The following is a 121896-nucleotide window of genomic DNA, read 5'->3' as shown; positions in this document are numbered from 1 at the left end:
TGGTCTCAAATTCCTGGGGTCAGGCAAACCTCCCACTTCAGCCTCCCAGACTGCTGGAATTATAGGCATGAGCTACTGTGCCCAACCTCCTGGTTGGTTGATTGCTTGCTTTTTTCCTCAGCTCCTAAGTGCTTGGAAACTCTTGGTTGGTTTTTGTTGTTTTTGTTTTTTGAGATGGATTTTTGCTCTGTTGCCCAGGCTGGAGTGCAGTGGCGTGATCTTGGCTCACTGCAACCTCCACCTCCCAGGTTCAAGCAGTTCTGCTGCCTCCACCTTCCGAGTAGCTGGGATTACAGGCATGTGCCACCATGCCCAGCTAATTTTTGTATGTGGTGGTGTTTTTTGACACAGTCTTGCTCTGTTGCCCAGCTCTTGGTTGCTTTAAATGGTGGATTTGCTACCCTGAAAAGTAAAGGCCAGGCGCAGTGGCTCACACCTGTAATCCCAGCACTTTGGGAGGCCAAGGCAGGCAGATCACCTGAGGTCAGGAGCTCGAGACCAGCCTGGCCAACATGGTGAAACCCTGTCTCTACTAAAAATACAAAATTAGCTGGGCGTGGTGATGGGCGCCTGTAATCCCACTACTCAGGAGGCTGAGGCAGGAGAATCGCTTGAACCGGGAGGCAGAGGTTGCAGTGAGCCAAGATCATGCCACTACACTCCAGCCTGGGTGACAGAGCAAAACTCCATCTCAAAAAAAAAAAAAAGAAAGAAAGAAAAGTACAAACCACTTAAATAACATCTCTGAAAATTAAGGCATCTGGCCTGTATAATCTCATGCTCTTCTAGTAACCATCAAGACATGATGTCCTGGCCCTAGCTAGCTGTAGCATCCCATGAGCCTACTTTAAAGCACAGTTTACAAAGAAACCTCACCTGTGGTTGCCTCATACACAGACCATTTCCTTTGACTTTAAAGGAGTTTGAAAACTCTCAAAATATCAAAATATTTTAATTGATCTTAGACCGACTTAGAAAGTTATTTACATAAATTTAGAATTATAAATTGCAAAGAGAAATTTCCCAAAACCAAAATACTCATAAAATATGATTAAACATTCAAGCAAAAATATGTTTTAACCAAATTAAATTTCTCAGCTCAGTGGCCTGCTGATACAATATTGATTACTGGCTAAAAACTACATTTGCAGAAGCCTTTAGAAATGTCTTTCATGGCCACATAGTATGTACTGAGCAATTGTGGAGTGAAGCACTGTACTAGGAGTTATCTAAAAGAATTCATTTAAATAGAAATTACATTGAAACATTTGTGAAAGACATTTAATAATCCACAAAAGTTGCACAGGAAGTACAATAACAAGTGCTAAGGGTAATGGAGTGATCGAAGTAACAGGTGCAAAATCAGGATTACTTAAGAGAAAATTTCAGACTTCAGAAGGCAGGCGGGGAGTCCTCGAGTGTTTTGAAAGCGAAAGGTATGAATTTGGTTCAAAACTGAAAGGAGTGACTTTAAGACCAAAGCATATATTGTGGATAGCTGACCTTCAGATTTGCATAGCTATCCTGCAGGCTAAGGATGACATCAGTTATCTGGGAGGGTAACTGAAAGCTTTTTATAATTTGGTAGCAACTGGAGGCTACCACAGAACCATAGAGTAATTTTTTTTTTTTTTTTTGAGAGTCTCCCTCTGTCTCCCAGGCTGAAGTGCAGTGGTGTGATCTTAGATCACTGTAACCTCCACCTCCTAGGCTCAAGTGATTCTCGTGAGTAGCTGGGACTACAGGCTCCCGCCACCGTGCCCAGCTAAGTTTTATATTTTTAACAGAAATGGGGTTTCACCATATTGGCCAGGCTGGTCTTGAACTCCTGACTTCAGGTGATCCACCCACTCGGCCTCCCAAAGTGCTGAGATTACAGGAGTGAGCCACTGCACCTGGCCCACAGAGGGTAATTTTTGTTAAGTATTGAGAAGCTAGAGGCAAGGGGCCTGTCGAAATAATCTGCATGCAGAGTCATTGGAGCTATGATTGAACGTGAAGATGACAGGCCCAATTTTAAAAAGTAATAAACCTAGGATGAGGGTTGAAGAGACGGGGTAGAGTGAGTTTAAGATTATAAGCCTTGGAGGGACCAGGAGAAAATGGCAGCTGTCAAGCACAAGGGGAAACCGAGTCAAGCTGAGGCATTCTTGTGAAGAAAATAATGAGTTCTGAACAACCAGTCCAAAAACTAAAAACAGGCCTGGCAAGAAGGCATAGGGATGCAGACCAGTGGAATGTGCAGGCTTGGAGAGAACACAGGTAAAAACGAATGCCGGAACTCTGGGGTGGGAGTGTGGGCTTAAAACATCATTGACAAAGTGGTGGCCTATCTTCAAATGTGAGAGGTGCTGTCAAAACCATCATCAAGGTTAACAAGGACATGTCCTTAGCATGGAAGTCAGAAAGGACAGTATGCTGATGTGTCTCTCCCAGGCTGTCAGTCATGGCTCCTCAGAGCTTATCCCGAATTCTCCCAGAATCCTCAAAAGTTACCAAAGGCAGAAAAGATGTGTTCCTCCCATGAGTCCAGCTTTGAACCAATGTCTTCAGAGAGAGGGGAACAGGTTTCAAAATTCTGACCTTGGGAGCTAGAGTCAGAGATGCCCCCTCCAACCCCGTTTGGATCGGGCAGGCAGTTCACATCTACCTCAACAGGCAGCTGGGGCTTCAGACATTTCATTTCAGTTCCAGGAGCACAGTGGTTGAGGATAATCTCCTGCCTAGCCAAAGGTTGGAAGGATTTCCCACTCTGACGCCGAGACTTGGCACGCCTGTTCTGGAACCATACCTGGAAGAGGGGAGAAAATAAAAGCTGCTTTTGGTTGGAGTTTTTTATGCTAACATTATGTTCACAGTTCATACTAGTAAGTTCCAGTTTAACATCTGGCTTCCCCTCCAGAGCCTTGTCTTCAGAAAGCACTTGGGTTGACGGTTAGAAGTTCAGAGCACCTGGCTTTCCTTGCCTCCCCATTCCCAGATGGAAACATTGGAATAATGCCTAGTTCTATCTATTCTTTAGTTAGAGAAATTTTCATGAAAAATGGGGTCACAAAAATGGAAGCACTTAGAATTCTTAGAAAAAAACTGCATTAAATTATGAAGAAAACCTGTTTTTGAAGGTCTGCACTCCCTTGTCAAACTAATCAAGGAGGTATTTTGCTCATGCCAGCTGTTGAGACTGACAGCTGTATGACCGCCAGGGGTGCAGAGAAAACAAGTCCACTCTCCCAGTGTTTAAATGAGGGTTGCTACTTAAAACTGCGCTTGGACACCGACCAAGGGGCTACAGACAGACAAAAAGGCAGGCTTCTCCCTACCAACTCTAAGATTCTGATCTAAATTACTTTAGATAATAAACACGGCCGGGCGCGGTGGCTCACACCTGTAATCCCAGCACTTTGGGAGACTGAGGCGGGTGGATCACCTGAGGTCAGGAGTTCGAAACCAGCCTGACCAACATGGTGAAACCCCATCTCTACTAAAAATACAAAAATTAGCTGGGCGTGGTGGCTGGCGCCTGTAATCTCAGCTACTCGGGAGGCTGAGGCAGCAGAATCGCTTGAACCTGGGAGGCGGAGGTTGCAGTGAGCCCAGATCGCGCCACTGCACTCCAGCCTGGGCAACAAGAGTAAAACTCCGTCTCAAATAAATAATAAATAAATAAACACACCTTGCACTAGATCTTTCAAACTGACAACAAGCTCCAGGTGCTTTTCGCTTTACCTCAATTCGCTACATCCTTTCAAATCTAATCCCAAAACGTAACACTTGCCAAGAAAGTAGCATGGGGGTAACTTGGCGAGCCAGCCTTCCCCGCTCTCAGCTACCATTCTCACACTTAAAGCCAGAGGAAAACCCCAACTGCTCCCTCATCTGTGTCTTCTTCCTGGATAAAGAAAAAGTGTAAAACTTCTTATCTTCCTGCTGGGAATTACTTTCTGGCCATTTCAGGGGACCGGCTAGCCTCTTAGGAGCCCTTATTATATTTAATAATGAGAGTTAGAAATCGTTCAGTGCAGGCCTAAATTATTTCACACAAGCCTCATAACCACCCTGTGCAGCAGGTGCTGATATCACCCCCTATTTCAGTCTAGTACACAGAGCCTCAGGGGAAGCACCGTGCCTGCAACGTCCCGGGTGTGGCCTCAGGTTGACTCCGCAGCGCCTCCGCTCCAGCGCGCACCTGCGAACGCAGCGAGCCCTCACCTGGATCCTGGACTCGGGGAGCAGGGTGAGCGCGGCCAGGCGCTCGCGCAAGTGGATGTCGGGGTACCGGGTCCGGCGGAAGACGAGCTCCAGCAGCTGCAGCTGTTCGGCGCTGAAAGACGTGCGCTTGCGGCGCTGCGACGCCGACGGGGCGGCCGCGCCTTTGGGGGGCGCAGGAGAGCCCAGGCTGGCGGGGGGCGGCCGGGCCGGCCCCGGGTCCCCGCCGAGGCAGCCCGCAAAGGTCGCTGGGCCGGGGCCCGCGGGCGGCGCGCGGAGCAGGGCTGCCGCAGGGCTGGGGGGCGGCAGGAGCGCCCCGCCGGCGTGGGGTGCCCGGTACACTGGGAACGCAGCGCCCTCGGCGAACTGGAGCGCACGGGACTCGGCTGCGGCCATCGCTCCGGAGCCCAGCGCGCCGCCCGGAGGGGCGCGGGCCGCACTTATACCCTCCCGGGCCGGGGGCGGGGAAGGCGGGGCGGCGCGATCAAAGGTGGGCGCGGGGAGACCCGTGTCTCCTCCGGGTGCGAGCCCGCCCTGGCCCCGCCAGACGCCGGGGAATAATCGCTTCCGCCGGCCGCGGGATGCAGGAGGGAGGCGTGAACTTGGGTCCCGGCCCCCTGCGTGTCCTTCTCCGCCCACACGACCCTCCGGCGCAATCCACATCCCCGAAGGACGATTTGCCCAGGAGGGGCAGCCCGGAGGGGCCCGGGTGCGCAGGCCGCAGGCGACAGAACTCTCTTCTCCGGGTCAAATCCCCGCTAAGAGCGGCGGAAGGACCTTTGCCTGGCCTGTGCCTTACATGGCCCGGGCCTTGCGCCTTGTCCTAGTCCCGTCTGTCCTCATCAAAGCTATTTATTTACCACCCCTGCTATGTGCTAGACCCTGTACCAGGTTGGTCAAACAGCCCGGCCCCTGTCTTCTGCAAGACTCCCTAACATCCTGAATCCAAGGGGGGAGGAGGGTGAAGATAAAGGGATCCAGGGGGCAGCACATTCCTCCTGATTAAATGGGTAGGGGGAGTGGGGGGCTCTGGCTGGAATGTCCGTGGGCCCACTAATAAAGATACCCTAGATAGGGCAGGGTTGGCAACGTGCCCCATTAGCAGTGGAGACGGCGCAGTTTGGCCTTTGTGGAGATACTCAACAATGCCCAAGACTGTCTATTGGATGGGAGGAGATGAAAGCCACCTCATGAAGTTTCCACGCGCCCTGAATCATCATTCTTTCCTCTGCCACTTGGGGCTCTGAAAGCTCCCATTTTCTCTACTTTGTGCTATGGTTATGGTTTCTCTATCTGCTTCCCCTGCTAGATTATAAAGTCTTAGCAAGCCGGAACCCACCTCTCCCTTTCTGAGTTTATTGAGTGTCTACTTTGTACACCTATTCTGCGTGAGGTGCGGTGCTAGGCCCTTACTGAATGTCTGTCAAATTGGATGGCACTGAGCTCTCCTTATTGAAAGAGAAACCCATGATCCATTATGGCAACTGCCCCACCACAATGCAAGAACTCAAGAGAGGAACACAGAGGCCCAGGTCTTTTTGCTCACAGCACCTGAGCGCTGATTTCATCAGGATCACTCACTGTGGCCGACCCAAAGGGAGATCTTTATTGGGAGGATCTTTCAGGCACAGTCCATTCCAGGTGGCAAAGCGGAAAGTATTCTTGGAGCTGCTGCAGAGAATTCTGGGCTTGATTCTCTCCTGGCTGTGGTAAGGGGTGGGGTTGGCAGGGACTGTGTCCTGTGCAGCCCCTGAGGCCCTCTGGGCAGCTGATATACTTACCGCCTGCTCTTCCATCTTCCTTCCACCCGTTCCTTTCTTTCCCCTTCTTCTCTTCCTCTTTTATTCCTTTGCGAGGTCATTGAGGTTTTCATGCTGGGAGCAGGAGTTCAGGAATATTTCTCTATGCTCATTCATTCATTATCTCAAAAAAACATGTGTGAAGTGTCACTGTGCCAGGCTGGGTTTTGTGTGTGTTATTCCTATTCCAACTTCACAGATCAGGAGATACGCCACAATCTACACAGAGGCCCAAATAACTCTAAAGCCAGTGTGCCAAGCTGACCTCCAGGCATGACTCCCATGGTTACATGGAGCTCCTCCGTCTCCCTCAGGAGGACGGTGAAGCCCAGCCCCACCCCAGTCTCGGGTTGTCATCTTTCAGGCACATTAGGTTCCTCAGGTTCCTGTTTGCAGGCTGCAGTGATGGATGCATTACTGTATGTAGCTACAGGGACCAGGAGGCCAGCCCCAGGAGGACACTGGAGGTTTGCTGGCTGCTGGCCGCCAGCTGAAGCTTAAGAGCCAGAGATGGCTTGAGCAGCCCAGAAACTCTGCCCAGGAGCTGGGCATCATAGGAATTCTCCAGCCCACCATGTGGAAATCCACTGCCTTCCCCTGGGTCCTCTGTCCAGGCCTCAGTCCTCTGCCGCCATCTGCTCACTTGTGAGGGGACCCAGAGCCTGCCCGTTTTGTCATAGCCAGGAACATGGACCTGTGGAGACAAATGGAGCACCTGCTCATCACAGAAGCAGGCAGTAGTTTAGTGAAGCATAAACATATAGGTAAAGCAATCTAAACTCATGAGAAGAAATCCCAGCATTCAGGCCAGGCTCAGTGGCTTGCACCTCTAATCCTAGCACTCTGGGAAGCCGAGGTGGCCAAATCACCTGAGGTCAGGAGTTTGAGACCAGGCTAGCCAACATGGCGAAAACCCGTCTCTACAAAAAAATACAAAAATTAGCCAGGCATTGTGGCACACACGTGTAATCCCAACTACTTGGGAGGCTGAGGCAGGAGGATCACTTGAACCTTGGAGGCAAAGGTTGCAGTGAGCCGAGATTGTGCCACTGCACTCCATCCTGGGCAATGGAACAAGACTCCGTCTCAAAAGAAAAAAAAAAGAAAGAAAAAAAAGAAATTCCAGCATTCACTTTGTGGTTTGATAATCCTCCAAACTGACTAAACAGGCATTATTCTCTTATAAATGTTTTCCTGGGAGTTTGTGTTAGATCATAATCTCCAATAAGTGAAATAAGATTTCAGCCTTTCCCATTCTCTCCTCCTTTTGCTTTAAATGAAGTTCTTATGGAGTGTGCTTATATATGTCTAAAAAACAATCTCCACAAGGATACAGTGGAAAGTCAGGGTTGGAATCAGTTAAAGGATTATGATACTACAAGTTTCTTTTTTTTTTTTTTTTTTGAGATGGAGTCTCACTGTCTCCCAGGCTGGAGTGCAGTGGCACGCTCTTGGCTCACTGCCAAGCTCTGCCTCCGGGGTTCATGCCATTCTCCTGCCTCAGCCTCCTGAGTAGCTGGGATTGCAGGTGCCCACCACCATGCCCAGCTAATTTTTTGTATTTTTTACTAGAGACGGGGTTTCACCGTGTTAGCCAGGATGGTCTCGATCTCCTGACCTGATACTACAAGTGTCTTTAACATTGTCATTTGACTTAAACCTCATGTACTAATAGTTATTTTCTAACTAAACGAACACATAACTCACTTGGTTTTCTAACCATACAACTTCTTCTTCTGTAGAAGTTTTCTGACACTCTGTGGGATGTGGTATTGACTTAGCGTGTGTCACATATCTTGCATAAAGTCATACTGGACAAGGGTTGGAAAGGGAGACTTTTATACCCTTCAGGACTGCTTTATTATTTTTTAATCATATGCATGTATTATTGCTATAAGTACATTTTCAAACCCTAGTTTCTGGTGACTAAATGTAAGTGGTATTCTGGTCTGGATCCTGGAAAAGAAAAAAGACACTAACGGGAAAATTAGTAAAATCTGAATTTAAAAAAAAAAGTAATTCTACAAAACTAAAGCAGAGGATGCAGTTTAATACATCTGGAAAGAGAAATTACTTTTCAGCCGGTGCACCATGGCTCATGCCTATAATCCCAGCACTTTGGGAGGCCGAGGTGGGCGGATCACCTGAGGTCAGGAGTTCCAGACCAGCCTGGCCAACATGGTGAAACCCCGTCTCTACTAAAAATACAAAATTAGCCGGGCGTGGTGGCGCGTGCCTGTAATTTCAGCTACTCGGGAGGCTGAGGCAGAAGAATCACTTGAACCCAGGTGGTAGAGGTTGCAGTGAGCCAAGATTGTGCCATTGCACAGCAGCCTGGACAACAAGAGTGAAACTCTGTCTCAGAAAAAAAAAAAGTTAATTCCCCGGCATCTCCAAAACAGCCAACATCCGTTGGCCAGGTGCAGTGGCTCATGCCTGTAATCCCAGCACTTTGGGAGGCTGAGGCAGGCGGATCACGAGGTCAGGAGATCGAGACCATCCTGGCTAACACGGTAAAACCCCGTCTCTACTAAAAATACAAAAAAAAAAAAAATTAGCCAGGTGTGGTGGTGGGCACCTGTAGTCCCAGCTACTCAGGAGGCTGAGGCAGGAGAATGGCGTGAACCCCGGAGGTGGAGCTTGCAGTGAGCTGAGATCACGCCACTGCACTCCAGCCTGGGTGACAGAGCGAGACTCCGTCTCAAAAAAAAAAAAAAAAAATTATTAGCCGGGCGTGGTGACACACGCCTGTAATCCCAGCTACTCAGGAGGCTGAGGCAGGAGAATCACTTGAACCTGGGAGGCAGAGGTTGCAGTGAGCCGAGATCACGCCACTGCACTCCAGCCTGGGTGACTGAGACTCCATCTCAAAAAAAAAAAAGAAAAAGAAAAAGGAAAAAGAAAATACTTCTCTATGCGAGTGGATTTCCCATTTCACTTGGGATCTTCATTGACTAGAGTTGGAAAGATAGAAGCCATATTGAGTTTCTACAAAAGCACTTGAAATTAAAATGATTTGCTACTTCTCTTTTCTTTGACAGACACTTACAAATGTATAAGTGGTTTTCACTATATCCAAGTTCTAGATTCCTGACTCAGTTATCCTGCTGCAGGCCTACAATGGATAGGTATATCACATATCCATTTGCTAATTCTTCTATATTCATTTTTTCAATAGGAAAATGGGAAGAGCCCTATCCTTGGCAATATAATTTTTAAAATAATTATTGCAAGTTATTTTCCCAAAACAGATACCCTGTGATATATAAAGCTCCATACTTTTTTTCTACAGAAGCACATCAGTTGACCAGCTCCAGCATAGCAAACTTAAGTTCAGGGTTAACTGAAGATGGCAATCACTGAGATTAGGATCTGGATTCCTCCCTCTTCAGCACCTGCGCGAGCTCACCACTTGATTTGCTGAGAGATTTTGGCCATTATTTACATTTAGTCTGTCAGTAACTTGAAATAGACACAAGGGAAGGCAAGGTGAAACAGAAGACAATCCTCAAAGATGCTTCCTGTATAATGGGGGAAGACCAGTAAATACAAGAGGCAGTAGGGAAAAAACAAACAAACATGATTATCTGGATCCAGGGCCGGCTCTACAGCAGCCCAGGCTGGGCAGGATGGGGCCACTCGGGGTCACTGTCCCATTCTGCATCCTCAACATTTCCCACCACGGTTCCTGTCACTGAATCACCCAAATATCACAGAGGCCTGTCTTTCCTCCCCAAGTGCTAAGTACTCTCTTCCCCGGGCTCTCTTTGTTGTTCAAGTCAGGCCCTCCACTGCCTAAGACCGGGCCGAGAGCCTGGGTATTTATTAAAGGGAAAACCAGGAAAAGACAGCCGAGGGGAGTCGATGGCTCTGCTTCCACCCTGAGATCTGCCGCGCTGTTTGCCCCTTTGATCTGGCCTCACTTTGATTTCCTCTCCTCTGGCTGCCCGGGCCTCCACAATTCCTTAAGTTTATTTCAGAACCAGTGGGTACAACAGACTGAAAGACAACACCCCCCAAAAGGTATTAATGTGCCAGCAAAGTGATTAAATTCCCTCGTTAAGAAGCCTTTTTTGGTGTTGATTTGGCACCATATACATTCAAAAACCAAGCACACAATAGTTGCTGAACCCAACGTGTATTTTAAAATAGTGATTCCTTTTCTTCCTCCCACTATTTTTGTCTGAAGCCTCTTTTCACACAGAGGAGTCTTTTGCAACCCCAATCCACACAGTTAACCAATAAAGTTAAAATAACATTTCAACCTCAGAGAACAGGATCCAGAAGTTTTCCAAACTTATGTCTGCATACTTGAAACGAAGAACTGAAACAACTAGCAGAATATTCTCAAACCTGACATTTGACTGATATTCCTTTCTTCAGTGTACGCACTGAGCACTTGAAATGGGGCTACTGTGACTAAAGAACTGAATTTTTTGGCCGGGTGTGGTGGCTCACGCTTGTAATCCCAGCACTTTGGGAGGCTGAGGCGGGCGGATCACGAGGTCAGGCGATCGAGACCACGGTGAAACCCCGTCTACTAAAAATACAAAAAAAAAAAAAAATTAGCCGGCCGTGGTAGCGGACGCCTGTAGTCCCAGCTACTCGGAGAGGCTGAGGCAGAAGAATGGCGTGAACCCGGGAGGCGGAGCTTGCAGTGGGCCAAGATTGCGCCACTGCACTCCAGCCTGGGTGACAGAGCGAGACTCCATCTCAAAAAAAAAAAAAAAAAAAAAAAGAACTGAATTTTTCATTTCATTTTAGCAGATTTGAATTTACCCATAGGTGGCTAGTAGCTTCCATATCTACCAGCACAGCTCTAAACAGTCATCCAGCAAATCACCCTTTTTTGATAATTTTATTTTATGTACTTTTTTGGAGACAGGGTCTTGCTCTGTCACCCAGGCTGGAGTGCAGTGGATCACAGCTCACTGCAGCCTCTACCTCCTCAGGCTCAGGTGATTCTCCCACCTCAGCCTCCCAAATAGCTGGGACTACAAGTGCGCACCACTATGCCCAGCTAATTTTTGTATTTTTTGTAGAGATGAGGGTTTCTCCATGTTGCTCAGACTGGTCTGAAACTTCTGGGTTCAAGCGACCCACCCACCTTAGCCTCCCAAAGTGCTGGGATTATAGGTGTGAGCCACCATGCCCGGCTCTGATAACTTTTTATGTGTATATAATACAGAGAGGTATCCAGTTGGTACAAAATAATACACTAGACTTGAATTCTAGACTCTCGTTTTTATTGTTTAATCACAACTCTGGATCATCAAAGTGGTTATTTTATTTTATTTTATTATTTTATTTTATTGAGACAGAGTCTCACTCTGTCACCCAGGTGGGAATGCAGTGGCATGATCTCAGCTCACTGCAACCTCTGCCTCCCAGGTTCAAGCAATTCTCCTGCCTCAGCCTCCCAAGTAGCTGGGATTACAGATGTGTGCTACCCCGCCCAGCTAATTTTTGTATTTTTAGTAGAGATGGGGTTTCACTATGTTGGCCAGGCTGGTCTTGAACTCCTGACCTCAGGTGATCCGCCCATCTCAGCCTCACAAAGTGCTGGGATTATAGGCATTACCCACCGCGCCCAGCCTGTTACTTCATTTTATACCCAACAGACTCCTATAGATTTGGCAAAAAGCGTGTTAAATATTATTGTAATTAGTCGGGTGTGGTGGTGCACACCTATAGTCCAAGCTACTCAGGAGGCTGAGGTGGGAAGATTGCTTGAGCCCAGGAGGAGTTTGAAGCTGCAGTGAGCTATAATTACACCACTGCACTCCAGCCTGGACACCAGAGCAAGACCCTGTCTTTAAAAACAAAAACACGTTACTGTAGCATTCATAAATTATCTTTCTTCAAAAGTGACAATTTGAGGTCACTTGCTGGCTAAAGAATTATGATACTACTAAGGAATAATAATACAAGTTTCTTTAACATTGTCATTTGACTTAAACCTCATTTAATTCTTTTCTAACCACACAGTGAAACTCTGCTGTCATTCACTGACTCTGTGGAATATGACATGATATTGAATTCGTGTGTATCATATACCTTGCATGAAGTCATACTGGACAAGGACAAGTAAAGAGAGAGGCATTAGGAGAACATAGAATCTGCCAATATTTGTCTTTTCTGCTCCCATATACTTTATTTTTTAAATTTTTATTTATTTATTTTTTGAGACGGAGTTTTGCTCTTGTCGCCCAGACTCAAGTGCAATGGCACAATCTCGGCTCACTGCAACCTCTACCTCCCAGGTTCAGGCAATTCTCCTGCCTCAGCCTCCTGAGTAGCTGGAATTACAGGTGCGCACCACCATGCCCAGCTATTTTTGTTGTCTTTTTAGTAGAGACAGGGTTTTGCCATGTTGGCCAGGCTGGTCTCAAACACCTGACCTCAAGTGATCTGCCCGCCTCAGCCTCCAGTGTTTTGGGATTACAGGCGTGAGCCACTGCACCCTGCCCCAAATAATTTATTAAAGTGTTAGCAGACACCCAGAGTAACCTAAGATCAATTCTGGACTCTGTCCCAGCCTGCACGCATTGGGTGTGTATTTCTCAAACATTGTCTCTTTGGATTGCCTGTAATCGCTGGAAGACATTCTGCAGGTAACATGCCACTCTGTTGTCTAATCAAACACAGATTCTTGGAGGATCTGAGATATAAGAAGACACTTTCAAATAGATCCTCATTCATTTCAATGTGCACTAGGAAAATGTGGTTAGAAATCACAGTTCTACTCTCTCAGGTGATTGGGCATTTAGCCTTCATAGTAACCTGAACCTTCTGTACTCATTTAGATGGAAGAGGAAATAACTTTGACCTCTTCTTTTACATTGAACTCACATGCTCCAAGCACCAACTCGTGTCAGGCCAGGCCCCAAGTTGCAGTACGTAAGAAGAATCTCTTCTGTTTAGCAGCCTGGCTGCTTGCGTGAGTGGCTGGCCTGCACTGAGGAAGCCCATCTGGCTCAGCCAACTCATCCCTCTCGGGAATCTCCCTTAGACCTACACTCAGCTCATTCCCATATATTGCCCAAAATCTGCATTCACTTTGGGTTTATCACTTGTACAAATAGTGCCAAAGAGAGCCATGTTTATAACGTGGTTGCCCATTGTGCAATCATTGAAAGCAATTAGCACTCAGACTCTGGTCTCTCCATACCATTTCCCACTAAAAGAAAAAAACACTCCACTGAGAAATGGCTCATTCTAGGCCTGGGACAAAAAATACACAAGCCTGGGCCGGATGCAGTGGCTCATGCCTGTAATCCCAGCACTTTGGGAGGCCAAGGCGGGCTGATCGCTTGAGGTCAGGAGTTCGAGACCAGCCTGGCCAACATGGCAAAATCCTGTCTCTACCAAAAATACAAAAATTAGCTGGGCATGGTGGCGCGCACCTATAGTCCCAGCTACTTGGGAGGCTAAGGCAGGAGAATTGCTTGAACCCAGGAGGCAGAGGTTACAGTGAGCTGAGATTGCACCACTGCACTCCAGCCTGGGTGTCAGAGCGAGAATCTGCCTCAAAAAAAAAAAGAAACTAAAACAAAAACAAAGAAAACACCACAGGCCTGGAATAGTCATAGCTGAAAACAAGAAAACTGTAACAATCTACCAAGGTAGCAAACACTCTCAATAAATAATTTGAAGAGGCTCCCACTAGCCAAACATAGGACAGTGTGAGCATCAATAAGAAAAATAACAGCAGTAGACTGAAACACATTAAATGTGTTAAAATCCATTATTTTGTGATGATCCTGGGGAAAAAAACTGATCCCCTTGGAAAGTTCTAGGGAACCAACGCTTAATTCTGCAAACTGGCAAGCCAAGAGAAGGGGGCAAGCATTTGTTCTGCCTTTTCTTATTACTGCAACACAAGGTAAACAGACTGCTGATGAAGAAAAGTTCCTCCTTATGGAAGTATTCTGCTAGTAAATGAAGAAGGGATGCTAGAGTTAGAATAGCCCCATTTTGCAACCTCTGATGAAATAATGGGCCTAAGCAATGACCTTCGTGGCTACTGATAACTACTTCCCTGTAGAAATACACACTACCACCTTTGAATCATTCTTGCCAAAATATAAAACCATAATCGAATCCAGCATTGGAACTCACTGCCCATTCAAAAGAACTGCAGGGAGCAAGAACTTGCCCCACATCACTACAGGAAGACAATCAACAAAAACCAGACTGCTGCAGATCTACAGGATAAACAGCCAGCTGCTTCATCAGATAATCAAAGCAATTGCAAAAGAGAGAGATAGAAAAAGAAATAACCTATAGATTCAAAGAGACCTAAAAGACATATGAACCAAATGCAATGATTGGATCCTGATTGAAGCAAACTATCTGTAAATATTTATTTCTAGGAAAAGTTGGGACATTTAAGCATTAGATGTGAGATAATGGAATTGTAGTTAATTTTCTTTTAGTTTATATGGTGATTTTGGGGTCATATTTTTAAAAGCCTCCTCGTCTTTTAGAGATATATGCAGAAATTTTGGCAGATGAAATAATAAAATGTCTGGGATTTGCTTCAAAATAATTTAGTTTGAGGCTAAGGGAAGGAGAGGGAAATAGAGAAGAAGCAAGGTTGGTGGCTGGAAACTGGTAACAGTTGAAGCTAGGTCATCAGGATTCATTCTACGACTCTTTCTACTTTTGTGTATATTTGAGATTTTCCAGAATAAAAAGCTTAAAAAAAAAAGCTTCTTTGAGAGAGGTAGAAGATAGTGAGCATGAGAACAAAAGTACCATTTTGGGAAGGCAAGGTCTTCTGGTCTGAGGCGGCTCTCGCTTTGTGAACCCAGAGGAGACACAATCCCTCCCTGTGGAGCCGGGGGCTAGAGGAGTGCAGTGCCGGATGTGAGCATGACTTTTCCTCTGGGGAATCCGCCCCAGGGCAGGCTGCACAAGCCACAGCCACCAAGCCCTTGTTCCTACACCCCACACAGAACACCTGGCTGTGCTCAGTGTCTGGAGTATATGGGCTTGGTGGAGAGGTAGGGGCAGGTTTGAGTGTGGGAAGGAGGCTTTCTGGATGAAGGGGGCCAGGGCCGAGCCTGAAAGGAGGCAGGGTTTAGGTAGGTCGTGAGAAGGACCCTGGGAGCAGAGGTGTGAACAAAAGTACAAATGCAGAATGTGCCAGGCCTGCAGAGAGCCAGCACAGCAGGCAGGCTGGGGCCCAGGCTTGGAAGACCGCACTCTACCCCCAGTCCAGGCATGAGGCTGTGGGGCATGGACTCAGGACCAGCGGCCCCAGAGGAAGATCTGGGACACACAGACGAGGAAAATCAAGGGGGACGCTTTTCCTTCCACCAACAAACCTTTACCCGGGAGGCCCATCTCCTCTCCCCTGTTGTCCTGTGCAAGTTTCTGGGGCCTCTGGGTTGAGTTCTGAATGTCTCCAGGAATTTTTTCTTATCTGTTAAATTTACTCCAAATGAGGCACTGGAGTCTGTATCAGCACAGGTGGCAAGATGGCCACACAGTGGATCAACTTAAAATTGTTCATTTAGAAGTCTAGGAGAAGGGACTCCCCTAACCACAGCCCCTAAGAGTGACCCTCAGTGAGGCATCAGAAACACACCCACCATTGGGCCCCACAGAGGGTGCATCCTTTCTGGTAGCTCTAGCAGGGATGGGGTGCACAGGCCCAGGCCTCACCTTGGGGAAGCAGCTGGGGGTAGGGGTCCCACTCTGGAAGGCCACTCCCACCTCCTGCACACTCAGTCCTGGGTTCCTGGGCTGGAGGCACAGACTGGGGCAAGCAGGTACTTGTCTGGGCAGTGCTGAGCCCAGGAGCCCAGCCTGGGAAATTTCCAGTTGGGTGGACCGCTCTTGGTCCACTGCAGCAGGAGAATCTGCTTTAAATTCTCCACATTGCTGGCCGGGCGCGGTGGCTCACGCCTGTAATCCTAGCACTTTGGGAGGCCGAGACGGGCGGATCATGAGGTCAGGAGATCGAGATCATCCTGGCTAACATGGTGAAAGCTAACATGGTGAAAGCTAACACGGTGAAACTCCGTCTCCACTAAAAATACAAAAAAAAAAATTAGCCGGGCGTGGTGGCTGGTGCCTGTAGTCCCAGCTATTCGGGAGCCTGAGGCAGGAGAATGGCATGAACGCGGGAGGCGGAGCTTGCAGTGAGCCGAGATCGCGCCACTGCACTCCAGCCTGGGCGACAGAGCGAGACTCCGCCTCAAAAAAATAATAAATAAATAAATAATCCGCATTGCCTCCTGCAGGCCTAACGGAGGATTTGCCAGGCGCTGCCCAGCCTGGAAGTCCCTGAGTGGCTCTCAGAGGCACCAAAGACAGGCCTTTTATGTATGATTTCATAGATGTGGCCTTTCCTCCCTGCACCCCATGGGGTGGAGGATGACCCAGGCGGAGGGAATGGGCTCAAGAGGCACCAGGTTGTTGGAATGAGAACAACGTGGACCAAATCCAGGGCCTAGCCATCTGGCCCTGCTTTAGGCCATCCTTCCACACCTCGCAAACCCCACTCTCCACTCCCTGTTCCTTCTCTAGCCTAAGACGGTTCCTCCTCCTGCTGCAAGTCCCACCCACCCACCTTGCTGCACAGCTAGTTCAAGTCCTCCTTCCCTTGGAAACCACAGGTTTCTCTGCCCAGAGCTGCCCACATCACAGTTTCTCTGTTAATTATGGGCTGTTCTCTATCAGCTTATGCTAGTCTTGTTTTTTGTAAAGTTTTCTATTATTATATATATAATGTATATATATTATAAAGTAGTATAATTTTTTTATATATTATATGCTAGGCTAGGCTTGGTGGCTCACACCTGTGATCCCACACTTTGGGAGGCTGAGGCAAGAGGATCGCTTGAGCCCAGGAGTTCAAGACCGCCTGGGCAACAAGGGGAGACCCTATCTCTACAAAGAACAAAGTATTCTATGCTTACTACAGAGAAATCAAACATAAACCATAAAAAAAATCCATAAATAAATCTTTCTTGGGGCAGCCACTATCAACCCTTTCAAATAAAGCCTTCTCTGTGTGTGTGTATATACATATGTAAATTTATGTAAATTTCATGTATAGTTTTTATGTAAACTAATCTTATTCCCCTAGGCAGAATATAATTTCTTTGAGGGCATAAATATTTGGTATTACTGTGTCTGCTGTACACCTAGGATGCTACAAAATCTGTAATAATCTCTGCCTTGACCAGGGCCAGGCCTGCTCAGTCTGGGGGTGGGAGAGGAACATAATTACATTTACTCCAGGAGGGCCTTGAGAGAGATCTGTCTTGAGCAAGGAACTTTCGGACAGCCTTTGTTTAGACTCAAAGATGTTTTGAAAGCCGTTAAGTCAGAAGATCAGGAATGTGAGCAGACCTCTGCTTCCTAGAAAGAGAATGAGGCGTGGTGGGGAGCATGGTGTGAGGACAAGCTCGCATCTCTTACTTGGGGCTCCATGAGGCACCCTAAGTCTGAGGGGTGAAGGGGTGGAGCTAGCCAGGGCCTGGGGGAGGAAGGGCTGGTGGAGGCTGTTGGGCGAGCATCCATCTCAGACCCTAAAAGTAGTCTCCCTGGTTTAACCCCACAGCTTTTCCTCGCAGCAGGCGTCCATTCAGGCTTAATACTAAACTGTGGCTTGGTGTCATTCCACAGCCAGGACCCAGACAGGGACACGCCCTCACACACAGCTCCGTCCATGTGACTCCCCCTTCCACCCACATGGCCATCAAAGTTCCTGACCTGAGCTAGGTAGATGGCTTAAGGTCTGTCCCACGTGGAAATGTGGGTGAGGACACCCTAAAAGAGCCCAGACCCCAAGACCAGGTCAAGTTCTTCTGCAGGGCACCGTCAGCCCTCCCATGTGTACTCTTCATCTCCGTGGACCGGGATTCCCTGTGTGATGGGCTGTCATCCCTGGGAGACTGTCGGAAGCCGGGTTTGCCTTGTTCACCACACTTCCAATTCCAGCCCAGATTGTGGTACTGGATAAAGCCCAATGAACACTTCAGAATAGAATAAATATGCAGGGCTGAAGGTGCCTCTGTTGCTGGCCTCCTATATGAGCTCTGACAGGTCCTGCCCTTGCTGGGTCAAGACTCTAACACTACAAATGGTGCAGGTTCTTGACTTTGTCTTTGCCCTATTTTTTATTTTAGTATTATTATTATTATTATTATTATTTTGAGATGGAGTCTTGCACTGTTGCCCAGGCTGGAGTGCAGTAGCGTCATCTCAGCCTCCCAAGTAGCTGGGACTATAGGTACCTGCCACCACACCCAGCTAATTTTTGTATTTTTGGTAGAGACAGGGTTTTGTCATGTTGCCCAGGCTGGTCTTGAACCCCTAACCTCAGGTGATCCATCCGCCTCGGCCTCCCAAAGTGCTGGGATTACAGGCGTGAGCCACCATGCCCAGCTGTCTTCACTTTAGTTCCTCATCAGTTGCTGGCCCTCAGGCAAGTCCCTTAACCTCTCTGAGCATCGGTTTTCTCATCTGCAAAATGTGCCAGCAGTGAACACATTAGCTTACCTAGTTACTTTTTTTTTTTTTTTCTTTTTTTGAGACACTGTCTCACTCTGTTGCCCAGGCTGGAGTGCAGTGGTGCGATCATAGCTCACTGCAGCCTCCATCTCCTGGGTTCAAGCTATCCTCACACCTCAGCCTCCCAAGTAGCTAGGACTATAGGTGGTGCATGCCACCATGCCTGGTTAATTTTGAATTTTTTTTTTTTAATAGAGATGAGGTCTCACTGTATTGCCCAGGCTCGCCTCCAACTCCTGTCCTCAAGCGATCCTCCCAAGTGCTGGGATGACAAGTGTGAGCCACTGCGCCTGGCATATTTACATTTTTTAAGCTGTACAGCCCTACCCATACAAGCCAAAACCAACGTGTGCATAGTAATGAACGCATTACAAACCACTGCTTATGGAGTATCTTGGTGATTCTTCCTACACTAATGTTGGTGCTGATGTTATTGATGCTGCAGATTTCATGAGGTGGAGACACTCACTTTAGCTCGGTCGACAGCCCCTCCTGCCGTCCATGGCCTCCACCTGGCCAGGCCCCTGGCAGGCACTCACACTGCCAGTCTGTCACATCTCACCACACAGCTCTGCAAAGTCAGTGTTTTTTCAGGTGTGCTCATCTTGGATCCCATCTGGTCTGTGAGCTCCTGGTGGGCAGGACTCCATGTTAATGGCAAACTCAGTGACCAGCTCAAATGGTGGTAGCTCAGGCAGTGGTTGTAGGAAAAGCTGGAACCCCAATTCCTGAGGGTGCAGAGGCAAGGAACCCATTCAAGTTGCTGAGATTCAAGAGGATAAGGACAAGGACAAGGGACAGTGTCCACCCAAGAGCAACTGTCTGGTTTACTATCTCTTTCTGGAAGACTCAGCAGGGGTTCTTTCAGCCCCTACAGGTTTCTGTCAACTGATTTATCTCAAAAAGGAACCAGAGGGCAGAGCTGAAGATTTGCAGCTTTACAGCCTGGAGCAAATGTCAGCTTCTCCCAGAGCCTCAGTTTTGCCAGCAGTGAAATGGGGAAGTGGTCCTTGCCTGCTGCCTTCTTCCTGGGGGTTCTTTGATAGCTGAAACTTTTCACGGCACTTTCAAAGGCTCAGATGAAAGGCAGCCATGGGATGAAAGGGTCTTGGGGCCATATTAAGTTTCTCCTGGGTTTTTGAAGCCTTGGAGGAGCGGCAAGAGGAAGTGGTCAGCTGACAGGTAGTTGTGAAGCCCCCCAGAGGGTGATGCCGGTGGGGAATTAGCATGCCAATCAGTCACACCTAGGGCGTGAGGGGGGATGGGATGCAGGAGGAGAGCCCTTATCAGGAATGAGAATCTGTCATTTCCCTGAGGAGGGGACTTGTGACAACACACTGAGGAAACTGGACCCAAGGGATGGAGGCCTGCAAGGCCATCTTGGTAACTTCAGGCGAGGCCTTTCCTCTCTGAGCCTCAGTTTCCAGATGTGTCAAAGGAGGAGATGGGGTGGTTCCCAAACTTAGCTGCATATCAGAATCCCCTGGGGACATTTTTAAAATTCGGACACCGGGCTGCACCCCAGATGGAAGAAATCTGGGTCTCTGGCGGGGGTGGGACCTCAATATTAGGAGTTTTTAAAGCTCCCTGGGTGATTCCAAAATGCGGCCTGATTCGAAGACTGGAGGAGAGGATTTTTAGAATTCTGTGACTCCATAATCATAGCTCACTTTCCTACCACATGGGCAGGCTCTGGGGGCTTTGGTAGGGGATCTGGAAATTTAACTGCTCTGTCTGAGTCTTTGGAACATCCTATGTGTACAGTATTCAAGTATTAACTTATTTTCAACCATTTCTCAATTGTACATCAGAAGGTAAAATATGGCAGAACTGAAATCAACCTATAATCTTTTCAGTACTCTTTTTGGTCAGGTTTTATTCTCCCCATTGGCCAATTTTTTTTTAAACTTAGAGTTGCAAGTAGATAATCTCATTAAATGATTTGGTATTTTTTAATCTCTTTTCTTTTCTCCTGGCGCTCTTTGGTAGAAACCTCAGTGAACAGTGAAATATGATCTGAAAGCCAGCAGCTGGGAGAGAGAAGCAGCACAAGGATTATCCACCAACCTCAAATCACCAGAAGGAGAAGGGTTTGGAAAGCCTGAGGCCTGGCTCCTCTCCCTCTCTCTGCCTCAGAGACTCCAATCAATTTTCCTCCTCCCTGTCCAGAGTGGACCCGGAAGAGCACCAGCTCCAGATTCTCACCAAGTCCCATGATGGGGCTCTGGACCTGTCCTGGGACCCTGGGTGCAGAGAGGGAACCTGCAGTGCCTGAGCGTCAAGGACACTCTGAGAACAGAGTTGTCATCTTAGGAGAGGAAATGACTCGAGAGGAGATGACCATGCCCGGCTGCCCCTGTCTCTTAAAAAAATAAAATGGAATCATACAAGATGTGACCTTTTGTGCCTGGTTTCTTTCACTTAGTGTAGTGTTTCTGAGGTTCATCTAATGTTATTGCATGTATCAGAACTTCATTCCTTTTTATGGCTGAATAATATTCCATTGTATAGATACCACAATTTATTTTACAAATGAAGTTGCTGAGGCTTTGGGACAGGACCAAATAACTTACCCAAAACCTGGTTACCCAAGTTGTTTGGTGGCCAAGCCTGGACTCAAATCCAGGTCTGCCTGATACCACAGTCTAACCTCCTCACCACGGCAACCCTCCAAAGCTCCATCACTCACTTCTTCAACTCCAGCACATTCATAACCTCCCAACTTAGCAACACACAGTCTCGTGTCATTCCTGGAGCTGTGTTTGTGGATGGTTGGCTTCCTGAAGACAGGGCCGTGACTCGCCCTTCTCTCCTCCCCTCAGCACACACTGAACACAGAAGAGGTGCACAGGGAATACGTATTGCTGGTCACTTGATCTCTCCACATCTGATCTGATAAACCAGCACCAACAGAGGATTGCCTGGGTGAATTATGGTACATCCATAAGACAGAATGCTGTGCAACTAGGCCGGGCGCAGTGGCTCACGCCTGTAATCCCAGCACTTTGGGAGGCCGAGACGGGCGGATCACGAGGTCAGGAGATCGAGACCATCCTGGCTAACATGGTGAAACCCCGTCTCTCCTAAAAATACAAAACATTAGCTGGGCGTGGTGGCAGGCGCCTGTAGTCCCAGCTACTCGGGAGGCTGAGGCAGGAGAATGGCGTGAACCCACAAGGCGGAGCTTGCAGTGAGCCGAGGTCGCACCACTGCACTCTAGCCTGGGTGAAAGAGCGAGACTCCGTCTCAAAAAAAAAAAAAAAAAAAAGAATGCTGTGCAACTATGCAACTATTAAAAATTGTGTTGTGGCCAAGCACGGTGGTCCACGCCTGTAATCCTAGCACTTTGGGAGGCTAGGTGGGCAGATTGCTTGTGGCCAGGAGTTCCAGACCAGTCTGGGCAACATGGAGAAACCCCATCTCTACAAAAAATACAAAAACTTAGCCAGGCGTGGTGGCGGGCACCTGTAATCCCAGCTACTCCAGAGGCTGAGGCAGGAGAATTGCTTGAACCTGGCAGACGGAGGCTGCAGTGAGCTGAGACTGCAGCGCTGTACTCCATCCTGGACAACAAGAGTGAAATTCCGTCTCAAAAAAAAAACAAACAACAAAAACAAGTAACACTGAGTCATTTTTTTCTTTAACATGACCCAGCACAGCCACCTTCTGGGACATGGCCTCTCTGCCCTTTCCCGGGTGTGCCTGGGAGACTCCTGCCTGGGTGAGCTCATCAGGCCTGTGTGCTGTGCCCTCAACCACTCAAGGTTCCTGAGGGTGTCTCCTTGCTGGTAACTAAACTGGGGTGCATTGATTCAAAGGAAACCTAGACCCCAACAGAAAAAATCTGTGGCTCTAAATGTAATAGCATAGAAAGAGGTCCCTCAAGATGTTGTGAAATGGAAAAAGCAAACTGCCCAACAGGATGTATACTAAAAGCACATCTATATGATTTTAAAAAGGATCTATTCTGTCTATACATGTATATGTTTGCATATGTATAGAAAAAAATATCAGGGAAGGACACATAAGAAGCTAAATTCTGGGACAGGCATGATGTCTCATGCCTGTAATCTCAACATCTTGGGAGGCCAAGGTGTGAGGATCCCTTGAGCCCAAGAGTTCAAGACCAGCCTAGGCAACATTGGGAGACCCTGTCTCTACAAAAAAAATTTTTTTTTTATTAGCCAGGTGTGGTGGCACACTCCTGTAGTCCCAACTACTGGGGAGGCTGAGGCAGGAGGATTGCTTGAGCCTGGGAGGTTGAGGTGGCAGTGAGCCATGATTATGCCTGGGTGACAGAACAAGACCCTGCCTTGAAAAATAAATAAATAAATAAATAAATAAATAAATAAATAAGTAGAAACTCAATCCTGGGAAGTGGGACTGGGAAGTTACGGTAGGGAAGAGGAATTTTACTTTTCACTCTTATACCCTTCAGTGTTGTGTTAATCTTTTATTTTTTTTTCCACAAATATCTATTATTTTGTGATAATTAAAAAGTAAATATATTATTAGAAAATAAGTTAATAAGAAATAAAAGATTTTTTTTTTTTTTTGAGATGGAGTCTCGCTCTGTCACCCAGGCTGGAGTGTAGTGGCGTGACCTCGGCTCACTGCAACCTCTGCCTCCCAGGCTCAAGCGATCCTCTCACCTCAGCCTCTTGAGTAGCTGGAGCTACAGACATGAACCACCTTAGCTGGCTAATTTTTTTTTTTTTTTTTTTTTTTGGTAAAGACAAGGTTTCACTATGTTGCCCAAGCTGGTTTCGAACTCCTGAGTTCAAGTGATCCTCCTTCCAACCTTCCAACATGCTGGGATTACAGGCGTGAGACACCAAGCCTGACTAGATATTTCTTTATTAATTATTAATAGTAATCATTAATATTTATATGATTATATTATTTGATTATAGTTGTAGAATATATTTATATTTTATATTTATTAAAATACATGACATATTAAAATATATTAAGTATAAAATATATTAAGTATAATATTAAGGATTAATAAATAAATTACATAAGGAATAAAAATTATATAAGAAAATATTGCCTTATCCCCTGCCTGTCTGCCTTTTGACTGATGTGTGCTGTATGTACTATCAGCCTCTCACCTGTTCTGCACCCAATACAACAGCCACCATAATCCTGCTTCCCAGACAATTTAAAAAGTTGTTTTAGGCCGGGCGCGGTGGCTCAAACCTGTAATCCCAGCACTTCGGGAGGCTGAGGCGGGCGGATCACAAGGTCAGGAAATCGAGACCATCCTGGCTAACACGGTGAAACCCCGTCTCTACTAAAAATACAAAAAATTAGCCGGGTGTGTTGGCGGGTGCCTGTAGTCCCAGCTACTCGGGAGGCTGAGGCAGGAGAATGGTGTGAACCCAGGAGGCGGAGCTTGCAGTGAGCCGAGATTGCGCCACTGCACTCCAGCCTGGGGGACAGAGAAAGACTCCGTCTCAAAAAAAAAAAAAAAAAAAAAAAAAAAAGAAGTTGTTTTGTTTTAAATAGATGTAGCCAGACACACATGCCCGTGTCATGAGGCAGAGCATGGCTGGCCTGCTCTCTTGGTACTTATTATAAGGTCCTTCTTACTGGGGGTTTTATTTGATTATCACCTTTATGTCTGTTCCAGCCAGAATCCTGCTGTGTGAACACCTGGGAATCCATCACCCTATCCCCTGCTCTGGGGTTTGCACACCACATTTTCCTGGGTGTTAGGACTTCCTGGTGCTTGAAGATATGCAGTGAGACAGGGCTGCTTCTGACTTTTCAGAGTTCCTGCCTCTGACGCCTCGCATAGCAGCCCCTGGACCCAGTGTTCTCAACAGTGGGGGATCTCTCCTCAGAGGAGAAAAGGCTCAGGCCTGGAGAGGATGGGCCTGGTGATTGCTGGGTGGGGCATGGGATGCCAGATGTCCTGCAACGCACAGGTCAGTTCACTCAACATCCCTCGTCCCTGGACAGTTATGGCGACAAAAACACAATCTATAATTATCTGAGCCTAGAACCTGAGTTTTTACAAATAAACACAGTGAATTTTGTGCATGGTTTTAACATATGCTAAATTTTTCAAGAAAGTATCTACTATAGAAACTAATTTGTTTCTCAAGGGTTGTTTGAAATTTAAAAGATCACATCACCCACAGAGAAGCTGGTATCCATCTGCATTTGCAGCAGATGTATTCAGGGTGGTTCCATGGATAGGTTCAAACCTCTGACCACTTCATGATCATCCTAGGAGTCATGTACAAACATTCACAGTTTTGTTATTAGTCACTTTCCCCGTATGTCTCCTTTATATTACAATTAGGACATTTACAAATTCATTGGGTAGATATGTTGCTTTATCTATGAATTTCTTTCACATGGTAAAAGGGATATTAGAAACTGTCTGTTTAACAAAAAGGCTTTGGGTCTGATAGGGCTGAGATCCATGGCGCTCAGGCCTCAGGGTACATTAGAACAGAGACCACCCCAATCGTCCTGCACCAGGAATATATGGTAGGTGCTCAATTAATGTTTGTTAAATGAATAACTTCACTAGGAAAATCTTTCCAAGAAATTAGCACCAGCCCTTTGTTCTGTCCTTTGCAGTAAGTGACCAATACATATTTATTTATTTATTTATTTTTAATTTTTATTTTTTTTAGACAGAATCTCTCTTTGTCACCCAAGCTGAAGTGCAGTGGTGCGATCATGGCTCACTGCAGCCTCAGCTTCCTAGACTCAAGCGATCCTCCCACCTCAGGCTCCTCAGTAGCTGAGACTACAGGCGCATGCCACCACGTCCAGCTCATTTTTTGTATTTTTTGTAGAGATGGAGTTTCGCCATGTTGCCCAGGTTGGTCTTGAATTTCTGGGCTCAAGTGATCCACCCACCTCAGCCTCCCAAAGTGCTAGGATTACAGGTGTGAGCCATTGTACCCAGCTACATAATTTTGAAATGAATGTGTGAGATGGTTGAGCTTTTGGCAGAAGAGGAAAGCTGCAAAAGGTAGGTTTAAGATAACCTTGTCACCTAACCTGCCCTTCAGGGATTGTAGGAACACTAGAGGGGGAGATGCAGTAAATTTAATTCAGGAAATATTCTCTAAAGGGAAATAAAGCTAAAAAGAAATGCTTTTGACCTTTATATTAGATTTATTCATCCATTGAACAAATGTTTGCCCAATATTTACTATGTGTCAGGCACTAGGAGGCATAGCAGCTATGGTAGCAACAGGTGCTGTGGCTCAAAAAAATCCTACGATAGGCTTTGAGAAAAAGATGATTTTTAAAAAATACAAGTATGGGCCAGGTGCGGTGGCCCATGCCTGTAATCCCAGCACATTGGAAGGCTGAGGCGGGTGGATAACCTGAGGTCAGGAGTTCGAGGCCAGCTTGGCCAACATGGTGAAACCCCATCTCTACTAAAAATACAATAATTAGCTGGGTGTGGTGGTGGGCACCTACAGTCCCAGCTACCTGGGAGGCTGAGGCAGGACAATCGCTTGAACCCAGGAGGCGGAGATTGCAGTGAGCCAAGATCGCGCCATTGCACTCCAGCCAGGGCAACAGAGCAAGACTCTGTCTTAAAAAAAAAAAAAGTATGTACACAATAGAAATATTTTTGAAATTAGCCATAATCTTCCTTCCCAGTTAATTCTCAGTGACATTTAAAAAATAATGCATGTGGAAGATTGGAAAATTCAAACAGTACAGAAAGTAGGAAATGAAAGGTTAAATCTTACTCATATATATCCCATATATTTTTATTTTTTAATCTACATACATATTTCAATGCAAAAGAGCCCTACTATATGGCTGGGTATGGTGTCTTATGTCTGTAATCTCAGCACTTTGGGAGGCTGAGTGGGGAGGATCTCTCAAGCCCAGGAGTTGGAGATCAATCTGAGCAACACAGTGAGACCTTGTCTCTACTACAAATTTAAAAATTAGCCAGGCATGGTGGCGCACATCTATGGTCCCAGCTACTCCAAAGGTTGAGGGAGAAGGATTGCTTGAGGCTGGGAGGTCAAGGCTGCAGTGAGCTGTGATTGCACCACTGCATACCAGCCTGGGCGACGGACAGAGACAGAGCCTGTCTCAAAAAAAAAAAAAAAAGGAAAGGAAAGAAAACAAAAGAAAAAAGAACCATACTATAAACATGGTTCTGCACCTTGCTTTTGTAAGTAACATAGTAATATATTTTTGAGATCTTTCCATTTTAGGGCATGCTTGTTAACAACTACTAGAACTCCACTGAATGGATGTACCATAATGTATGTCACTTGTCCCTTATTGATGGGCACTCGCCACTGTCTCTATCCTGTGTACACTTTTGAGAGCTCTCTGCACCCCTCGCCAAGAGACTGGATTTAAATCTTGCTTTCCCCTGGCCAGCCCCAAGCAAAGAGATGGGAGGAGGGCTTTGTTTCTCAAACAGCAACCTCTGCTGGGCCAGGCCAGGAAAGCACCACACTAGGAAATAATGGTGTTAACAGAACTTGTGTTAATAGAAGCTTTCTGGTGGCAGAATTCTATCTTTTTCTTTATATTATTCTGTTAACAAAATTTTCTACAACAAACATGTACTTTTACAGTAAAAAAGAAAAACACCTAGATTTTATGTTGAATAGTTTTCTGGCAGCTGGGAATGCCTTTTCCTTCTTGTGTAGTGTTCCCTTGAGTGGTTTACCTATAGCAGCCTGGATGTGGAGTAGGAGCTGGGATTTCTGCCTGTGTTCTGGCATCTGGTGACAGGATCTTTCTTATGCCCTTGTTGACTCAGGACTCTGGGAGGGTTTTATAAAAATAGCAATAATTAAATAGCTGACACTTATGGAGAATTAACTGTGTCAGTCACTATTCTAAGTGTGGTTATATGTGTTAACATACACGACATCCTGATTAGGTACTATTACTATTGTTCCATTTTGCAGACGTAGCAACTGAGGCATGGAGTGGTTATGCAACATGCCCAAGATCACACAACTAGGATAGTGTATAACTGGCTCCAAAATTGTACAAACCAGCTCTAGAGTCTACTCTGCTTAGCACCACCCTCTCTCACCTCTCTGTTGAGTAATGTTCTGTTATTATAGATCTCCCTGACCCTTTGTTTCCTCACCCATAAACATCTACTTCAAGAAAAATTTGAGAAATAAGACCAAATAGATAAAGAGTGTAGGGCATAGTATATGTGAAATACATTAACTTTGGGAGGCCAAGTTGGGAGGATCGCTTGAGCCCAGAAGTTGGAGACCAGTCTGGGCAACATAGGGAGACCCCACCACTACAAAAAAAATTTAAAATTTTTCTGAGTATGGTGGCACATGCCTGTGGTCCCAGCTTCTTGGGAAGCTGAGGCAGGAAGATGGCTTGAACCCAGGAGATGGCGGCTGCAGTAAGCTGTGATAGTGCCACTGCACTCCAGCCTGAACAATAAAACAAGACCCTGTTGAAGGAGAGGGAGAAGAAGGAGAAGAAGGAGGAGAAGAAGGAGAGAAGGAGAAGAAGGAGAAGGAGGAGGAAGAGGAAGAGGAAGAAGAAGAAGAAGAAGAGGAAGAAGAGGAGGAGGAGGAAAGAAAAGAAATAAAAAGAGGAAGGTGAAGAGGAAGCAGGAGAAAGAGGAAGAGGAGAAGAAAGAAGAAAGCAGAAGAAGAAAAAATAAAAAAAGAAAAAATCAACCGTTATTAATATCCTGGAAGATCCCACTGAGGGGGATGGGGGTTTGGGAGGTGCACTGTATATGGACCTTGGTCTTCCAAGGATATTCCCTTGAGAAATGCTCTTGATCAGATCTGTGGAGGGAAAATGATGGATTTCACTCCATATGTGAGCAAGATGCATGAGGCAAAGACCAGCCAGGGCTGGAGGCACTGCTAGACCTTCAGGATGGGATTTGGACACACATCAGGTTCTAGAGGAATGAAATCATGTCTATGCAAAGATTTGTATCTAAATGTTCATAGCAGTTTAATTTGTATTAGCCCAGAATTTGAAGAAATCCAAAAGTCTATCTACAGGTAAATAGATAATATGCATCCTATGCACGTTGCTTAACCTCTGTAATTTATTTATTTATTTATTATTTATTTATTTTGAGACAGAGTCTCGCTCTGTCTTCCAGGCTGGAGTGCAGTGGCACGATCTCTGCTCACTGCAAGCTCCGCCTCCCGGGTTCCCACCATTCTCCTGCCTCAGCCTCCCGAGCAGCTGGGACTACAGGCGCCTGCCACCACGCCCGGCTAATTTTTTTTTTTTTTTTTTGTATTTTTTTAGTAGAGATGGGGTTTCATTGTGTTAGCCAGGATGGTCCCGATCTCCTGACCTCGTGATCTGCCCACCTCAGCCTCCCAAAGTGCTGGGATTACAGGCGTGAGCCACCGCACCCAGCCACCTCTGTAATTTAGTTTCCTTTTTTTTTTTTTTTTGGTACAGACAAGATTTCACTATGTTGCCCAAGCTGGTCTCGAACTCTTGGCCTCAAGCCATGATCCATCTCAGAACCCCAAGTGCTGAGATTACAGGTGTGAGCCACCTTGCCTGGATAGTTTCCTAATTTTTCTTTTATGTTTTAATCGAACTGAACCTGGAATTTCCTTATTTTTAAATGGGGACAAGCCGGGCACGGTGGCTCATGCCTGTAATCCCAACACTTTGGGAAGCCGAGGCAGGCAGATCACCAAAGGTCAGGAGTTCGAGACCAGCCTGGCCAACGCAGTGAAACCTCATCTCTACTAAAAAAATACAAAAATTAGCCGGGCGTGGTGGCAGACACCTGTAATCCCAGCTACTTGGGAGGTTGAGGCAGGAGAATCGCTTGAACCTGGGAGATGGAGGTTGCAGTGAGCCAAGACTACGCCACTGCACTCCAGGCTGGGTGACACAGCAAGACTCCATCTCAAAATAAATAAATAGGGACAATGATTCTTCAACAGCTATTGTAAGATAACATGAGAATGTATATAAAGAGTTTAGCCTAGCTCCTGGCACTTTTGAGGCGTTTGGTAGCTATTACTGGCACTCCTTAATGGTCAGCTCTAATAGTTAGAAAGCTATTGAGATGACATTGGTCCCCTATAACTTCCTGGTGTTGCCATGCCAGGAATTCTGCATACTGTTTCAGTTGTTTCAAACTTTTTTTTTTTTTTGAAATGGAGTCTTGCTCTGTTGCCCAGGCTGGAGTGCAGTGGCATGATCTCAGCCCACTGCAACCTCCACTTCCTGGGTTCAAGTGATTCTCCTGCCTCAGCCTCCCTAGTAGCTGGGATTGCAGGCGCATGCCATCATGCCCAGCTAATTTTTGTAATTTTTTTAGTAGAGATGGGGTTTTGCCGTGTTGGCCACAGTGGTCTTGAACTCCTGACCTTAAATGATCCACCTGCCTCGGCCTCCTAAAGTGCTGGGATTACAGGTGTGAGCCCCCGTGCCCAGCCTGTTCAGCAAACACTGATTGGGCATCTCCTGTGTGCCAGGAATTGGGCCAGGTCTGTGAGCACAACTGAATATAAAAGAAGACCAGCTTCTGTTTACATGAGAGTCACTGGGATAACGACAGTCATCATGGATTCCTTGACATATCTCATTCTTAGGTTCACCTCCTTCTCCCAGATCCTTTTACTGCACCTCTCACATCTTTTTGTTTGTTGATTTTAATCAAGTCTCGAAAATACCCCTCCTCCAGGAAGCCTTCGCAAACTGCACTAAGCAATTATTATGGCCCCTTTCTGATCATCCTTTCAGCACTTGGGGACCCAGTTCCCACTGTTCCTATTTGTTTGCACTTTCCAATTTTATTTTCTTTTTTGAGATGGAGTCTCACTCTGTTGCCCAGGCTAGAGTATAGTGGCACAATCTTGGCTCACTGCAGCCTCCACCTCCTGGGTTCAAGCAATTCTCCTGCCTCGGCCTCCTGAGTAGCTGCAATTACAGGTGTGTGCCACCCCAATTAGCTAATTTTGTATTTTTAGTAGAGGTGGGGTTTCACTGTGTTGCCCAGGCTGGTCTGAAACTCCTGACCTCAAGTGATCTGCCTGCCTTGGCCTCCCAAAGTGCTGGGATTACAGGTGTGAGCCACCGTGCCTGGCCTATTATATTATTATTGCTAGTATTATTTAACTTCGTGACACAGCTCTGTACTCATTTTTCTTCCATTTTTTGACTGCATACTCTTTGGTCTCCATATGACAAGTTCATAATTTGTCTATAGAGAGAATAGAAAGATAATTCAGTCTTTCCTCCAGCACAGCTGACTCCACTTTGGCTTTTTTATTGATTATTTAGAAAAGTTTCATTCTCCACAGTATACTGCCTGGGGCAGACCTGCCCAGAGCCCCAGGTTTGCCCCCAGCTCTGCAGCTCCCAGGCAGGGACTCAGCAGCCTCCTCTTCCCAGCCCATCTCTCTGCCAGCCCCATAAGCACTGAGCGGCTGAGGCAGCGCTACCGTCTCCGGCCAGCAGGTGGGGCCGAGGTGCCCAGAAGCTTAAGCCTCGGTCTCTCAGCATCTTTTGAACGAGTCCTTGGAATCAGAGGTCTCCTTTCCCAACTTTTCACATCTTCTTGCTGTAACTGGTGGATATTATTTCATAATAATTATCATCATTATTACTATATGAATGTTAGTTTGCAAGACAAGTGGAGGAACGTTCCCAACATTGTCAATGTTATGGAATTTTGGGAGACTTGTTTTTTAAAAAACAAATTTCTGTAAGTATTTGATTTTTCTTTTTTTGAGACGGAGCCTTGCTCTGTCGCCCAGACTGGAGTGCAGTGGCGTGATCTCGGCTCACTGCAACCTCTGCCTCCCAGGTTCAAGCAATTCTCTTGCCTCAGCCACCCGAGTAGCTGGGACTACAAGCGTGTACCACCACGCCAGGCTAATTTTTGTATTTTTAGTAGAGACAGGGTTTCGCCATGTTGGCCAGGCTGGTCTCAAACTCCTGACCTCAAGTGATCTGCCCACTGGTATTTGATTTTTTTTTGTTAGAATCATCTTTACTTTTGAATATGAAAAAAATATGTATAATTTCATAATGGACAGTGGCCCTTAAGAGTGTTTTGGGGCTGTGCACAGTTGCTCATGCCTGTAATCCCAGTGCTTTAGGAGTCCAAGGTGGGTGGATTGCTTGAGCCCAGGAGTTTGAGCCCAGCCTGGGCGACATAGCAAAATCCTATCTCTACAAAAAATACAAAAAAATTTAGCCAGGCATGTATGCCTGTGATCCCAGTTACTTAGGAGGCTGAGGTGGGAGAATCACCTGAGCCCAGGGAGGTCGAGGCTGCAATGAGCTGTGATTGCACCACTGTACTCCAGCCTGGGCAACAGAATGAGACCTTGTCTCAAAAAAAAAAAAAAAAAAAAAGTGTTGTGGACATGAAGGCCAGAGAGAAATGACAATAGCGACTATAAAAACCATCTTATCTATTTATCATTTTAAAGTTTCTAGAGCACTTTCACAGAGATAAGTCAACTTAGACCTATCAACATCACATGATGAAACCAGGGCAGAAACAGTCTCTACTTTTTACAGATAAAGAGACAGAGGTCCAAAAAGTGGGTCTCAGATTGCCACAGTTAAATGTGATGGACTCCCATTCCCTCACCTACTCTGGTTGGCTCTGCTGGCTCTATTGACTGTGCTGCTGATCTCCTCTTTCTTGTCATCTCCCTACCCTGCTCCTCTTCCGAATCTCATTATTTTCACCTGGACTGTAAGGGGAGCCTCCATTCTGAGCTCCCTGCTGCCAGCCTCTCCTGCAGCCTCTCCTTCATGACATTCCCTTGCATAAAATCTTTCACTGGTTCCCCACCACCTACAGGACCACCGCAGGCCAATCTTTCTAGGCCCTGCACACCTGGCCCCCTGCCGGCCTCCCCAGGCTCATCTCCTGTCTCTCTACCCTTGCAGTAAATGCTCCAGTCAGGGGTAACTAAACATGCCAGGCTCTCTTAGCCCTCAGGGCATTAGCAGATGGTATTCCTTCTGCCTATCCAATTGTTTCCACATCCTTCAGATGTAAAGGAGCACATGGACCAATCAGATAATTCTATCCTCTGTGGAAGCCATCCGCAAACCTTCCAGACAGTGTGCATTCCTCTTTCTTCTATCTTAGGGAGTCATGAATGCCTACAGTGGTGCTGTAGACAGAATGTTTACCTCTTCCTAAAATGTGTATGTTGAAACCTAATCCCCAATGTGTTGGTATAGGAGGTGGGGCCCTTCGGAGGTTATTAGGTCATGAGCCCTCATGAATGGGATTAGAGCCCTTATAAAAGAGACCCCAGGCCAGGTATGGTGGCTCACACCTGCAATCCCAACACTTTGGGAGGCTGAGGCAGGTGGATTACTTGAGTCCAGGAGTTCAAGACGAGCTTGAGAAACCCCACCTCTACAAAAAAATACAAAAATTAGTCAGGTGTGGTGGAGTGTGTCTGTAGTCTCAGCTAACTGGGAGGTTGAGGTGGGAGGATCACCTGAGCCTGGGAGGTGGAGCTTGCAGTGAGATCGCACCACTGTACTCAAGCCCGGGTGACAGAGTGAGACCCTGTCTCAAAAATAAAATAAAAGAGACCCCAGAGAGCTCCCTTGTCCCTTCTACCATGTGAGGACTCAGCCAGAGGATGGCCATCTATAAACTAGGAAGCGGGACTTCACCAGACACTGAATCTGCTGGAGCCTTGGTCTGGGACTTCTCAGCCTCTAGAATGGTGAGCAATAAGTTTCTGTTGTTTTTAAGCTACCCAGTAAATGGTATTTTATTACAGCAATTCAAGCAGACTAAGACAGTGGTCAGGCAAGTAACAATATAAATTGATAGAGAGCTGTATAAGATGATAAACAGATTTTTTTTTTTGAGACAGAGTTTTGCTCTTGTCGCCCAGGTTGGAATGCAGTAGCGCGATCTCAGCTCACTCCAACCCCTGCCTCCCACATTCAAGTGATTCTCCTGCCTCAGCATCCCGAGTAGCTGGGACTACAGGCACACACCACCACGCCTGGCTAATTTTTATATTTTTAGTAGAGACAGGGTTTCGCCATGTTGGCCAGGCTGGTCTCGAACTCCTGACCTCAGGTGATCCGCCCACCTTGGCCTCCCAAAGTGCTGGATTATAGGCATGAGCCACTGCACCTAGCTGATAAACTAATTTTTATCATTTTCTACAAAACCAAATATAGGTCCATGATAGATAGCATGGACAGTGTCTGTCACCATGGGCTGGGGGACTGTTGAGAACTTGAGAGCACATGTCTCTCCTGAAGAAGGCATTCTCTACACAACTCCACCTCATTATTGTCAAGCACCAATGTCAGGCCCACCGTTGCCAGATTTCTTAGTTTTTTAAGGTAAGTCATAAATCTGGATTTTTACATTAAAATTCCAGATCTTAAAATCTAGCAACCAATTCAAATTTAAAGCATTATAGGGGCGAATTCTTCCAAGCCAAATAAAAGATACTAGTGGGTAGGCTTTATCTTGGGAGCCCCGAGTGTGCAAACTCTGTTTTACATTGTAAGAGAACATTGTATATAATAGTGGACAAAATTTACTAAAGGCTCAGTATGTGTCAGGCTAGTCCTTTTTGCTATGTTGCCCAGGCTGGAGTATAGTGGCACGATCATAGTTCACTATAACCTCAAATATCCGCATACCTCAGCCTCCTGAGTAGCTAGGACTACAGGTGTGCACCACCACACCTGGCTAATTTTTAAAATTTTTTGTAAGGACAGGGTCTCACTGTGTTGCCCAGGCTGGTCTCGAACTCCTGGCCTCAAGTGATCCTCCCACCTTGGCCTCCCAAAGTGCTGGGTTTACAGGTGTGAGCCACTGTGCCTAGCCTCAAACAGGTCCTTTTCTATGTGCTTTACATGTACAGTATTCATAGATTCAGTCCTCTCAACAGCCTAAGAGGGGGATAGTATTATTATTCCCATTTTATAAAGGAGGAAACAGAAGTAAAGTAACCGGCTCAAGGTCATGAGTTGGTAAGTAAAATTCCAGCACTGGACGCCTGGCCCTAATTTGGTGCTTTTGCCACAGTCTCACCTACTGGACCATAAACACCTTGGGTGTAGATACCACAGCACTCACCTTTGTATCCTAAAATACCTGGTATATGGCCAGGCATGGTGGCTCATGCCTGTAATCCCAGCACTTTGGGAGGCCAAGGCAGGCAGATCACGAGGTCAAGTTCGAGGCCAGCCTGGCCACGACAGTGAAACCCTGTCTCTACTAAAAATACAAAAATTAGCTGAGCATGGTGGTGTGCACCTATCGTCCCAGCTACTCAGGAGGCTGAGGCAGGAGAATTGCTCGAACCCGGGAGGCGGAGGTTGTGGTGAGCCAAGATCATCCCACTGCACTCCAGCCTGGACAACACAGTGAGGCTCTGTCTCAAAAAATAATAATAATAATAAATAAAATAAAATAAAATACCTGGTATACAAGGCAATCCTTACATGTATGTTGAGCTGAACTGATATTGTACGTAATAGTGTAATTACACCTTCATTCATTCACTCAATAAAACATTCTGAGTGCCTATCATGTTTCCTATCCTGTGCTAGGGACTGTGGAAGTCCAGGGAAATGCCCCTTGCTCTCTAAGTGCTTGCAGTCAAGGAGTACAAAATAATTTTCACTACTAAAGGGTACTGCATTACTAAATAAGACTAACTGCAAAACTTTACCAAGTACTGATTATTAGTTCACCAGAAAAAGCAGGAAACAAAAAGTTGAACTCAGTCCCTGTCTAGTGATCCACGATATTTACAGAAAAGATGAAAATATGTGGAGAAGGCCGGGCGCGGTGGCTCACGCTTGTAATCCCAGCACTTTGGGAGGCCGAGGCGGGCGGATCATGAGGTCAGGAGATCGAGACCACGGTGAAACCCCGTCTCTACTAAAAATACAGAAAAAATTAGCCGGGCGTGGTGGCGGGCGCCTGTAGTCCCAGCTACTCGGAGAGGCTGAGGCAGGAGAATGGCGTGAACCCGGGAGGCAGAGCTTGCAGTGAGCCGAGATTGCGCCACTGCACTCCAGCCTGGACGACAGAGCGAGACTCCGTCTCATAAAAAAAAAAAAAAAAAAAAAAAAAGAAAATATGTGGAGAGAACAAATGGAAAGTCTAAATTTCAGAAAGCATTTCAGAAATGGTAAACACTTCATCTGGAAAATTATTGAATGGAATGGAGCTTAAGAAATTCACACAGCAAAGTTTGCAGATTGGAAAGTAACCTTTTTTTGGCTGGGCGCGGTGGCTCATGCCTGGAATCCCAGCACTTTGGGAGGCCAAGGCAGGCAGATCACCTGAGATCAAGGGTTCGAGACCAGCCTGGGCAACATGGTGAAATCCCATCTCTACTAAAAATACAAAAATTAGCTGGGCATGGTGGTGCCTTCTTTTTTTTTTTTTTTTTTTGAGACGGAGTCTCGCTCTGTCACCCAGGCTGGAGTGCAGTGGTGTGATCTCGGCTCACTGCAAGCTCCGCCTCCTGGGTTCGCGCCATTCTCCTGCCTCAGCCTCCCGAGTAGCTGGGACTACAGGCACCTGCCACCGCGCCCGGCTAATTTTTTGTGTTTTTAGTAGAGACGGGGTTTCACCGTGTTAGCCACAATGGTCTCAATCTCCTGACCCGATGATCCGCCCGCCTCGGCCTCCCAAAGTGCTGGGATTACAGGCGTAAACCACCGCGCCCGGCTGGTGGTGCATTCTTGTAATCCCAGCTACTCAAAAGGCTGAGTCAGGAGAATTGCTTGAACCTGGGAGGAGGAGGTTGCAGTGAGCTGAGATCGCGCCACTGCACTCCGGCCTGGGCAACAGAGTGAGATTCCATCTCAAAAAAAAAGAAAAGTATCTTTTTTTTTTTTAAATGAAAGCAAGTTTATTAAGAAAGTAAAGGAATAAAAGAATGGGTACACCATAGGCAGAACACCCTTTTATAAAAGAACAGACATGGAGAAGATATTTGAAAGGTTTCAAAAATACACCGTTTTGATCAATCTGTGTGCCTCCTCACATACAAAAGACAGGGATACAGAAAAACAAGTAGTTGGCCGGGCACGGTGGCTCACACCTGTAATCCCAGCACTTGGGGAGGCCAAGGCAGGGACATCACGAGGTCAGGAGATTGAGACCATCCTGGCTAACAAGGTGAAACACTGTCTCTACTAAAAATACAAAAAAATTAGCCAGGTGTGGTGGCGGGCGCCTGTAGTCCCAGCTACTTGGAAGACTGAGGCATGAACCCAGGAGGCGGAGCTTGCAGTGAGCTGAGATCGCGCCACTGCACTCCAGCCTGGGTGACACAACAAGACTCCGTCTCAAAAAAAAAAAAGAAAAGAAAAGAAAAACAGATAGTTGCGCTGAACTGTTTATATAAGTTAGATTCTACTGTGACAAGTGCATTATAACAAAGATCTATTGAAAAGTCTTGGGGGAAGGAGGAATTACAAAACAGTAATGGATGTTTGTTATCTTATGGCAATGGTTATACAGGTATATGCCTGTGCCAAAACTCATCATATTGTAAACTTTAATATTTGCAGTTTATTATACAACAATTATACTCAATAAAGCATGGGAAAAACACGTTTCCTAGACTTGCTATTCAAAGTGTGGTCTGTAGACAGCAGCATCGGCATCACCAGAAAGCTTATGAAAAATGTATACTCTCAGGCCTCCCTCTATACCTACTGAGTCAGAATCTGCAGTTTAATAAGACATTCAGGTAAGCCTGTCTGGAACTCATCTCCCACAGTGAACTGTTAAAGGGAAGTTATATTCTCTAATTTTTTAATTTTATTTTTTAGAAACAGGGTCTCATTCTGTTGCCCAGGCTAGAATGCAGTGACACCATCACGGCTTACTGTAGCCTTGACCTCCCAGGCTCAAGTGATCCTTCCACCTCAGTCTCCCAACACATGCCACCATGCCCAGCTAATTTTTTATTTTTTGTAGAGACAGGGTCTTCCTATGCTGCCCAGGCTGTTCTCAAACTCCTGGGCTCAAACAATCCTCCTGCCTCAGCCTCCCAAAGTGCTGGGATTACAGGCATGATGCACTGTGCCAACCCCTAATGTTTTGAGTCATTAAGGGCAACCACCTACACAATTGCCCTTGATGGTTCTATTAGCAAGAGGTTCAGATGTTTGGTCTGGAGGATGTTTGGGTTTTCCAAGCATATTCAATACGTTAAATTACAAAACAATAAAAAAGTCCATATAATTTTTTTTAATGTATGTCTTTTTTTGAGACAGAGTCTCTCTCCATCACCCAGGCTGGAGCACAGTGGTGCGATCTCGGCTCACTGCAACCTCCACCGCTCAGGTTCAAGTAATTCTCCTACCTTAGCCTCCTGAGTAGCTGGGATTACAGGTGCCTACCACCATTCCCGGCTAATTTTTGTATAAAAAGTCCATGTAATTAATTAATTACCATATTTTACCTACCTTCCTAGGTATATTCTATAGGTCTTAATAATTATTGTATACTTTTTTTTAAATAACCTTTTTTTTCTGATTACAAAAGAAATGCTTATTGTGAAAACTTGGAAAACAGAATCCATCATTTCATGAAGAAGGGTTATATTTACCCTACTCATTATCATCCCAACAGTTATTGAATGTTAAAGGTAGAACACTGAGCTAAACACAGGGGTATATATATATATATATATAACATTTTGAAGGTTGGGCACATAATATGCATATTTTTAAGCTAATGAAAGCTAAATATAAAGATCCAAGCTAAGTGGGAAGAACACAGACCTTAGAGTAGTAGAATTAGTTTTTAGTCCTCAACAACTAGAAGTAGGTTTACCATAAAGTTAATGAAGCTCAAGCTTCAGGGCCCCTTGCTTACACAGGCCCCTCCCAAGGCCCTTAGAGCGGCCTTAGCAGTATACGCTTCTGTAACAGTTTTGAGAGTAAGATATTTAAGACCTCTGTCTTCGTTTCTAACTTCCCTTCATCGTCCTCCTCTGGTTAGGAGGTATTGAAATGGCTATAGGCTTTGTGGGGGATTTGGCTAAGGGGACAATGAATAGGGATACATTTAATTTGGGGTTAGTGGCATGCATTTAAGTGGTTTGCAGTCACTTCTGCATGTTGTTAAATTATTGTTCACCATGAGTGTAGGAATGGCTTTCTGGAACATACCTACTGCCCATTATGTCAATTCAGCCAGCACCATGTCACAAAAGTGCAAGGCCAGAGGGCGAAGGAACCCTATGTTGCCTGACACAGGAAGCACTTGGGTAGTGGAGGAGCAACAAGGTTTGAAAGAGAAGAAAGAGCTAGTAAAATTCTTCCATTCTTTTTCCTCTTCTGGGAGCGTTGTCTATAGGCACACAGAATGGTCCAGCGTTTGACATACTGTTGTAGGCTTTCCTACAATACAGCTTCTAATAAAACTAGGCTGTCCTCAATCCCTGGTAATAGAATTGCTTACCTTTATACCAAGAAGGCTGGGAAAGCACCAAAATCTACTGCGGTGTGTACCCAAGCAGACTTCAGGGGGTTCGTGCTGTAAGACCCAAAGTTCTTATGAGATTGTCCAAAACACAAAAAACCATGTCAGCAGGGCCTATGGTGGTTCCACGTGTGCTATATGTGTTCGTGACAGGATCAAGCATGTTTGCCTAATCGAGGAAAAGAAAATCATTGTGAGTGTTGAAGGCAAAGCACAGGGTCAGAAAGCTAAATAAAAATGAAGCTTTTTTGAGTAATTAAAAGACTTAAAAATATGCTTCCAACCAACAGAAGTGGAAAATTATAAGGACAGGGATCAATTCTCTCAATGCCTAATCAAAATGAAGGTTCTCACTCACTGAGAATCTAAGTCATATCTGCAATTATAACTGCACCATACTTGTTACTTGTTTTCATGTGAATCACGCAAAAGGGAATAGATTAGAATCCCTATGTTTATGGGACATAAACTTACAGTTGTACTACAGTGAGTCTGTCTATATGTGAAGTTATATGTCTCATCCACTGTAATGGATCAGATGCTGTCTGAATGTAGCATACAAATCTTGTCCTGAAAAAACTCTCGGCCGGGCGCGGTGGCTCACGCCTGTAATCCCAGCACTTTGGGAGGCCGAGGTGGGCAGATCATGAGGTCAGGAGATGGAGACCATCCTGGCTAACACGGTGAAACCCCGTCTCTACTAAAAATACAAAAAAATTAGCCGGGCATGGTGGCGGGCAGCTGTAGTCCCAGCTACTCAGGAGGCTGAGGCAGGAGAATGGCGTGAAACCGGGAGGCGGAGCTTGCAGTGAGCCAAGATCGCGCCACTGCACTCCAGCCTGGGCGACAGAGAGAGACTCCGTCTCAAAAACAAACAAATAAACAAACAAAAAAAAAAACAAAAAAAACTCTCTAGGGCTTCAGTAAAAACCACACACAAAATTGTCACTGAAGCAGCCAAACGGCCATAAAATTTCATAGCACATCTATGAAACGAGAGAGGTTTCCCAAACTGAACAATAACCTTAAAAAAGTACGTAACAATATCAGTAATGAGTTGTGATGCTAAAATAAACTTATAAACAATTATTAAGAAACAAATTTAATCAGCCATGCTGGAGAAACGACTGATCTTTTTCTTTTCTTTATAGAAAATTACCAAATAGGCTGGGCGCGGTGGCTCTCACCTGTAATCCCAGCACTTTGGGGAGGCTGAGGTGGGCAGATCACATGAGGTCAGGAGTTTGAGACCAGCCTGGCCAACATGGAGAAACCCTGACTCTACTAAATTTACAAAAATTAGCAGGGCATGGTGGCAGGCACCTATAATCCCAGCTACTCGGGAGGCTGAGGCAGGAGAGTTGCTTGAACCTGGGAGGAAGAAGTTGCAGTGAACCGAAATTGCACCACTACACTCCAGCCTGGGTGGCACAGCAAGACTATCTCCAAAACCAAAAAAGTTACAAAATAATTATTATAGGAAAAGGCAATCAAAAGTACGCGGCCAAAACAAAGGTGGGAAAAATGATCATAAATGGTGCTCCCAAAGTCTGGAAACACAGGTGAATATACCTAATGTCCGGGGCGACTTCAATATTTTAGAAAAAAAAATAGGTTTCTGGGCTCTCGGACGCCCTGTATAAGAATATCAGGCAGTCAATGAAAATATTACGGTTATGTGTGTGATGTTTGTGGGTTTTGTTAACTTTTAAAATGTCATTTGCTATTTCTCTTTCTAAATATACATTCACTTTCCTACCCTTCTGCGTGTGACTTTTTGTACTTTTTCCTAATGAGGGTCCCCACAAATTGTATGAGCTGCGCTTCCTGCAAAACCAGGATCGGCCCCGTCTGCAACCTCAAAGTGACTGAATTTCTCTGCAGTCTCAGTTTCCCCTTTTAAAAAAATTGGGAATTTGCTCTGCATTTCCTTAGAGTTGTTGTGAAGGCCAAACGAGATGGTGGTGGGCAAAAGAGCTCTGCCAACCACGCAAACCCCTGCAAACGTGAAGGGCTTCTGACCTGGAGGGTTGGGTGCTGGCCGACCTCGTAAATCCTCCCTGCTCCGACTCCCGCGCGGGGCTCCACTGACCCCGCCCCTGCTGGGCACTGACAGCCGCAGCACCGAACCGAGCGGTGGGGGTGGTAGCACCCGCCCACTTGGAACAACTGGGATCCGAAAGGATGGGGTGGGGCGGAGGGGAGCTCGGGACCAACGGGAGGTGGGGAGCCTGAAGGGTGGTCGCGGAGCCAGGGCAACTGACGGTTCCGGAGGGGGTGGGGCACCAGGCCTCAGCCCCTCTCCCGCAGCCCTCCAGCCTCCTCAGCAGCGGAAGTTCCGGTGTCGGTAAGCGGAGGTCAGAGGTCAGCAGGAAGTCGATACGTGGCCGCCGCCTGTCCCCACCGAGGAGGTGCAGCCGGAGATGGCGGCGGTGCTGAACGCAGAGCGACTCGAGGTGTCCGTCGACGGCCTCACGCTCAGCCCGGACCCGGAGGAGCGACCTGGCGCGGAGGGCGCCCCCCTGCTGCCGCCACCGCTGCCACCGCCCTCGCCACCCGGATCCGGTCGCGGCCCGGGCGCCTCAGGAGAGCAGCCCGAGTCCGGGGAGGCGGCGGCTGGGGGCGCGGCGGAGGAGGCGCGGCGGCTGGAGCAGCGCTGGGGTTTCGGCCTGGAGGAGTTGTACGGCCTGGCACTGCGCTTCTTCAAAGGTGAGCCGTGCCAGCCCTACCCCCGCCGCTTATGCCCGGCCCCGGGAGCCCGGCATGGGCTGTGGTCCCCAGGGTGACTGGACTAGACTTGCCCTCACCCACTCATACTGGGCTGTGGTGACTCAAGCGGGGTTCCTTCCTTGGGGGTACCCGAAGTTTGTCACTACCCGCTTGGCCACTAGGTCACACCCCTGACGGGCCTGCAACCTTGGTTTAGCAGTCATGTCCCGCCTCCCAGCGGTTACCGGGACATTTTACCTGATTTAGCTTTTGGGATTTCCAGGAGCCCCGGCGGAAGAATGAGCCCACTTTCTTCCAAAGGATCCCATTCTGGGATTGCCTTTTATTATTATTATTTTTTCAGCTGACGCTTTTCTTTTCCTGTTTCCCATGGCTTGTCACATCAGGGCCTGCCGATTTTTACCCTTAGTGGAAGAAATCTGTCAAGAGGTTCCATACATAGCCTTTCCAGCCATTCTTGGGAACCATAAACTGGAATAGGACTTGATCCCCTGGCAGATTGATGTGGCAGAGAGGAGGAAGTAAAGTGTTAAGCTCATCATCCCCTCCGGCTTGTCAAACTGTTGAGGAGAGATGTCCACTATGTTCTAGTAACTTCTAGGTGGTTAAAATTCTACATTGTAAGCAATGTGCAAGAGTGAATTCTCAGAGTCAGGCCTAACAGTACCTTCTGTGCTTTTCGCATAATTAATTGTTAAATGTTTCTTGTCTTAGAGCAAGATTGTAGTGTGTGGATTTTTTTTTTTAATTGGGTGATTCACTTAGTCAAATGGTGGAGAGACCAATCACATGATTTTTGTCAGTGGGAAAAACTGATGAAAAGCCCGTTAGTTTGATTCTGAAAGATACTTAGTCTTGTAGGGCGAATGGACAGGGAGGGACATCAGCAAATGAAACTTTAAAAGTGGTTGCTAGGTTCCACGTACATTCCAGAACAGCATATTTATGGCACTTTCCCCAGAGGGAGGGAGTACCTTTTAGAGTACGTATTTTACTAGCTGAAGTTGAGTAGTTCAATGTAATGATACACATGGAAGTTGTTTTCTCTCAAAATAACTTTAATTGTGCAAACTAGTGAAAGTTTTATAAATTTTCCAGAACATTTGATCATTTCACATTCGATGACATATTCGGGGTCACTGCACATTGAGTTGAGCCCTCTGTGTACTAACTAGCTTGGGGAATTGGTAATGGCTAATGGGTTTTGGATCATTTGACTTTTAGATCACCGGCTTGAATTTAGAGTTTGCTGTAGTGATGATATAGTACCATTTTATAAAAATCAGGTAGTTTTTGTACAACTCATATAGCTACATTCCATCTTACATTTTTATTCTTGGAACTTATTTTTCAGTAAAGTATATTGTAGCAGAGAGTAAAAGTAGAAATGAACTAATTCCTTTTTTTTTTTTTTTTTTTTTTTTTGTGCTGGAGTCCTGCTCTGTTGCAGGACTGAGGGAGGCTGAGGCAGGAGAATCACTTGAACCCGGGAGGCGGAGGTTGCAGTGAGCCAAGATGGCACCACTGTACTCCAGCCTGGGCGACAAGAGCAAAACTCCGTCTAAAAAAAAAAAAAGAATCACTTCAATCTGGGAGGCAGAGGTTGCAGTGAGCCGAGATCATGCCACTCACTCCATCCTGGGCGACAAAGTGGAATTCTGTCTCAAGAAAAAGAAAGATTAAAACACTATAATATGTAGTACACTTAGCATTGTTTGGAGAGTCAGGAAGCTCTGGATTCTAGTTACCTTGTAAACTAGACAATTAACTTTTCCAGACTCAGTTTCATGTATAAAGGGAGCTGGGTTTGATGAAATATGATGTCTCAGATTTAAGATTCAGTGGTCTAAACCTAACAGATTATTTTAACATGTGTCTTGAGTGGTAGGAATCCTTGGGAAACTTATAACTTGGGGCCTAGGTGTTAGTCACCTTAGAGAATAAAGCTACACTGATAGGTGTGGTTCACTCACTTCCTAAATTAAGTTCTCAAAGCAATATCCAGGTACTAAAAAGGAGAAATAGCTGTGTAGCAATTAAAAGCTACCTTTCTGCATGTATCATTGGAGACTGTTAGTATATGAGACACTAACTGACAAAAGAAAGGGAAGGATGTAAAAGCAGTCAGAAGAATTATGGAATGTGGAGTGAGCCAAGTAATGCTGCCTTTGTTGTTGTTGTTGTTGTTGTTGTTGTTTGAGACGGAGTCTCACCCTGTCGCCCAGGCTGGAGTGCAGTGGCGCGATCTCGGGGCTCACTGCAAGCTCCGCCTCCCGGGTTCATGCCATTCTTCTGCCTCAGCCTCCCAAGTAGCTGGGACTACAGGTGCGCGCCACCACGCCCGGCTAATTTTTTGTATTTTTCGTAGAGACGGGGTTTCACCATGTTAGCCAGGATGGTCTCGATCTCCTGACCTCGTGATCCACGTGCGTCAGCCTCCCAAAGTGCTGGGATTACAGGTGTGAGCCACCGTGCCCGGCCTGTTTTTTTTTTTTTTTCTAGGCAGAGTTTGATTCTTGTTGCGCAGGCTAGAGTGCGATGGCACGATCTGGCTCACTGCAACCTCTGCCTTGAGGGTTCAAGTGATTCTCCTGCCTCAGCCTTCCGAGTAGCTGGGATTACAGGCATGTGCCAACACGCCCAGCTAATTTTGTATTTCTAGTAGAGACGGGGGTTTCTCCACGCTGGTCTCGAACTGCCGACCTCAGGTGATCTGCCCGCCTTGGCCTCCCAAAGTGTTAGGATTATAGGCGTGAGCCACCGCGCCCGGCACCTTTTTTTTTTTTTTTTTTTTTTTTTTTTTGAGACAGAGTCTCGCTCTGTCACCCAGGCTGGAGTGCAGTGGCGCGATCTCAGCTCACTGCAGGCTCTGCCCACCGGGGTTCACGCCATTCTCCTGCCTCAGCCTCCCGCGTAGCTGGGACTACAGGCGCCTGCCACCTCGCCCGGCTAATTTTTTGTATTTTTAGTAGAGACAGGGTTTCACCGTGTTAGCCAGGATGGTCTCGATCTCCTGACCTCGTGATCCGCCCGCCTCGGCCTCCCAAAGTGCTGGGATTACAGGCGTGAGCCACTGCGCCCGGCCCGGCACCTTTGTTTTAATGTGTGGATTTTTCTAGTGGAACACTTGGTGTTTTGTCAGTCTTGCAAAGACTTTTAATCGCTATTCTATGGTTTTGTACCAGTATCTCAAGAGAATTAGAAATAACATTACATTTTCGGCCGGGTGCGGTAGCTTTTGCCTGTAATCTCAGCACTTTGGGAGGCCAAGGTGGGGGGATCACAAGGTCAGGAGATCGAGACCACCCTGGCTAACACGGTGAAATCTCATCTCTACTAAAAATACAAAAAATTAGCCGGGCGTGGTGGCGGGCGCCTATAGTCCCAGCTACTTGGGAGGCTGAGGCAGGAGAATCACTTGAACCATCGAGGTGGAGCTTGCAGTGAGCCGAGAATGCACCACTGCACTCCAGCCTGGGCGACAGAGCGAGACTCCGTCTCAAAAAATAAATAAATAAATAAATAAATAAATAAAGGAAAGAACATTACATTTTCTCTTCCACTGTGAAATAAATACAAATCTTAAAAGCATGGATATATTTTTCCATTGCAAATAGCTTGGATTGGAAATGACAAGCCCTATTTCTTATTCCATCCTTGTCAGGGTGGTAATAGACCAGTGACTGAATCGATTATGTCAACTATTCTTAATTTTTTATGGCAGTAAAAGTAAAATAGATGAAGATATGGGTAAATGTTAAGTTAGCATTTTACCGTCTAAATTTCAGACATTATTGCCTCCTCAGTATGGATAGTTTTGTATTAGGTTACAACTATAAATGAATAGTACATTATCTTTTGCTTAGAGTCCAAAAGAGGAGTTAAGGACCCAGTGACAACTGCAATACAGTGTGGAGGACTGAGGGAGCAGATGCCATTCCAGAGCGGGGGAGGTCCGAGAGCCATGAAAAGGCAAAGCATGTGTGTTTGCGCAGTGGAAAATAGAAAGCAGTTTGATGGAGAGAGCTGGGAAGGTAACTGAGTTCAAATCTTGGAAGGACTTACATGCCATTGTAATTTTTTTTTTTTCTGAGACGGAGTCTCGCTCTGTCACCCAGGCTAGAATGCAGTGGCGTGATCTCTGCTGCCTGCAACCTCTGCCTCCTGGGTTCATGCGATTCTCCTGCCTCAGCCTCCTGAGTAGCTAAGCTTACAGGTTGTGCCACCACGCCCAGCTAATTTTTCTGTTATTAATAGAGATGGGGTTTCACCATGTTGACCAGTCTGGTCTTGAACTGACCCCAAATGATCTGCCCACCTCGGCCTTCCAAAGCGCTGGGATTACAGGCGTGAACCACCGTGCCTGGCCATGTAAATATTAATAGTTCGGCCTTTTTGTCAGTAAATTAGAAGATGAGGAACCACTGGAGTTCTTTAAAGGGAGGAGCAAAGTTGCTCAATTCTTTTTTTTTTTTTTAAGACAGTCTAGTTTTGTTACACAGGCTAGAGGGCAGTGGTGCGATCTTGGCTCACTGCAGCCTATGCCTCCGAGGCTCAAGCCATCCTCCCACCTCATCCTCCTGTGTGGCCGGGACCACAGGCACGAGCCACCACGCCCGGCTAATTTTTGTATTTTTTATAGAGACAGAGGTCTCGCTTTGTTGCCCAGCTGGTCTTGAGCTCCTGAGCTCAAGCGATTCACCCGCCTTGGCCTCTCAAAGTGCTGGGATTACAGGCATGAGCTACCACACCCGGCCAGAGTTGCCCAGTTCTATTTTAGCAATGTTAAGCTAGGTTTTCTTATCTCCATGGGTTAAGGACCCACAGGAATCCAGTGGGTTCGTTTTATTATGGCCTTTATACTTCTTGGATGGAGTTGACCTGGGGAATTGTATTTTGGTTTTTAGAGTTATTTGGGGTGGACTTTTCCTTCTGTAATACTTTATTACTGTATTACATTAAGCTGGTAGATTGTTTACACTAATTTAAAATTTCAGAGTAATAATTGTCAGTAGTTACTGAGTAGATGTTTACTAAATCTCAGGTACTATGCCAAAAACTGTGTATATATTATTTTGTTTAATCCTCCAAGAGGCCTTCTGTAAGGGTATTAACCCCATTTCTGAGTTAAGGATCCTGCCTCAGGCCCCTCAGTTATTTGGAAGGTAAGTCTTGGACTCATTTTCTTTATGGAATAGTTAATTCTACTAGCATTGCTATTGATTATGCCCAATTATGTTACTGATAGCAGAGTATTATATGTTGGGAGAGAATTATATTAATGATAGCAATCAGATGGACAACTGAAATGGTTCCATTTCCTCTTGTTTTCTTTAAACATAGGCAACTACAAGAGCATTTATGAATGGCTTCCTTAATGTTTTAAAATGCTGTACAGCTATACTTTATTCATTGGAAACATACATAATTAGTGTGCCTCCTGGACTTCAGTGGTCTATCCTCAGATAATTTCAAGTTTGTTACTATGGAACATCTATTAGAGTTCTTTTTCCCTTTTATTATCTTTACCTTTAGACATAAGTATGTAATACTGTAGGAGGATATATAGACCTAAGAGAGACAGATGTAAGACAGAAAAACAGTTATAGCCACCAAGTTCATGTTAAATTTGAGCTGAACCAAAACTTTCTTTTGACTGGATTCAGGGATGTGTATGTGTTGTTGTTGTTTTTTTTTTTTTTTTTTTTTTGAGGTGGAGTCTCACTCTGTCACCCAGGCTGGAGTGCAATGGCGCTATCTCAGCTCACTGCAACGTCCACCTCCTGGGTTCAAGCAATTCTCTTGCCTCAGCCTCCCGAGTAGCTGGGATTACAGGCACATGCCACTACGCCTGGCTAATTTTTGTATTTTTAGTACAGACGGGGTTTCACCATGTTAGGCTGGTCTCGAGCTCCTGACCTCAGGTAATCCACCTGCCTTGGCCTCCCAAAGTGCTAGAATTACAGGCGTGAGCCACTGTGCCCAGTGTGTATATGTTTTTAATGTAAGTGATTTTAACATTTTCCTGAGGCTTCCCTTTATCACACATGCAGTGCACTAAAGTACACAAATACTAAGTGTGTAGTTTGATGAGTTTTCACAAAGTGGACAGTGTAGCCAATGCCCAGGAGCAGATGTTTTATCAGTTAACTAATACAAGAGCTACTGTGAATCAGTATTTAGAAAGGTAAGCTCTGGAGTCAACACTCTTTAGGGTGTGTTTTCCTTGCTCTACCACTTAATTTTGTTAACGTTTTGTGCTTTCCTGTACTCAAAGGGTTGTTTTAGGAATTATAAGAAATTGTATATATAAACTCTTAGCAGAATGCCTGGCTATTGGTATTTTTGTGGCTGCTTATGTTGTTGAAAAGGAGGTACTTCTGAGAATTGATTATGGATGTTTTGAGTTAATGGAGGGGAAGTCTTAAAACTTCTACTAAGCAGTTAGTATATGCTAGGCAATTCCCAGAGTGTTTCCTACTCATTGATTTAGGAATACTGCATTGTATTACCCGTTTTTTTTTGGAGACAAAGTCTTGCTCTGTTGCCCAGGCTGGAGTGCAATGGCCCAGTCTTGGCTTACTGCAACCTCCGCCTCCTGGGTTCAGACGATTCTCTTGCCTCAGCCTCCCGAGTAGCTGGGACTACAGGCACTTGCCACCCCACCCAGCTAATCTTTGTATTTTTAGTAGAGACAGGGTTTCACTATGTTGGCTAGGCTGGTCTTGAAATCCTGACCTCGTGATCCACCCACCTCGGCCTCCCAAAGTGCTGGAATTACAGGTGAGAGCCACTGCACCCGGTTGGTTTTTCAGTTTTAATATTTGTTTTTTTTTTTGGAGATGGAGTTTCACTCTTGGTGCCCAGGCTAGAGTGCAATGGTGTGATCTTGGCTCACTGCAACCTCCGCCTCCTGCCTCAGCCTCCCAAGTAGTTGGGATTACAGGTGTGCACCACCACACTCAGCTAATTTTTGTATTTTTAGTAGAGATGGGGTTTCTCCATGTTGGGTCAGGCTGGTCCCAAACTCCCAACCTCAGGTGATCCGCCCACCCGGCCTCTCAAAGTACTGGGATTACAGGCATGAACCACCACGCCTGGCCCAGTTTTAATATTTCTAAAAGATGGATTTTAATCAAAGCGTATTCTCTGTGAGGCAACAGTGTGATATGGCCATGAAATAAAACAGATTTGATCTGAGGCTGCTTTGGTGGAAATATGGTACCTAGGATGAGGGAAAGAGAGAGATAGTCCTGCTCTCCTCTGTACCAAGGAGTGCACCTGAAACAAGCCCTGGATACTGCTTGTTTGAGGCATCATCCTTTAGGGTTAAAAACAAAATGGAGCTCATTCAGAAGAGAGCAACTTGTACCTAGTGGGAATTCAAATCCCTGCCATTATTATCATAATGGCTGCTGTTTAGTCGGTGTCTGCCCTATGCAGGCACTGTACCAAGATTTTGGTACACATTTCTAACCCTCACATGAACCCTAAGGAGCAGTATTTATTTTATTGGTAACAAAACAGATTTCAAAAGATTAAATAACTTGTCCATGTTATATACTTAATAGCAGAGCTGGGAATTAAATTTAAATTTGAGTTATAAGATTGACTATGCTGGGAATATTTAGCCAAGAGAATAGAGAACTCAGGGCAAACACAATATGTATTTTGTGACTTTCTTGAGGTCTAATTAGTTAGATGTGTTTTAGTTAATGATGAGGACAGGAAATAAACCCTGTGGATGGAGTTGAGAGATAGCACCTCAGAATAAAGAGCTAAGAATCACAGCTATTCAAAGATGGATTAGACTGCTTTGGGACAGTGAGTTCTTATCACCAGGAAGTATTCAAGCATAGGTTAGCAATTGCTGGGTGGATATTGTAGAGAGGATTTGAGATTTAGTTTGCAATTCAGTCACCTATCTTTAACATCCCTTCCACGCCATAGATTTTATGGCCTTCTTTCATTAAATGAAGGCTAGAAGGGACATTGAAATAATTTGGTACTTTCCTTTGCCTCCAGAGAAAAGAGAAAAAATATGATTTCTCCTATAAAATAGCAATTGAGGTGTGAGCCTAATAGTCTTTTTTTTTTTTTTGAGACGGAGTCTCACTCTGTCGCCCAGGATGGAGTGCAGTGGCGCAGTCTGGGCTCACTGCAAGCTCTGCCTTCTGGGTTCACACCATTTTCCTGTCTCAGCCTCCTGAGTAGCTGAGACTACAGGCGCCCGCCACCATGCCCGGCTAATTTTTTTTTTTTTTTTTTTGTATTTTTAGTAGAGACGGGGTTTTACCATGTTAGCCAGGATGATCTCGATCTCCTGATCTGATGATCCGCCCGCCTCGGCCTCCCAAAATGCTGGGATTACAGGCGTGAGCCACCGCGCCCGGCCCCTAATAGTCATTTGTATACTTAATTTCAGGTGGGAGGGACTTAATTGTAATCTTTCAGAGCTTTGGACTTGGTATCAAATTATGCTGTCCTATTTGAACTGTAAAGCTAAATGCTTGTAAGTTTAGTAAGAACATAATGTAGATCCCATTATCTGTTTTTAATTGCCTGAAAAATGTGTTTTGTATATCATGTTAGTTTCCTATTGCTCTTGTAACAAATTACCACAAATTTATTGGCTTGGGCTGGGTGTAGTGGCTCACATCTGTAGTCCCAGCACTTTGGGAAGTTGAGGCAGGTGGATCACTGAGCTCAGGAGTTCCAGACCAGCCTGGGCAATATGGGGAAACTCCATCTCTGCAAAAAAACCCACAAAAATTAGCCGGGCTTGGTGGCTTATACCTTTAGCCCCAGCTACTCAGGAGGCTGAGGTGGGAGAATCACATGAACCTGGGAGGCAGAGGTTGCAGTGAGTGAGATCGTGCCACTGCACTCCAGCCTGGGCTACAGAGCAAGATGCCGTCTAAAAAAAAAAAAATAGTGGCTTAAAACAACTCATACTAAAAATCCATCTGCACTTAAGATTTTCCTGCAAGCCCTAACGTGTACTGGACAACCTGTTCAGACTCTCATGGTTGGGAATATCCTCTGATGATCTGACTCCCCTAGTCTATGGATTAAATTGATAGAAGATCTGATTTGTATAGTAAACTCCTCTGTTCATACTGGTATTGACTGTTCCTGATTCAAGATGACAGCTACAATGGTACTGTCAAAAACAGCTGCATGGGGCTGGGCACGGTGGCTCACGCCTGTAATCCCAGCACTCTGGGAGGCCGAGGCGGGCGGATCTACGAGTTCAGGAGATGGACGTCCTGGCTAACATGGTGAAACCCCATCTCTACTAAAAAAAAAAAAAATGCCAGGAGTGGTGGTGGCCACCTGTAGTCCCAGCTACTCGGAAGGCTGAAGCAGGAGAATGGCATGAACCTGGGAGGCTTGCAGTGAGCCGAGAGCACACCACTGCACTCCAGCATCAACCGGGACCACTTGAACCGGTCCCGGTTCAAGCAACAAAGCAAGACTCCATCTCAAAAAAAAAAAAAAAAAAAAAACAGTTACATGGGAGTTTGTTCCTCTGCCGCATTGTGCAGTGACTGGTTTCACCCAGTACTTTGATGTGAGAATAAGCACTTTCCTCATATCAGGAATATTGTGGGTGTTTCCTGTTACGGCTGAATGTAATCTTCGGTACATTACCAATTATGTTTGATTGTATGTGATTAAAAATAATGTGCACACTTTCTCCTCAAAGTTGATGGACATGTTTCTTCAAAAGCAGTTAAAAGCAATTTCTAAAAATTTATCTACTAACAAATATTTTTTTTTAATTTACTGAGAAGAAAAAATATCTCATTGACAGTCATGAATCAGATAAACTTTATAATTAGCTTTACAATTTTGCTGATTATTTGACATTGTGAGTCAGTATTCACAAAACTTAAGGCATTTTTTCTTCATGTATATTTTACTTTTCATATTCATATAGTCACAGTTTTTATGATAGTAATTTCTCATTCACTCATAATACCATAAGTTAAATCGTGCTTTTCTGAGTGTCCTCTTGCCAAAGACCACCAGGGTCACAACTATTGTTAAAGAAGGTGTAAAAAATTGTAGTAATAAATATGACCACGAGCAAAGCAAACAAAAAACCACACACACACTCTTACCATTCTGTAGATTAGAAATAGGTCCTGTTGGGGTAAAATCAAGGTGTCAGTAGGGCTTTGTTTCTTCTGGAGAGCACCTGCAAGCTTTTTTTTTTTTTCCCCAGAGACGGAGTCTCACTCTGTAGCCCAGGCTGGAGTGCAGTGGCGCAATCTTGGGTCACTGCAACCTCCACCTCCCGGTCCTGGTTCAAGCAGTTCTCCAGCCTCAGCTCCCCGAATAGCTGGGAATACAGGCACGTGCACCATGCCCAGCTAATTGTTGTATTTTTAGTAGAGACAGGGTTTCACCATGTTGGCCAGGCTGGTCTTGAACTCCTGACCTCATGATCTGCCCGCCTCGGCCTCCCAAAGTGCTGGGATTACAGGCGTGAGCCACCGCGCCCGGCCGCAAGCTTTTGTTTATGCTCCTTCCTTCATCTTCAGAGCCACCATAGCTTCTTCAAATCTCTGACTCTTCTTTCTCCCCTTCCATTTATAAGGACCCTTACGATTACATTGGGCCCACATGAGTAGTTCAGGAAAAGGCCAACTGGAGCTTTAATTCTGCCTTTGCAAGTAACCTAACATATTCACAGGTTCCAGAAGTTAAACATCTTTGAGGAGCCATTACTCTGCCCACCACTTGTGTCGTAGTAGCTTATGAACTGATTACTGAAATTGAGCATGAGTTTATTCATTTTATCTTTTCATTAAAAATGGAAACCAGAGCAATTGAAAAGGTGAAATTGTACTACGACATTTATAATGAAAAATAATCAACCTATTTTCTGGTGTTTTTCCCATTTCTTAGGCCCTCTCCCCAGAAGCAGCGGCTTTCCATTATTTTAACTGTTTCTTCTGGTATTTGCTTCCATTTTCCTACTGCTGCTTTAATTAAAAAAAAAAAAAAAATTCTAATGTATGTCTATATCTCTTTCTCCTTTCCTCCTCTCAGACTCCTAATTTTGTTTTGTGGTGAAATTGTTGTCTGCTGTTTGTTTTTATGTTATTCATTGTTGAAACAGATTATACACTTTGATTACATTTTTGTTCTTATGCAAACCTTTTTTTAAGACATCTATCTTAAATGTCCTTAAATTCTTGAACCAGTCTTAGTGTTTGTGGTAAGACTTAGTTAAGTTGGCTGTCCAACTGTCATCCTGGAAATTACCTTCACCTTCTCCTATTGTGTTAGATTCTGTTTTCTCTGAATCACTTATTTTCCTTTGTTGTTGTTTTTATTTGTTCCATTACTTTGGAAATTCATACCCCTTAATATCTTCCTGTGAAAAGAGTGCATGAGACCACGCCTTTCCAAAAATGTGTTTGTTTTACTGTCACTTTTGATTTATTTGATTGGGCATAAAAGTCTAGATTGGAAATAATTTCCCTCCGGAATTTTGAAGACATTATTCCATTCATTGTTTTCTTTTTTCTTTTTCTTTTCTTTTTTTTTTTTTTTTTTGAGATGGAGTCTCACTCTTTTGTCAGGCTGGAGTGTGGCGGCGATCTCGGCTCACTGCAACCTCCATCTCCCGGGTTCAAGCGATTCTCCTGTCTCAGCCTCCTGAGTAGCTGGGATTACAGGTGCATGCCACCATGCCCGGCTAACTTTTTTTTATTTTTAGTAGAGACGGGGTTTCACCATGTTGGTCAGGCTGGTCTCGAACTCTTGATCTCAGGTGATCCACCTGCCTTGGCCTCCCAAAGTGCCGGGATTACAGGCCTGAGCCACTGCGCCCAGCTTCCCATTCATTGTTTTCTAGCATTCAGTATTCTTTTTTTTTTTGTTTGTTTGTTTGTTTGTTTTTGAGACGGAGTCTGGCTCTGTCACCCAGGCTGGAGTGCAGTGGCGTGATCTCAGCTCACTGCAACGTCCGTCTCCCAGTTCAAGCAATTCTCTGCCTCAGCCTCCTGAGTAGCTGGGATTACAGGCACCCACCACCACACCCAGTTAATTTTTGTATTTTTAGTAGAGATGAGGTTTCACCATCTTGGCCAGGCTAGTCTTGAACAGGATCCTGACATCGTGATCCACCTGCCTTGGCCTCCCAAAGTGCTGGGATTACAGGCGTGAGCCACCGCACTCAGCAGTATTCATATTCTTAAAAAGTCTATAGTCATTCTGATTCTTTATCTTGTGTATGTGACCAGTTTTTCTTTTTAGAAGTATGTAGGATCTCCTGTTTAATCTCCATGTTAAAAAGTTAGAGAATTATTGTCTCCTTGTTTGTTTTCAGTGATTTTGCTGAATACTTGATAGTCTTTTCAGTTTGGAAACTTGGGCCCTTCATTTCAGGGAAATTTTCTTGTTTTCTTGTTTTCTTTCTTTCTCTCTCTCTTTCTTTCGACAGAGTTTTGCTCTCGTTGCCCACTCTGGAGTGCAATGGTGTGATCTCGGCTCACTGCAACCTCCACCTTCTGGGTTCAAGCAATTCTCCTGCCTCAGCCTCCCAAGTAGCTAGGATTACAGGCATGTGCCACCATGCCTGGCTAATTTTGTATTTTTAGTAGAGATGGGGTGTCTCCATGTTAATCAGGCTGGTCTCGAACTCCCGACCTCAGGTGATCTGCCTGCCTCGGCCTCCCAAAGTGCTGGGATTGCTGGCGTGAGCCACTGCTCCTGGCCATATTTCTTTGGTAATTTTCTCTGTTTTCACTCTTTCGTACTGTTAATAGGTAATCGATCTTTTGGATTAAACTTCTAATTCTCTTACCTTTTCTTCCCCATTCTTCATGTTTATATTTTTGCTCTGTTTTCTAGGAAATATCCTCAGCTCCATCTTCTAGATTTTTTAATTTTTTTTTTTTACATTTTTAATTTCCAAGAGTTCTTTTTTCTCTGAATTGTCTTTTTTTTTTTTTAAGTATCTGGCTTTGCTTCATGGATGCATTAGCTTCTGTTTCTGAGGATATTGACTATAAATTTTTAATGTTATTTCACTGTTAAAATTTATTTTAGTTTTTTTGTTTCCATGGTGGAAGCTTTCCTCAAATGTCTGGTGATCCTTCAGTATTTCATGTTAAAGGATAAAGTATAGAACACCTAATTGTAACATTAAAGTAGAAACCTTTTTTCTAAGGTGATGAGACGGAAGAACCATCAAATATCAGCATCTTTCAAATCAGTGTCTGTAGGTTTCTAAGGTGATGAGACGGAAGAACCTTCACATATCAGCATCTTTCAAATCAGTGTCTGTAGGTCTTTATTTGGGGCCAGTTTTTCAAGAAAATACTCCTATCTCCTGCATGGGATATATGAACCTGGTTGCCAACATTCAGGAACTAGGCAGGAGAAGTGGGGATGAGTGGGAGGTACTTACCATTTACTGGGGAAACATTTCATTTATATGTCTAATAGTATACTGTAAGCCAAGTGTCCTAACATCTGGAGCATCCCTGATTCACTTTCTGTAGTAAATATCCAGCCCTCTACTGGGTAGGGGCAGGGTAGCCATCTGCCTGCTTGGGGTTGCCAAACACAATAGGAGGGAGGGTGGCTCCTTACATCTTATATAGACTTTAAACCAGATTCTTGTTTTCATCTACACTTCAGCTTTTAAAGAACCTGATGCCTTCAATTTGTGAACCTTTCCAGGGTTCTCTTTTTTTTGTCCCAAGACAGAGTTTCGCTCTTGTTGCCCAGGCTGGAGTACAGTGGCATGATCTTGGCTCACTGCAACATCTGCCTCCCGGGTTCAGGGGATTGTTCTGCCTCAGCCTCCCAAGTAGTTAGGATTACAGGCGTGCACCACCACTCCCAGCTAATTTTTGTGTTTTTAGTAGAGACTGAGTTTCACCATGTTGGTCAGGCTGGTCTCAAACTCCTGACCTCAGGTGATCCACTCGCCCTGGCCTCCCAAAGTGCTGGGATTACAGGTGTGAGCCACCACACCTGGCCCTTTCCAGGGTTCTCTGAATTGGCTTCCTTATTCCTTTTAGTGGGATTTTATTAAGGATCAGAGATAATTGTGTGTGTTCAATCTATCATGTTTAACTGGAGGTTTATATGCATGTTTTCTTTTCCAAGCAGAATTTGTGTTTGGTTTTGTTTGCCATAGAAAGCAGAATTCCAAAATTGATTGAATTAAATAACTTTGTAATATTGATAATTAATGAGTGCAAGAGCCGAGGATGATGCCTGTATTCCCTTCTGGGAGGACTGAAATAGAACTTTCCTTTAGGAATAGGGCCCTGGTTAAAGATTTTTGAGTTTCTACAAGGCTTTTTGTGTCTGTGCAGTTAGTGGTACTTATTACTTTCCTGCTAACTACATTTAACGTTTATGGTACCAGAAATAATTTAGAAGAAAATTATTCTTGGCTGGGCGTGGTGGCTCATGCTGTAATCCCAGCACTTCGGGACTCTAAGGCAGGCGGATCACCTGATGTCAGGAGTTTGAGACTAGCCTGGTCAACATGGTGAAACCCCATCTGTACTAAAAATAAAAAAATTAGGTGTGGTAGTGCACTTCTGTAATCCCAGCTACTGGGGAGGCTGAGGCAGGAGAATCACTTGAACCTGGGAGGCGTAAGTTGCAGTGAGTCGAGATCGTCCTACTGCACTCCAGCCTGGACGACAGAGTGAGACTCTGTCTCCAAAAAAAAAAAAGAAAAAAAGAAGAAAATTATTCTCATCTGATTTAAAAGACTAAACTCTTGTGATGTGTCAACCAGAGCCACCTGAAGAGTAAGAGAGAAGTAACCTTTTGTGTAATACTAATAGTCTGCATAACAAAATAGATTGTGAAGGATTTTTATTTTTCTGTGTTTTTTTTTTTTTTGAAGCTTAGAACTTCAGTACTGTGTGAACTGTGCTATACCAAAAGTGGTTGGGATTAGCACATCCTCCTGGGTTTTGTATATTCCTTGGGAGAATAATCTCTTAACCTCATCCCAAAGGCTCAAAATACATTGCTTTGACTTTAAAAATGTGTGTTAAAAAAGATAATGTGTATGTGTGTTTGATTACAAAGTACATATGCTTACTGAAAATTTGGGGAAATAAAAAATGAATAAATAAAATTAATTTGTAATACAGTCTTTCAAAAATAATTATTAGTATTAACATTTGAGTTTTGTTTCATTTTGAGACAGGGTCTCACTCTGTCACTCAGGCTGGAGTGCAGTGGCACCATCATGGCTCACCACAGCCTCAACACCCAAGATCAAGGGATCCTCTCGTCTTGGCCACCCTAGTAGCTGGGACTGTGGTACACGCCACCATGCCCAGCTAATTTTTGGGTTTTTTGTATGTGTGTGGAGACAGGATTTCACCATGTTTCGCAGGCTGGTCTCAAACTCCTGGGCTCAAGCAATCCACCTGCCCTAGCTTTCCAAAGTGCCAGGATTATAGGCCTGAGCCACCAGGCCCAGCTGGGTTGGTTGGTTGGTTTGTTGTTTAGACAGGGTCTTCATCTGTCACCCAGGTTGGAGTTCAGTGGTGCTTTCACGGTTTATTGGAGCCTCAACCTTCAGGCTCAAGCAATCCTGAGCCTCCAGAGAAGCCTGGACTTCAGGCGCATGCCACCACACCCAGCTGTTTTTTAGTTTTTTGTAGAGGTGGGATCTTGCAGTGTTGCCCAGGGTGGTCTCAAACTCCTGAACTCAAGTGATCCTCCCCCTTCAGTCTCCCAAAGTGTTGGGATTATAGGTGTGAGCCACTGCACCTGGCTGTTTGTTTTCTTGATTTTTTTTTTGAGACAAATTTGGCTCTCATCTAGAAAAATTATTAATTTGGAGATTCAGTAGTAAGATTTACAGAAAGGATTATAGAGCAATTATTTTTATTTTCTTCAGAGTCAGAATCTCGGTGGATTGCCCAGGCTAGATTCTAACTTGTGGATTCAAATGATCCTCCTGACTCAGCCTCCCAAATAGGTGGGACTACAGGTGCATGCCACTGCAGCTGGCAATAGAGCAATTGTTAAAACTAGTAAGTGCATAAAAGAGTAAATGGGAATGCCAGGACAGTTCACAAGCATGGATATACTGTTTTGTTCATTCTCATAGTAGTTGACCCACAAAGTCAATTTCTTTTGTGAGATTTGCTGGGCGTGTTTTTTGATGAGGGCCTGTGAACAAAAACGTAGGCTTAAGCACTGAAGTTCACAGAGGTCAACGAATCTGTTTGCCTGACCAGGACTAACACTGAAAATGTATTCTTCTTTTTTTCTTTTTGTTTTTTTTTTTTGAGATGGAGTTTTGCTCTTGTTGCCCAGGCTGGAGTACAGTGGCACGATCTCGGCTCAATGCAACCTCTGCCTCCCAGGTTCAAGCAACTCTCCTGCTTTAGTGTCCCAAGTAGCTGGGATTATAGGTGTGTGCCACCATGCCTGGCTAATTTTTGTATTTTCATTAGAGACAGGGTTTCACCATGTTAGTCAGGCTGATCTCAAACTCCTGACCTCAGGTGATCCACCCGCCCCAGCCTCCCAAAGTGCCAGGATTACAGGCGTGAACCACCGTGTCTGGCCACGTATTCTTCTTTTTAAAAATACATTTATTGGCCAGGCACGGTGGCTCACGTCTGTAATCCCAGCATTTTAGGAAGCTGAGGTGGGCAGATCACCTGAGGTCAGGAGTTCAGGACCAGCCTGGCCAACCAAATATGGTGAAACCCTGTCTCTACGAAAAATACAAAAATTAGCCGGGCATGGTGGCACACACCTGTAGTCTCAGCTACTCAGGAGGCTGAGGCACGAGAATCGCTTGAGCCTGGGAGGCAGAAGTTGCAGTGAGCCAAGATCAAGCCACTGTGCGCCATCGTGGGTGACAGAGCAAGACTCCATCTCAAAATAAATAAATAAAAATACTTTTTTAATTTGCACTATATTTTTAATTCTGTCAGGTATAAAAAGGGCAGATGTTAAAATAACATCCAAAAGTACCGAAACTCAACCAGGCGCGGTGGCTCACACCTGTAATCCCAGCATTTTGGGAGGCCAAGGCGAGCAGATCACCTGAGGTCAGGAGTTCGAGACCAGCCTGGCCAACGTGGTGAAACCTCGTCTCTACTAAAAAATACAAAAATTAGCCAGGCGTAGTGGTTCATGCCTGTAATTCCAGCTACTTGGGAGGCTGAGGCAGGAGAATCGCTTGAACCCGGGAGATGGAGGTTGCAGTGAGCCGAGATTGTGCCACCACACTCCAGCCTGGGTGACAGAGTGAGACTCTGTCTCAAAAAAAAAAAAAATTGTTTACTTACCATCCCTCAAAGCCCCTGCACCTAGTTCACATTATCAAATGCTTGAAATAAAGAAGCAAGTTGGCCAGGCATGGTGGCTCATGTCTATAATCCCAGCACTTTGGAAGGCTAGGGTGATTGATTACTTGAGGCCAGGGGCTCGAGACCAACCTGGGCAACATGGCAAAACCCTCTCTTTACAAAAACACAAAAATTAACTGGGCATAGTGGCACTCACCGGTAGTTCCAGCTACTCAGGAGGCTGTGATGGGAGAATCCCTTGAGACCAGGAGTTCAAGGCTACAGTGAGCTGTGATCGTGCCACTGCCCTCCAGCCTGGGTGACAGAGTGAGAACCTGTCTCAAAAAGAAGCAAACTTATCATCTGGTAGGAAGTGAACCCTCCCTCCATTAGTAGAAAACCCAGGCCGGGCGCGATGGCTCACGCTTGTAATCCCAGCACTTTGGGAGGCCGAGGCGGGCGGATCACGAGGTCAGGAGATCAAGACCACGGTGAAACCCCGTCTCTACTAAAAATACAAAAAATTAGCCGGGCCTGGTGGCGGGCGCCTGTAGTCCCAGCTACTCGGAGAGGCTGAGGCAGGAGAATGGCGTGAACCCGGGAGGCGGAGCTTGCAGTGAGCCGAGATTGTGCCACTGCACTCCAGCCTGGGTGACAGAGCGAGACTCCGTCTCAAAAAAAAAAAAAAAAAAAAAAAAAAAGAAAACCCAAATAGCAGTCTTTTACAGATAACTTTATAGCAATAGTCAGAGATTTCAAAACATTTTTTTCATATCCACTTGCCCCATCTATTAGTTCAAATCACCTTCCTGCAGCAAAAAAATAATTTTGTGTGTGTGTATGTTCGAAATTGCTATTTTGCGTGACTAATCAGAAAAGTGGTCTTCAGGTGAATAGTTTCCTTGTGATTTTATCTTTACTGACATTTATTTAGATAAAACCACTTAATTGAATTTATTCTTAAAAAAAAAAAGAAGGGAAAAATGCACTCTTAGGCCCACCACATCTTTTTTTCTTGAATCATTGGCAGCATATGTTCTTTCATAGGCTCAAGATAAAATGACATAGGTTAATGTCTTTTTTTTTTTTTTTTGAATTGGAATCTCGCTGTGTTACTTAGGCTGGAGTGCAGTGGCATGATTTCGGCTCACTGCAATCTCCGTCTCATTCAAGCGATTCTCCTGCCTCAACCTCCTGAATAGCTGGGATTACAGATGTGCTGCACCACCACACCCAGCTAGTTTTTGTATTTTTAATAGAGAGAGGGTTTTGCCATGTTGGCCAGACTGATCTCGAACTCCTGACCTCAGGTGATCTATCTGCCTTGGCCTCCCAAAGTGCTAGTATTACAGGTATGAGCCACTGTGCCCGGCTGCTTAATGCCCTTTTTTTTTGTTTTAAAAAACAAAAACTCGGCTCACGCCTGTAATCCCAGCACTTTGGGAGGCCGAGGCGGGCCGATCACGAGGTCAGGAGTTCGAGACCATCCTGGCTAACACAGTGAAACCCTGTCTCTACTAAAAATACCAAAAAAATAAAAAATAAAATAAAAATTAGCCAGGCAGGCTGGGCGCGGTGGCTCAAGCCTGTAATCCCAGCACTTTGAGAGGCCGAGGCGGGCAGATCACGAGGTCAGGAAATTGAGACCATCCTGGCTAACACAGTGAAACCCCGTCTCTACTAAAAATACAAAAAAACTTAGCCAGGCTCGGTGGCGGGCACCTGTAGTCCCAGCTACTCGGGAGGCTGAGGCAGGAGAATGGTGTGAACCCGGGAGGCGGAGCTTGCAGTGAGCCGAGATTGTGCCACGGCCCTCCAGCCTGGGTGACAGAGCGAGACTGTCTCAAGAAAAAAAAAAAAAAAAACAAAACTCTAAATCACAAGGCTAAGATCAGAAGCTGGAGCTATTTTTCAAATTATCACCATTTGTTAAAAGCGAGAAGGGGATGGGCACAGTGGCTCATGCCTGTAATCCCAATACTTTGGGAGGCTGAGATGGGTGGATCACCTGAGGTCAGAAGTTGGAGACCAGCCTGGCCAACATGGTAAAACCCCATCTCTGCTAAAAATATAAAAACTAGCTGGGTGTGGTGGCGCACACCTGTAGTCCTAGCTACTCGGGAGGCTGAGGCAGGAGAATCACTTGAACCCAGGAGACGGAAGCTGCAGTGAGTCGAGATTGTGCCACTCACTGCACTCCAGCCCGGGCAACAGAGTGAGACTCTGTCTCAAAAAAAAAAGTGAGAAGGAAGTTGTTCTGGGCTGTGTTTCTCTAATAATTACCTGTGACATAGTAGTGTAAGAAAACTTTTGGTGATTAATATCCTTATCAAGTATTGATGATTAATGTCATCAAGTATTATGTGTTGTATGTGCTATATATACTTTTATACAGCTGGCAGCACAGTAGGTTTGTTTACACCAGCATTACCATAAATACTTGAGTTATATGTTGCATCGTGTTATGGTGGCTACCACACCACTAGGCCATAGGAAAATTTCAGCTCCATTATAATAATCTTATGGGACTACAGTCATAGAAACAATCTGTCCCTTACTGAAATGCCATTATGCAGAGCATGACTGTATCACATTGTTTCGACTTTCCCTTATTGATAACCTTTTAAGTTATTTCCAGTAACAAGAAAACAGTGCTGCAGTGAATGTCCATGTATCTGCCTCCTTCTGTATATTTGGGAGTGCTTGTCAAGCATATGTAATGAGAACTGGAATGACTGGATCATAGGGCATACACATTTATAATTTTGAAATACAGGAGTCTCTCCTTGTCCACGGTTTTGCTTTCCCTGGTTTCAGATAACCGGGGTTAATCAAGGTCTGAAAATAGGTGAGTAGAGTACAGTCAGATATTTTGAGAGAGAGAGAGATCCCACATTCACATAACTTACTGTTGTATATTATATAATTGTTATATTTTGTTATTGTTAATCTCTTATTGTATCTAATTTATAAATTACAGGTATGTACATTTAGGAAAAACATAATATATATAGGGTTCAATATCATCTGCAGTTTTAAGCATCCACTGGGGGATAAGATAGGGACTATTGTGTATTGCCAAATTGCCCTTCAAGGTAACTATAACAGTTTATACTTTCAGCATTCATATATGAGAATGGGTACCTGTTTGTAGGATCTTAATAACTTTAGATGTTATCTAAGTTTTTTGTTTATCTGATGGGAGGTGGGGGTCTTGGTATCTAATGCTTTTAATTTATATTTCTTGACTAGTGGGGTTGAATATCTTTTTGGATGTTTATTGGCAGCTTCTATATTTTTTCTTCTCTGAGTTTCCTCCTGTTCTCTAACCCATATTCTTCTCACTAATTAGTGATTTTATTTCACCACTATATACATGAATGAGACATATAGGTAGTATATACTACTTTCAAGCGCCCTCCCTGTTTTCTTTAAATTTGGTAGTCTGTTGTCAGTGGAATCAACCAGTAGTTAATGCTACCATTTATCAAAGAAGCAGAACTATTCTCTGAGTATTTCCCATTTTACCAGAACCCAATTTCATACGGCTTTTAAATGTTGGTAGCAGTTAGTCTTTATAGGTCAAACTGGTTGCACTCTTAATTGCCTATATGGAAACCTACCAGAGCCAATCTGGTGAAGGAAAGAAAAGCATTAATAGTTATTAATAATAATAATCCTATTACCTCTGAAGTAGCAACCTCTGAAGTGTAACTCTCTCTTTATTGATGAATAAACTGAGAGGTTGAACAGTCACATAGATAGGAAGTGTCTCAGCTGAGATTTAAACCCAGGCCATCCAATTCCAAAGCCTTTTCCACCACATCATACTGCCTCAGTGGGATGGATACATTTTTGAATACAGCCTTTCAAAGTGTATGTAATCTCTTATGCATGATCATGTTAAAAGGGACTAATATAAAATTATTTTAAGTTTTTCTTTTCTCTTTTGGCTAAAAATTATTTTTAAAAGCTATTTTAAAAACGGATTGTTGGGCTGGGCATGGTGGCTCACACCTGTAATCCCAGCACTTTGGGATGCTGAGGCAGGAGGATTGCTTGAGCCCAGGGTTCAAGACCAGTCTGGGCAACACTGTAAGACATCGTCTCTGCAAAAAGTAAAAAATTAACGAGATGTGGTGGCACGTGCCTGTAGTCCCAGCTTCTCGGGAGGCTGAGGCAGAAGGATTGCTTAAGCCTGGGAGGTCAAGGCTGCAGCCTGACTGCAGCTTGACAGATGGGTTTTTCTGTAGTAGCTTTAGCATAAATATTGATAGTTGGCTTATTTTTACAACCTAATTCAGAGTAGGCATGGTGGTTCACACTTGTAATGCCAGCACTTTGGGAGACTGAGGCGGGAGAATCACTTGAGCTCAGGAGTCCGAGACCAGCCTGGGCAACATAGTGAGACCTTGTCTCTACAAAAATAAAGACATTTTCCAGGTATGATGGCGCATGCTCCTGTAGTCCCAGGTAGTTGGGTGGCTGAGGTGGGAGGATCACTTAAGCTCAGCAGGTTGAGGCTGCAGTGAGCTGTGATCGTGCCACTGCATTCCAGCCTGGGCAATAGAGCGAGACCTTATCTCAAAAAAAAAAAAAAAAAAAAAAAAAATCAGCATACAGGATTTCCGTCTTAGGTTCTGTTGTTAATAAAATGTAGTAATTGGGCCGGGCATGTTGGCTCAAATCCCAGCACTTTCGAAAAGGCAGCTGAGACAAGAGGCTTGCTTGAGCCCAAGAGTTCGAGACCAGCCTGGGCAGCCCTGTCTCCGCAAAAAGACAGGTTTGGTGGCACGCACGTGTAGTCCAGCTACTTGGGGGCTGAGGTGGGAGGATCGTTTGAGTCCAGGAGGTCAAGGCTGCAGTGAGCCGTCATCACACCAGTGCACTCCAGCCTGGGCAACAGAGTGAGACTGTCTACAAATTTAAAAATTTTTTAAAAGTAGTAATTGAAATAAAAATTTCACCATTAGTGTTTGTGTCTATTACAGGCAGTTTGTGACATATTTTGTAGCAAAGCTTTAGTATATAATGCTGAAAATTATGTATTTTGCCCGTGCTAATTGTTTTCTTTGTGTTTCTTTTTCTTATAGAAAAAGATGGCAAAGCATTTCATCCAACTTATGAAGAAAAATTGAAGCTTGTGGCACTGCATAAGCAGGTTCTTATGGGCCCATATAATCCAGACACTTGTCCTGAGGTTGGATTCTTTGATGTGTTGGGGAATGACAGGAGGTAACAGTGTTTTTCTGTGTAGTGAATTTAATGAGAATAATGTTGGCAAAGGGTACAATGTGTATTGGTTAAGACGTGAATAGCTGGTTCATTGGTTTGGAATAAGAACTGAACATTTTTGCTTGTAGCTTCTGGAGTCTTCAGATATTTATCTGTTTTTAGCTTAGAGATGTTTATGGTTAAATATTGTGGAAGAACTGTATTCATCTGATTATGAACATAAGACAAGTAGAGCTTCATTTGATTCTTCCCAAATAATATTAAAAGTAGTCATTTAAAATATATAGTAATTGATTCCCTTACTGAGGCATAAAAAAAATTGTGACAAAAAAAGAATACATTGAGTATTTTTGTTTAATTAAGCCTCAAATATTATAAAAGAAAAATAGGCCGGGTACGGCAGGCAGTTCACGCCTGTAATCCCAGCACTTTGGGAGGCTGAGGTGGGTGGATCATTTGAGGTCAGGAGTTCAAGACCCGACTGGCCAACATAGTAAAACCCCATCTCTACTAAAAATAAAAAAACTAGCCGGTGGTACTGGCACACGCCTGTAATCCCAGCTACTCAGGAGGCTGAAGCAGGAGAATCGCTTGAGCCTGTGAGGCAGAGGTTCCAGTGAGCCAAGATCACGCCACTGCAGTCCAGTCTGGGCAACAGAGTGAGATCCTGTCTCAAAAAAAAAGAAAAAAGAAAATAAAAGAAAAATTGATACCCTTTTGCTATATGGGAATCATCAGCAATGCAGTTGTTTGGATTGTATGTGGCATATCTAATTTAGTAAGTCAATACATACTTGTTAAAACTTGAAGTTTTGAGCCTTTTGCTTCCAGTAGAATCATTCTTCATTTTAGTTACAATTGAGAATTATTCATGTTTATGTTTAAATTTAAAAGTTTTGGTTCTACTAAGAAGGGGAGGTAACTTTTCTTGTTATTCCTTACAGGAGAGAATGGGCAGCCCTGGGAAACATGTCGAAAGAGGATGCCATGGTGGAGTTTGTCAAGCTCTTAAATAGATGTTGCCATCTCTTTTCAACATATGTCACATCCCACAAAATAGAGAAGGAAGAGCAAGAAAAAAAAAGGTGAAGTTTGAGGGCATGGAATACTTTACTGCTGTGCAACCCAGTGTACTGATGCTTTTGTTTTATAGAGTGTCTGTTCTAGTTCTAGATCAGGTGTCTTGCTTTCCTTGGATCCCCACTTCTTGTGGCAATTGTTCAAACTTCCTGATGTGAGCAGTTATTTATATTATAAGTTTTGGGGGGAGGGAGGACTGCTTCCTACTGGCCGGGCCTTTAAAAGGAACCTCCCATCCATCATGGCAGCCTTCCTTTTGTTTTATTACACTAAGTTGCTGAATAAGCCCCACCATAAACTCAACCACTCCCTCCTCCCTATCCTCTGGTCTGATATACCCTTTGTTGCAGTCTCCCTTGAGCTTCTAGAATACTCATGCTCCATTTCATAGTTTGCAACTATGCTACCTTATATAGACATTCATGTTGGCTTTGGCTTTGGCTTCCAGCTGGCTTATTGATTATTTTCTTTTTTTTTTTTTTTTTTTTTTGAGACGGAGTCTCACTCTGTCGCCCAGGCTGGAGTGCAGTGGCGCAATCTCGGCTCACTGCAAGCTCCGCCTCCCGGGTTCACGCCATTCTCCTGCCTCAGCCTCTCCGAGTAGCTGGGACTACAGGCGCCCGCCACCACGCCCGGCTAATTTTTTTGTATTTTTAGTAGAGACGGGGTTTCACTGTGGTCTCGATCTCCTGACCTCATGATCCGCCCGCCTCAGCCTCCCAAAGTGCTGGGATTACAAGCATGAGCCACCGTGCCCGGCCGATTATTTTCAAGTTTTGGAGGAGGAGCTACTGAATGTGCTGTTTATGCTTATGGGACTCTCCATTGTAGTTGTGAATTAGAATTATAGTTACACCTTATTTATCTAGTGGCTATATTTTCATCAGTTTTGACTATCTAAAATTTTAGGTGATGAAAATGATGCTACAAAACCAATTTTTCTTCAGGTTATGTTATGCTTTTTTTTTTTTTTTTTTTTTAAGATGGAGTCTTGCTCTGTTGCTATTGCTCAGGCCAGAGTGCAGTGACACGATCCTCTGCCTCCTGGGTTCAAGCAATTCTCCTGCCTCAGCCTCCCGAGTAGCTGGGATTACAGGTGCCTGCCACCAACCCAGCTAATTTTTGTGTTTTTAGTAGAGATGAGTTTTTACTATGTTGGCCAGGCTCGTCTCAAACTCCAGACCTCAGGTGATCCACCCGCCTCGTCCTCCCAAAGTGCTGGGATTACAGGCGTAAGCCACCTTGCCCAGCTGATGTTATTCTTTAAAAACAATTGATTCTCTGGTTTCCTACCTTAACGTGGATTAGAAATAACAGATTAGAAGAGAAAATAGCTTGATAATTAGGGACATAATAGAAAGCATGAAAAATAGACACGAGAATTATAAAAGCATGGCAGTCAGGGGTCATTTAATATGAAGGTAAACTTCTCCATTACAATAGTATGATGTATAATTTTTGTGTTTATAGCTGTAACCCCTGAGTCATCAAGAGATGGAACATTAGATATGATTTATTCCTGTTTAAGATAATAGGAAATTGCTTGATTACATTTTCAGAAGATACTTATCCAAAGAAAGTTTTTTTTTTTTTTTAATCTAAAGGAAAGATTTTGATTCTTATGAGAATAGAATGAGATTTCTTTAACTGGAAAATTGATTTTTTTTTTTTTTTTTAGGACTAGAAGGAATTTTATTAATTTTTTTTGCACACAAAACAATAAACATTTTCTAAAAATACATACAAACAAAAAGATGCATATCAAACAGGAAGGTTGCACATGGGAAGATGGGGAATAGAAATGGGGGTGGGAATTAAAGAAGATAAATGAGAGAGGGACTTTGTATGGATCAGTGATAATAACTGAATCCTCTATTTGACAAAGAAGAAGGAGAAGGAAGAGGAAGAAAAAGAAAGTGGGATAAAGGATCAGAAAGGGAGGAAAATAGAAAAAATTAGAGTATGACTCCAGGGTAGACCTGTTTTGTTGTCGCTGGGTTGGTTGGTTGGTTTGTCTGTTGTATTTTTCATATGTTTTGCCATGTTGGCCAGGCTGGTCTCGAACTCCTAGCCTCAAGTGATCAACCTGCCTCGGCCTCCCAGAGTGCTGGGACTACAGGCGTGAGCCATCACGTCCAGCCCCCACATTGCGTCTGGCCTCCGTGGTAGATCTCCCAGACAGGGCGGCCGGGCAGAGGTGCTCCTCACTTCCCAGACGGGGCGGCCGGGCTGAGGCGCTCCTCACATCCCAGACGATGGGCGGCCAGGCAGAGGCGCTCCTCACTTCCCAGACGGGGCGGCCGGGCAGAGGCGCTCCTCACTTCTTCCCAGACGGGGCGGCCGGGCAGAGGCGCTCCTCATTTCTTCCCAGACGGGGCGGCCGGGCAGAGGCGCTCCTCACTTCCCAGATGGGGTGGCTGGGCAGAGGCGCGGAAAATTGATTTATGTCCTACAGTCCGTTGTGTAGTGATGTTGGATCAATCAGGTATCGCTAGGATGTCTGTAGAAGAAGTATCTATCTATTACTTTTTAAATTCTTATTTTGATGATATATATGCATATTTCTCCTAAGTATTGTCAAAAGTTACTACTCAACATATATATAGAGCTGCATTTTCTTTTTAAAAATATACTTTTGTCATGGGATAAAGTCCATATAGAATTATTTTAAAGTGTTTAAGAGTAGACTTCATCTATCCTGAAGCTTAAGCTCTGGCTTGTGAACCTTCTTGCCCTGTACCAGCTGTGACACATTAAAAGTAGGTCATGGCCGGGTGTGGTGGCTCACGCCTGTGGTGGCTCACATCTGTAATCTCAGCACTTTGGGAGAACGAGGCAGGCAGATCACTTGAGTCCAAGAGTTCATGACCAGCCTGGGCAACATGGCAAAACCCTGTCTCTACAAAAAAATACAAAAATTAGCCAGGTGTGGTTACAGGTTCCTGTAATTCCAGCTACTCAGGAGGCTAAGGTGGGAGGATCATTTGAGCCTGGGAGGCGGAGGTTGCAGTGAGCCAAGAACGTGCCACTGCACTCCAGTCTAGGTGACAGAGTGAGACCCTGTCTCAAAAAAAAAAAAGTAGGTCATGTTATTGCTATATTTTGAGACTTGGCTGTGGCTTAGGTATTTGTTAATCACTTATAGGAGTTAGAGGGGAGAAAGGTGAGGTAGCTTAGACAGTTCTCGTGGTAGGACCAAGAAATGGTGTCTTACCTGATACTCCTTAGAAATCTTCCCTTTCATCCTGTCTGCAGCCTCCCTGAACACCATACCACTCTTAGACCCTGAAGATGTCCATTCCTAGCGCAATAGGATCTGTTCTTTTTGGAAGGGTCTTGTGGGGTGGGTGAAAGCTGGGCAAGGGCTGCCCTGAAAGGTTAACCGTTCTTTTTTAAATTAAAAGCTTTACAAAAATTTTAATTTCAGAAATAATACACAAATATATGCAATATAAAGATTTTCATTTATGGCAGTATGTGAAACACAAACTGAAAAAAATATTTTTTCCCACATTTCTTTTAATTCCACTCTCCTCTGCATAGATAATAACTGATAAACTTAGAGTATGTCCTTCCAGATCTTTTCCTTTGTATTCACCTTTTTTGTTTTTCATTAAGCAAATGTATTAAATGTCTTTACATATTAGGCATGTATTTCTATCCTTTGGCTCTGCGATGTTTCAGGGTGGATTTTTTACTTCTATACACGTTTGTCGAGTGCTTGTTCTTTCCAGCACAGTGCTAAGCCCTGAGGATGTAGTAGTGTGAGATAGGCAGTCTCTTCCCCTATGGAGCATCTACTTTAATGGGTAATGCAGATCTATTGCTGAATGTATCACACAAATTTAATTATAATGACAGCAGGTATTATGAAGGAAAAGCTTTTAGTGCTGTGAGCCTATATTAGAGGGGATCCTTCAGGGTATAGGAATATAATGCTTTAAGTAGTGTCATATGATGGACACATGTCTGTTGCTGTGCAACAATAATTATTCTTGATGTGATTTGTATATTGTGAGATTGATTCCCTATAAGTTTCTGCTAGTAAAGTGTATGTATTTTAAATTTTGATGTATATATCCACCTTGTTGTCTAAAAAGGTCGTGTCAGTTTTCCCTGGGAACTACAGTTTTATTTTTAAACAGGATTCAACATATAGGGTTCATTCTCTATCCTTTGCCTTGTAGGAAGGAGGAAGAGGAGCGAAGGCGGCGTGAAGAGGAAGAAAGAGAACGTCTGCAAAAGGAGGAAGAGAAACGTAGGAGAGAAGAAGAGGAAAGGCTTCGCCGGGAGGAGGAAGAAAGGAGACGGATAGAAGAAGAGAGGCTTCGGTTGGAGCAGCAAAAGTAAGTTTATTATATGGCTTATGTTTTAAAATGAGAAATGGAAAAAAAATAGAATAAAAATAAGAAATGAGCGGGCCACGTGTGGTGGCTCACGCCTGTAATCCCAGCACTTTGGGAGGCGGAGCTGGGCAAATCACCTGAGGTTGGGAGATGGAGACTATCCTGGCTAACACGGTGAAACCCCGTCTCTATTAAAAATACAAAAAATTAACCGGGCGCAGTGGCACATGCCTGTAATCCCAGCTGACTGAGGAGGCTGAGGCAGGAGAATCGCTTGAACCCGGGAGGCGAAGGTTGCGGTGAGCCGAGATCGCACCATTGCACTCCAGCCTGGGTAATGAGCGAAACTCCATCCCTCAAAAAACAAAAAAAAGGAATGTATTAGAAGGTTTTGGGGTTCACTTGCAGAACCCGGAGATTGGAAGCAGGAGCTGAGGTTGCTTGGTTGCGCTGTTTCCTGTCTCTGCTTCTCTCGGCTTATGTCTCTGCTTCATTCTTGCTCTCTGCAAATTGTCACTGTCTGCTTTGGCATATGCAAGGCTATCCCAGGATTTATTTGGTCTGTGTTTCCATGCATCTGACAGAGACTGGCTGGAATCTGTGAGACCCAGTTGCAATTTCCCAGGACAGAGAATCTTGTTGGCCCAGTCTATGTCAGATATCCATTTATACCATTTATAGTCCTCAGTACATTTGGAGGCTGCAACTATTGCTTACTCAGTAAGGGCTTTGAGACTCAGGGACTGACAGGTTCTTCAAGAGGGAGCTGTGGGTACAAGGAGGCAGTGATTAACACCCATAAAACACTGTGGGAAGTAAGTCTGAGTTTGTAGGGGTGGCATGGCTTGTAGGTTAAACCAGAGAACATGCTAGTCCATTGATTTCTTCTCATTATTTCTGGGTAGTTCCTCAGAAAAAGGTTTAGTTCTAGCCTCAAACTAATCCAGGGCCTCATTCAACTTTGGAGAAAGACTATGAATGCAGCTCTTTTTTGAGGGAGGTTGTCCTAGGTGGATCGAGTGTCGTGCTGTATGCAGGCGTTTGTGAGGCTTTGCTTTGTTATCTGTTAATAGATGGCTTTGAGGTCTCTGTTAAGTTGGTCACATAAGTAAGTTAAGAAGCATGTGGTTGCTGGCCGTGGTGGCTCATGCCTGTAATCCCAGCACTTTGGGAGGCCGAGGCGGGCGGATCACTTGAGGTCAGGGGTTTGAAACCAGCCTGGCCAACATGGTGAAACCGTCTCTACTAAAAATGTAAAGATTAGCCAAGTGTGGTGGCAGGTGCCTGTAATCCCAGCTACTTGGGAGGCTGAGGCAGGAGAATCGCTTGAACCTGGGAATAGGAGGTTGCAGTGAGCTGAGATCACGCCACTGCACTCCAGCATGGGTGACAGAGTGAAACTCCGTCTCAAAAAAAAAAAAAAGGGCTGGGCGCGGTGGCTCACGCTTATAATCCCAGCAGGAGATCGAGACCACGGTGAAACCCCGTCTCTACTAAAAATACAAAAAATTAGCCAGGCGTGGTGGCAGGCGCCTGTAGTCCCAGCTACTCGGAGAGGCTGAGGCAGGGGAATGGCGTGAACCCGGGAGGCAGAGTTTGCAGTGAGCCGGGATCGCACCACTGCACTCCAGCCTGGGTGACAGAGTGAGACTCCGTCTCAAAAAAAAAAAAAAAAAAAAAAAGCATTGTGGTTTATGAGTATCTCTAAACTAAGCATGCCAAGATATTTTCAGTATTTCCTCTATTAAGACAGGCTTTAAATTAAATTCTGTGGACCCTTAATTTTTCACTGGCTTTATTTATACTTACCAGGGCCACCTGTAACATCTTCCAGCTGTTCTTCTGCCTCTTACTGTTTTTTATGTATTTAGGTACAGAAGCCATAGCCAACAGTTAAATACCTCATCTATGTCAGAGATGACAATCCATCATCTTATAGCATCATGGTAAATTAGTATAGCTCTAGGGCCAAACTGCCTGGATTTGCATCAGGCTCTAGCATCTAGCAGTATAGTCTTTTTTTTTTTTTTTTTTGAGACGGAGTCTTGCTCTGTCACCCAGGCTGGAGTGCAGTGGCGCAATCTCGGCTCACTGCAAGCTCCGCCTCCTGGGTTCACGCCATTCTCCTGACTCAGCCTCTCCGAGTAGCTGGGACTACAGGCGCCCGCCACCACGCCCGGCTAATTTTTTGTATTTTTAGTAGAGACGGGGTTTCACCATGGTCTCGATCTCCTGACCTCGTGATCCGCCCGCCTCGGCCTCCCAAAGTGCTGGGATTACAAGCGTGAGCCACCGCGCCCGGCCTTAGCAGTATAGTCTTGGGCAAGTTACTGAACCCTCTGTCATAGGGTTGTTGTGAGGACTAAATGGGTTAGTATGTGTGAGTACTTTCAACACTGCATGGCACATAGTAAGGGCACAATAAGTGTTAATAATTATGATGGTGGTCATGATGATGATGATCATATGCTTATCTTCCATCCCGAATTTTCCTGGGAAATCCTAAGTAAAAAATTAGTGGCCAAGCTTATTTTCTTAAATCTTTCTTCTGGACCCAGAACACATACTAGTTGTTGTACATTACTAGCTTAGTTGTTTTTAAGAGTTACAGACTATAAAAGTAAGTAATAAGGACATTTTATTTTGTCATGAACAATCTCCTGTAGCCAGACTAGTATATATATTTTTAATGTTTTTAGGCAGCAGATAATGGCAGCTTTAAACTCCCAGACTGCCGTGCAGTTCCAGCAGTATGCAGCCCAACAGTATCCAGGGAACTACGAACAGCAGCAAATTCTCATCCGCCAGTTGCAGGAGCAACACTATCAGCAGTATATGCAGCAGTTGTATCAAGTCCAGCTTGCACAGCAACAGGTACGATAGACAACCCTAGAATTCAGCCTTAGAGAGAGTTTTTAGTTTCATTGGAACCCAAGTTCTTTTTTAACAGTCGCAAATGAATTTTGCATTAGTTAGCCTCTAAGGTGTAAAGTAACTTTTGGGTGATCTTTTAGGCAGACTTGAGAATTGTACAGACAATTGTGAGAGAAAATATGTGTTATCGAAGCAGCCGATGATGTTATATTGTCATAAGGGTATTTGGGAGTTGTATGGGTTGAGTGTCTTTACTGTGAGTCTGGCATAGACCCTAATAGTGGTCCTGGAACACAAGGACCTGAGTAACTAGCCATAGTTCAAAGATGTCCTTCAGGCAGTGCACTGTCAGAGGCTCGGACAGCCTCCAATGGGAGGATGCCCCTGCCCTAAGACCATGGGCTGGTTCTGCAGAGCTAGCTTGGGTCCATTTGACTTTGTGTTAGGCACCATGGTTAGGCAGTGCTCATAACAGCACATTGCTATTCCTCCTCCAACTGCCTGCCCCCAAATATTTTGCTTCCACATAGGAGAGGTTGGTTTAGGTGAAAGAACATGGGACTGGGAGTCTCATAACACTTGGATTCTCTTCGGGCTTTGACATTACCTTGTTTGATCTCAGACAAGTTCTTACTGCTCTGATTGTTCTGCCCTTTCTTTCAGTCCGTAACAATAGGATATAAAATCAAAGCACCTGTCCTTTTAACCTCACAGGACTATCAGAGGAGTCAAATGAGAAAAGAGTTGTCCTGTGAACGATTTTTGTACTTGTGGAAGACACTAATTTTACATTCATTTTTTTACATCTTGTGCAGGCATAAAATATCTCCTTAAACTTAACATAGCTTAGTTTAACTTACTTAATTTTCACTTATAAAGCAGTTACCACCTGTCAAAAAATCTGAGTGAAGAAAAGTGTTACATTATAGTTGCTCAGCATTTCTTACTGCATGAAATAATCTTTGTTGTTTTTGCCAAACTCTTTAAATTCCTTGAAAATGTGTATTCTTACTAAACAACCTTTTCTCCTGAGTCTTTGGCATCAGTTAGAAGTTAAAAAGCACTGCAAGTTTTTTGTAATCCTGAAGAGGAGGAAAAGATGCCAAACCAGAGTTTATTCAAGATAATAAGTGGTATTTTTGAGAGATTTATTCTCTCTCCTCTGAAGCCTGTTTCTACTTTAGTTTCACTTCCATTTTCCTGCTTCTTTGATAGGCAGTGAGATCATTTTTAATAGCACACACACTCTGTCCTGTTTATAGGTTGCTATCATTTAATGAGAAGAAAGTCAAATAGGACAAAACCACAAATCTTTGAAACAAAACTAGAAAGCCATAATGGAGGCTGGGCATAGTGGCTCATGCCTTTAATCCCAGCACTTGGGGAAGCTAAGGCCAAAATGGTTGCTTGAGGCCAGGAGTTTGAGACCAGCCTGGGCAACATAGGGAGACCCTATCTCTTAAAAAAAGAAAAAAAAATTAGCTGGGCATGGTGGTGCACGCCTCTAGTCCCAGTTACTTGGGAGGCTGAGGCGGGAGGATCACTTGAGCTCAGGAGTTTGAGGCTGTAGTGAGCTATGATGGCGCCACTACATTCCCGCCTGGGTGACAGAGTGAGACCCTGTCTTGAAAAAAAAAAAAAATGCCATAGGCCAAGTGCGGTGACACACGCCTATAATCCCAGCACTTTGGGAGGCTGAGGTGGGTGGATCACCTGAGGTTGGGAGTTCGAGAACAGCCTGACCAATATGGAGAAACCCCATCTCTATTAAAAATACAAAATTAGCCGGGCATGGTCGTACACGTCTGTAATCTCAGCTACTGGTGAGGCTGAAGGAGGAGAATCACTTGAACCTAGGAGGTGGAGGTTTCAGTGAGCCAAGATTGTGCCATTGCACTCCAGCCTGGGCAACAAGAGCAAAACTCCATCTCAAAAAAAAAAAAAAAGCCATAATTGAGATTAGAGTGATCAAACTCAGTTTATCAAATTGATTGGTTGCTTCTGAGAAGAGAAAAGGAAAGGGACTGGGGAAGGAACAAAGGGAACTTTACTCCTATAAAATATTAATTTTTATGTAAATAGCAAAATGAACACATTTGTTAATTTTGGGGTGTAGATACATTTGTGGGTGTTTGTTACATTGCTTGGATACCTTTCTGTGCTTTTTTAAAGTTCCTAATAACAGGAAGAGAGTATGTAAATATATCATTACAATCTATTACATGTAGTACAATAGAGTCATGGTCGGGGGATCCCAGAGAAAGTTGTTTTTCTGCTAGAGCCTTTCAAGAAAGGGTTAGTGGAGATGAGGGACCATTTGAGCTGGGCCTATTGATCATCAAAAATGCTCTTTTGCTTTCCTGTCATGCAGTAAATGTTCTGAATGTGCTGACTTGTTTTGATTTTAGGTACTTTTTCTGGAAGCTAGTATCCCTTCTAGAAAATTGACGTGGAAATTACTGAAAATCCAGACCTTGGAAGAAGATATCTTAAAATCTTAAGCATGTTATTAACCTGTATTAGCAGCAAAGAGAGGCATTGCTATTCATTTAAGTAATTGGCTTGTAAATGATACATTCAATGAAATGTGTGTAGAGATATGCCAAAATATATCATTATCCCTACCCCATGGGATCCTAAAGTCTTTTTCCGTGTGTGTGTGTGTGTGTGTGTGTGTGTGTGTGTGTGTGTGTATTTTTTTTCCTGCAGTGAACATATGCATACTTGCTTACTTGTGACAATGTTTTAGTTTAAAACATTGCTTACATGCCCAAATGCTCATCAGCAGTAGAATAGATAGATTTTATCTTTTCATGATGGAATAACTTAATAGTAATGCAAACAACGAAATACAATTACTTGTGACCCTATAGATGTAGCTTATAAAAGTAATGTTGAGTGAAGGTAGCCAGACATAAAAAAGAACGTATACTATACAACCCATTTCTTTAAAGTTTTAAAATAGGCAAAGCAAATCTATAGTGTTATAAGTCAGAATAGTTGTTATCCTTCAGGGCAGGTGCCCAGAAAGGGGTACCAGGGAATATTCTGGATGCAGATACTGTCTTGATCTGAGTATTAGTTACATGGATGTGTTTGATTTATGAAAATTGATCAAGCTGTGTAATTTATCATTTGTACACTTTTATACATGTATGTTGTAATTCAATTTATAGTTCCCCACCAAAGTTACCTAAGTAATACTCAGATATTTGAAGTAGTATCTGTCCATATTGATTTAGAATAGGAATGTCCCAAAATAGTCCTTTGGATTTAAGATGTTTTTATGGCCATTTTGACTCAGAGGACATTTTGATTTTATATTTGTGAATACACATTTCAATCATAACTATATAAACAGTGACAAATTTTCATTGAGAAAATATTTTTAACCTCAAATTACATCCTGTAAATCTGTTTAATTCTTAGGTCAGCATTTTACAACACGATTAACAATTTTCAATTTCATTGTGATCATAATTTTTCCCTGAAGTTTTAATTTATTGATTTTTTGGGGTCAATTATGTTAGAATAATTGTCCATATTTGATTTTTTTATTACTTTGGGGGCCCATACCAGATTTTGCCAATTATAGCTTCTGCCTTTGTGAATTTTCTTCTGTGACTATTCCCACCAAGTTTAATTTTTCTAATTCAAATTTTGTATATTTAAAGTTTATCAAGATTTTTTTCTTCCATCAATTTTAAGAGCACATGTTACTGTGTTCAATTTTTGCCTTTAATAGTTTTATTTTGGGTTATTTCTACCTTTTTTTTTTTTTTGAGATGGAGTTTCGCTCTTGTTGCTCAGGCTGGAATGCAATGGCATGATCTCAGCTCACTGCAACCTCCGCCTCCTGGGTTCAAGCAATTCTCCTGCCTCAGCCTGCCAAGTAGCTGGGATTACAGGCATGTGCCGCCGTGCCCAGCTAATTTTGTATTTTTAGTAGAGACGGGGTTTCACCATGTTGGTTAGGCTGGTCTTGAGCTCCTGACCTCAAATGATCCACCCACCTTGGCCTCTTGAAGTGCTGGGATTACAGGTGTGAGCCACTTCTCCTGGCTTTACTTACTTCAGTTTTTCCTGATTAGTTTTTATGGTGATTCTCAGATCACAGAAATGTGAGCCTTAGTTGCAGGTTTTTGTCCACATTAATTTTTATTGATTTTTTATTATTTTTAGCTGTCAGTTTGATATTGTACTACTAATATAGACAGGATAAAAACTGATAAAAATTTATTAGTAATTTCTTGAGCATAACACTTTGGTAGGGCAAAAGCATGGTATCAGATGTACTCCAGGGCAGATGTCCTATTTGCAAGCCTTCCTGGTCAGTGTGTCTTCACTTTCTCTTGATTTGTAGGCAGCATTACAGAAACAACAGGAAGTAGTAGTGGCTGGATCTTCCTTGCCTACATCATCAAAAGTGAATGCACCTGTACCAAGTAATATGCTGTCGGTTAATGGACAGGCCAAAACACACACTGACAGCTCCGAAAAAGAACTGGAACCAGAAGCTGCAGAAGAAGCCCTGGAGAATGGACCAAAAGGTAGGTTTTGCATATGTGTTTGTCCAGATGTCCTAATTCCGAATCTGTGAAAGGCAAAAGTCATGAAGTCAGGTTATAATTAGCTTTTGAGAACGATTACATATTTGTGAGAGTTGAACATTTTTTTTACTCTTCTTAGTCTGAATCTGATGCTTGGGTGACTCATATAGACCAGTGTAGAAGAGCAAATCAGATGTCTTTGGACACTTTTAAGACAAAAGTTATGTTTTGTCTTATCATATATATACATATAAATAAATTATCTGTTGCTGCATAACAAATTACAGGCTGGGCGCAGTGGCTCATACCTGTAATCCCAGCACTCTGGGTGGCTGAGGCAGGTGATCACTTGAGCCCAAGAGTTTGAGACTGCAGTGAACTATGATTCCACCTGCCTGGGTGACAAAGCAAGACTCTCTCTCAAAAAAAAGAAAAACAAAAACAAATTACACCTAAATTTAGTAGCTTGAAATAACAATAAACATTTATTACTATTTTGCACAGCTTCAGTAGGTCAGGATTTCAGGAGCAGTTTAGCTGAATGGCTCTGACTTAGACGCCCTCATGAGATTGCAGTCAAGATGTTGATGCCAGGACTAGAAGATCTGCTTCCAAAATGGTTCCCTCATATGGCTGGATTTTGGCCGGAAGCTCAATTCCTGGCCCCATGAAGCCTCTCCATAGGGCTTCTTGAGGGTCCTCAAAACAGTTACTGGCTTCCCCTAGCAGAAGTGGCAGTGTCTTTTATGCCTTGACTTTGGAACTCCCACCATATTCTGTTGGTCACACATACCAATCATAATATATTGTGGGTGGTACCTCACAAGTGCATGAAGACCCAGAGGTGAGGATCCCTGGGGACCATCCTGGAGGCTGGCTACCATATAAATAGATATATTTTTGAGACTAAAGTATCATGTTGCCTAGAAAATAACTGCATTTTCAAAGCTCTACTAGCTTTCCATGGGCAGCTCATTTGTTCATTCAGCAATTAGTTGAAGGTTTCCTGAGTGCTAGGGGTACAGTGGTGAGGCAAAATAACACACAGAAAATGTAGATTGTAGCTGCGATAAGTATGATGGAGAGAGAGGTACATTATCTTTGAGAGAATGTAAAACAGGGAAGTGTGACCTAGTCAGAGAGACCACCAGAGGCTTCCCAGAGGAAGGGACAATTGACCTGAGATATCTGAAGCAAGAGGAGTTAACTAAGGAGGAAGAAAAGAGCATTTCAGTGACAGTGGTCAGGGATAGTGGTATGGTTCATAAGAAATTTGGTTTCAGAGATCTTCCTTGTCTGTTTAGAACAAGTAATAATTGCTTCAGAAAAGGCTTTGAAATCCCTTAGTTTACTGCCCCCTTCCCTTTTTTTTTAATCAAGGGATTATACTAGCATTTTCAAATGAGAGAAAATATTTCAAAGGCTCTGTGACTAACTTTGAGAAACTTATTGCATAGTCAAGTGCACATAGATACTGCTCAGTAACAAGACTTTACCCCTTTTTCTCAATCCCTAGTGGTTCTAATCCTGTCCGAGTTTTTGTTTCTTTGAGCTCCTTTAGAATAGCCCCTAGAACTTTGGGATAGTCGGAGGTGAAGAATTTTTCAACAGACAGGCTGAAGTCAAAGTCCAGCTTTCTTTGTTCACATCCACAAGAGTAATTTATTCCTAAAGCCAGAATCTCTCTTCTTTGCTAGAATATTTCCCTCACTCCAGCTGGGGCCTTCCCAAGGTCATTCTTGAATCCTCATAGAGGGAGTGCTGAAAAAAATTCGATTCTAAAATTGTGGGCTGCCGTTGTTACTTGAAGAAGTATGATGACCTCTGAGTGCCTGCAACATTGTTAAACATAGTAATCTGGAGAGACTCCCATGGGGAAGCTTTTTTATTCCTCCAAGTCCTTGATCTAAGCTAGACCATATTGTACTTGGTGCCTGAGTACAACTGATCAGGTAGTCCTATGAAAATGTGGCTACCTGCAGGGTGAAGGCTCTTTTTCTTTAGCTTTTTAATTCCTGTTGCCTTTAGAATCTCTTCCAGTAATAGCAGCTCCATCCATGTGGACACGACCTCAGATCAAAGACTTCAAAGAGAAGATTCAGCAGGATGCAGATTCCGTGATTACAGTGGGCCGAGGAGAAGTGGTCACTGTTCGAGTACCCACCCATGAAGAAGGATCATATCTCTTTTGGGAATTTGCTACAGACAATTATGACATTGGGTTTGGGGTGTATTTTGAATGGACAGACTCTCCAAACACTGCTGTCAGCGTGCATGTCAGTGAGTCCAGCGATGACGACGAGGAGGAAGAAGGTAGAACCCTTGGTCCATATTCAGTAGCTGCTGGGTTGTGTGTTGGCAGAAATGGTACATAGTTCAGGTGTCACCCAGCCTTATGCTTCCTGACTAACACTTCACGGTTAGGGAGCACTTTCTTCATTAGTGGGACCTTGGGCTGAAAAGGTTGTGAGGCCAGGCTCCTGTAGGGGACTGGGGCCTGAACCTGAATTTTTCTGAATGCCAGGAAAATCTATGTGGCAATTTGCTATTTTACTCCTTTCTGAATACTATTTTACTTCTAACCTTGTGTGTTGAAAAGCCAAATACGCAAGATCACTTCGAAAAAAAAATTTTTTTTTTTTTTTGAGACGGAGTCTCATTCTGTTGCCCAGGCTGGAGTGCAGTGGCGTGATCTCTGTTCACTATAGTCTCGGCCTCTTAGGTTCAAGCGATTCTCCTGCCTCAGCCTCCTGAGTAGCTGGGATTACAGGCACGCACCACTGTGCCCAGCTAATTCTTTGTATTTTTAGTAGAGACGAGGTTTCACCATGTTGGTCAGGCTGGTCTCGAACTCCTGACTTTGTGATCCACCCTCCTCGGCCTCACAAAGTGCTGGGATTACAGGCGTGAGCCACAGCTCGGCCCACTTTGAAAAATTTTAGAGGAGCAAGTAAGAATTCCTGTCAACCCTGGCATTTATTTAAATTTGTATTGTTGATATTAGCTTTTTAGGTCATTATTCTAAACTTTTTTATGTAAATACAGAAACTCACCAGAAGATTCCACTTAAAAAAAATTTCAATTATTTTTCCATTTGGAAATCCCTATTTTGCTAGAGTGGAATTTTTTTACTTCCTCTGAATAAGTAGACAAAATTGGGTGTTTTAAAGGACAGTCTAAAATATCTTGGTCTAAGAAAAAGGTTATAAATGTATTGCTTTTTGAGAAGATGATCTGTTTATTTTTGTTACCCAGGAAAGTTAGAATGTAGGGTTTGTTTATATACACTTAATAAGCACTTAATTTATTTGTTGACTTGATTGAAAGTGATATGGAATGCATGCCCTGTGAGAATGGAAAAGCACCATGTCTCAGTTCTTCCGGACTAACTGACCTTTCAGGTGGCTTGTAAACAGACTGCTTGTTCTTGAAGAGGATTGGCAATGTTGCTTTACAGATTACAGTGGGATAAAGTTAAAAAGATACTGTTGAAAGTACATGGAATAAGCCTGAAAGTTCTATCAATTTGTGAAGTACAGAGTTGTCCAGTCATATTACCATACCTTGCAACACCCTGGGGCCTCTGGGGCTATCTACAGAAGCATACACAGCAGGTGTACCATAACATTTCTTGAAATTAAGTTTAATATTCAATTTAACAGTTAATATTTAATGCTAATCAAAAGATAATCCAAAGATAATTCCGTACCATTATCTACATGAACCATCGGAGTATCCCAGAAATTCAGTACCTCTTGCAGATTGACCCTTACGACAGAAGCAGATTTAAAATCCTTCATTATACCACAGGTCAAGATTCTAGCTGGTAAATATGGAAGCATGAGCTGCTTTGTCTTATGTGGCATTTTGTTTTCATCAGTCTTTATTCCTGAATACCACCAGCAAGGTAAAGCATTGCCCATAAATAATACTGACTGAGACAGAAAGAAAAAATGTAAGATTGAAAAAGCCTGAGCCAGGCGCGGTGGCTCAAGCCTGTAATCCCAACACTTTGGGAGGCTGAGGTGGGCGGATCACAAGGTCAGGAGTTCGAGACCAGTCTGGCCAACATGGTGAAGCCCTGTCTCTACTAAAAATATAAAAATTAGCCAAGCGTGGTGGCAGGCGCCTGTAATCCCAGCTGCTTGGGAGGCTGAGGCAGGAGAATCACTTGAACCTGGGAGGCAGAGGTTGTAGTCAGCCGAGATCGCACCACTGCACTCCAGTCTGGGTGACAGAGCGAGACTCCGTCTCAAAAATAAAAAAAAGAAAAAGCCTGTCTGGGCACGGCAGCTCGCGACTAGAATCTCAGCTTTTGGGGAGGCCAAGTAAGGAAGATCTCTTGAGACCAGAAGTTTAAGACCAGTCTGGGCAACCCGTTTTGTAGAGTGACACCCCATCTCTATGAAAAAAAATTATTTTTAGTTAGCTGGGTGTGGTGGCATGTACCTGTAGTCCCAGGTACATGGAAGGCTGAGGCAAGAGGATCACTTGAGTCCAGGAATTCGAGGCTGTAGTGAGCTATATGATCACGCCACCGCATTCCAGCCCGAGCGACAGAGCTAGGCCCTCCCTCTAAAAAAAAAAAAAAAGGCAGTTAGAGAGCAGGACTGTAGCAGATTGGCCAGGGGGCACTACTGTTTCTCATGTGACCTTCAACAACATCAGAACCTGTTCTGTCCTTTCTGTTGCATCACAGGGACTCATTAAAGTCAGACTCTCTGCAGATGTCTGGGAAGGAAAGTTTTTTGTATGTGTACAAATTACTGTACTTAAAAAGAGCTTTGTAAGGCCAGGCACGGTGGCCCCTGCCTGTAATCTCAGCACTTCAGGAGGCCAAAGCGGATGGATTGCCAGAGCTCAGGAGTTCAAGACCAGCCTGGGCAACATGGTGAAACCCTGTCTCTACCAAAAATACAAAAAACTAGCTGGGCGTGGTGGCGTGCACCTGTAGTCCCAGCTACTTGGGAGGCTGAGGTGGGAAGATTGCTTGAGCCCAGGAGGTAGAGGTTGCAGTGAGCTGAGATCAAGTCAGTTCACCCCAGCCTGGGCCACAGAGCCAGAACCCATCTCAAAAAAAAAGAAAAAGAAAAAAAAAAAACAAGATGGCCAGGTGCAGTGGCTGACACCTGTAATCCCAATACTTTGGGAGCCTGAGGCAGGTGGATCACCTGAGGTCAGGTGGCCAACATGGTGAAACCCCATCTCTACTAAAAGTACAAAAATTAGCCGGGCATGGTGGCGCGTGCCTGTAATCCCAGCTACTTGGGAGACTGAGGCAGGAGAATCGCTTGAACCCGGGAGGTGGAGATTGCAGTGACCCAAGATTGTGCCATTGCACTCCAGCCTGGGCGACAGAGCCAGACTCCGTCTCAAAAAAAAAAAAAAAAAGAAAGAGCTTTGTGAATAAGAATTCTCTGTTCAGAAGTTGGTTGAGGTAGTGTATTTCTCCTGGCTTGCCTATTAGAGAGCTTCTAAAAGGTGGTTACTGCCGAGTCTGAACCCTCAGCTGATGATAGTTTTGGGGTTATATTGGTGTTGGGAAGATCACTAGTGAAAATGGCAGGGGTTCATTTCTAGAGGTGAGAACCTTAATATCCTTGATCTTAGTTCTAATATGTCCCTCAAATGAAAGATGGCATTCCCTGTGCTTGTACCATTCCTAATCATAAAATGATTTGCAGCTAAAACATTTTAGCCTCACAGCAGTGAAGCTTTATCATTCCTAAGAATTGTTTATTACGTGAGCGTCACTTTATCCCATTTAAAGATTTAGCTCACAAACTGTATTTGTCCCTATGCCTTAGAAGCTACTGTCCTACCGTGTCTTGTATTTCGTATGGTAGAAGAGTCTGAGTTTTTTGTTTTTTGGTTTGGTTTTTCTTCCTTAGGTCTTGAAAGGTAGACAGAGGAGTTTGCTTTCTCTGAAGAAGCATGGATGGTAACACATCCTCCTGTTTTAATTCTCCACTTTCTTCACTGTTTACAGGTCCTAAACCTTGGCTTAAATTCATAAAAGATGCCTTTTCATCTATCCCAGTAGTCTTTAGTTTTATAGATTTAGAACAAAATTTGCGTCTTGAATCAATGGACCAGTCTATTTCTTGGATGTCAACAGTAGTGTACATTTTGGATGGTTCTGTATTTCTCATTTGCACGTGAAACATGCTTAATTATAGGTATTTCTGTGGTAAAGTAAATCTGGTTTTGACCTACCTTTATAAGAGTGCCATCTGCTTTTTTTAAATGAACTTTTAATTTTAGAATAGTTGTAGATTTACAGAAAAGTTACAAAGATAGTACAAAGAGTACGCATATACCCTGCACCAAGTTCCCTCTCTTGTTAGCATCTTACATTGTACTGTGGTGCACTCATCACAGCTAGTGAAACAATATTGATACATTGATTCATTAATTAACTAAAGTCCATATTTATTCAGATGTTTTTAGTTTTTACCTAATGTTCCAAGATCCATTCCAGGATGCCACATTATAGTCAATCATCGTATCTCCTTAATCTGCTATGGACGGTGAGAATTTCTCAAACTTACCTTGTTTTAAATTCCCGATAGTGGCCATTGACAGGCATCACTCAGTTAATTTGTGTTGCCAGAATTCACTCTGCCATGTTATAAACCTGAAAATCCATGCCTGTAGTCCCAGTCTCTTAAAAAAACAAAAAAGAAACAAAAAAAAACCCCATAAACCTGAAAGTCTTGTCTTCTATGCTGAATACTCCCTTGACTTTTCTTTGAGTTGGTTTGTATTAAATATGTTAAACTGAGACTTCGAAGCTGGTTCATAATTTTCTCATTCCTGTAGGTTTCTAGAGGCATTTTTTTTTCCTAACCTCATAGCATTACAGTTCAGAAAACTATTAGTCAGGGCAAACCTTTCAGAGCCCATTTTTTGCCACTTAGATCATCTCTGGGTTAAATTGACCTAGTGAAAATAATTGAATTTTCAGAGTATCTCTGAATGCCTATCTCCCTACTATGGTTTTTTCATTTTACTGCTTATATTTAAGATATACAGAAAGCAATAGTCCTCACAAATCATCTTCCATCTTTCTAAATATTGGTCAGAAGGAGGATGATGAGAGCAACATTTTCATGTTACTTAGATGAATGAAATTCCTGGGGATGAATTAGAAATTGAATGGCTATGGAAAGGGGAAAATGGGACCTAGAAATAGGAATGGCAGTAAGCACAGAAAGAGATAGGATGCTGACCACTGCTACCACTAGATGTTCATCACTGGGCTCCCAGGGCTCAGAACAGGGTTTGATATATAGCACATACTCGGGTATTTGAATGAGTGAGTGAGTGAATGAATGAATGAATGAACTAATAAATGCTCACATGCACATAACTTGTTAAATGGTTCAACAGAATTCCCAACAAGAGCAGTTTCTCAAAGAAAGGATAGGCTGGGCACAGTGACTCATGCCTGTAATCCCAGCACTTTGGGAAGCTGAGGCAGGCAGATCACAAGGTCGGGAGATCGAGACAATCCTGGCCAACATGGTGAAACCCTCTCTCTCCTAAAAATACAAAAATTATCTGGGTGTAGTGGTGCGCGCCTGTAATCCCAGCTACTTTGAAGCTGAGGCAGGAGGATTGCTTGAACCCAGGAGGCAGAGGTTGCAATGAGCTGAGATCACGCCACTGCATTCCATCCTGGGTGACAGAGCAAGACTGTCTCCAAAAAAAAAAGAAAGGATAGATTTTAATTGCTTGATGCAAGTGTGGTTTTCCTGAATCTGTTCATTGACTTGTCTCTGTTCTTGCAGAAAACATCAGTTGTGAAGAGAAAGCCAAAAAGAATGCCAACAAGCCTCTCCTGGATGAGATTGTGCCTGTGTACCGACGGGACTGTCATGAGGAGGTGTATGCTGGCAGCCACCAATATCCAGGGAGAGGAGTCTATCTCCTCAAGTTTGACAACTCGTACTCTTTGTGGAGGTCAAAATCAGTCTACTACAGAGTCTATTATACTAGATAAAAATGTTGTTACAAAGTCTGGAGTCTAGGGTTGGGCAGAAGATGACATTTAATTTGGAAGTTTCTTTTTACTTTTGTGGAGCATTAGAGTCAGAGTTTACCTTATTGATATTGGTCTGATGGTTTGTGAACTCTTGCTGGGAATCAAAATTTCCTTGAGACTCTTTAGCATTCATACTTTGGGGTTAGAGGAGATTCCTCAGACTCATCCAGTCCTTGGGTGCTGACCAGCAGAGTCACTAGTGGATGCTGAAGTTACCTGAGCTACATGTTAAATATTTAAAGTCTCCAAAATAAAACACCCCAACGTTGACCTTACCCGGCTGATGGTAGCCCCTTGCTGCCTGCTCCATGTGTCTTGTGAGAGCCCGTAGTTACAGTGCCCTCTAATTTGAAATCCATAAGTTAATAAGTCTATATCAGGTGCAGCTGGCTTTGATTAAAGGTCATTTTTAAAACTTAAAAACTCAAGACCTCACAGATTATAATAGAAAAAGAAATGGCCTCAGTTTGATCTTGTTCGGAATGACCCAGATTGTTTCCGCTTTTGGTGCAGCTGTTTAGTTCAAAGTTATATTACAGAGAATTATTTTCTGAGGTAATCTTAAACTAGAATGTTCAAAACTAATTGATAATTGAAGTATCAAGATACGTAGAACACCTCAGAGATTTTTCTTCAGGAGCTTCCACAAACTTTGAATCCTTGTATCTTTATTTGGTATTCATACTACTAGTAGCAAAATACAGGTTTTTTGTTTTGTTTTGATTTGGCTTCATAGAGTATCTCAAATTGAAACTTTTCTGCACAAAGAATAAAATTAGGGATTTTACAAACTCAAATTGGCACCTACTGAATTAAAATACATAAAATCATTTAAATATAATTCAGCATATGGGAAGTAACATTGCACTAATACAGAAGTCACTGCCAGAGGCAGTCTATTTTCTTTTAATTTGTTACTACTTAGTCACAAACCCCACATTATTCCAGTTTGGAATTACTTATTAAGGAGAATTGGAAATACATATGCCCATGCTTAAATTTTATAGCTTTAATTTGTATTATTTCTTTATTGACGGGAAGAGGTACATCTTTTTTTCCTTACTGAAAACAAATACGGATGAATTGCCTCAAATTTGTATAAGTGATTGGCTAGTGATTCTTGTTTTCAGAAGGGAGAGTGGTATAGATAGAAAATGACAAAGATGGCAATATACACTTAATGTTGTTATTATATGTTGTTACTGAAGTACTTAGATTTTTAAAATTTCAAATCCTAAATCACTTCTTGTAGGAGAGTTTTCATTAACTGCAGTATATACAGTTCACTACATATGGGTTGTTTGAGTTTTTTGTGTGCTGTATTTCTGTTTTTTAATACCTGGTTTTGTACATATCTAACTCTGTTCTCTTTTGGTTGTTCAGAAACTGGATTATTTTTTTCTTAAGCAGTGCTTAATTTGTGTTTTTTAATTTTGATTCAGAAGTAGTCCCAGCTCATAGGTGTTCATACTGTTACATCCAGCACATTTGTCAGGCTCTCTGTCAGCTCTCATGTACATATGGTATAGAAACCATGGAGTTAGGCACTTCCTGGATTTTTTTTTTTATGAGAAAAACACTGTATTTAAAATGTAAAATAAACTTTTAAAAAGCAGGCACTAATATATATTTCTTCTAGCCTTTGATTACAGATCTGTCCTTGCACATGTTAAGATGAATTATCTCCTAAAAATATCATTGTTCTTGGGAGCAGTGTATGTTACTTTACATAGCAGCGGTTCCTGTCGTGTTCATGTCAGAATATTTTTGGTTTTAAACTTTTTTATTGCCTTTGGCTGTTGATTAGTACAGTACAAGTGCGATTTCAAAAAGATCTTGAAAGTAATATATTTAATCAATTAAAATGTTTATCTGTAACTTGTTGATGTTTCGTTAATATAGTTACTTTCTGAAGCATTAGTACAGTATTTCAACATTTGGGTAGGAGAAAAATGTTTCAAACATCTTTTTTGTTTTAAAAGGCTCTAGTTGAAAAACAACTCTTTCTGGCTGATTATTTTAGTTTTACTATTAATTACCTTATGGAGTTAAAATAGATTTAAATTTTTCCACACTTTTAAATGCAAAGGCTAGCACTGATTTCTTACTGAAAATGACTAGGTTATAAAGTTGTTTCTCTACACTACCATGTATGTAGTGTGTTCCATGAAATATGTGGACCCGGCACACTTTAATGGATCTCCGGAGGCAGAGCCCTCGCTTGCTCAGGGTGGATGATTGCAGAGCACTTGTGGGGAAGTGCCCAGTCAGTGTGATGTGGAGTCCCAGAATGAGGTTGCTACATCCAGATGACCCCACTGATAGGCAGGGTGACTGGCGTAATTTTTTTCTTTTGAAATCTGGGGAGACAGATGAGGTGACCATCTTGGTATTTTTGCTTTGTGGGATACCGTAAAGCCAGACTGAAGACACATTAAGGAGAGCGGTTGAGGTAAGCACATCTTGGAAACTACGCTACTGAGTCTTGACCATCTGTCTTTTGGAGCAGGAGAAGCAACCGGTTCAAAATAATAAATAATTGCTAATAATTCATTAGGGCTTAAAGTTCAACAGTCGGGCCGGGCACGGTGGCTCATGCATGTAATCCCAGCACTTTGGGAGACCGAGGTGGGCAGATCACGAGGTCAGGAGATCAAGACCATCCTGGCTAACACGGTGAAACCCCGTCTCTACTAAAAATACAAAAATTAGCCGAGTGTGGTGGCATGCGCCTGTAGTCCCAGCTACTCGGGAGGCTGAGGCAAGAGAATGGCATGAACCTGGGAGGCGGAGCTTGCAGTGAGCTGAGATCACGCCACTACACTCCAGCCTGGGCCACTGAGCGAGACTGTCTCAAAAAAATAAAAATGAAAGTTCAACAGTCAGTAGCCGTGCATGGGGGTGCACACCTGTAGTCCCAGCTACTCGGGAGGCTGAGGCATGAGAATTGCTTGAACCTGGAAGGCATAGGTTGCAGTGAGCCCAGATTGCACCACTACACTCCAGCCTGGGCGACAGAGCAAGACTCTGTCTTGGGGGAAAAAAAAGTTCAACAATCTACAACCAAAACCATCTTTGCTTCTCTCCCTGGCTTTTTCTCAGTTCAACACTTCCGTCTGCAACCTAAAAACGTGTGCCTGTGTATCTGCTTGGGTTAGAGCAGATCTTCATTTCCATTCATTAACTTTTCAAATTACATGTGAATCAGTATTGGACTTTTGTCTCATGTATATCTCAGTTCTTCAGTTTTTTTAAGATGTTTTTTCTTTTTTTTTTTTTTTTTTTTTTTTTTGAGACAGAGTCTCACTGTCACCTAGGCTGAAGTGCAGTGGTACAATCACAGATCACTGCAGCCTCGACCTCCTGGGCTCAAGCGATCCTCCCACCTCAGCCTCCCCAGTAGCTGGGACTATAGGTGCATGCACTACCATGCCTGGCTAATTTTTGTATTTTTTGTAGAGATGGGGTTTTACCATGTTGTCCAGGCTGGTCTCAAACTCCTGGATTCAAGTGATCCACCCGCTTCAACCTCCCAAAGTGCTGGTATTACAGGCATAAGCCACTGCACCCCGCCCTAATTTTTATATTCTTAGTAGAGATGGGGGTTCACCATGTTGGCCAGGCTGGTCTCGAACTCCAGACCTCAGGTGATCTGCCTGTGTAGACCTCCTAAAGTGCTGAGATTATAGGCGTGAGCCACCGTGCCAGGCCAATAAAAACGATTTTTATCTTTTTCCAAGGTCATTAACTTAAATGTCTCCAGTTAAAGGTAACACACCTTTTTTGGGCATGGCAAAGTATGGAAATGTGAACATGTTTTTCATAAGGTCTACATTTTGCAACTTAAAATTCCAGGTTGTGTTTTGGAGAACTTTTTTTTTTTTTTTTTTTTTTTGAGACGGAGTCTCACTCTGTCACCCAGGCTGGAGTGCAGTGGCGCGATCTCGGCTCACTGCAAGTTCCGCCTCCTGGGTTCATGCCATTCTCCTGCCTCAGCTTCTCGAGTAGCTGGGACTACAGGCGCCCACCACCACGCCCGGCTAATTTCTTGTATTTTTAGTAGAAATGGGGTTTCACCGTGTTAGCCAGGATGGTCTCGATTTCCTGACCTCGTGATCTGCCCACCTCAGCCTCCCAAAGTGCTGGGATTACAGGCATGAGCCACCGCACCCGGCCCAGAGAGCTTTTAAGTATTGTTCTATCGTGTTCTTTTAATCAACTGTGTGTTCTTCCATAGAAGTCTTTTTGGCTGTTTTTCTGTTATTGAACATTTAGGTTACTTCTGATATTTTTTGTTATCATTGTTATTAGAAGTGATGTTCCAGTTATTTGTCTCTCTGCAAATCTCCATGAGGTTTTCAAAAGTATATACCAAGAAGTGGATACTGGGCCAGGTGGTGGCTCACGCCTGTAATCCCAGCACTTTGGGAGGCTGAGGTGGGCAGATCACTTGAGGCCAGGAGTTTAAGACCAGCCTGGCCAACATGGCAAAACCCTATCTCTACTAAAAATACAAAAAATTAGCCGAGCGTGGTGGCAGGCACTTGTAATCTCAGCTAGTTAGTAGACTGAGGCACAAGAATCACTTGAACCCAGGAGGCGGAGGTTGCAGTGAGATGAGATCATGCCACTGCACTCCAGCCTGGGTGACAAGAGTGAGAGTCCGCCTCAAAAAAAGAAAAAAAAAAAGTGGATACTGGATCATAAATTCTTGGCATTTTTATTTATTTTATAAATAAATTTATTCCTTCCTGAACTACTAGGGAGGCAGAGGCCAGAGGATCACTTGAGCACAGGAGTTGAAGGCTGCAGTGAGCTAATGGCACCACTGCACTCCAGCCTGGGTGATAGAGCAAGACTCTGTCTGAGAAACAAAACTCTGGAAAAAAAAAAAAAAAAAAAAAAAAAAAAAAAATTCTTATACGTGTCTGCTTATGCTCATGTGCAGGTTTCTCCAGTGTATATACCAAGAAGCAGAATTGTTAAGCCATAACTGTGTAGGTCTATTTTAGACAATACAAAATTGCTCTTCAAAGGTGATGCCAATTTAAACTGCCAATAGTAAAAGAGTTCCTGTCTTCCATGTCTTTGCTGAATTGTCAGATTTTGTAATTGTACCAGTTTGGTGGGGTGTAAAACAGAATCTCATCTGTGGTTTCAATTTATATTTTCTTAATAACCAGTGGAGCTGGGCGCGGTGGCTCACGCCTGTAATCCCAGCACTTTGGGAGGCCGAGGTGGGCAGATCACTTGAGGTCAGGAGTTCAAGACCAGCCTGACCAACATGGTGAAATCCCGTCTTTACTAAAAATACAAAAATTAGCCGGGCCTGGTGGCACGTGCTTGTAATTCCAGCTACTCAGGAGGCTGAGACAGGAGAATTGCTTGAACCCGGGAGGCGGAGGTTGCAAGAGCCGAGATCATGCCATTGCACCCCAGCCTGGGCAACAGAGTGAGACTCCGTCTCAAAAAAAATAAATAAAAAATAACCAGCAGGGATAACCATCTTTTCATATGTTACTGGCCTTCTGTGAATTGTGTATTTATATCCTTTGTTCATTATTCTGTTGTACATGTCTTGATTTGTAGGCATACTTTAAATATTCTGGATACTACGGTGTTTTTGGTTGTGTGCATCACAAATAATTGGTGCCACACTTTGGGTCTTTGGTCTCGAACTCCTGACCTCAAGTGATCTTCCCGCTTCAGCATCCCAAAGTGCTGGGATTACAGGTGTGAGCCACCGCACCCAGCCTTTTTTTTTTTTTTTGAGACAGAGTCTCACTCTGTCGCCCAGGCTGGAGTACAGTGGCACCATCTCGGCTCACTGGAACCTCCTCCTCCCAGGTTCAAGCTGTTCTCCTGCCTCAGCCTCTCAAGTAGCTGGGATTACAGGCACCCACCCCCACACCCGGCTAATTTTTTATTTTTTAGTAGAGACGAGGTTTCACCATGTTGGCCAGGCTGGTCTGGAACTTCTGACCTCACGTGATCTGCCTGCCTCGGCCTCCCAAAGTGCTGGGATTACAGGCATGAGCCACCGCACCCAGCCCTCATTCAGATTTCTTAAACTTTCATGGTTTGAGCTTTCCATATATTTTGTTTGAGACATGGTCTCTCTGGAGTACACTGGTATAAGCCTTGAAATCCTGGGCTTAAATGACCCTCCCACCCTGGCCTCCCAAAGTGCTGGGATTACAGGTGTGAGCCACTGTGCTTGGCTTCCCCTGCTCCTCAGATTCCTCAGGTAGAAACTTAGGTTATTGATTCGAGCCTCCCTTTTTTTTAATCCAAAACTAAAAACTTTTGAGTGTTGCTCTTTTACATCTTATATATTTTGATATGTTGGGGTTTTGTTTGCATTTAGTTTAAAATTCTTTTTTTTTTTTTTTTTTTTTTTGAGACAGAGTCTCACTCTGTTGCTCAGGCTGGAGTGCAGTGGCGTGATCCTGGCTCACTGCAACCTCCGCCTCCTGAGTTCAAGCGATTCTCCTACCTCAGCCTCCCGAGTAGCTGGGATTAGAGGCACATAACACCATGCCCAGCTAATTTTGAATTTTTGGTAGAGACAGGGTTTCACATGTTGGCCAGGCTGGTCTCCAACTCCTGACCTCAGGTGATCCACCCACCTAGACCTCCCAAAGTGCCAGGATTACAGGCATGAGCCACCGGGCCCGGCCCAGTTTAAAATATTTTCTAATTTCCTTTGTGATTTCTTCCTTGTTACATGAGTTATTTAGAAGTGTATTAGGCTCCATATATTTGAGGATTTCCCAAGTGTTTTTCTGTTGTTGATTTCTAATTTAATGTCATTATTTCATTTTTTTTTAATTTACCAAGGCTTGTTTTATGTCCCAGAATGGTGTCTTTTAGTGGATGTTCCATGTTCACTTGAATAGAATGTGTAGTCTGCTGTCATTGGGTGGAATGTTCTGTAAATGTCAATCAAGTTAAGTTGGTTGGTAGTGATGGTAAGGTTTGCTTGTTCTGTCAGTTACCAAAACAGGAGTTTTGAATTATTCAACTAAATTGTATATTTGTTCCTCCTTCCTCCCACTTTTTTTCCCCCATTTTTGCTTTATTTATTTCAAAGTTTTTTGTTGGTGTATCCACGTTTATGATTGTATGGCTTCTTTATGAACTGACCTCTTTATTATTATGTAACATATCTCTTCATGTCTAGTTATATTCCTTGTTCTGAAGTCCATTTCATCTGGTATTAGTGTTGCCACTCATGCTTTCTTTTGATTAAAGTTTACATGATATATCTTATTCCATCTTTCTATTTTTTTATTTTATTTTATTTTTATTTTCTTGAGACAGGGTTTTGCTCTGTCCCCCAGGCTGGGGGACAGCTTAGAGCCCAGGAGGTCAAGGCTGCGGTGAGTTATAACCAGTGGTGCAGTTATAACTCACCGCAGCCTTGACCTCCTAGGTTCTAAGCTGTTCTTCTGCCTTAGCCTCTCATGTAGTTGATACTACAGGTTTGCACCACAACACCTGGCTAATTTATTTACTTTTTGTATAGACAGGGTCTTGCTTTGTTGCCCAGGCTGGTCTCTAACTCCTGGATTCAAGCCATCAACCCGCCTTGGCCTCCCAAAATGCTAGGATTATAGGCGTGAGCCACCATGCCCAATCTATCCATCTTTTTACTTTTTAACTTATCTATGTCTTTATATTTAAAGTGGGTTTCTTGTTGACAGCATATAATTTGAGTCTTTTTAAAATCCGATCTGACAGTCATTTTCTCTTAATTGGCATGTTTAGACAATTTACATTTAATGTAATTATCAATGTGATTGGATTTAAATATACAGTTTTGCTATTTTCTCTTTGTCTCATCTGTTCTTTTTTTTTTTTTTTTGAGACAGAGTTTTGCTCTTGTTGCCCAGGCTGGAGTGCAATGGCGTGATCTCGGCTCACCACAACCTCTGCCTCCTGGGTTCAAGCGATTCTCCTGCCTCAGCCTCTCAAGTAGCTGGAATTACAGGAATGTGCCACCACGCCTGGCTAATTTTGTATTTTTAGTAGAAACAGGGTTTCTCCATGTCAGTCAGGCTGGTCTCAAACTCCCTACCTCAGGTGATCTGCCCACCTCGGCCTCCCAAAGTGCTGGAATTACAGGTGTGAGCCACCGCACCCAGCCCCCATCTGTTCTTTGGATTATTTTTTCCCTCTTGTATGGCCTTCTTTTGGATTGATTATTTTTTATAGATTATTTTCTTCTCTTGTTGATTTATTACATTAGTTCTTCTGTTTTATTTTCAGTTTTGTTGTTTTTTAGTGTGCTTGGATCCAAAATTTATATCTTTAATATAGCACAGACTACTTTCAAATATATTACACTACTTCACATACAGCATAAGAACATTACAACAGGCCGGGTGTGGTGGCTCACACCTGTAATCCCAGCACTTTGGGAGGCTGAGGTGGGAGTTGGAGTTTGGCATGGCTTGAGGACAGGAGTTCGAGACCAGCCTGGCCAACATGGTGAAACCCTGTCTCTACCATAAATACAAGAAATGAGCCGGGCATGGTGGCGGGCGCCTGTAATCCCTGCTACTCGGGAGCTTGAGGCAAGAGAATCGCTTGAACCCAGGAGGTGGAGGTTGCAGTGAGCTGAGATCGTGCCCCTGCACTCCAGCCTGAGCATCAGAGTAAGACTGAGTCTCAAAAAAAAAAAACATTACAGCAATATATTTCCATTTCCTCCCTAGTATTTTAAGAGTAGATTTTTGCCTGATCTTTTTTTTTTTGGAGATGGAGTCTCGCTCATTCTCCCAGGCTGGAGTGCAGTGGCGCGATCTCAGCTCACTGCAAAGCTCCGCCTCCTGGTTCATGCCATTCTCCTGCCTCGGCCCCCCAAGTAGCTGGGGCTACAGGCGCCCGCCACTAAGCCCGGCTAATTTTTTTGTATTTTTAGTAAAGACGGGGTTTCACCCTGTTAGCCAAGATGGTCTCGATCTCCTGACCTCGTGATCCGCCCGCCTCGGCCTCCCAAAGTGCTGGGATTACACGCGTGAGCCACCGCGCCCAGCCTGATTTCTGGGTTTTTAAGCTTCACTGCATGAGGATAGGTGGGGAGTAGGTACCATCCCATGAGAGGCCAAGCGGTCCCTGCAGAGTGAGGGCAGGTGGTCAGCCAGGCCAGTGGAGGGGAGATTGGAGGGAGCTGTCGATGCAGGGTGAGGGGGCAGGGGGCTGTGTTGCCCAGGCTGGTCTCAAACTCCTGGGCTCAAGCGATCCACCCACCTCGGCCTCCCAAGGTGTTGGAATTACAGGTGTGAGCCACTACACTACACCCAGCCTTCAAGTTTCATCTTAGGAGGAAAAAAACTAATGTGCCCGGAGCCTGGCCCCTGCTAGCTTTTGCTGCATCTCCTTTCTGTCACACAGACGCAGGCTGCTCAGCAACGTCTTACACCCCTCATCTGTCCTGTCAACCCAGTAGGCTGGCTTCTGCCCTCACCAAAGATCACCAGCAGTTTCTGTGGATAAAACCTTTGACACCTTTGTATCCTGGGCTGCTTTGCAATATGTCACCCTCTTTCCTGCCCCTTCGTCCTTGAAAGTCCGCTCCACCTGGTGCTCTCCATCCCCTGCTGCCTCCCTGGGCACTCTCCCGCCCTCTCCCTGGCTCCTGCCTGTCCCCGAAACACGCAGGTCCCTGGGATTCCAGCTGCAGCCCTCTTCTCCCTCCCCTGTGCGCTCCCACCCGGCCCGCTGGTTTGGGAGCCTCCTCTCTTGTAGTCCGGGAAACATGAGCACCCCCTGCAAAGCGTTGTTTGAGGATTTTAAGCAGTCTTGTGTGTAAAACGCCTTTGGTAACCCGTGTTAGCAGCTTAGACACCGGGGGAGGGAGGGCTCCTCGGTCCTTCCTGGAACCCTGTGGATCGGCTGTGGTGATGTGTGAACCCTCTGGAAACCTCAGTGCAGGATGTGGACACCTAGGCCTTTTCTCAGTTTCTACCCTGTTCTCAAAGGACGCTGACCAAAGAAGTGAGTGTCTACTGCTCTGCACGCTCCAGCTGGTCTCTCTCCCCTCCTGCAGCTCTCACTGGCTCCTAAGCCCAGCTCCAGGCTGAGTGGGGAGTGGGTGTTTCCCCTAAAAGGAGTGCCATTTTCCCCACAGCAGGAAGGAGAGTGGACTTTGGCACTGGGAGAGGAGAGAGGTGCTGGCGGAAGGCCAGGCCTAGCACGGAGGCTGTGAGGACGCCCTGCCCTGGGTCCGGCCTGTGAAGAAGGGCCGACTGCACAGAGGGCAGCAGCATTGGAGCCAAGGCCACCCGGGCTAACTCCTCAGCCTGACATTGTCCCTAGGTGCGGTCTTCAGGGGCAGGGCTGTCATCAGGCTCCCAAACGCCAGGGCGAGGAAGCAGCGTGGAGCAGGGTTCTGCAGCATTCAGTAACAATTCATTGAACAAACACTCTTGTAGCACCTGCGCTCCCAGCGCCAGACGCGGGCGAAGCCGGGCATGGAGCCCAGCACGGGCCCTGCTGTCAAGTAACTGACATCCTGTTGGCCAGAGACAGACCAAATAAGGAAAGGAAATAACAGATAACGAAAAGCAGTGAGAAAAGTGAAGGGATGATACGGGGGCCACTACCTTAGCTTGAGAGGTCAGGAGAGGCTCTGTGAAGAGGGGCTGTTTGAGACCTGAACGATGTTAGCCCCGTGAAGATGGGGGCAGAGGCTTCCAGGAGGGAACGGCCAGTGCAGAGGCCCTGAGGTAGGAACACGTTTGTGTGTGTGGAGGACGACGGCCAGTGAAGCGCGAAGTGAGAGGCGGGGGGAATAGCAGGGGATGAGATTGGAGAAAGCGGCGGGGCACATCATTCCTTTGCAGGTGTGGTGGGGACCGTGGGGGAGGCGTGAAGCCCAGGAAGGGCATGATCTGGCTTCTATTTGAAAACATTTCTCTGGTTGCTGTATAGAGAGTGGGGAAGCAGTAGATACAGGGAGATGAGTTAGGAGGTGAGGGCAGTGGTCCAGGTGGGGCTCTGGTGGCTTGAACTAGGCTGGAGCAGTGAAGACAGGGGAGTCTAATTCAGGATACATTTTGAAGACAGAGCTGACAGGTGACAGGACCTGTCTGGAGTGGCAATGTTTGGGGTGCTGCTGGGCCACGGTTTATGCTGAAAGTCACCCCACCTGGTGTCCTGAGCAGTGTTCAAAAGTCTTTTGGGATCCGCTGCCTGAGACCATGGCCACCACACCTGTACACAGTCTCACCCTGTGCACTGAGTGGGCCTCATCCTGTCCACTGAGTGGGTCTCATCCTGCACAGAGTGGGTCTCACCCTGCACACTGAGTGGGCCTCAACCTGCACACTGAGTGGGTCTCTCCCTGTCCATTGAGCGGGTCTCTCCCTGCACACTGAGTGGGTGTCTCCCTGCACGCTGAGTGGGTCTCACCCTGCACGCTGAGTGGGTCTGTCCCTGTCCACTGAGTGGGCCTCACCCTGCACACTGAGTGGGCCTCAACCTGCACACTGAGTGGGCCTCACCCTGCACACTGAGTGGGTCTGTCCCTGTCCACTGAGTGGGCCTCACCCTGCACACTGAGTGGGCCTCACCCTGCACACTGAGTGGGTCTCTACCTGCACACTGAGTGGGTCTCTACCTGCACACTGAGTGGGTTTGGTATCATCTGGGAGAAGATACGTGGGGAAGGGAAGGGGAATCTCCTGTCGGTGCTGGAGGGAGGGCTGCATGATGTACCTGGAAACGTAATGGAGGCTGCTCCCCTTATTCATGATGGGAACGGAGATGGCCAGGTTACACTGAGCTGTCCTGGATTCTACTGTGGAGTCCCACTGGCATCTCAACTTTGTCCAAAACTGCCCCCAAATCCACCCTCCTGGATCCCTGTGTCTGTGAGTGGTGTCCTCTTTCCATCCTCCCTCCTCATCAGCGCCCAAGTCCTATTGCTTCCACTTCCCAAGGACTCTTAAGCCAGCTCCTCTCCCTCCCCGGGCTCTCATTAGTTCTCTGCTGAGTTGCTGCCTAGCCTCCTCATCCATCCGGTCTCTGCAACACAGCCAGGGAGCTTTCCGAAAGGCAGATCTAATGTCCCTCCCCAGCTTAAAACTCTTCAGTCCCCAAAAAATTCTAGACAAGAGCCATACTTTTAAGCAGAGGTCATTCCAAAGAGCAGCATCAGCTCCACCTCCTCCTCCCAGGCCCCCTCACTGCTCCCCATTTGCCTCCAGGACATGCCCCCACATTCATCAGTCACCCTTCTGGGCCTTGCCCTTCCTACTAACTTGACCTTCAGGACTCTGTCCTCCCTCCACAGAGGCCCAGGGACCCCCTCTGCACACAGCACAGGGCCCCTGTCCTCACACAGCTTCTCACCGTAGCCCTGACCTTGGGCCACACTGGCTCTTACCTGCCCCTCTCTTCCACGACAGGAACCAAGGATCTGGAGAGCCCTGGAGGGCAGGGCCGTCTTTCGTGTGTGTCTCTTGCGGTTCCTGTCATAGCGACAGGACATTAATAATACAGTGAACACCAGCCCCTTCCCAGGAAGGGAGGAGGCAGAGGGCCACTAAGAGAACAGAGGAACAAGTCTTTCCAGAAAACTTGCTAGGCTGGATGGGTTGAACTTGTGACGGGTTCAATTGGTGGCACTGGAAGAGCTGAAGGGCGCTGCGTGGGCAGAGGCACCGGCAGAGGCTGCCCGGAACAGCTTTGCCCGCTCACAGCAGCCTGCACACTGGTGGCACGAAGGGTCAGTGGCCCTCAGCTCACGCCCACACAGCTGTTCTGTAAGCATGAATTTGAGGACAGTGGCAAGGAAAGAAGGTGCAGAGGTGGCTCTTCCATCCCCTCAAGCCAGTATCCTAGGCAGTGTCCCAGCCTGGCCTTTGTTCCTTGGTCTCCATTCCCACCTAGTGAGGCCCTGGGAGCTGCCAGGTCGGCAGCCTGCGAGTGGAACTGGAAGGAGACCCGGGATTGGTGTTGGTGGGGTGCATGCTGAGATGCTTTCCTGAGGGTCAGCTAGTGAGCAAACAGGATCAAATTTGCTTTCTGGAGGCCCCACAGGACTCTCCCTGGGGGACCTTCCTGCCCCAGGGCCATGCCCTTCCCCAGCTGGCTCACTCTCCTGTCCCTATACCCCAACTCCACCCAGTCTCTCCCTAGAATCCCATAGTTCTTTCTAGGTTTTTTTGTTTTGTTTTTTTGAGACAGTCTCGCTCTGTCACCCAGGCTGGAGTGCAGTGATGTGATCTCGGCTCACTGCAACTTCCGCCTCCCGGGGCCCCGCCCGGCTAATTTTTGTATTTTTAGTAGAGACAGGGTTTCACCATATTGGCCAGACTGGTCTCAAACTCCTGACCTCGGGATCCACCCACCTTGGCCTCCCAAAGTGCCGGGATTACAGGCGTGAGCCACCACACCTGGCCCTCTTTCTGGGTTTTTAAGTTTCACTGCATGAGGATAGGTCGGGAGTAGAGGCCAAGCGGTCCCTGCAAAGTGAGGGCAGGTGGTTGGCCAGGCCAGTGAGGGGAGACTGGAGGGAGCTGTCAATGAGGGGTGAGGGGGCAGGGGGCTATTGTCTTATGTTCATTTCCACCCTCTGGAATAATCACAGAGGCGCACGCTGAGCATTTACTTCCTACCAACTGCGGTGCTAAGTGCTTTCAACACGCTCTCACTTTTTATTCCCGTTTTACAGAGCGGGACGCTGAGCCTTAAAGAGGTCAAGCCATTTACCCAATATAGATTATAGACAGCAAATAATTGGCAGACCTGAGAGTCAATTTCAGGGCTGTCTGGCTCCAGATCTCCAACTGAAATTAAGATGAAGATTTCCAAAGTCAGACTGCCTGAGGTCAAATCCTGACTCCATCACTCACTCTGAAAACTCGGGCAAGTGACTTAGCTCTCTAAACTTCTGTTTCCTCATCTGTGAAATGGTGTTGATAACAGAACCTATCTCAAAAGTTGTTCTGAAGAGTGGAGAGTGAATGCATGGAAGGTGCCGGGCAGAGGGCCTGATGATAAGCATTCGGCAGGTGTGGTCGTCATAATGCATAATGGTGATTCATGGTCATCATGGCCCTGGAACTGGCCTTCTGTAGGGACCAGCCCCACCGGGTCGGTGGGTCTCTCCCTGTATGCGGCGATGAGAGTGTGTAGAAATAAAGACACAAGACAGAGATAAAAGAAAAGGCAGCTGGGCCCGGGGGACCACTACCACCAACGCGCAGAGACCGGTAGTGGCCCCGAATGTCTGGCTGCACTGTTATTTATTGGATACAAAGCAAAAGGGGCAGGGTAAAGAATGTGAGTCTTCTCCAATGATAGGTAAGGTCACGTGGGTCATGTATCCACTGGACAGGGAGCCCTTCCCTGCCTGGCAGCCGAGGCAGAGAGAGAGAGAAGACGAGAAAGACAGCTTATGCCATTATTTCTACATATCAGAGACTATTAATACTTTCACTAATTTACTACTGCTATCTAGAAGGCAGAGCCAGGTGTACAGGATGGAACATGAAGGTAGACTAGGAGCATGACCACTGAAGCACAGCATCATGGGGAGATGGTTAGGCCTCCGGATAACTGCAGGAAAGCCTGACTGGTGTCAGGCCCTCCACAAGAGGTGGAGGAGCAGAGTCTTCTCTAAACTCCCCCGGGGAAAAGGAGACTCCCTTTCTCGGTCTGCTAAGTAGCGGGTGTTGTTCCTTGACACCTTTTGCTACCGCTAGACCACGGTCTGCCTGGCAACAGGCATCTTCCCAGATGCTGGTGTCACCGCTGGACCAAGGAGCCCTCTGGTGGCCCTGTCCAGGCATAACAGAAGGCTCGCACTCTTGTCTTCTGGTCACACCTCAATGTCCCCTCAGCTCCTATCTCTGTATGGCCTGGTTTTTCCTAGGTTATGATTATAGAGCGGGGATTATTATAATATTGGGATAAAGAGTAATTACTACCAACTAATGATTAATGATATTCATATATAATCATATCTAAGATCTATATCTGGTATGACTATTCTTGTTTTATATTTTATTATACTAGAACAGCTTGTGTCCTCTGTCTCTTGCCTCGGTGCCTGGGTGGCTTGCTGCCCACAGCCTGCTGAGGTTTAGCTGGAAGGAAACTGAGCGAGGTGGACCCCTCCACTCAGCACCCTTCTTGTCCTGCTACACAGGGCCCACAGCTGAACCCCTAGGTCTAAGGCACTACTGGGTTTGCCTTTTTTTTTTTTTTTTGAGACAGTCTTGCTCTGTCACCCAGGCTGGAGTGCAATGGTGCAATCTCAGCTCACTGCAACCTCCACCTCCTGGGTTCAAGCGATTCTCATGCCTCAGCCTCCCGAGTAGGTGGGACTACAGGCATGTGTCGCTACGCCCGGCTAATTTTTGTATTTTTAGAAGAGACTCGGCCGGGTGCGGTGGCTCATGCTTGTAATCCCAGCACTTTGGGAGGCCGAGGCGGGCGGATCACGAGGTCAGGAGATCGAGACCACGGTGAAACCCCGTCTCTACTAAAAATACAAAAAAAAATTAGCCGGGCGCAGTGGCGGGCGCCTGTAGTCCCAGCTACTCGGAGAGGCTGAGGCAGGAGAATGGCGTGAACCCGGGAGGCGGAGCTTGCAGTGAGCCGAGATTGCGCCACTGCACTCTAGCCTGGGCTACAGAGCGAGACTCCGTCTCAAAAAAAAAAAAAAAGAAGAAGAGACTGGGGTTTCACCATGTTGCCCAGGCTGGTCTGGAACTCCTGACCTCAGGTGATGCACCCGAATTGGCCTCCCAAAGTGCTGGGATTACAGGCGTGAGCCACTGCACCTGGCCCCGGGTTTGCCTTCTTACTGGAGCCAGGAGAACATGTGTGCATTCTTTTCCTTGTCCAGTCACCTCTTAAGGGAGTAAGTCTTCAGTCCTGGGACCATGACCTCCCAAACTCCTGTTGGGTTCCTATACCTGCTTTCAGGACCAGCACCACTGATTTTTCCTATTGGTCAGGCTCCAATACAGCTCAACATGGCACTGTTATTGAGACCGTCTTTAAGTAGTTTCAATATTTTGTTCATCATAGATTTGTTTTCATTTCTATTTTTAAAATATTGCATTATCTATCTTGATTACTGACTTTTTTGGCATCCTGTTACATTTTGTGCCTGAGGCAAGTGCCTTGCCTCACCTCACCCTGGTCCCAGCCCTGCTGCATAGCGCTGTTTGAGTGTCCTCACAATATGGCAGCTGGCTTCCCCCACAGTGGTCCAAGAGAGCCAGGAAGCAGCGACAATGTCTTTTATGGTCTAGCCTTGGAAGACACACTCTATCACTTCTGCAATATCCTATTCATTACACAGGTCATCCCTGCTCAATGTAGGAGGTACTACATAGGAACGTGAATACCAGGAGACAAGAATTATGGGGTCACCTTAGAGACTAGCTACCACACCGAGTCTCCAGCCCAGAGTCTTAGTGGTTGAGAGCAGCCTCCACAGAAGGAAACCAATAATCTGGTAAGTGAGCTTAGGGGCAGTGGGGAAATGTTGGTCACCGGATACAAAGTTTCAGTTAGGAGGAACAAGTTCTGGAGATGGAATGGATATGTTAACTATCTTGATTTAGTCATTCCACAGTGTATACATATATCAAAACATCATGTTGTACACTATAAATGTATACAATTTTTATGTGTTAACTTTTTTTTTTTTTTGAGATGGAGTCTTGCTCTGTTGCCCAGGCCGGAGTGCAGTGGCAAGATCTTGGCTCACTGCAACCTCCGCCTCCCAGGCTTATGCAATTCTCCTGCCTCAGCCCCCCGAGTAGCTGGGAATATAGTCGCACGCTACCACACCCAGCTAATTTTTGTATTTTTAGTAGAGACGGGGTTTCACTATGTTAGCCAGGCTGGTCTTGAACTCCTGACCTCATGATCCACCTGCCTCAGCCTCCCAAAGTGCTGGGATTACAGGTGTGAGCCACCGTGCCTGGCCAACTGTTTTTTTAAAAAAATAAAACTGGTGAGGCTTTACCCCTTCTCCACCACCCTTCCCTCCCTTAGACCCTGAGTGGTACTGACCCAGAGCTGGCCCATGTGGGGCCCACTCACCTGATCACAGTTCATTGGTCCAGGAAGAAGCACCTAACCCAATTGCTGTCTCCCAGGGTTTTTTAATTTGGCAGCGAGTGAGTTCCTCTGGTGGAAGATGGACCCTGTGGTGATTGTTCCCAGCTGGGTGGGGAAATTAGCCTGGAGAGACCGGAGAACGCAGGCCTCAGCTCCCATTGTGCATGAAGCTGAGTGACATCTCTGTACTGCTTTTTAGTCCATTTTCTGCTGCCATACAGAATTCCACAGAGTGGGCCAAACACAGTGGTTCACACACTTTGGGAGGCTGAGGCCAGCAGATCACTTAAGCCCAAGAGCTGGAGACCAGCTTGGGCAACGTGGTGAAACCCCATCTCTACTAAAAATACAAAAATTAGCAGGGCATGGTGGCGCACACCTGTGATCCCAGCTACTCGGGAGGCTGAGGCGGGAGAATTGCTTGAACTCAGGAGGCAGAAGTTGCAGTGAGCTGAGATTGCACCACTGCACTCCAGTCTGGGTGACAGAGCAAGATTCTATCTCAAATAATAATAGTAATAATAATATAAAAATTTTAAAAAGAATTCCACAGACTGGGTGGAAAAGAAATTGATTTCCCACAGTTCTGGAGGCTGGAAAGTCCAAAAGCATGGCACCAGCATCTTGTGAGGGCCCCGCCATGGCAGAAGGATGGAAGGCAGAGGTGAGCATGTGAGACAGAGAGTGAAGTGGTCCAGAATCATCCTTTTTATCAAGAACCCACTCCAGAGATGATGGCATGGATCCATTCCTGAGGGCAGAGCCCTCATAACTTAATTACCTTATACAGGCCCCACCTGCCAATGCCACCATCACAACGGCAATTACATTTCAACATGAACATTGCTGGGGACATTTGAACCATTGCACTCTGTTTTGTCTATGGTCTGGGCTTAGAACCAATAAATTACCCCTTCCTCCCAAGCCTTCTTGAGTTGGGTCCTGTCACTTCATCACCTCTTCCTGGGTGGCCTTCTGTGGAAGATGATGCTATCAGCAGTGTTTCTCAGCATGTAGCCAGTGCTATCGGCATCCAAATCACCCAGGGCTCTTGAAAATATCAGTGCCTGGGCCCCACCTCCAACCTGCTGAATCAGATTCTCTAGGGTGGGCCCCAGGCTTCTGCAATTTTAACATTGGAATTTGGGCAGGACTATGACACAGTGACTCACTGCCCCTCTCCAGCTGTCCTGTGTGTCCTGCAGTTCATGCTGGTTAGTGTTGATGGGGTCTGAGAAACCCAAAATGTTGTAGCCCTGGAAGGGGGTATGTGGGCTCATAGCTTTGGGGAACCAAGTGGAGTTAAGAGCTGTGATAAAAGCGCTGTGAGTGTTCCAGGCTGGGGTGGGGGCTGGAATCTGAGGAATGGAGGAGTATCTAGGAAAGTGGCTGGAAGCGGACAACCTTGTGCTGGCTGCAGCTCATTCTTAGTGGGCAGGTCTTAGCAAGTCATGTCACTCACAGCCCAGTTAAAAGATGTACTGGGCCAGGCACGGTGGCTCACACCTGTAATCCCAGCACTTTGGAAGGCAGAGGTGGGCGGATCACCTGAGGTCAGGAGTTCGAGACCAGCCTGGCCAACATGGTGAAACCCCATCTCTACTAAAAATACAAAATTTAGCCAACTGTGGTGGCAGGCATCTGTGATCCCAGCTACTCAGGAGGGTGAGGCAGGAGCATCACTGGAACTCAGGAGGTGGAGGTTGCAGTGAGCCGAGATTGCGCCACTGCACCCCACCCTGGGCAACAGAGCGAGGATCTATCTCAGAAAATAAAATAAAATAAAAAGTTGAACCAAGATTGCAAAGTTCCCTTCCAGCTCCAAAACTCAAGCCAGGGGCCCTGTGAGGTGAATGATTTCCTTTCCCGGAAGCCTGGGCCCTGAGGTTGCTGAGGACGCTTCCATGCAGGTGCCCCTTCCATCCAGGAACTGAGCTCTGCCCTTTCGTTTGTTGACTTCACTTCTCCCCCAGAGGCTGAAGTTGCTTCTGGGAAGGAGGCTGGGCACTTCTGGGCTGAGCCTTGTTTCCACAGCACCCAGCCACCCTGCCAGGAAGACACAGGTTTCTCCTGGTTGACTGTGAGAGGACTTTGACCCACGCTCCGTTTCCTGCTGGTCCAGACTTAGGAGGAGGTACCGGGGCAAGCAGCACAGTGGGACTTGCAGATCCTGGACCCAGCCCTTTATTCAGACCAGTTGTTCTGGAAGTTTGGGCCCCAACCAACAGCAACAGCAGGAGTATCAGGAAACTTGTTAGAAATGCGAATTACTGGACCCCACCCTTGACCTACTAAATTAGAAACTCTAGGGTGGGGCCAGCCATCTGTGTTTTTATAAGTCCCCAGGTGTCTCTGATGCACACCAAAGTTTCAGAAACACTTTATGCGTTTTGTGTGTGTGTGTGTGTGTGTGTGTGTGTGTGTTTGAAATGGGGTTTTGCTCTGTCACTGAGGCTGGAGTGTGTAGAGGTGCCATCATAGCTCATTGCAACCTCCACCTCCTGGCCTTAAGCAGTCCTCCTGCCTCAGCCTCCCAAGTCGCTGGGACTACAAGTGTGTGCTTGCTTTTTCTTTTGTAGAGATAGGGTCTTGCTGTGTTGTCCAGGCTGGTCTTGAAGCCCTTGGCTCAAGCAATCCTTCCACCTTGGCCTCCCAAAGCACTGAGATTATAAGCATGAGCCTCCATACCCAGCCCAAGAACCCCCACTTTACTGTGTGATCAACTGTTCCAGTTTGCCTAGGACTCTTAGTTTTAGCACTGAAACTCTTTTTTTTTTTTTTTTTTTTTTGAGACAATCTCACTCTGTCATCCAGGCTGGAGTGCAGTGGCACAATCTCGGCTCACTGCAACCTCTGTCTCCCGTTCAAGCAATCCTCCTACCTTAGCCTCCCAGGTAGCTGGGACTACAGGTGTGTGCCACCATGCCCAGCTAATTTTTGTATTTTTTTGTAGAGACAGGGTTTCACCATGTTGCCCAGGCTGGTCTTGAACTCCTGAGCTCAAGTGATCTGCCCGTCTTGGCCTCCCAAAATGCTGAGATTACAGGCATAAGCCACCGCTCTCACCCATTCATTCATTTTTTTCAAAATCAGATCTGAGCTCCCATCCTGGGAGCCTGGGGCAGCTTCTGGTGCTAGGAGAGGCACAGGCCTGGCTACCACCATGGGTAGCAGAGGAGTGGGGTCAGCTTTGAACTTAGGAGAGTGATAGGAGGGAGAGGAGGCTGGGAGAGTGACAGGAGGGAAGGAGAGAAATTCTGCTGCTGCTGCTGCTGCTGCTGCTTTGAAGCTTTCCTGGGTAAATAGTGACAAGGACCACAACCCTCCTTACCTGGGCAAGGGCTTTGGGAGGTTTCAAAGCACCTTCACTTACATCACCCTACTGGATTCCAAATTACTCCTTAGAGCAGTGCCCATAAGAAATATTGCATTTGTCCAGTTTCTATTTCCTCTGCCTGAGCTGGAGCTGCTTTGGTGGCAGGGACCATCCCAGTGTCCTCATCAAACCTTCAGTGCCCAATTGGGCAGTGCCCCTTGCCCAATCTTCCCATCCAAATCCTGTATCTTCTGCAGGAGCTAGCTCTTCTGCAGGTCCTGGCAATATGGAGCACAGGGTCCATAGTTTTCCTCCCACCTATGGATTTCCTCTGGGCCATCACAGCCTGTCCCACAGACTGAATTTTTAGCTCCCTGTCTTGGCCAGGGCACATCCTATCTAACCACTCATGGTCACCCAGCTTTGCACCCTCTTCAGCCTCCCCACTGTTTAAGCGAGGCAGCCGGCGGTGCAGGAAGAATATTCCTCCATCTCCTAGGAGCTAAGGAGTCAGACTCTGGGCCCACACTCCTGCAGCAAGTCGGGGCTTCTGTCACAAGGGCCTCACCTTACTGGCTTTGGCGCCATCTAGTGGACGCATCTGGGTCTGCGGGGACCGCGGCCCTTCCTGTGACCCAGAAGCAAAACCAGAGACTTACCTGGCCATACATTATTTTTGAGTCCCAAATCCCAAGAGTCCATTCACTCTCCCAACCCAGCTCAGCATGTATTGTCCACTGCCTGCTCAATGCCAGACCAACACACATTCACCTCACATCAACAGGGACTCAAACAGAGCCTCTTCCCCTCAAATCCCAGCCCCATACTCAACCGTGTGCACAAAAGCAGGCATTCGTCGTAACAGAGCAGAATGAAACAACCCAAACTTCCCTCAAGATGGGGAGCATGCATTCTATGGAATATTATGAAATGGATAAAAGGTTTTGCTGGATTGGAAACGTCTCCAAAAGCACATTAAAGAACAATACATACAGCATGATGCCGTTTATTAGAAGAAACAAACCCAAGCCTGATCCATTGTTCACAGGTCCATTTGAAATGTAGAGGGAGGGCTGGACACACACCAAGCTAATCCTGGGGACCTCTAGGGAGGGATGGGGGTGGGAGAAGGGTGAAAGAGGCCTTTCCTTTTACACACCTTTACTGTGTATCTTTTTATATTTCTAAGGCAAAAGGTAAATTAAACAACCCCTGTGTTAAAGGTGGAGGGTGTCCAGGTTCTTGGCATCTTAAACAAAGAATTGGAAGACACACAAACAAAGCAAGGAAGGAATGAAGATTTTATTGAAAATGAAAGTACATTCCACAGTGTGGGAATGGGCCCGAGTGTAGGATTCAAAAGGCCCTGTTACAGAATTTGGGGGAGTTTAAATACCCCCTAGAGGATTCCATTGGTTACTTCTGGTATGCCCTATATAAACAGAGAGGATGAAGTAAAGTTACAAAGTCATTTACCTGGTACGCTCTATGGAGAGGATATTTCCTGTTACAGCTGAAGTGTGAATCGGCCTTATGTTCCCTGCCTCCAGACCCTATTGTCCTGCCTCACCTGGTGCCAGGAGCTGAGTCGCTGCTGCTCTCCCAGGTGCTCCATGATGAGCAGTGCTGGCCTTCTGATCTGACTCTCCCACACCCACACCAGCCACCTTCCTGAGCCACCAGGCTCCCCAGTGGCGGCTCCTCTCCTTTGACAGCCTTGTCACCTCTCTGCAGTCTCTTCCCCTCACGCCTGGCCGCTGCAGCCCCTCCCCACATCACTCCCAGCCAGGTGTCCTTCAGAAAGCGCCGGCTGCTGCTCCTCTGTTGAAGAGCCTCCATGGTGCTCAGTGGTGAGCACTCGGTGGGCAGATCAGCATCCGCACACCCCTCCTAGTAAGGGGCAATCCCCATTTTGTGAGCTGTCATGGGAGCCAGGGCCCCTCCTCCCACCTCAAAGGCTAAAGGGGCAGCATTCCTTCTCCTTTCCTGGGCATCTGGCTGACCCAGGCAAAGATGCAGGGACAGGAGCCCTCCCTCCCCGCTGTGGTGCCCAGCACCCCCGCCCATCATTATAGCCGATGCCTGTGGAGTTGTGGCAGGAGCTGCATTCAGCGATGCTATAGCCCGGTAGCGGTGGTGACCACAGTCACCTCCCAAGACTGTCCCTGGCTGTGGCTGTGGCCGTCCAGACTCCTGGTCAGCTCCCTGAGCTCCCCACAACACTCCCAAGGACTCCTTTTCTACTTAGTCATCAGGGTTGGTTTCGATTGCTGGCCACCTCCCTTTGGGCCCCGGCCAGGCCTGTGGAGCTAGTCCTTTCCAAGTGTCACAGGTGAGTGACTGTGTGTGAGGGACAGCAGGTCAGTGTGATAGATAACCTGTGGTCCATGTAGGCAGATGGTGCCGTACCAAGAAGCTGCCAGGACCGAGATGTTAAGAGTCAGGGGATGTGACTTGCTAAAGGCAACCACAGGAGATGACTGTGCTGGGAAGATGGTTTCAAGAAAACTGGGAACGTAGGAAGCTTGGTGAGCGCCCACTTGGACCTTCCCTGGCCTGTCAGGGCCTCCCCTTGGAGGGATAGCCCTGCGGCTTCCCCACCAGTGGGCAGGCTTGGGGAGGGCCTGGAGAGGAGAGGGGTCCCCTAAACACACCCAGCCCCAGGGCCTTAGCAGACAAGTGCTGGTGACCTATTATTTGTACTTATTGTAGTAAACAGTCACTTTTAGGCTGGGGGCTCACGCCTGTAATCCCAGCACTTTGGGAGGCCAAGACGGGCAGATCACTTGAGCTCAGGAGTTCGAGACCAGCCTGGCCAACATGGCAAAACCCCGTCTCTACTAAAACTACAAAAAAATTAGCCCGGCGTTGTGGCAGGCGCCTTGTAATCTTAGCTACTGGGGAGGCTGAGGCAGGAGAATGGCGTGAACCCGGAAGGCAGAGGTTGCAGTGAGCCGAGATTGCGCCGCTGCACTGCAGCCTGGGCGACAGAGCGAGACTCCATCTCATAAAAAAACACAACAGTCACTTTTATGAGCAGTGCTCATTTCACCCCGCCTCTACCACACACTCGTCAGGGCGGCTTCACAGGTGCCCTTCCTGCTGTCTGGGACCCTTTGCCAGACTCCTCCCCACCTGGCCACCCTTCTTTCCAACCAAAAACGTGGCGCCTCGGTTCCTCCAGGTTCCTTCCTGCCCTGTAAAACCCCTGGCCTCCTGCCAGGCTCAAGAAATGCCCTCGGATCTCTTCCGTGCTTTCGCCCAGCAGAAGACACAGCCTAGGTCCCGCCTCCGTCACGCGACAGAGACTCAGAGAGCGCCCACGCGGGCCAGGCCCGGGCAAGGCTACCTCACCGCCGCCCACCCATCCCCGGAGCCTTCAGCAGCGCCGAGCTCAGGCTTCCCTGTCTCCCCCCTGCCCCCGCGCCGTCCATGCGTGCAGTGCTTCGGTCCCTGGGCTGCGCCCGCAGGGGTTGGTGCGGGTCTCCCAGGCCGGGCCGGGGCGCTGGACCGGCGCCCAGGAAGCGGCCGCCGCCGCAGCGAATTGCCCGCTCTCGCTTCGGCTTTCACCGCCCAGAAAGCGGCGCCTCCGACCCGGCTCTTAAACAAGGGCGACTTTTATTATAAAACCCGGGGGTGGTGCGGAGGAGCCCGCCACTCGGTGCCCCTCACTGCGGCCTCTGGCCTTCGCCTGGAGGGCGCGCGAAGCCGGCGGCCCCGAGAGGCCGGGGGTGTGAGGCCGGGGGGCGACCCCGCCGCGTGGAGCCGCCCGGGACGCACGCGGGCCCCAGCAGTTCCGAGTGCAGTCCTGGCTGCGCTGTGGGAGCTGCGGCCACGCCAGCGCCGGGGCCCCTCCCGCCCGAGACTGGTGAGGCGGCGGGAAACGGCGGGACTGGGCACTGCCCGGCCGCGGGACGGCCCGGCCAGGGCTCTTCAGGGCGGCTCTCGGCAGGACTGCGGCCGCGGAACAAAGGGGCGCGGAGGTGGGCGGGCGGTGCATCGCAGGCGGGGCGGAGCCTCGGCGTCCGGGGCTGGGGTCTCCTCACCTCCGGGCCGGGCGGGGTCTGGCGGCCGCGCCCCTCTGCGGGCTCCCCAGGCGCCCAGCCGCGCTGCAACAAACACAGCCACCATTTCCGCTCCCTGCCCGCCCCTGCTCAGCGCTGGGGGCGCGAGGGCGCTGCTCGCCCGATTCAGAGGCCAGGTGTAACTATTGGTGTCACAGAAGTTAGGTGTTTCCAAGATGTGCTTCCTTTTTGTAGCGAAGGAAGCGCGGCCACCAGGCCAGATCGCCCCAAAGTGCAGGGTCCCCAGGCCCCCGTCACCCCCGCCCAGTTGCAGGCCCCGACGCTCCGCGCTCCCCCCTGCTGCGCGCGGCGGCCACCAGAGGGCGCCCGGCCGCCGTCACCCCGCGGAGCGCGGGACCCAGGCCGGGCGGGGGAGGTCAGCGGCGGGCCCGCCACCCCCGGCCCCTGCGCGGGGGGCCTGGCGCTGCTGGCGGCCAGGGGGACGATTGCAGGGTCCCTTTCCCAGACCGGAACCAACAGAGGCCGCCGGCCAGAGAACCGAGTTAGGTCGCCGTGTGACCTCGGGGCAGGTGCTAGCCTTCGTTGTGCCTCGGTTTCCCGCCTGTGAAGAGAGAGCAAGCACTGCCCGTCTGTGCATTGGGTCGCGATTCCCAAGCTCCCCTAGGCTGGCTGTGGGGGAGAAGGCGGCCCCGCCGCCCCTGAGGCCCCGCGTGAGAACTCTTAGCAAGGGCACTGACGACGTCCTACTAACTGGCTTACGGCTATATTTTAAAGGAAGGTGGGAGCCAGGGCCCCTCATTTCCAGGTGCACCACTCACCAGAGCTGTGATCTTGTCACTGCTCAATACGAGCCTGGAAAATGAGGTACAGCCCTTCCTTTAAGCGTGCTCGGTAGAAGGAGATCCATCCCAACAAGCAGAAGCTGATAATCTGCTTGAAGAGGGATTCCTCCACTTACAAAATAATTTGCAACGGATTTTTCTCATTGAGTAAATTGTAGGCAAATCACCTGTGTAAATGAATATTTGTAACAGGCCAGCGGACTTGGAAATGAGTCTTACTGTAAAATAAATACTTCCGTGGTAAAAATGGCTCCAGGGCCAAGGATGGGCCTGTGGTTCAGCTGGAGCATGCTGCCGGCTCACCTGATGGGCGCCTAGGACGTTCTCTAATGGGCCTCTGAGCCTGGTTCCCTCCCATTCCCTCTGCATCCACTCCAGCAGGGAGTCCAGGAGGATTCTACCCTTCCTTGGCCAGAAGATGCTGAAGCTGGGCCCCTTCCTACCTGTTTCCTCTCTTGCGCCCCATCTCCTAGGGGAGATCCTTTGCTCCACTAGGCTCAACTGGAAGTGACCTGGAGGCCATGCAGGGAGCACCCTCACTGGCCAGGCACCCAAGGTGTGCCAGGCACGGACTCCCAGGCTGTAGCTCTACCGGGAGTGGGTGCTCCTTGTGAAGATTCTGACTTTGCTTGTCCCACCTGGCTTGGGGACTCCCACCCTCGCTCAACCGCAGCATTGCCAAACTCAGTAGGGCATCTCTCTGCGCACAGAGGGATGGAGGAAATGGCCACTCAGGCTCCAGAACTGCACGGGAATTCTGGGCCATATCTTGGCCCACCAGCCTCAGCTCACCCTGGCCACTCAAGCCTCGGCCTTCCTGGGTCCCTCGGTTCTGGGGAGGGACCCATTAGTAAATACCATTGCTCACTTGCTGCTTTTAAATCTCCTGAATGTTGGCGGGGCACAGTGGCTCACACCTGTAATCCCAGCACTTTGGGAGGCAGAGGTGGGTGGATCATTTGAGGCCAGGAGTTCGAGACCAGCCTGGCCAACAGAGTGAAACCCCGTCTCTACTAAAAATACAAACATTAGCCAGGTGTGGTGATGTACTCCTGTAGTCCCAGCTACTTGGGAGGCTGAGGCAAGAGAATCACTTGAACCAGGGAAGCAGAGGTTGCAGTGAGGCAAGGTCGCACCACTGTACCCCAGCCTGGGTGACAGAGTGAGACCCCGTCTCAAAAAAGCAAACAACAAACAAACAAAACAAAACAAACAACCCAAAAATCAATCTCCTGAACGTTGTGAATTTTTCATGAAATCCAAAAAGCTGGTAGAACCAGCACAGGCTTTCCACCCTCTCACCTGCAGAAGAGGCGGAAGCCAGTGCCGGTTTGATGGAGCCCTCTTCATTCCCATTGAGGCTGGAAAGCTGCCCCTCCCCAGCAGCCCTGGCGTCCCCTGGGGTGATGCTCAGGCCTGCGCTGGTGCACAGTGAGGGTGGAATTCTGAGAAGCCTATGGGGAGGGGCACCAGACCTGGGGCTTCAGGTGGGAACCACCCAGCTGCTTTCATTACAGCTCCGGGGCTGTCCTTCCCACCACCGCATCCCTGCAGCTTGAGAGGGCTTACAGCCCATTCAAGACAGACAGGCTTCATCCTCTGTGCACAGGCAGAACGCACCTAATGCAGTGGATTGCCTCCATCCTTTTCTGTTTATTCTTCATTCATTTGTCCTACCCACAGTTCCTGACACTTGTTTTTTTTTTTTTTTTTTTTTTTTTGAGACGGAGTCTTGCTCTGTCACCCAGGCTGGAGTGCAGTGGCGCGATCTCGGCTCACTGCAAGCTCCGCCTCCCGGGTTCACGCCATTCTCCTGCCTCAGCCTCTCCGAGTAGCTGGGACTACAGGCGCCCGCCACCACGCCCAGCTAATTTTTTGTATTTTTGGTAGAGACGGGGTTTCACCGTGGTCTTGATCTCCTGACCTCGTTATCCGCCCGCCTCGGCCTCCCAAAGTGCTGGGATTACAAGCGTGAGCCACCGCGCCCGGCCCTGACACTTGTTTTGAATCAGGCTCTCCAGTAGCGGTGAGGGCGGAAACATAAAGACATATTTTTCTAGGGTTCATGGAGAGTGATTCTTACTTCCTCATACTGGGGGATTAGGGGGGACACTCTGACTTCACCATTTACTAGCTGTGTGACCCAAGCAAGGCAAGTCATCCAGCCTCTCTGAGACTGTTTCCTCATCTATAAAATGGGACCAAGGGGGACTTGCCCAGAGACCTCCACTGTGAGTCTTGGCCATAGGTTGTGAAGGGTTCCAGTGGAACGTCCTCTGGCCACAGCAGAAAGATAGCCAGGGGCTCTGGGGACTGTGGAGATAGGCCAGACCCTCCTCCTGGAAGGCGTTTTGTCTCTCTTCCACCTTCCTTCACCCACCTGGGGCTCCTTCCTGTTGTCCAGTGATGTCCAAGGGCCTGCTGCCTGTGGCTTGGCTGATTGAATATTGAGGGTCACTGAGGACTCCTGTCTGGGACAGGGACAGATATACCACAAAGGGAGAAACAGCTCTCTAAGCCACTTGAGTCACGAGGCCCCATCCTTGTTCGGGCTCTCCAACTCGCCCTGTATGGCCTCCTCGCAGGGCTTCCCCCATCCTATGAGGGCCTGCTCTGGACGTGTCTGGAAGGGGGTGCACACCTCCCTGCAGTCAGGCATCAGCCCAGGGGAACTGACTATGCTTCATCCAGACCCTTCCTCTCCTCCCTTAGAAATAGACTCCCAGCTCCAGAAAACGCCCATTCACACCAGGAAGGTCTAAGGATCCTCCCTACCCTGTACCCCACCTCCTACCCATCAAAGTAGCCCAGGGTCCCCAGCAGTCAGGGTCCCAGGCCTCAAGAGTTTGCTCATTAAGAAAAAGCTGATTCCCCCTCCTTCACCCTTCCCTTCCTCCCTCTTCCCATCTCCTCCCCTCCTCCACACGGTGAGCAGCAGCCCAAGGTGGGAGGGGATATAGACACCACAACCCCCGACACCCACAGCAATCTTAATTGCCTAGATGAATCCAGACAGAGGCCGCCTGAGGCAGGAGCCTCATGTGGGGACAGCACCATGAGAAAATGAACAGTTCATCGCACCCACATTCATCACCATCATTCTTCATCACCTCTCTGTTAGTGTCAGGGGCTTCTTTAATAAACCTTTTAGCTGACAGCTGCCACTGTCCCTCAAGAAGTGACATGCCTCTGCTGAAACAGATCATCAGGAGAATCCTCCCCCAATTTCCCTTCCTGACCTGGTTCCCCCAAATACCAACAGCCCTTATGTCATCTAGAATACAACTGCCATTTGCCCCACCCAAAGGGAAAGAGTGGACCCCACCCCACCTCCTACAGGATAGAGTACAGCCCTCAGGAGCTGCATGCTGGGGGCAGTCAGAGACCGGCCGTGGAGACTTTGCAATGCTTGAGGTCCCTGGTCACCTTGAGGGGAGAGTGAGCAGGCCTTTGGGACTCTGGAGGATGAGGCCCGAGCCAGGACACTCCCTGCTTTGCTCCTAGCCTCTCCCAGGTTCCCAGGTCCCTAGACCCACTCTGGTCCTGCCCTCCACTGGCCTTGGCTGTCATTGTCATCTGCACCCATCAAGCTAGAGCGCTATAAGGCAGTCTCATCTCCAGGACTGGGGCTGGAAGTGCTCCTGACAGGCAGCTTCATTATCCCACTGGCAGGGAAATGTTTGCTGCATACCTGGGAGCTCAAACCTTACAGCTGGAACACAGGGCTGCACAGAAGCCGGGTTGCTGGGGGCTGGAGAAGGGAGGGGAGTTGTCCCTCAATACCCTTTGGCCCCTTCAGAATGTTGAGCTACATGAATGTTACCCAACAAGTAAATAAATAAAATATTGATAAAAACTGAGGCATACAGCCAGGTGCAGTGGTACACATCTATAGTCCCAGCTACTCAGGAGGCTGAAGTGGGAGGATCGCTTAAGGCCAGGAGATGGAGGCTGCAGTGCGCTCTGATCATACCCATGAATAGCCACTGCACACTCCAGCCTGGGCAACATAGTGAGAACCTGTCTCTAAAAATAAAAAATAAAAAAAAAAATAAAGTGAGGCATGCAAAGGAATGAACATCACTCACAACGTTGTGAACTGGGGGTGCATGGGGGAAGCTGGGGTGCTCCTCATCCCTCAGAGCACAGTATCTGTCCACCAACACTCTGCCCTTAGCTCCCAGTTAACATTGGTTGGGGCACTTAGGATATTGTCTAAAAGTTAATCACAGGTCGGGCGCGGTGGCTCATGCCTGTAATCCCAGCCCTCTGGGAGGCCGAGGCAGGTAGATGGCTTGAGGTCAGGAGTTCAAGACCAGCCTGACCAACATGGTGAAACCTCATCTCTACTAAAAATACAAAAATTAGTCAGGCGTGGTGGCAGGCGCCTGTAGTCCCAGCTACTCAGGAAGCTGAGGCAGGAGAACGGCTTGAAGCCAGCAGGTAGAGGTTGTAGTGAGCCAAGATTGCACCACTGCACTCCAACCTGACTGACTCCATCTCAAAAAAAAAAAAAAAAAGAAAAGAAAGAGTTAATCACTTAAGGGTAGCCCGAGTTTCTTGTCATTGAGAACCTTGTCTTTGTTATCCCTTTCCCCAAGGCCCCTGCCTGTGGACTGTTGAATATATTTGTGAAGGGGAAGAGAAGGGAGAAGGCCATGTAGAATTGGCCTGGGAGCAGAAGTCATCTTTCTGTGGGAGCAGAAAGACCCCCATTTTCCCTGCAGCACCTCAGCAGGGGAGCGTGGGCTTCTGGGCTGTGCCTGAGGTCCTGGCATCCTTTCTGTTTTGAGACGGAGTTTCACTCTTTTCGCCCAGCTGGAGTGCAATGGCACAATCTCAGCTCACTGCATCCTCTGCCTCCCGGGTTCAAGCGATTCTCCTGCCTCAGCCTCCCAGGTAGCTGGGATTACAGGCACCCGCCACCACATCTGGCTAACTTTTGTATTTTTAGTAGAGACGGGGTTTCACCATGTTGGCCAGGCTGGTCTAGAACTGCTGACCTCAGGTGATCTGCCTGCCTCAGCATCCCAAAGTTCTGGGATTACGGGCATGAGCCACTGCGCCTGGCCCAGGCATCCTTCTTGACTGTGGCACTAAGGGCCTGAACACGGCTCACCCTGACCCTCCTCTGAGAAGGAGGGATTAGTGGTGTAAGCTGAAGCGGCTTCACACCCTCAGTGGTCTGGAAGGCTGCATGCATGCGAAAGTTTGCATCATACTCAAGAGAGACCAGAGAGAGCCCTAGCTACCCACACATGTGGAGGAGAACATCGTGCCTTGCACACTATAGATGAGACAGGAAAGGGCCCGGGGGAAAGCAAAAGCAGCATCAGACTTGTAAAGTTGTCTGGACTTTGAATGTGTTCCTCACAATCTACACACAGATCCATTAGCAAACAGTGGAAGCTTTACTGGCTCAAATTGTTTCTCACAACCTCTGACCAATCACTGGCTTCCAGGGACAACCCTTAGAAAGTCAGCCTTAAAAATAAAAACAAGCAGCCTGGGCGCAGTGGCTCACACCTGTAATCCCAGCACTTTGGGAGGCTGAGGCAGGTGGATCATTTGAGGTCAGGAGTTGGAGAACAACCTGGACAACATGGCGAAAACCTGTCTCTACTAAAAACACAAAAATTAGTTGGGTATGGTGGTGCACACCTGTAATCCCAGCTACTCGGGAGGCTGAGGTGGGAGAATCGCTTGAGCCCAGTGGGGTGGGGATGGAGGCGGAGGTTGTAGTGAGCCAAGATTGCACCACTGCACTCCAGCCTAGGTGACAAGTGACAGAGTGAGACTCTGTCTCAAAAAATAAAAAAAAAATAAAAACAAGGAGGAAAAATACTGAGCAGATCAGGGCCCGGAATAAAGGTTACTAATATTACAATAATATTTTCATTAGAACATTCTAATTATAAAAATAAAACTTGTTTTCTTAAAAAAGAAAAACTGAGCAGAGATAGCAGCAGCTGCACACTGTGAGGAGAAGGCAGACTCCACAGAATCATTCCAAGCCAGCCACTAAATGAACAGACAAGACGGCAACAACAACGCTGGGAAAGGGAACTGGAATCCACAGTTGCTACAATATATTTTATTTATTTATTTATTTATTTATTTATTTATTTATTTTTATGTTATTTTATTTTAATTTTTTTTTGAGATGGAGTCTCGCTGTGTTACCCAGGCTGGAGTGCAATGGCGTGATCTTGGCTCACTGCAACCTCCACCTCCCGGGTTCAAGGGATTCTCCAGCCTCCGCCTCCCAAGTAGCTGGGATTACAGGTGTGCACCACCATGCCTGGCTAATTTTTGTATTTTTGTAGAGACGGGGTTTCACCATGTTGGCCAGGCTGGTCTTGAACTTCTGACCTCAGGTGATCTGCCTGCCTCAGCCTCCCAAAATGCTGGCATTACAGGCATGAGCCACTGTGCCCGGCCTTATTTTATTTATTTATTTACTGAGACATGGTCTTGCTCTGTCACCAAGGCTGGAGTGCAGTGGCACAATCTTGGCTCACTGCAAACTCTCGGCCTCTGGGTAGCTGGAACTACAAGCGCACCAGCTAAATTTTTTATTTTTTGTAGAGACAGGGTTTCACTATGTTGCCCAGGCTGGTCTCAAACTCCTGGCCTCAAGAGATCCTACCACCTCGACCTCCCAAAGTACTGAAATTACAGGTGTGAGCCACTGTGTTTGGCCATATTATCTAAAATGTCCATTTTTCAACAAAAAATTGCAAGACATGCAAAGAAAAAGGAAAGTGTGACCCACACTCTGGAAAAAAAGAACAAGGAGTCAACAGAAACTCACTGAGGGGGCCCAGATGTTAAGACTTTGTCTCTCTCCTTCCCTCTCTTTCTCCCTGTTCCAATTTCCAGGGATGAGGCTCTGACTGGCCAGGTTCCACCCCGATCCTATCATCTGTGGAGGAGGTGGAGTGGGCAGAGAAAAATTGTAATAACGGCCGAGCGCTTGTAATCCCAGCACTTTGGGAGGCCGAGGCGGGCGGATCACGAGGTCAGGAGATCGAGACCACGGTGAAACCCCGTCTCTACTAAAAATACAAAAAAAAATTAGCCGGGCGTGGTGGCGGGCGCCTGTAGTCCCAGCTACTCGGAGAGGCTGAGGCAGGAGAATGGCGTGAACCCGGGAGGCGGAGCTTGCAGTGAGCCGAGATTGCGCCACTGCACTCCAGCCTGGGCGACACAGCGAGAGAGACTCCGTCTCAAAAAAAAAAAAAAAAAAAAAAGAAAAATTGTAATAACATAGTAGGTGGAAGCTACTTGACCCCACAAGGGTGAAGATCATTTCCTAGAGAAAAGATGGGTCACTGGTTCCAGTTTAGGTAGACACCTCCAGAGGTGTCTGTTGCTCTTGTTTCTTTTCTGAAAGGTAAGTGGTGATGCCTCCAGGAGCCCAATGGCATTTGGATTTGTTAGCTCCCACTGGGAGGACGGCATCCTTCATTTGCTGGTCATTTCTTAGGTTGGTGATTTGCAAACATCCCTTCTCCCCATGGAGGGACTGCGCAGAGAGTTGGAAGAGGGGAGGGATGGGAAGAGGCTACACTAACCCTAGGCTCCTTTTCAGTAACCAAGTCTAGAAGTGGTGCCATCATTCACTTTTGATTTAATGTAAATTGCATTCAAAGAAATAGTTGTTGGATCTCTTCCCTCTGACTCCATTTCTGCCAATGATCAAGATTGGGCTGTGTGTCCAGGACATGGGTGGGAGCCCTGACAACACTCAGGGTGGGGCCTGTGTGAACCACAGCTCTCAAGTAGCAAGGAGAAGACAAAAGAACCAGGAATGAGAAAAATAAAAGGTATTAAAATAGGCTTAGCTACTTTGGGGTTTTCCTTTGTATTTATTTTTAGCAAGGATTGTGTGCCTAACTCTGCATTAAAATAGCTGATGCTACCAGTCATTGTTCCAGGCCTTTGCACACTGCAGCCTGGCAGGCTTTCTGCAGCCAAAAGTGAAGGCAGCTGGCAGGGCCTGGCCCACCCAAGCCGAGGAGAGGGCAGTTATTTCACGGACCTCCCTCACTGAACCCTCGTGGGCGTGAATGCAGACAGAAGCAGGGCACTTTGGGTATGGCTCCGAGCTGGGAAGGCTCATAGGACCAGCCATGCTCAAGGACTTAAGCCTCCAAAATGCGTCTCCTGCTGCCTGTGGCCATGGGAGCTGAGATTCCTCCACTGCATCACCAAGCCTGGCATCTCAGGGAGGCAGATGCTATAGCCAGCTCTGCTCACACTCCCTTGGGGACTCAGCAAGTCCTACCTTAAAATGCCAGAATCTGTCATATCCTCCCTACGGGCCCATTGGCCACCTGGGAGGAACAGGTGTGCCAGTGAAAGGAATTAGAGGGTAGAATGGGGAAAGAGCTACAAAGGGGAGGAGGACCCTGGAGTGAGAAGGTTTATGAGACAAACCCTCCCTTTGCCCAGAGGTTTCCAAGTCTTGGCCCTGGTGCTAATGACCTGGTGCCAGTGACTTCCATGCAGAGCTGGACAGAGTCCCTGAGCAGTGGGCTGATAATCCTGCGCAGGAAGGCGGCCATAGCGTCTACCACTGACGTTAGAATACTGAGGAAAAAATAGTGTGATGTCCCTGTGTGCTTGACGACTTAAATTTATCCCCTGGGGACAGTTAGCATTTGAAGTGTCCTTGTCAGGAGCCCACACTCCAGAGGTGGCTATGTCAACTGCTTCAAATGCCTTTATCTAAATATGCACCTGGTGGTGTTAAAAATAGTTTATTTGGGAAATGATGGGTGTTCCAGATGTGACTGGCTAGAAAGAGTGAGCAGGCACTTATGCTGGGGAACGAAGATTACGAGTATCTGGCAAACTCCCGCCGCTCCAGCCTAGAGTTCCATCTGTATCTTGAGTTCCCCTTAGTAGGGGGATTCTGTTGGTTGATACCACAGAAGAATATAATTGCATTTGCTTCCAAGGGACTCTTTCTTGCAAGACATGTCAGAAATCCGGGCTCCCGCGGTTGGGCAGCAGTACTGTGACCTCTAGCAGGCTATTTAGCTCCGGCTTCCGCTTCTGTAGATTGGAGATGATGACAATCTTGCAAGGTGGTGGTGAGGAGTAGCCGAGCTTTAAAATGGCAAGTTTCTGCTGCAGCGCCCTCCGGCTGTGTGGCTGGAGCAAAGTCAACAGGGCCCCGGGCCCCAGGCCCCGCCATCCCCGGCTCCCCGAGAGCGCGGTCGCGGGCGACTGGCCAGGACGCCCCTAGAGCCGCCCTTCCTTCCTCCGCCCGCGCCGCTTGGGCCACCCGCGGACATCTGGTGGCTAAGCAGCCTCTCCCGGCGGCTGCCTCCTCCGTCCCCGCTCCGGCAAGCCCCGAGCTGGCGCCCTGGCTCTGGTCGCAGCATCGGGGGCCGCCCCTTTCGCCCCGCGCGTGGCTCCGGAAGCAGGTCGGCTTGCCTCTGGGGGGTCCGCGCCGGCCCTGCCTTCCCCAGTGGTGGCGGGGGTCGGGGGACGCCCAGGAGGCCCAGGGGCTGCCCCTCGGCCTCGCCGCGCGCGACCAGCCGAGGCCAGGGGGCCAGGGCAGCAGCTGCAGGCGCCTCCCTCCCCTGCAGCACTGAACTCCCCCGCCCCGCACTCGAGGCGGGTGCCAGGAACTGAAATATTAATAGGCACAAACTTCCTGGAAAGATTTGCGTCCTCAACACAAATGACCCCTCTTTGCCCACTGAAATAAATAAAGGGCAGCTCCCGGGCCAGGCGGCAGGGGAGCCGGGGGGACTGCCGCGAACCCGCCCCCAGCCCGGCCTCCGCCGCGGCCCACGCGCTCTCCGCACTGGCTCTTGGAACGTCCCGCGGGACGCACAGCGCAGAGGGAGCGGGCTCGGGGCTCCCTTTTTTAAGCAGGGCCTGGGCGCGCGCGGGCAGCCTGGACGCCCCTGGTGGTCGCGCGCACGCCCGGCCACGCGCACGCCCCCGCCCCCGCGCTCCCCGGAGCAGCCCCCGCCCGGCCGCGCGCCCGGCCCGCCAGCCCCTGCCCTCGAGTGACGCGCGCACCTCCCAGCCCGCGGCTCCTCCTCTCCCGACGCAACTGGCCCGCCCTCCTCTGCGCACCTCCGCCGGGACATCTGTCATTTAGGAACCTCAAAACAAATCTCCACCTGGCGTTTAGAAATGCGATTTGATTTTCAGAGTTCTTCGATATTCACAACTCCCGGGATTCCCTGGGCAGGGAGGCAGCTGTGGCCCAGGAGGCCAACGCGCCTCTCCTCGCAGCAGATCAGAAGGAGGTGACAGGCCAGGAAGCCCCACTCCGACCCCCGCTTTCCCCATGCGCCACGGATCCAGCGCCTGCTCCCATCTTGCTCATAGCACAGTTCCAGGGTAGGGAAGTGTCAGTGCCCAGCTCGACCGCGTACCCCATGGAGACCGCATACCCCATGGAGCGGCCCGGACTCCCCAGCTCAGGCTTCAGCCTTCAGGCTTCAGTCTTCTGAAGGGAACAGCTGCATTTGTTCCAACTGTTCTCACTACCTGGAAGCCATCCATTTATTCATTTAAAATAGTTATTGAGCGCCTAATAGGTCCTATTCTAGGCACTATTCTAGGAACTGGGGATACGGAGCAAAAACAAACACAAAAATCCCTGCCCTCCTAGAGTTTGTATTGTAATGGGAGAGACAGAGCAACCAAAGTAAAATGTAAAATATGTTAAATAGTGATCAAGCTAAGGGGAAAAAATAACCACAGGGAAGAAGGAAATGAAATGTGTGTGTAGGAGAAGTTAAGTTTTGGATAGGGTGCCTGGAAAGGCCTCACTGAGAAGGCTACAGTGATTTTTGAGTAAAGGCCAGAGAGAACCAAGCAAGCCACCCACACAGATATCCGGCGGCCTGCTGTATTCCCGGAAGAGCAGGGAGGCCAGAGTGGATGGAGCAGAGTGAAGAGGAGGTGCCTAGTGGAAGCCAGGGGCCTACCTCAGTGGCTCATGCCTTCTAATCCCAGCACTTTGGGAGGCCAAGGTGGAAGGATCACTTGAGGCCAGGGGTTCAGGACTAGCTTGGGCAACATCGCAAGCCAGCCCATCCACCTCCCCATTTCTATACTTTTTTTTTTTTGGAAAATTAGCCAGGCTGGCCGGTAAGGTGGCTTATGCCTGTAATGGTAGCACTTTGGGAGGCTGAAGCTGGTGGATCACTTGAGGCCAGGAGTTTGAGACCAGCCTGGCCAACATGTATTTTTAGCTTTACTAAAAATACAAAAATTAGGCCGGCGAGGTGTCCCAGCACTTTGGGAGCTGAGGCGGGTGGATCACCTGAGATCAGGAGTTCGAGACCAGCCTGGCCAACATGGTGAAACCCTGTCTCTACTAAAAATACAAAAATTAGCCGGGCGTGATGGCATGCATCTGTAATCCCAGCTATTCAGGAGGCTAAGGCAGGAGAATCACTTGAACCCGGGAGG

General features: G+C 46.3%; 2 protein-coding genes and 2 pseudogenes across 3 annotated transcripts; 3 read left to right on the top strand and 1 right to left on the bottom strand.

Annotated features, from left to right (window-relative positions):
• Positions 1 to 933: 933 nt before the first annotated feature.
• MIXL1 (Mix paired-like homeobox) lies at positions 934 to 41340 on the bottom strand. Its single transcript, XM_055234326.2, has 4 exons — positions 41017 to 41340; positions 38974 to 39163; positions 4210 to 6699; positions 934 to 2791 (listed from the first exon to the last, which is right to left on the bottom strand). The coding sequence occupies exons 3-4, from the start codon at positions 4867 to 4869 to the stop codon at positions 2486 to 2488; spliced, it is 966 nt and encodes a 321-aa protein (XP_055090301.1). The 5' UTR covers positions 4870 to 6699; positions 38974 to 39163; positions 41017 to 41340; the 3' UTR covers positions 934 to 2485.
• Positions 38849 to 39229, top strand: LOC129458464 (large ribosomal subunit protein eL34-like; annotated as a pseudogene).
• Positions 41341 to 41353: 13 nt separating the features above from the next.
• On the top strand, positions 41354 to 87046 carry ACBD3 (acyl-CoA binding domain containing 3). Of its 2 annotated transcripts, none has more exons than XM_055234312.1 (8): positions 41354 to 41703; positions 64130 to 64271; positions 65216 to 65356; positions 69539 to 69697; positions 72397 to 72571; positions 76935 to 77121; positions 79150 to 79434; positions 84915 to 87046. In XM_055234312.1, exons 1-8 carry the CDS (start codon positions 41418 to 41420, stop codon positions 85124 to 85126), a joined length of 1587 nt encoding a protein of 528 aa, XP_055090287.1. In that variant the 5' UTR covers positions 41354 to 41417; the 3' UTR covers positions 85127 to 87046. The 2 variants fall into 2 exon arrangements, with proteins under 2 accessions (XP_055090287.1, XP_063469463.1); XM_063613393.1 differs by lacking the exon at positions 41354 to 41703 and adding an exon at positions 45532 to 45758.
• LOC129458279 (uncharacterized) lies at positions 85372 to 87046 on the top strand (annotated as a pseudogene).
• Positions 87047 to 121896: the final 34850 nt, after the last annotated feature.

This window comes from Symphalangus syndactylus, chromosome 19 (genome assembly GCF_028878055.3).
Source record: "Symphalangus syndactylus isolate Jambi chromosome 19, NHGRI_mSymSyn1-v2.1_pri, whole genome shotgun sequence".
NCBI lineage: Eukaryota > Metazoa > Chordata > Mammalia > Primates > Hylobatidae > Symphalangus > Symphalangus syndactylus.
Note: the sequence above shows the minus strand (reverse complement) of the source record. Positions and strands in the feature narration are given on the sequence as shown.

Excerpts from the sequence above, each read along its gene's own strand:
- ACBD3 (XM_055234312.1), top strand. The coding sequence starts at position 41,418 with ATGGCGGCGGTGCTGAACGCAGAGCGACTCGAGGTGTCCGTCGACGGC. Across the intron at positions 65,357-69,538 it reads GAAGAGCAAGAAAAAAAAAG|GAAGGAGGAAGAGGAGCGAA; the intron begins GTGAAGTTTGAG and ends TTTGCCTTGTAG. Across the intron at positions 72,572-76,934 it reads TCCAGCTTGCACAGCAACAG|GCAGCATTACAGAAACAACA; the intron begins GTACGATAGACA and ends CTTGATTTGTAG.
- MIXL1 (XM_055234326.2), bottom strand. The coding sequence starts at position 4,869 with ATGTGGATTGCGCCGGAGGGTCGTGTGGGCGGAGAAGGACACGCAGGG. Across the intron at positions 2,792-4,209 it reads TCCCCGAGTCCAGGATCCAG|GTATGGTTCCAGAACAGGCG; the intron begins GTGAGGGCTCGC and ends CCCCTCTTCCAG.